The 144,179-nt window shown below is 37.8% G+C and overlaps 5 protein-coding genes and 1 pseudogene across 5 annotated transcripts in view; 4 read left to right on the forward strand and 2 right to left on the reverse strand.

Annotated features, from left to right (window-relative positions):
* The window catches only part of LOC132560622 (sushi, von Willebrand factor type A, EGF and pentraxin domain-containing protein 1-like), a 10,360-nt gene extending 4,018 nt beyond the window's left edge, over positions 1-6,342 (forward strand). Inside the window, exons 3-6 of the mRNA XM_060225285.1 lie at positions 1,509-1,682; positions 3,050-3,220; positions 3,957-4,133; positions 6,158-6,342. Coding sequence (XP_060081268.1) covers positions 1,509-1,682; positions 3,050-3,220; positions 3,957-4,133; positions 6,158-6,342 — 707 coding nt within the window. The remainder of the gene's footprint in view (positions 1-1,508; positions 1,683-3,049; positions 3,221-3,956; positions 4,134-6,157) is intronic.
* Positions 6,343-12,421: 6,079 nt separating this feature from the next.
* Positions 12,422-35,152, forward strand: LOC132560623 (sushi, von Willebrand factor type A, EGF and pentraxin domain-containing protein 1-like). Its single transcript, XM_060225287.1, has 7 exons — positions 12,422-12,700; positions 13,919-14,015; positions 18,830-18,988; positions 19,742-19,756; positions 26,147-26,317; positions 26,904-27,080; positions 35,013-35,152. The coding sequence occupies exons 1-7, from the start codon at positions 12,422-12,424 to the stop codon at positions 35,150-35,152; spliced, it is 1,038 nt and encodes a 345-aa protein (XP_060081270.1).
* A 12,221-nt stretch (positions 35,153-47,373) lies between these two features.
* On the forward strand, positions 47,374-54,635 carry LOC132560624 (sushi, von Willebrand factor type A, EGF and pentraxin domain-containing protein 1-like). The gene is made up of 5 exons (XM_060225288.1): positions 47,374-47,673; positions 50,913-51,009; positions 52,487-52,660; positions 53,067-53,237; positions 54,427-54,635. Exons 1-5 carry the CDS (start codon positions 47,374-47,376, stop codon positions 54,633-54,635), a joined length of 951 nt encoding a protein of 316 aa, XP_060081271.1.
* A 9,395-nt stretch (positions 54,636-64,030) lies between these two features.
* Positions 64,031-89,582, forward strand: LOC132560635 (alanine--glyoxylate aminotransferase 2, mitochondrial-like). Its single transcript, XM_060225299.1, has 14 exons — positions 64,031-64,135; positions 67,851-67,927; positions 68,137-68,321; positions 68,585-68,708; positions 77,983-78,077; positions 80,153-80,246; positions 81,263-81,328; positions 81,549-81,680; positions 81,956-82,048; positions 84,121-84,193; positions 84,633-84,781; positions 85,024-85,173; positions 85,976-86,074; positions 86,720-89,582. The coding sequence occupies exons 1-14, from the start codon at positions 64,081-64,083 to the stop codon at positions 86,816-86,818; spliced, it is 1,491 nt and encodes a 496-aa protein (XP_060081282.1). The 5' UTR covers positions 64,031-64,080; the 3' UTR covers positions 86,819-89,582.
* Positions 89,583-96,884: 7,302 nt separating this feature from the next.
* LOC132560625 (sushi, von Willebrand factor type A, EGF and pentraxin domain-containing protein 1-like) lies at positions 96,885-116,965 on the reverse strand (annotated as a pseudogene).
* Positions 116,966-125,606: 8,641 nt separating this feature from the next.
* LOC132560626 (sushi, von Willebrand factor type A, EGF and pentraxin domain-containing protein 1-like) lies at positions 125,607-134,554 on the reverse strand. The gene is made up of 6 exons (XM_060225289.1): positions 134,252-134,554; positions 131,767-131,863; positions 129,657-129,830; positions 128,090-128,260; positions 126,337-126,513; positions 125,607-125,788 (listed from the first exon to the last, which is right to left on the reverse strand). Exons 1-6 carry the CDS (start codon positions 134,552-134,554, stop codon positions 125,607-125,609), a joined length of 1,104 nt encoding a protein of 367 aa, XP_060081272.1.
* Between the last annotated feature and the right edge of the window lie 9,625 nt (positions 134,555-144,179).

Below are 144,179 nucleotides of genomic sequence, written 5' to 3' on the forward strand. Positions count from 1 at the left end.
AACACGTCCTTCTTCCTTTTCCTCCCCGACCTAATTACCACTTACTAATTACCACTTACTGTATATTTAACACGTCCTTCTTCCTTTTCCTCCCCGACCTAATTACCACTTACTGTATATTTAACATGTCCTTCTTCCTTTTCCTCCCCGACCTATTACCACTTTACCACTTACTGTATATTTAACACGTCCTTCTTCCTTTTCCTACCACCCGACCTAATTACCACTTACTGTATATTTAACACGTCCTTCTTCCTTTTCCTCCCCGACCTAATTACCACTTACTGTATATTTAACACGTCCTTCTTCCTTTTCCTCCCCGACCTAATTACCACTTACTGTATATTTAACACGTCCTTCTTCCTTTTCCTCCCCGACCTAATTACCACTTACTGTATATTTAACACGTCCTTCTTCCTTTTCCTCCCCGACCTAATTACCACTTACTGTATATTTAACACGTCCTTCTTCCTTTTCCTCCCCGACCTAATTACCACTTACTGTATATTTAACACGTCCTTCTTCCTTTTCCTCCCCGACCTAATTACCACTTACTGTATATTTAACACGTCCTTCTTCCTTTTCCTCCCCGACCTAATTACCACTTACTGTATATTTAACACGTCCTTCTTCCTTTTCCTCCCCGACCTAATTACCACTTACTGTATATTTAACACGTCCTTCTTCCTTTTCCTCCCCGACCTAATTACCACTTACTGTATATTTAACACGTCCTTCTTCCTTTTCCTCCCCGACCTAATTACCACTTACTGTATATTTAACACGTCCTTCTTCCTTTTCCTCCCCGACCTAATTACCACTTACTGTATATTTAACACGTCCTTCTTCCTTTTCCTCCCCGACCTAATTACCACTTACTGTATATTTAACACGTCCTTCTTCCTTTTCCTCCCCGACCTAATTACCACTTACTGTATATTTAACACGTCCTTCTTCCTTTTCCTCCCCGACCTAATTACCACTTACTGTATATTTAACACGTCCTTCTTCCTTTTCCTCCCCGACCTAATTACCACTTACTGTATATCTAAGATGTCCTTCTTCCTTTTCCTCCCCGACCTAATTACCACTTACTGTATATTTAACACGTCCTTCTTCCTTTTCCTCCCCGACCTAATTACCACTTACTGTATATCTAAGATGTCCTTCTAAGCATTCCCCTCTTCTGATATAAGACTATTTATAATGTCGTATCAAATTGGTTGTTTATAAGTGTTGTAATTTATCATACTGATGCAATGAGTGGTTTGAAAAATATCGTTTTCCTCAGACGACAGCTAGGGTTTCTACACTCAGAGGCATTGGTTTCATTGTCGTTTTCAAGGGAAAACGATATGATCTTATTCCTTATGTTGCTACACTGTATGTATTATAGAGAATTGTATTTAAATGTTTCACTTCTGTGTCATTTACACAATCCTCCGTGTGTTTTATAAATATGCCTTAAAGAAGAAAAGTAAAAATTTTGATGACATTGTATGTTTCAGCATGTGGTTCTCCTCCATATGACCCAAAAGATTTGGGCGCTGATGACGTTTCAACTACCATGACTCCTGTGGGGGTCACCCGGTCCCTTACCTGTCCTACAGGATACATAGGCCAAAGAACTGCTGTCTGTCTGGCAAGTGGACAATGGTCGGACCCGAAAAACTATTGTACAGGTATTTTAATGAATACTTGATAAATTGCAAAATTCGCAAAAATAATCTTCTCTTTTTAGTAACATGTCTTGTTCTATGGTATGCAAATTTTCGCGGAGATAAATAAAGTATTATATGTAGAAATATACTGGCTTTATACACTAAACGCCCACTCATAAGTAGTCTTGCATTTCAATTTATTTCGATTCAGTGAGGAGTTTTCATAAAAAAGAAATGCTGTACTTCATCGAAAGCCGTTTCCAGGTCCAAGACGAGGGCCATATTTTCTTTGTCTACATGAAGTCACTAGTTTAGGAACGCATCAACCAAAATGAAATGTCAATGTATTGATACAAACAATCTATATTTTAACAATGAAAACCTCGTGGCCTTTTGTCTTTAGTAGTATTTCGACTGTAAGAATATGCAAAAACGGATGAAACAAACACATGCTCTTTTCACATGCAAAGATGGTTTTAGATGATTCTGTAAACCGTGCACTAAACTCTCTCTTAACAAGATGGATTAAGACGTGCGCAAATAATTCATGGAAAGAAAACACAATTGAAAACAATTGTTGATGTAAACTGTAGATAAGCCAAAGTACAAGAGAACACGGAAAGAACAATCCCAAACCAAATCTTTCAGCAGTTGAATGATTTAAAGTCTATGGAGGAAATGTCTTGTATCTGATTGCCTGGGAAGATAAACAATTGGCTGTTTTAGCTTTGAGAAAACAGGTTAAATGCGTTTGTCTCCACCATTGTGTATCCCTAAATTCTCTTTTTAATTAATTCAATACCAGGGTTCCAAAATCTTACTATGTCATATTCACATTGCGTCACCGGCTGTGGGTTCTTTTGCATCACAGACAGTTCCAACTCTAAATATAATCAGATAACGTCTCTGTTTAGAAAAAAAAACAAAACAAATAAAGTAACTAAGGTAAATCTAGAACCAAAATAACGGCAAGATAGCACAAGTGCGTTGCGTAAAGTCTAATTGATAAGAAATCGTAACCCCAAGTGTTACGGTCACTACGAAATGTAATTAAAAGGTCCGTTTCATGCCGCCACGTGCAGATTAAACATATAATTTCGTTTAGTTTTAGAAATAGATATGTTGATAATTGACCATTATAAAATTAACATTAAATACCAGACTTTCTAGTTTATAGACCAGCTCACCTTATCTCTATGTCCTGGTGTGTTGATAACACAGCTACAATCTAATTGACTCGACGTAATATTTAGGAGTGTTTTATATATAGTCCAGATTACCAGTAAGATATTTAATGTTGAACAAGCCTAATTTCAATGCCTATGAAATTTCCAGATGATCTACGATCATACCATCTCGCATTTAAGACAATTTTGATTCGTTTTCAGATTGTGGAAACCCACCAGGTGTATCTAGTGCAAGTGTGTCTTCCGGTAGTAAGACTATAGGGTCAAGTAGGACATACCAGTGCAATGCCGGGACTACTGCAAATGATTCCACTGCCATACACTGCAGAAGTAATGGAAAATGGTCGACACCGGATTTTGTGTGCATACCGGGTAAATAATTTTAGAAGTGATACAATTCCTGTGTATTATTTTCATAGGTGCACAAAACTGTTTGAACTTTTTTTGTGTGCGTCGGAGGTCATTTAAGGCAACTGATTATAGCAGCTTAAAAATGGTTAGGAAGTTAAATTTCACTCATAAACAATATTGATGATAAATTCCGTCCGATGTACCCCCTCAAAGCTTCAGTCGCTGTTGTTTGTTCTTTAACTGTCTGTGTAGTCATTAATCGGTACATCCGTATGGACAAAGCATGCGCAGAAGAAAAATTGTTTCTCAAAATTTTACGAAACTTGACAATTGTTTTAACCTTTCAGACTGTGTGATCACAACGAACTTGCAGCAAGCGCAAACCACGGCGACAGACGCACCTGCAGGTTCTATCATCTCCTACACATGTGACACAGGCTATGAACAAGTGGGCGGAACAGGAAACAGACTCTGCAACACACAGGGTGTTTGGGAGGAATTGGATATAACGTGCATCCTAATAGGTTGGTCTACTAGGACTGCATACTGTCGAATGTTTGTTTGATTACGAGTACGAGATTTAATCATTCCCCACTATATTTCTTAAACGAATACTGTCATCTCTCTTCGGGAACACATCAATTATGAAGCGGATTCAATCATTCCGCAAACAACGATAAGTAGACAAAGCGGTGGAAAAGAGAGCATACAGTTGATCCTAAATGTACTTGACCTGTTCAAAATCTTAAATTTTCAGAATGTTCAATCATAACCAACATGCAGGATGCTCACACCTCGGCGACTATTGCCCCTGGAGGGTCAACCATCCAGTACATTTGCGACACGGGCTATAATCAAATGTCCGGAACCGGAAACAGACACTGCAATGCAGATGGGACATGGGGACAACTAGATATATCATGCGACCCAGTCAGTAAGTTCCTTATGAAGGCTTTAATTATGAGCTTATGGTGTTACCTACATATCATACGATAATGGATTTTCTTGATTAAGGACTTCACTTTGTATTATGTGACACAAGTAAAGTGTTTGATAGAGTGTTGCAGGAAGGGCTATAAAGCAGAATCCTATGGTATTAAAGGAAACATGCTGAGTTGGTTTGCAAAATTACTTTTGAGATAGAAAACAACACGTGCTAACCGAGGTTCCTTTTTATTTATATCCTAATGTTATAACTGATAGCGTTACAAGTGAGATAAAATAGTTTGTTTAGGATACACTCTTAAGTAAAATTATTGAATAGTAATATTATTAAAAAAACAAATTTCAGAAAAAACTTTCAAATATTAGTATTTGGGGGTAAGGATTGGAATGGTTTTAACCCTTTAAAAGTTATATCAATGATACTAACCAGGAAAAAACATTATGCACATATCCCAGTTATGAGGAAAGGTTTGTAGACTTTTTCTAATGCCTTTTTATGTTGTTTTGTTTTGTATTTTGTTTGTAATACAATTTTGTTGAATTGAAATAATTTACGTTTCAATTATATTAAACATTACGAATAATACAACGGGAAATTCTTATTTCTATTTAAGTCAGTGAAATGTCTGATAAAGGTTAACATTCAGGTACAACATATTAAAGGTGACCACACCTGCCAAATATCCACATATTTTATATCAATAAAAAGCTAAATAGTGTACCGTTATTCCGGTAAATAACCTCAAATTTTGATATCTCATCTCAATAGTGTACCGTTATTCCGGTAAATAACATTAAGTGTTGATATCTCATTTCAATAGTGTACCGTTATTCCTGTAAATAACATCAAATGTTGATATCTCATTTCAATAGTGTACCGTTATTCCTGTAAATAACATCAAGTGTTGATATCTCATTTCAATAGTGTACCGTTATTCCTGTAAATAACATCAAGTGTTGATATCTCATTTCAATAGTGTACCGTTATTCCGGTAAATAACATCAAGTGTTGATATCTCATTTCAATAGTGTACCGTTATTCCTGTAAATAACATCAAGTGTTGATATCTCATTTCAATAGTGTACCGTTATTCCTGTAAATAACATTAAGTGTTGATATCTCATTTCAATAGCGTACCGTTATTCCGGTAAATAACATTAAGTGTTGATATCTCATTTCAATAGTGTACCGTTATTCCTGTAAATAACATCAAGTGTTGATATCTCATTTCAATAGTGTACCGTTATTCCGGTAAATAACATCAAGTGTTGATATCTCATTTCAATAGTGTACCGTTATTCCTGTAAATAACATTAAGTGTTGACATCTCATTTCAATAGTGTACCGTTATTCCGGTAAATAACATTAAGTGTTGATATCTCATTTCAATAGTGTACCGTTATTCCTGTAAATAACATTAAGTGTTGATATCTCATTTCAATAGTGTACCGTTATTCCGGTAAATAACATTAAGTGTTGATATCTCATTTCAATAGTGTACCGTTATTCCTGTAAATAACATTAAGTGTTGATATCTCATTTCAATAGTGTACCGTTATTCCTGTAAATAACATTAAGTGTTGATATCTCATTTCAATAGTGTACCGTTATTCCTGTAAATAACATTAAGTGTTGATATCTCATTTCAATAGAGTATTCATCCGGTATTCCTTTCAATTCTTTTGTTTCGTTCATCGCTGTTTCTAATCACTAAGTTTTCTAGAGTAAATTTAATACAATAATTTATTTAAACATATCACAATGTTTATTCGTTTGCATAAAACATACACCTTTCATTCCAAGCGAGTAAAAAATATCTAGTTCGTAGAAAGGGTTATTTAACGTTGAATCCATTTCGTGTTCGATCACCGATTTAAGTAAGTCCATTAGCTTTTTACATAGGGATGCAAACTGGGTAAACATTTTGTAAGGAAGTACTGTATGAGATTTTTCAAAACAATCAAAAACACGAAAACTCTAAACAATGAGTTTCTTTTGCCTTTTTTTTCCAGGTTGTGGATACCCACCTACTCCGGCCAGAGTTAGCGGCATGGTGTATTCCCAGTTTACTTACCCAAACACCGTGACGTTTTATTGTCACAGTAACACGGCGTCTTCAAACCCAGGAAATATGCAGATCACATGTCAAAGTAATGGCATATGGTCTGCTGCTCAATTCGAATGCGTCCCTCTCTAAGTTTTATGACAAGTAGAATATGTCTTTTCTATTACATACGGAAATGAATCTTGTAAAAATCCCCAATCAAACTATAAATCGTATGAAATGGAAAGGTAATCTCACTACTGTCATTATACTGGAACATTTATCAATGTTTAAATACTAGTATGGTTATTTACTGGAAGAGCTACATAAGTTCATAACTGTCGAAACAATTTGTGTGAAGCTATTATGTATGTTACCTGAAGCGAGGTGCAAACGTTTATGTAATGCAGGGCAATGTGAAGCCAAAATGCCGTTTTGTTATTGTGATCTAGAATACATCTACACTTCCGTAAGTACAATCTAGATTAATACCGAGTCAATAGATACGACGAAATACATAATGTCATTATAATACAGCACTACAGAAGTGTCACATCGTCATTAATTGTTGCTGTGATGACGTGAATCCATATAAAGTAATGTTTTATCAATATCGCTGAAGGCAGCCAACAGTGATTAAAAAGCAGTTCCAAAAGATATTTGTGAATATCTGAAGGCTCAGAGAAAGTGCATGCTAGCTACGTGTGTACGGAACTAGTCTACAGAATGTTTATTATTTACAAGTACATTTTTGTACCTTGAAAATAAGTTGTACATATTAATGATATTTTTATCTGACCATTGGCTGTTTGATAATGTTACGTAGACATTCAGAAATACAAAGTTAAGATTATTTATGTAAAACTTTTTCTGAACGTGTGATACTTTACTGATAATTTGACAAATGTCTATCACGCATCGTCGATTGTGCACTATACCCGCAATTACTTGTGATATGCCTTGGATCAGATCAATGTGAGGTTATGTCCGGACTTTCTGAAAAGTTCAAGCTTTACACAAATATATCAGGACATATTTCTATTCCGTGAATCCATAATCACAAAATTTCTAGTAAATCGCAATTGAAGCCATAGCGAAGTATTTCTCTGTAGCTTAATTGAAATTCTTTAGAAATATCAAGAAAGTGTATGGAAATCCACAACAACAAAAGAGAAGAAATACCAACATGCTAATTATATCATTATTTGAACTCATTGATAAACTTATGTACAGCTGATTTCAATTTGTGAACATTTGAAATTCGTTTTTATATCCGTCTTATATCATCTAATCTTTGTGTTTACTGCCTACATAGAATGACACTCGAACTCTCCATTTATCATTATTTTAATATTTACGTACACATACGCCATTTGCGCTATCACGTCATTTATTTTGTTATCGAAATAAGGTAACTCTTATTGCTTGTTATCTCTGACACAACAGAGACTTTCCATTGTCTACTTCTCCATCTGCGTCAATTTCATCTGTTCCAGCTTTTCGGCAAAGTTCCATGTTTTACCAATCTGTATATAACACTTATATTAAAAAGTAGTACCTAAATACTTCAACGTCTCTGTTGTTGCTAAAACTTGTCCTTGCATTACAAAATTGTAGGCCTGTCCTCTTGCTGAAAATTACGGGGTTTTTTTATTCACAATACTGTTGAAATACTTTGTGGATATCTGTTTTGGGGAAACCTATCGCCAAATTAAATAAAGAATGGACAAAAGATGTTTTCCTTTACAATCTTAAAATAATATGATTTTATGTTATCAAACATACGATGAACTATTCTTAAGTATTTCCATCTTTATATTACCCCCCCCCCTCCTTTTCTCACATTTTATGGCTGTATGCCTCCCCTCCTTTTCTCACATTTTATGGCTGTATGCCTCCCCCTCCTTTTCTCACATTTTATGGCTGCATGCCTCCCCCTCCTTTTCTCACATTTTATGGCTGTATGCGTTCAAAGGTACTATATAGAATACCAACATGTCAGCATAATCACAATCCAAAGTCAAAGTCAATAAATACATGGCCAAATATATGATATAATATATACGAGACTCGTGAAAAAGTGCAAGAAGAATGAAGAATAAGACCACGTGTTCCAGAAAAGTAAACGACTTCTACTTCATCGACGACAGCCGCCATATAAATATTGGTCAATCCACGTATGTAATGTCACATTCTCACACGAGAATAATGTTAAAGAACACCGTAACAATCATGTTTACTGGCGAGCTGCAAACTTTATATCGTATAAGGAAACATAGACATGTCATAAACAAAAGGACCATCAATTTCAGTTTGAAAATTGTAATCAAAACTGATTATTCGTTTTTGTGAAATAAATCTTGTAGTACTCCTGGCAGTCTTTCTTTGTGTTTCGTGCTGTTGTACATCCATTTTTCTGATGAAAGCTTATTTTTACTTAGTCCGACAAACGGCAGACCAAAAATTCGGTGTACTATCAGAATCACATTCTGGACACATTTGGATAAGGCAATGTTACTGTTGGTGGATGCTTTTATCTAAACTAAGTTTCGCTTGTATGTTATTGATAGAATTTAAATAGCAGAAGTATCATAATTAGATCCCTCGACGTTTAGTTGTTCTGCATATCGATGCCCATCTATTGACAGATCAGCCTAATGGAAGGCAATGCCAAATCACACAGAGCCCGACTAATGCAAGCCAATCTTCAAACAGAAGTGATCAACAAGCTCCAGTAGCCCGTAATGTCATCACACATGAACCTGTTTGAGTATATGTGGACCTATCTCATTAAAATAGTCAATGCACGGGATCAAAACTGTCCAAATAATTGGAGAAATACTGACTGTATTGATTCGGGGCAGAGGTTTCCACAGAACAAGTCCCCGTGCTTGGGCAATTGTATGAGACGACGGGCACAATAATCGTATCAGAAACATGGTGACTATACCAGATACTGACATTTTTATCCCCAGTAGAACTCGTTAATTAGTTAACATGTCTTGGTAATTTCATGATATATAAGAGACAGCTGGATCCAAACATTTTATACACTTTAGGAGTGCATTTTTGAGCATGCTTTTTTTAAAAAAGAAAAAGTACTTCCGGTTCTGTAAATTTATTTAACTATCGACTGGGTGCATACAACGAAAGGGAAAACTCGGTAAGATCGAAGTCAAGGGAACAACATTATATTACACCCACTTACTTAATCTTCCTTTGAATACCCATCGTAATATTGTATTGAAATAAAAACTCCATTTAATCGCAGAAGTCTGCATGAAACATAATGCTCCCGTACATGTTGTGAAGTTTTTAAAGGAGAATGTATAGATCCACGGTAACAAAGTGTCCAGACTGACGAAAGTATTACAGGATGTAGAATAAGTACGTGCTGAAAGTTTGCAATGTTTGCTAGTCATACAGAAGCAATGGATTAAGTGTAGTAGTACCAAATGAGAGTGACATATACCATACCCTCTGTCCTGTCATCAATAGGGGAATTGCCGGAGTGCTGCGGTTATCTGAACTGAATTGGTGTAATTATTAGTTTTACATCGATATTTCAAGTAAGTCTCCAGGATTTTCAAAAGTAACCGAAAACAAAAATATCAGCTTTATCTTCGCAAAATAATTAAACACTCTATATAGAAAAAGAAGAATAGTGAAATAAATGAACGCAATATTATTAAAAATGAGCTTTGTACAAAGTTCAGACAAATAACATCGAGCAAATAACAACAATGGTTCTGTAGTACGACGTTAGGTGTCCTTAAGACTACAAACTGCAGCTTTCTTTATTTGGTGAAAAAGTGCCTTGTAGGAAAAAACAAAACCAAATCGCAATTCCCTGATAGCAAACTAGCATACACTGATTCCAATCAAATCCTACACAACTCAAGACGTCTGACTTTGTAAAGACCCACAGGGTTTACAATAGTAGTAAGGGCAGTGGGAACAATTATCATATTCAAAAACAAGTTTGGATATATTAAAGTCCCAATATACGTAATATTCACCAAAAATTTAGTGTAGAATCACACATAATTATTGAGATATTCTCTAAGATGTAGTTAAAATTAAGTTATTCAAACAATAGTTACCATGATTTTGTGCATAAAATATTGATATATGAACAGTTGAAACTCGCTATTTGTAAACACACCCCCATTTTAAACACGCCGTCATCGAAATTACGATTGTTGCCGAACCACGTCCGAAAGTTCATGACCTGATCTCGCGAGAGTTGAGGTTTCTACTTATAGAGGAAGCACATGCAGATATGTCTACGGTAAGTTTTTGTTTACAAACATTGTTTGCGAAGACTTGAGGTATTCCTGTGATAAACATTCAGTTTTTAGGAAATTATTAGAAGGAATAATTAGTTTAGAAACGATACGACGCACAATTATAATGTAAAAATTTAGAATTGGCCTGATGAATGATTGGAAAAAATGGAAGCGACTGGTGAACGTCTGCACTGTGTCTGCCATGTTTACAAACGCGGAATATGCGCATGCGCAATGTCATCGCTACGATCGGTAATATATGAATTATTGTGGGTCCCACATTGTTTATTTTCCGATTTTTTCAATTTTTATTTAAATTGAAAACAGTCAGTTTTATTTTCTTTAATTAAAGGAAAGTATCTGTTTTGTTACATATATTACGGGGAAAATAAGATAAAGTTTGTGTTTTTAAAGTGATTTTTACGTATATTGGGGCTTTAACGGTTTAGGGAACAAAACCAACAAGACTTTTAAGATTAGTTGATAATTATTCCCAAAAATGTTCAGCTCATCGGTACCACTGGAACTGGGAATGAGGTTTAAAAGAGAGATTTGGAGATGGTAGCCAGGGTGGCCGTATTGGATGTCTGGACCACCTCAGGTCATTCAAGGTAAGCTTGAGTTGAATTCCGCTGGTGAAACTTGGGAATAATTTGGAAATGTGTTCGTTACGGTGGTCATATTGGATTTCAGACCGCCCTGAATTATGGCTGGACCTGGTCAAGACAATCTCAGGATTAGTTTAGGTAAGAACGAAATAAATTCCCGTGATGGAACTTTAGATGTTTGAAATGTGAAACGTTGACGCATGATATACTGTGTACGGCGATGAACGAAACACGATAGGCCATGTAACCATCATGACCCTTCTGTCCTAACAACAAGAAAATAAAACGTTACGGAAAGAACACTTTATAATGTTAACATCAGACAGCAAGTATGTAAATAAGTAACTCTCAGATAATATCCTCATTACATTAGCTAAAATGTTGGTATTCGACACATCGGGAACAGAAGACAATAGCAATCTTCATAACTCATGGATCTGAACCGTACATCTGTATTGATTCTCTTAACAGAATTTCAAAGTAGAATATTTTGATACTAAACCATGTTTTATTTATTCACTAGCTATGTAGCATTTAATAGATGGTCATCAGCACATCCTTGTCATTAATATCTGTCAACATTACTTTGTAAATATTACACAATTGGTTCATATCGTTATCAACTAGTTCACAGGGAACCTCTATCCTTACATAGACGATACATAGGGAGTTCACAGGAAACCTCTATCCTTACATAGACGATACATAGGGAGTTCACAGGGAACCTCTATCCTTACATAGACGATACATAGGGAGTTCACAGGGAACCTCTATCCTTACATAGACGGTACAGAGAACATCTATCCTTACATAGACGGTACAGGAAACCTTTATCCTTACATAGACGGTACATAAGGAGTTCACAGGAAACCTTTATCCTTACATAGACGGTACATATGCAGTTCACGGGAAACTTTTATCCTTACATAGACGGTACATAAGGAATTCACAGGAAACCTCTGTCCTTACATTGACGGTACATATGTAGTTCACAGGAAACCTCTGTCCTTACATAGACGGTACATAAGGAATTGACAGGGAACCTATATCCTTACATAGACGGTACATAAGAGTTCACAGTAAACTTTTATCCTTACATAGACGGTACATAAGGAATTCACAGGAAACCTCTATCCTTACATAGACGATACATAGGGAGTTCACAAGGAACCTCTATCCTTACATAGACGATACATAGGGAGTTCAAAGGGATCCTATATCCTTACATAGACGGTACATAAGAGTTAACAGTAAACTTTTATCCTTACATAGACGGTACATAAGGAATTGACAGGAAACCTGTATCCTGGAGACATGTCATTAAGTACATCGGTAATGATATTTTCTATTTTGACACTAACCCATGGAATACAACTTAATGTACCCCACTTCCAGCGTAACTTTTATTTATCCAGTACGGGATTTAAGTCTATCAGTGAGGTTGGTTTGTATGACTGTGCTCGACATTGTGGTTTGGAATCGGGATGTCAATCCTTCACATTCAGCATAACAGATTTACGATGTCGACTTATCGAAGACGATTCCAGCACGGCACCAGGACAATTTCAAGCAAAGTCCGGGTCTATCTATGGAAACGGGGCCACAGCTGTTTCGGTATGTCAGTTTTTATCATATAACAATATTTCTAAAGTATTATGCCTCAGTTTCAAGATACCTGAATAGTTTAAAGAGGAATCGGCATTCAGAGATCATGATTTATCGAAAACAACCTTTCCTTCACACAAATTATACAGGACTGTAATTAGTATACATACGTTCCAGTTCTAATTAATGTGACTTGACACCTTAACGCAATCCTTATCATAGTGAAGAGAACACCGTGGGAGTTAGATACAAATAAACATGTGTATTTCACAACATAGTCACAATTTGATTCAAATTCAAATCGTTTTAAATAAAATGAAGGGAAAATATGAACAAAAACGGTTTACAGAAATAATTACAATGAGAATAAGACCATATTTTTTTCGGAAATGTAAGCGTCTGCAACATCGTCGAAGACAACTGCCATGCAAGAAATCATGATCAATCTAGGAAAGTAATGTCAGGTTCTAAAATGGAAATAAGTTCACATGGCGACTACCATGTGTACTAACAGAAAGAAAGAAATAAAATACCAACATGTCAACAAAAATTTGATTAAGTAAAGGCAAAGTATCGGCAAAGCATTGCACTGAATCTCCTTATAAATACGAGGAGAATAAGATCAGGTGTTTCGGAAAAGTAAACGTCTTCTGCTTCCTCGACGACTCTAGCCATGTAAATATATCAATTCATGTAGTAAGGTCACGTTCTTACATGAGAACAAGGTTAACAACAAGGAAGCCACCGGGTTTGATAACGACCACCAAACACATCCAACTCATATCCAAAAATGAATGAGCTTTTTGTGATGACCATAAAATTCCCCCAAACTCCACACCAGCTTCAATCCCTCGGAAAGCCCGGTGGTGTGAAGTTATCTCTTAGTTGTTGCCGTCTTTTTACGGATGTTGTGAAACTGGGAACAAGACCTAGAACACTGCTGAGGATGCAGTCTATTTACAATCTAGAAATGGAAAGTTCACAACAGGAAAAAGAAATAACTACTGTTGTTGCCGGAAACGTCTAAGTCAGCAGATGAATCAGAAAAGTCGTGTTCTTGATTTACCATTTTGATAACTACAGTTGGATTAATCGTTAATTTACATACACATGCTTAAACGTTCAAGATATTCAGTGGAGTGCCGATGGCATCCAAGTGTACATTTTTACCGATTAAAAGGAATAAAAAATTTATATCAGATTAACTTTATTTCTAATATTTAATAGGATGAATCTTTGATGGGAACATGCCAAGACCATAACTGTCCAGAGTACTCTACATGTGTGCGTCTGACGTCCGCATCCCGGGTGTGTGTTGTAACAGGTAAAATTTCACTATACCTATATAATGATATTCATTTTTTTAATTCAGGTGCACAAGTTGCTTTGATGTACTTTTTTATAGACATTATCTTCTTGATTTTATCTCATACAAAAAGTTGACTTTTCACTAGAATGGATTGTTTTTACCTCGATTTACACCCCTTGTTTAACTCTCACAAATAATAGATTTTTTGAATTTATACCCGTTATATTGTGTAATATATAAATGGATCGGACGCAGGTTATCACAAGCTATCAGTATCCTCTCTATAATCAGCCTCCATACACCAGGAGTTGCTATCTCTTTCGTTCTCTGCACCTACGGAACCTATGGTAAAATTGAAAGCACTACCGAAGTAATTTGATAGGGTCGAGGAGAAAAAAACTAATCAATTGCAGGCTGATACATATCTTTTGAAGATTACAAAGGAGCGACACCCAACTTCAAAGCAATCACAATATGATCAATTGCAGGCTGATACATATCTTTTGAAGATTACAAAGGAGCGACACCCAACTTCAAAGCAATCACAATATACCGTGTTATGCGACCTTGAGATTCGTTTGGTGTACATCAAACGATCAAACTAGTCTTTTCATCTTGTAGCCAGGATCTAAAGTTGGCGCGAATCTTTGGCGATTCCCCCCAAATTTTTTTTTTAATTTTGGCTCCATTTCCTGCATTTTGAGCGTATTTTGTATAAAAACTCAACGAATTTACACGTTTCACAAAAGTCACCTCTGGGACAATTGCCTACGCCAGTACTTATTCTGTATGGGCAGTCAGCTTTGATTACTTTTAAAATTTGAATAGTATCTACTATTGTTAGTGACTTGTACTTCACTAACACTAGAGTTTGTTTGTTTGTTTTTCAAAATACATCAAGGATTCATTAGAGTCATCAAGATTAGTAACAAACTGAAAATAGCTATTCCAAATATCACATTTATCATTAGTATCAAATATTATTTCACTAAATCTATCATCACAGAACGGTTGAATATCAGTATCTAAGTTATCTTTGATTCACATTCTCATAATCTTCCAGTAAGACCTTGGACTATTGTCCCCCTTTTGGAAGAAAACATCAATACTGTCATTAAAAAGCTGCCGCGCATACTTAATCATGTTGCTTACCTTAGTTCTGGTTTTTGTAAAAAAAAAATAATTTGCTAGGGATAACTCCGTTCTTCGATCTGTGAATACCTTGTGCAATTTATTTCAGATTTTCATATGTTTTCTTATATCACCATTTACCCAACATTTAAACTTTGGTCTCGCTGTTACATGTAACATACATGCACAAATATATTTATGTAATAATAATATGTTTTAAGCACTGTAACTAATGCTAAATTTATTATCTAGTTCGTAGATAAATGCATGCATATACATGTATAAGATATACCTCACAAATTGATATGGTTGTAAAATTAACTCTATATACATGCATTTGATAACATGATACCTCGATATTATACGGACGTAACCGAAATTTGACTCCAATTTTAGTGCTGATTATTTTCTGTATTCTCCCTATATCCATACAGCTGCATATAATTAATTCAGACATACATATTTGTGCATTGATATAAAAAAAACAATATCAAATACCTGTTTTTAAATAACACATAAATATGATACAGATATGTATATGCACATTCGTTCAAGCATTAGAGTCGTCACAATATCGCTGTAGATAGTGTGTATCAGGAATTTGCCTGCACTTAACAGTTTTCCTGCGTTCGTTTGGTCAGGCTACTGGCTGCGTTCGCTGGGTCCTGTCACTCTTAAAAACGCAGTTTACACACCAATATACATCCCCTCCGAAAAGAAGAAGAATTCTTCTATTTATATTTTGAAGCATGTTTTCCTTTATTGACTCTCCATAATAATAATAATCTTCGTTCATTGGATGTTATACCCACTGACGGAACAGCCCGACCATTGATGGAATAACAAAACAGCTGATTCCATTTCTTACTGGAAAATCTGTCAAGAAAGGGAAGTAAACAGACAGTAGTTCAATAATAGTCATCTTTTTATTACTTTTTTTGCTAACATTTTCAAATATTTCCATTTACAGTTACATATTGCTTGTCATTTTCTAGATTATACAAAAAAAATCACAAACATATTAGATTAGAACAAACACAAAGTGGATTCACAATAAGTGTACAGCAGTCCGGATTCCTACGCGCCAGATTTGACGTTTACCCAGTTGTAAACATCAATTTTGTTGGTATGATCCAGAAGACATTATACATCGGAAATGACAATATATGAAAATAACAATTTTGACACATCCCTAGTAGATACTCGCACCCTTGACGTCCCTCTAGTCGGTACTCACATCCTTGACGTCTCTCTAGTAGATACTCACACCCCTGACGTCTCTCTAGTAGATACTCATACCATTGACGCCTCTCTAGTCGATACTCACACCCTTGACGTCTCTCTAGTAGATACTCACACCCTTGACGTCTCTCTAGTAGATACTCACACCCTTGACGCCTCTCTAGTCGATACTCATACCCTTGATGTCTCTCTAGTAAATACTCACACCCTTGACGTTTCTCTAGTAGATACTCACACCCTTGACGCCTCTCTAGTAGATACTCACACCCTGACGCCTCTCTAGTAAATACTTATACCCTTGACGTCTCTCTAGTAAATACTCACATCCTTGACGTCTCTCTAGTAGATACTCACATTCTTGACGCCGCTGTAGTATGATTCTCACATCCTTGACGCCGCTGTAGTATGATACTCACATCCTTGACGCCGCTGTAGTATGATACTTACACTCTTGGGGGCCGCTATAGTATGATACTCACATCCTTGACGCCGCTGTAGTATGATATCACATCCTTGACGCCGCTGTAGTATGATACTACTTACATCCTTGATACTCACATCCTTGACGCCGCTGTAGTATGATACTCACTCTAGACGTCGCTCTAGTATGATACTCACACTCTTGGGGGCCGCTGTAGTATCACATACTTAACGCCGCTGTAGTAGACGTCGCATCTAGTATGATACTTACACTCTTGGGGGCCGCTTACGCCGCTGTAGTATGATACTCACATCCTTGACGCCGCTGTAGTATGATCACTCTAGACGTCGCTCTAGATACTCACACTCTTGGGGGCCGCTCTAGTATGATACTTACACTCTTGGGGGGCTCTAGTACTCACATCCTTAACGCCGCTGTAGTATGATACTCACATCCTTGACGCCGCTGTAGTATGATACTCACACTCTTGGGGGCTCTAGTATGATACTTACACTCTTGATACTCACATCCTTAACGCCGCTGTAGTATGATACTCACATCCTTGACGCCGCTGTAGTATGATACTCACATCCTTGACGCCGCTGTAGTATGATACTTACACTCTTGGGGGCCGCTATAGTATGATACTCACATCCTTGACGCCGCTGTAGTATGATACTCACATCCTTGACGCCGCTGTAGTATGATACTCACATCCTTGACGCCGCTGTAGTATGATACTCACATCCTTGACGCCGCTGTAGTATGATACTTACACTCTTGGGGGCCGCTATAGTATGATACTCACATCCTTGACGCCGCTGTAGTATGATACTCACATCCTTGACGCCGCTGTAGTATGATACTCACTCTAGACGTCGCTCTAGTATGATACTCACACTCTTGGGGGCCGCTCTAGTATGATACTTACACTCTTGGGGGCCGCTCTAGTACTCACATCCTTAACGCCGCTGTAGTATGATACTCACATCCTTGACGCCGCTGTAGTATGATACTCACACTCTTGGGGGCCGCTCTAGTATGATACTTACACTCTTGGGGGCCGCTCTAGTACTCACATCCTTAACGCCGCTGTAGTATGATACTCACATCCTTGACGCCGCTGTAGTATGATACTCACATCCTTGACGCCGCTGTAGTATGATACTTACACTCTTGGGGGCCGCTGTAGTATGATACTCACATCCTTGACGCCGCTGTAGTATGATACTCACATCCTTGACGCCGCTGTAGTATGATACTTACACTCTTGGGGGCCGCTGTAGTATGATACTCACATCCTTGACGCCGCTGTAGTATGATACTCACATCCTTGACGCCGCTGTCACATCCTTGATACTCACATCCTTGACGCCGCTGTAGTATTATACTCACATCCTTGACGCCGCTGTAGTATGATACTACACTCTTGGGGGCCGCTGTAGTATGATACTCACATCCTTGACGCCGCTGTAGTATACTCACATCCTTGACGCCGCTGTGATACTCACATCCTTGACGCCGCTGTAGTATGATACTCACTCTAGACGTCGCTCTAGTATGATACTTACACTCTTGGGGGCCGCTCCAGTATGATACTTACACTCTTGGGGGCCGCTATAGTATGATACTCACATCCTTGACGCCGCTGTAGTATGATACTCACATCCTTGACGCCGCTGTAGTATGATACTCACTCTAGACGTCGCTCTAGTATGATACTTACACTCTTGGGGGCCGCTATAGTATGATACTCACATCCTTGACGCCGCTGTAGTATGATACTCACTCTAGACGTCGCTCTAGTATGATACTCACACTCTTGGGGGCCGCTCTAGTACTCACATCCTTAACGCCGCTGTAGTATGATACTCACATCCTTGACGCCGCTGTAGTATGATACTCACATCCTTGACGCCGCTGTAGTATGATACTTACACTCTTGGGGGCCGCTCTAGTACTCACATCCTTGACGCCGCTGCCATGTGATAATGTGTCCAGCCTATGTTCAAATTGATAACATTGTATGTTTCAGCATGGGGTTCTCCTCCATATGACTCAAATGATTCGGACGCTGATGACGTTTCACCAACCATGACTCCTGTGGGGGTCATCCGGTACCTTTCATGTCCTACAGGCTACTCGGGCTATAAAACTGCTGTCTGTCTGGCAAGTGGACAATGGTCGGACCCGGGCTCCAAATGTATTTATTGGTAAGTGTGGAGAATTAGCATTCTTATTTTCAGATTTTTGTCGTTATTTACTTAATACTTTTTGTATGTGTTTTCTTTGCATTTCTATTTCCTTTGTATATTTTCGTTTCTAATTTTCTTACATCTCAATCTTGTAAGTTCGATTTATCTGGATTTTGATTGTGTTTTCGTTTATTTTCTTTTTGAATTTTCTTTTCAAATGGACTTTTGAATTTTCTTTTCAGATGGACTTTTGAATTTTCTTTTCAGATGGACTTTTGAACTTTTGTGGGTTTTTGTGTGGACTTTTGATATTTCTTTCAGCAGGACTCTTACTTTATCCATGGACTTTGCTCGTGCATGGTAGTTTGCTTCATAGTAGCACTTCAAATTATTTTATAGCTGGACTGTCTTGATATTTTTTTATTTTTTATTTTTTGTTTGTGTTTATTACCTCCAACATGTCAGACTTTAGCGAAGATGAAGTTGCAAAGCTGGTTAGCCACTTCAAGACTTTGAATGTGAAACCGAAGATGGATACCTTGCAAGACTTTAGGAATTGGATGTCTGATTATTCTAAAGCCAATGCAGAAGAGACTGACAGTAAGGAACATGTCATCAACCAGACTTACCCAACTTCTGCAATCCAACATTTCCCGAAAATTACTCACTTTTCTGGAGATGCTAAGAAGGATTCACCTTATGATGTGTGGAGAAGCGAGGTGGAATGCATCAAGAAGGAGGGCCATCCCCAGCACGCCATTGCACAAGCCATCAGAAGTTCTTTGAAGGGAGAGGCACTCCGTGTTCGCTCCAGGCTTCCTGCTGATGCTAGTCCTGATGATATCCTAGCGAAAATGGATAGTGTTTATGGAGTTGTGGAACAGTCCGAGATGTTATTTGCCAACTTTTACAGTGCCAGACAACAAACAGATGAGGATGTTTCATCATGGAGTTGCCGAGTAGAGGGGCTCTTGGCCAAGGCATGTGAGCACAACCACTTGGAGGAGTCTAAGAAGAATTCCATGCTGCGGACTGTTTTCTGGACAGGACTTGTTCCACATCTTAAGGATTCTACTGGACACTTGTACGAACGCATCACCGATTTCGACAGGCTTCGGATTTCCATACGTCGTGTTGAACAGGACCATGCTTCTCGTTCGGAGGAGAAAGGGGCCAAGTCACGTCCGGGGACTTCTAAGTCGGCTGTAGAGACTACATCCTTGGACCTTGGAGAGATTAAAGGACTGATAAAGCAGCTGACAACTGATGTCAATACCTTGAAGACCCAGACCGCTAAGGATAAGAAGAGGAACCAGGGGACAGGGCCCAATCATGGTCGTCAACAGTCTTCACAGCAGTATTCTGATCAGCAACGGAATTTCTATCAGAATCTGGACCATACGACCCAGAGAGTGGACGCTGTTCCAGCTGCTGAAGGGGAGCCTACATGTTTCCGATGTGGCCAGCCAGGACATATAGCTGTTGGTTGCCGAGCACATGTAGATAGAAGGACCGGACATCCTTTAAACGCCAACAGACCTGCGAGGAGGGGCAAACGTCAGGTCTAGAGACAAGAGGGACAAACTTTATGCAGCATGCGACGAAACGTAGGCCTGCAGACCTAGTTGGTTCACCCACCGAGATTTCAGTGACCATTGAAAATTTACCTGCAAAAGCACTTTTGGACACTGGATCTACAGTCTCTACCATAAGCTACGCTTTCTACAAGCAGCATCTCCATCACTTGGAGTTAAAGCCATTGCATACCATCTTGAAGATAGAGTGCGCTGATGGACAAATGCTACCCTATGAAGGCTACATTGAGACTGACCTGGAGTTCAACGGAACTGGATTAGGAGATAAGAACAAGATCATGAAGGGAATATTTTTAGTTGTCCCTCAGAGCCCCTACAATACAACAGTTCCCGTTTTAATAGGAACCAACGTACTTTCAGAAGTCATGACGCGTGTCAGGGACCAGCATGGCGCATCTTTCCTACAGACTGCAAGGCTAGTGACTCCGCTCTACCTAGCATTTCGATGCATGACGCTACAGGAAAAAGAGTTGGAGCGACACCATGACCGACTAGCTGTGGTGAGATGTGCTGGGACCAGACCTATCACTATCAAACCGAACTCTGACATCATCATAGATGGATATACAGATAAGTGCTTACCTTACCCTCGAGTTTGTGCTTTGTTGCATCATACTGAAGGGTCAGCCATTCCAGAGGACTTAGATATTGTGCCTACCCTTGTGCCGTATTATTACAACCAGCGGAAATTAGTTCAGGTCCACATTAGCAACATGTCTACACGCACAGTTACCATACAGCCCAAAGCTTTGCTTTGTGAGCTGCAGGCTGTTACAGTGGAGGACACTGGGAATGTTATAGGAGATAACGAAGAAGATGTACTAGAGAAGGTTGAAGTCTGCACTGATGGACTTACCAAGGAGGAGATCAACAGAGGGAAACAGTTTCTGGAGAAGCACCGTAACATCTTCTCTACAGGTGACACTGACTTAGGACACACATCAACGGTGAGGCACAGGATTGAACTTACCAACGAAGTACCTTTCAAACAGAGATGTAGACGCATCCCACCATCGATGTTTGATGAGGTGAGGAACCACCTGCACCAATTATTGGCTGCTGGAGTCATCCGCCGGTCCCACTCCCCTTGGTCATCTAACGTGGTACTAGTCAGAAAGAAAAATGGCAAATTACGTTTCTGCGTCGATTATCGTCAATTGAATGACAGGACGGTGAAGGATGCCTATGCCTTACCCCGTATTGACGAAATCCTAGACTCACTCGCAGGGAATAAGTTCTTTTCTACCATCGATATGAAGTCGGGGTATCACCAGGTTGAGATCCAACAGGAGCACAAGGAACGGACTGCCTTTACTGTGGGACCATTTGGCTTTTACGAGTACACCCGCATGCCCTTTGGACTTGCCAATGCCCCGGCTACATACCAGCGACTGATGGAAGAAGTACTGCATCAGTATCACACCAAGTATTGCTACATCTATATAGACGATGTCATAATATTCTCTGGATCTTTTGATGAGCAGCTACATCGACTTGATGCTATATTTCGGACTTTGGAGGAAAGTGGAATGAAGCTTGCGCCTGACAAGTGCTCCTTCTTTCGTCGCAGGGTGAAGTATGTTGGACACATAGTCTCGGAGGATGGAATTGAGCCAGACCCAGAGAAGGTGGAGAAGATTACAGTGTGGCCAACACCCGAGAACTCGGATGAAGTCAGGAAATTTCTAGGTTTTGTTGGCTACTATCGCCGATTCATCCAGAACTTCTCTCGCATCGCCCGTCCGTTGACCATTCTGATGAACCCTGTTGAGAAGAAGAGGAAGAACTCCAGGAAGAAACCAGAGGGCCAACACCCATGGGTATGGGGAGAGGAACAGGAGGAGGCATTTCAAGCTCTTAGGACTTGTCTTGCTGGACCACCTATCGTCAGTTATCCGGATTTCACCAAGCCATTTACCCTTCACACGGATGCTTCGGGACTTGGACCAGGAGCTGTATTATACCAGGAACAGAATGGAGTCAAGCGAGTTATAGCCTATGCTAGTCGAGGATTGACGAAAGCAGAGCATCGGTACCCCACACACAAGCTGGAGTTTCTTGCTCTCAAGTGGGCTGTCACGGACAAGTTTTCGGATTACCTCGTCGCTTGCCCATTCACAGTCTATACAGATAACAATCCGTTAACATATATTCTTACCTCCGCCAAGCTGGATGCAACATCACAGCGATGGGTTGCAGCCTTGGCCGCTTATGACTTCAGCATCCTGTACAGGCCAGGTGTGAGTAATGCTGATGCTGACGGGATGTCGCGTCATCCAACATTGCCCAATGAGGAGCCAGTAGTCATCTCCAAGGATATTATACAGGCTTTAAGCAAGGGCATCAACGCTACTCCTTACATCGAGACTGTTGCTGTATCAGCACAAGCACTTGGAAAAATACAAGAGACTGCAGTGTTACAGCCAGTTCAGGGATTGAGGGAAGAGCAATTACAGGACCCTTTCACAGGCTTTTGGATTCAGTGTGTGGAGTCAGGACTTAAGCCTGCCAGACATGATCTGCCATCTGCAACTGGACACCAAGCGATGTTGAAGAACTTTGAGAAGTTTAAACTCATTGATGGTGTACTTTGCCGGGATATTATAGATGATGGCACTGCAAGGAGCCAGATAGTCCTTCCAAGAACTGTCATCCCCAAAATCCTCACCATGCTACATGATGACTTCGGACACCAGGGTCGGGACAGAACACTATCACTTGTGAGGGACAGGTATTTCTGGATAGGAATGACAAAGGATGTGGAGGGATGGATCAAGGACTGTTACAGGTGTCTTCTAAGGAAAACACCGGCGAGAGTCTGCACGCCGCTAGTATCCATCAAAACTTGCCAACCTATGGAACTAGTGTGTATGGATTTTCTTTCCTTGGAAACATCGAAGGGTGGCATCGAGAACATTCTTGTCATGACAGATCATTTTACCAGATACGCCATCGCAGTGCCTACTCGTAACATGACAGCGCGTACTACGGCGGAAGTATTTTTTAGTCACTTTGTGGTCCATTATGGTCTTCCCCGTAGGATACATTCAGATCAAGGACCCAACTTCGAAAGCAACATCTTGAAGGAACTCTGCAAGATCACTGGAGTTGAAAAGTCCCATACTACCCCTTACCATCCTGTGGGAAATGGGCTCTGTGAACGGTTTAACCGTACTTTACTTGGAATGTTGGGGACACTGTCAGCTGAGCAGAAGATTAACTGGAAAGCTCATGTTTCAAGTATGGTACATGCGTACAACTGTACCCGCCAGGAATCAACAGGACAGAGCCCTTACTTCCTTATGTTTGGACGGAACCCCAGATTACCTGTCGATCTTGCGTTTGGTGTCGGGAGTGAGCAAGAAGGTGGTACCGTTTCTCAGTATGCCGAAGACCTGCGTCAGCGACTACGGCATGCCTATGAGTTGGCAGTAGCTCATTCCGACCAGGCCAAAGCCAGTCAGAAGAACAACTACGACAAGCGGGTCCGCGAAGCTGTACTGAATGTGGGAGATAGGGTGCTTGTCAAAATAGTCGCCTTTGAAGGAAGACATAAGCTGGCCAACCGATGGGAAGAAGATCCTTACATCGTGATAGAGCAGCCTCATCCTGGAATACCTTCCTATGTGGTACGGAGGGAAAACGGGGAGGGAAGAACAAGAACTCTCCATAGGAACCTTCTCTTACCCATAGGTTACCTGCACATGGACACAGCTCCACCCAAGCCACCAGAGAGGCCGGTTCCCACTCCTCGAGTGAGGAAACCCAGAGCGCCTGTTAGGGGAGAACCTTCTAGTGACGAAGGTTCCACTTCATCTTCGGAGGAGGAGGAAGTGGTAGTGGTTACGACTGATGTTCGACCCAACATCGTTTCCGGACCAGCCACTACCACAGTGCCCGAGGATGTTGTGCATGAGCAGCAACCAGAAGAGATAGAAGAACCTGTTGAGCAACCCGAAGAATTGGAGCCACCAGCTGATCGCCAGGCAAGTCCTGTGGCACCCAGACGGTCACTGAGGAGTCGGGCCAAACCCGCCTGGATGAGAGATGACCGATATGTGCTGAAACAGCAACTGGGTGAGCCTGAGTGGCGAAGTCGTGCCAGATTCCTTTCGGAACTAGTAGAAGTGGGATCTCTGGACAGACAGGATGACAGGGTTGTCTCTGCTCTTCTGAGTATTGTTGCTGGGAAGACTTGAGTTGTTCTGCCTTTTTGATTAATAGTTCCAGATTTTCTTGATTAATAGTTCCAGATTTTCTTGTTTTTAGATGATTTTATTATTATTTTCAGTTTTGCAGGAAAGTTTTACATTTATGCTATGTAAGTAGCAGCATTCCTAGGAATGTCTTTAGTCGTGGACGACATTTTCCGAAGCAGGGGAGGATGTAACAGGGTTATTTGTTATTGTTTTTATTTAATATAATTACTTCATGTCGTAAGTACCAGCTTTCGCTTTGCCTATTTTATCGTTGACGTCGTTATATATATATATCCGCGTCCGTCCGTGTCCGAAGGTGTGATTGCCTTTGGTGGCGTTAGTGTCATAGTGTTTTATTATGTCTTGTGTTCTGATTGGTCAGTTGGTGTGGTCATTGTGTTTGTTGTTCTTTGTGTGGTCAGTTGGCGGGAATTTGCCAGATGACAAGTTTGTTTTGGAACTAGCAGTTGTGCTATAGATCTGGCTCCGACAAAGACAGACGATTTAATAATGTGATCCTGATCCTCAGTTTATTGAGTGTGGTTCGACGATCATCGGCCCTGCACTACATGCAGGGTGTCGTCCTTATGATCGTAATAAATATACAGAACGAACTCCGGTGTTGTGACGTTTCTTGCAACCCCCGATTACATTTGTACAGGTATTTGATGCGAATAAATTCAAATTACATCTGTATGTAATACAATCAACAAGTAAAGTAGCGTGATCTTTAATCTTCATCAGAAACCTTCGGTATGTATTGTAAACGAAAAATGACGAAGGTTTCCGGTCGTCCTAAACCGGAAATCAGATAAAAAGAGAATCAAATATGGTGATCTTTTCCTTATTTGTCAGCTTTTATCAACAAGTAGTGGGAATAACGAATTTCAAACCATCAATATAATATATAATCCTGTTTATTTTATTGGCATTGTTTAAAACTTTCTCTGTTTTTACACGAAAGCTTGAAAGAATATTTTGGTCAGGAGTTTTCAACCAATCAACATGCCAGAAGTTCGAAGTCGGTTTTGCGATGAACTAGATTGTTCACAGCTGATAGCATATGTAATATGTTGTTTTCTTGTCTGTGTCTAAATCCCATCGGATTACCATGAAGCGTTTGTTTTAATCACCAGATCTGTTAGATCAACTCAATTCTTCTGTTGTGTTGGTCCTAGAGAACTATACATCTACAGTCTCTTTGTGTTGACATTGGAGTGATTTACGATTCGTCCTCTTGTAGTTTTTGTAGTCCAGATCACCACGTGATTATCTGAATTGTGTTTTAAAACGCGACAAAATAGCCAGATTTCCGGTAACATACAATCTTGCGCTTTTTATGATAATTTTGTTTTGTTTTCAGGTTGTGGAAACCCACCAAATATATCTAGTGCAATTGTTTCTTCCGGAAACACGACCACAGGATCAAACAGGACATACCGATGCATTGCTGGCACTTCCGCTTCCGGATCCACTGCCATCAGATGCGGATTAGATGGAAATTGGTCGGCATCGACTTTTGTGTGCGTACCAGGTAAATGTATTGATAATAATCCCTACCCTCTGTGCAAACTAGTCTTACAGGTTGTGTGAACTGTTTGAACCCAGAAATTATCTAGGCGTAATATAACTAATTTGAGCGTCAATAGTTAACATATGTTATATTTCGATGTGATAGTTTGGCAATACAATTGTAATATCATAATAGTTTATTTCGGGTATAAATTGTGGGGACACACCAAGCATTTTTGATACAATTCTATCTTCTGCCATATTGTCCTGTCGTTATCGGAAGAGCTCTTAAAGAGGCATCGTGTATCGGAGGCAATTTAAGGCACCTGATTATACTGTTGAATTAAGAATTAGAATCTCATTGGTGAACATTTAGATTAAAAAAACCAAACAATTAAAAACAAAACACAAAACAAAACAAAAACAAAAAAAAACGAAACCCAAAAAACGGGAAATATATCTTCGTTTGAATAAAGAATAAGATATTGACTGTTCAGATGAACCAGCTACATTTGTACAGGGATATAAATCTAGCAGAATTGGTAAATCAAGATAGATAAGGAAAGAAACAGGAGAATGAAACGAAGTTCATTGTCTTATGCTTTCAGACTGTGTGATCACAACGAACATGCAGCAAGCACACACCACGGCGACAGACGCACCTGCAGGTTCTATCATCTCCTACACATGTGACACAGGCTATGAACAAGTGGGCGGAACAGGAAACAGACTCTGCAACACACAGGGTGTTTGGGAAGCTTTAGATATATCATGCGACTTAGTTGGTATGTTCATTGAAAGAATAAGTTTTTAATGTTTGATAGTGATGTTATAATACAAGATCAATTGTTTTCACGAGAGGTATTCAGATTCGCTAGAGAAAATATCAGTAGTAGTACAACAGAAGACTTTGGGCAGGAGTTAATTCAAGGTCTACTTTGGGCAGGGGTTAATTCAAGGTGTACATTGGGCAGGGGTTAATTCAAGGTGTACTTTGGGAAGGGGTTAATTCAAGGTGTCCTTTCGGCAGGGGTTAATTCAAGGTGTACATTTGGCGGGGGTTAATTCAAGGTGTCCTTTCGGCAGGGGTTAATTCAAGGTGTACATTTGGCGGGGGTTAATTCAAGGTATACTTTGGGAAGGGCTTAATTCAAGGTGTACTTTGGGCGGGGGTTAATTGAAGGTGTATTTGGGCAGGGGTTAATTCAAGATGTTCTTTTGGCAGGGGTTAATTCAAGGTGTACTTTGAGCAAGGGTTCATTCAAGGTGTACTTTGGGCGGGGGTTAATTGAAGGTGTATTTGGGCAGGGGTTAATTCAAGGTGTACTTTGAGCAAGGGTTCATTCAAGGTGTACTTTGGGCGGGGGTTAATTGAAGGTGTACTTTGGGCGGGGGTAAATTCAAGGTGTATTTGGGCAGGGGTTAATTCAAGGTGTACTTTGGGAAGGGGTTAATTCAAGGTGTCCTTTCGGCAGGGGTTAATTCAAGGTGTACATTTGGCGGGGGTTAATTCAAGGTGTCCTTTCGGCAGGGGTTAATTCAAGGTGTACTTTGGGAAGGGGTTAATTCAAGGTGTCCTTTCGGCAGGGGTTAATTCAAGGTGTACATTTGGCGGGGGTTAATTCAAGGTGTCCTTTCGGCAGGGGTTAATTCAAGGTGTACATTTGGCGGGGGTTAATTCAAGGTATACTTTGGGAAGGGCTTAATTCAAGGTGTACTTTGGGCGGGGGTTAATTGAAGGTGTATTTGGGCAGGGGTTAATTCAAGATGTTCTTTTGGCAGGGGTTAATTCAAGGTGTACTTTGAGCAAGGGTTCATTCAAGGTGTACTTTGGGCAGAGGTTAATTCAAGGTGTAATTGGGAAGGGGTTAATTCAAGGTGTACGTTGAGCAAGGGTTAATTCAAGGTGTACTTTGGGAAGGGGTTAATTCAAGGTGTAATTGGGAAGGGGTTAATTCAAGGTGTACATTTGGCGGGGGTAAATTCAAGGTGTATTTGGGAAGGGGTTAATTCAAGGTGTACATTTGGCAGGGGTTAATTCAAGGTGTATTTGGGAAGGGGTTAATTCAAGGTGTACATTTGGCGGGGGTAAATTCAAGGTGTATTTGGGCAGGGGTTAATTCAAGGTGTGCTTTTGGCGGGGGTTAATTCAATGTGTATTTGGGCAGGGGTTAATTCAAGGTGTACATTGGGAAGGGGTTAATTCAAGGTGTACTTTGAGCAGGACTTAATTCAAGGTGTACTTTGGGAAGGGGTTAATTCAAGGTGTACTTTCGGCAGGGGTTAATTCAATGTGTACTTTTGGCGGTGGGTAAGTTAAGATGTACTTTGGGCAGGGGTTAATTCAAGGTGTACTTTGGGCAGGGGTTAATTCAAGGTGTACTTTGGGCAGGGGTTAATTCAAGGTGTACTTTGAGCGGTGGTTAATTCAAGGTGTACTTTGGGCAGAGGTTAATTCAAGGTGTACTTTGGGCAGGGGTTAATTCAAGATGTTCTTTTGGCAGGGGTTAATTCAAGGTGTACTTTGGGCGGGGGTTAATTCAAGGTGTACTTTGGGCAGGGGTTAATTCAAGGTGTACTTTGAGCAGGGGTTAATTCAAGGTGTACTTTTGGCGGGGGTAAATTCAAGGTGTATTTGGGCAGGGGTTAATTCAAGGTGTAATTGGGAAGGGGTTAATTCAAGGTGTAGCAGGGGTTAATTCAAGGTGTATTTGGGAAGGGGTTAATTCAAGGTGTAGCAGGGGTTAATTCAAGGTGTATTTGGGAAGGGGTTAATTCAAGGTGTACATTTGGCGGGGGTAAATTCAAGGTGTATTTGGGAAGGGGTTAATTCAAGGTGTGCATTTGGCAGGGGTTAATTCAAGGTGTATATCTGGCGGGGGGTAAGTTAAGATGTACTTTGGGCAGGGGTTAATTCAAAGTGTAAATTTGGCGGGGGTAAATTCAAGGTGTATTTGGGCAGGGGTTAATTCAAGGTGTGCTTTTGGCGGGGGTTAATTCAAGGTGTACTTTGGGAAGGGGTTAATTCAATGTGTATTTGGGCAGGGGTTAATTCAAGGTGTACATTGGGAAGGGGTTAATTCAAGGTGTACTTTGAGCAGGACTTAATTCAAGGTGTATTTGGGCAGGGGTTAATTCAAGGTGTGCTTTTGGCTAGGGGGAAAGTTAAGATGTACTTTGATCAGGGGTTAATTCAAAGTGTACTTTTGGCGGGGGTAAATTCAAGGTGTATTTGGGCAGGGGTTAATTCAAGGTGTGCTTTTGGCGGGGTTAATTCAAGGTGTGCTTTTGGCGGGGGTTAATTCAAGGTGTACTTTGGGAAGGGGTTAATTCAATGTGTATTTGGGCAGGGGTTAATTCAAGGTGTACATTGGGAAGGGGTTAATTCAAGGTGTACTTTGAGCAGGACTTAATTCAAGGTGTACTTTGGGCAGGAGTTAATTCAAGGTGTACTTTGGGAAGGGGTTAATTCAAGGTGTACTTTGGGCAGGGGTTAATTCAAGGTGTACTTTGGGAAGGGGTTAATTCAAGGTGTACTTTGGGCAGGGGTTAATTCAAGGTGTACTTTGGGCAGGGGTTAATTCCCCTCAAGGTGTACTTTGGGCGGGGGTTAATTCAAGGTGTACTTTCGGCAGGGGTTAATTCAAGGTGTACTTTTGGCGGGGGTTAATTCAAGGTGTACGTTGAGCAAAGGTTAATTCAAGGTGTACTTTGGGAAGGGGTGAATTCAAGGTGTATTTGGGAAGGGGTTAATTCAAGGTGTACATTTGGCGGGGGTAAATTCAAGGTGTATTTGGGAAGGGGTTAATTCAAGGTGTACATTTGGCAGGGGTTAATTCAAGGTGTACATTTGGTAGGGGTTAATTCAAGGTGTATTTGGGAACGGGTTAATTCAAGGTGTACATTTGGCAGGGGTTAATTCAAGGTGTATATTTGGCGGGGGGTAAGTTAAGATGTACTTTTGGCGGGGCTAAATTCAAGGTGTATTTGGGCAGGGGTTAATTCAAGGTGTGCTTTTGGCTAGGGGGAAAGTTAAGATGTACTTTGATCAGGGGTTAATTCAAAGTGTACTTTTGGCGGGGGTAAATTCAAGGTGTATTTGGGCAGGGGTTAATTCAAGGTGTGCTTTTGGCGGGGGTTAATTCAAGGTGTACTTTGGGAAGGGGTTAATTCAATGTGTATTTGGGCAGGGGTTAATTCAAGGTGTACATTGGGAAGGGGTTAATTCAAGGTGTACTTTGAGCAGGACTTAATTCAAGGTGTACTTTGGGCAGGAGTTAATTCAAGGTGTACTTTGGGAAGGGGTTAATTCAAGGTGTACTTTCGGCAGGGGTTAATTCAATGTGTACTTTTGGCGGGGGGTAAGTTAAGATGTACTTTGGGCAGGGGTTAATTCAAGGTGTACTTTGAGCAGGGGTTAATTCAAAGTGTACTTTTGGCGGGGGGTAAGTTAAGATGTAATTTTGGCAGGGGTTAATTCAAGGTGTATTTGGGCAAAATTCTCCTACAGGTGCGCGGAAGAATAATGTCTTACCTGAGTTATACAGTGACATTTGTTTCAGATTGCGGATTCCTGACGGGGTCGGCGGATATGCTTATTCCGTTTTCACTTATCAAAGTATCTTCACATTCTATTGCGACAACGACAGGTTATCTACTAATTCAGAAAATATGAGGATCACGTGTCAAAGTGATGGTATGTGGTCCGAACCTCAATTTGAATGCCTCAGTCAACATATTAATTCGGTAATAGATGACTAACTTTGTTAAACGCTAAGTGGAGCTGTGATTGGCTGAAGGATTGTCTTACTGATGACATTTAATTTCTTAATGTTATAACATATATTGTCTTATTAATGTCATCGACACTCTTAATGTTATAACATATATTGTCTTACTGATGTCATTGACACTCTTAATGTTATAACATATACTGTCTTACTGATGTCATCGACACTCTTAATGTTATAACATATACTGTCTTACTAAAGACAATTACACTCTTAATGTTATAACATATACTGTCTTACTAATGTCATCGACACTCTTAAAGTTATAACATATACTGTCTTATTTATGACATTCACACTCTTAATGTTATAACATATACTGTCTTACTAAAGACCATTTTCACTATAAAACAGATAACATGTTTTTCTTTATAATGACAATTTACACCCTTAGTCATATATCTTATTTGACTAATTATCATTGGCACTCGTTATCTTATTGAACCGAAAAACTCAAAAGTGAAACAATATGTTATAAGATTGTGAGTGTAAATGATAAATAGTAAATAATTAGTTATTTTATGATAAGACATGTATCAGCTCTTGTTAACATCTGACGTTCAGCTTCTCTAGATGAAACCAGGACAGACGGAAGCGAATGTTTAACTTCTAGACTGTGTACTAATTATACTGAAACCTTGAACAACTTTCTCCACACCAAAGTGGAAATGTATAAATATGTGAGTAGGTATTTTGTAAAAAAAAACAACATTAAAAGTCCAATTTGACCACTGATACTAGCATTCAAACATGAACTTTTCATTTTTTTTTCGACATAAGAATAACACATTCAGTGGGGTTCAATCTTTGTGCAATAATTCTTTATTTCGTATTTCCTATGAACGAATACACATGTTTGCATAACCAACTTCATAATAATTGGGGCAGTGATAAGTCAGTTAGAGGTTGATAACCTTGCGTGTGAAGTACAGAGATGTGTGGTTCACCCTACCTGTATAGGTCAGAGAGGTTGATATAACCTTGCGTGAAGAGCCGAGGTGTGTGGTTCATCCTACGTGTATAGGTCAGAGAAGTTGATATAACCTTGCGTGAAGTACCGAGGTGTGTGGTTCACCCTACCTGCATAGATCAGAGAGGTTGATATACATAACCTTATGTGAAGTACCAAGGTGTGTGGTTCACGCTTCCTGTATAGGTCAGAGAAGTTGATATAACCTTGCGTGAAGTACCGAGGTGTGTGGTTCACCCTACCTGCATAGATCAGAGAGGTTGATATACATAACCTTATGTGAAGTACCAAGGTGTGTGGTTCACGCTTCCTGTATAGGTCAGAGAGGTTGATATACATAACCTTATGTGAAGTACCAAGGTGTGTGGTTCACCCTACCTGCATAGATCAGAGAGTTTGATATACATAACCTTATGTAAAGTACCGAGGTGTGTGGTTCACGCTTCCTGTATAGGTCAGAGAGGTTGATATACATAACCTTATGTAAAGTACCGAGGTGTGTGGTTCACGCTTCCTGTATAGGTCAGAGAGGTTGATATACATAACCTTATGTGAAGTACCAAGGTGTGTGGTTCACCCTACCTGCATAGATCAGAGAGGTTGATATACATAACCTTATGTGAAGTACCAAGGTGTGTGGTTCACCCTACCTGCATAGATCAGAGAGGTTGATATACATAACCTTATGTGAAGTACCGAGTTGTGTGGTTCACGCTTCCTGTATAGGTCAGAGAGGTTGATATACATAACCTTATGTGAAGTACCAAGGTGTGTGTTTCACGCTACCTGTATAGGTCAGAGAGGTTGATATACATAACCTTATGTGAAGTACCAAGGTGTGTGGTTCACCCTACCTGCATAGATCAGAGAGGCATATATGATATTTTACATAACCTATATGTGAAGTATATACCGAGAAAAGAGTTGTGTGGTTCACGCTTCCTGTATAGGTCAGAGATGTTGATATATATAACCTTGTGTGAAGTACCGAGGTGTGTGTTTCACGCTACCTGTATAGGTCAGAGATGTTGATATACATAACCTTGTGTGAAGTACCGAGGTGTGTGTTTCATGCTACCTGTATGGGTCAGCGTTGTCGTAGTTGTGCCCTTTGGCAAGACACTTAACTCTAATTGCTCTAAACGATGATACATGACATTATGATATGATACGGGTATCCCGTATGGCATTCACTTAAGTAGTCACCAGCTTCTACAAGGACATTATGCATCTAAATGACGCTGGCTATTTACAGGACGATAACAACCTAACTCCCCCAACCCCCACAGCAAACAAACATTACCAGGTACCTAACTCATTGAACCAAGGCCCAAATTATTGTGAAAACAGAATTCAACACTGAAAAAGTATTGATTACCCAATTTACTTTGCATTAACTACCGTATGTAAAATATTGACAATAAACATATTTACATTGCAGATTTTTAAATATCGTTATTAACTGAAGCGCTACCTAGACGAAATGATTGATGTAAAAATGTATGTTAACTGAAGTGATATGCAAATATTTTCAACCATATATATCTATGATTTAAGGGACTTTTAATACCGTCCACCGCGTGTTCATTGTGATGTCATTATTGTTGGCATAGAAACGGCGACGGTTCGATATCAGAATGGCTATTCCAACGTACTGCTTGAACATGCCGATATTGACTCTTTGATCTTTGTTTATTTAATCGACTAGAAATATATAAGTGTTAAATCGTCATGTCAAATCATCAATTAAAAGCACAATATGAGTTTTACGTCATTTCATTGTTACCACTAAGTTTTTTTTCATCAAGGTCTCGAATTGTAGAAATAATAGCTTGGATGAAATAGAAGTTAAACTGTATTGTATTCAGTATATAACAGTATCAAAATAAATACATAAATGAAAACAAGAACACGTACATGTTACTTAGGTAGAGTTATGTCCCTTGTTTGTACAGTGTGTGATATGTTTTATTTACATTTATTGCTGTGTTGTAGGTTGTTTAAGTCAATAATAAAGCCTGGTTATTAAACTCTGTCAAATGTTATTATGCAACAAAATTCAAAACATTTCTGGTTACTTTTGGAGCCCCCTGTGAGGATCGAGCTCACGACCACCCCTGGTTTATGTAGCAGGAAACATCAATTTGCATTTTTCCTGAAATTATAGGTCATGTTTGAGATATACAGGTATGGCAGATTGATTATGAAAAATACATCATTACATGTATATATATCTAAACTACATAACAATTACATTAACAGTAGAGAAATAAAAATTGTGTAAACCAAAAATAGCCCCTGATTTCTGACATGTGATTGCCATAGTGATCAACTCAGAAAATGCAAAAATAGCACTAATTCCAATTCTAGTCTAACACTACATATAGGATGAATCTATTTATGTACATCTGTCTTAAGATTAATAACACTGTCACAGTAACAAATTACTTACATTTCAGATTAAATTCCAACTCAGAACTCCTTCACAACATGACCAGGTGCAGACACTAAAGAAATTTCACTTCCTGTAAAGCCAGTTTTGAGAGTAGACACAACAGATTGCCCAAGTAGTATTCTCTCACACAATGCAAACATGTTATTCTGAAAAATATGAAACTCTACATTGCCACTTCTACTTAACAACACCAATTTGAGCAAGGATTCGTTTTTAAAATTTTGATTTAAACGTTTAAAATGGGTAATCTGATGAATAAATATATCACCCATGGCCTCATCGAGAAACTGTTTACTGCTACACTCATGGTAAATACAGTTCGCTCGATTCAGTACTCTATCAAGAACAGGACGGTGTCAAGCGAGTAATTGCATATGCCAGCATAGGATTGTCGAACCTGGAAGGGAAGTACCCATACCCAACAAACAAATAGAGATCTTGGTACTGATGTGGGCCGTTATAGACAGGTTATCAGACTACTTGTGTGAAAGCTCATTTACAGCAGTAACGGACAACGACCCCTTTTGTCATTCTAACATGGCGAAGTTGGATGCCACTATTTACAGATGGGTTGGTGCTCTGGGATCCTACAATCCGACATCCAGTATAGACCAGGAACTACCATTGTGGATGCTGACTTGATATCACGACATTTAAAGTGTACCCTGAGAGTAATTTTATATTTAGATATAATGTTAAGAATGCCGTAAAAATAATAATAATGAAAACCCCGTCAAAATCCGTCGCCCCAGTGTCGAGTTATCAAAGCTCAAAGTTGTCGATTTTCACCTGTCCGCCCAGACCTAATCAGCCGAATCGTCATTTCCGCGGAATCGAGGCTCTTCTACTCGTGACGTCATAAGTTCAACAGAAATGGCAGTCAACATGACTGACAGTGACAACGACACCGCAACTGAGAGCGATTTGAGCATGAGTTTTGAGGAGTCTGATTATGGTGTGAATGATATGTCTGAAGACGGAATCCAGCCCTACCGATTTGAACTGGAATTACAAGACGATGTATGCAGTGAGGAGGAAAATGACCCTTCGAAAAGTGACGATCGCTTGGGCAACATAGATTGGCACGTACTTCACTGGGTCTCACCAGTAGTCGTGAAAGTAGTCGAACAGTGAATCGTCGTTTCAAAGAAACAAAATAAAATTGGGTGTGGTTTTGGACTAATTTTACTATCTTCAAGTCTCGATCAACAATTTCTGACGTCGGGAAATCGCGTTTGTGCAAGACTATGCATACATTCACGAGGTGTCGGGAATTTTCTTACCGAAGAAGTTTCGTCCGAGGGGAATTTTTCTTTCCAGGGAATTTTCGTAGCACTCTGGATATATATCGATAGGGTGTCAACTACCAATTATAACACCCTCCGCTGTGTTAATAATAAAAAATTGATGTTGTAGAAGTTTAAACAATTATTTGACTGGTTTTTACCCTAGCACTGGTACGCGTCTGTTGTTAGCCGACAGGCGTGTCGCCTCACAGGTGTCACAATTGTTTTTTCCAGCCACAGAGGTGCTAATTACCTAACCTGGCACAGGTGTGATTATGAGTTTAGATGACATCTCTACACTGTGAACTGTGTTTTCAAATCAAGATTAGTGATCTTATTGTTATTTTTACGATCGCAAAATTAATAACTAAACAACATCGTCTGCTGGAAGATCTAAAAACCAAATACACCTTATACAAACAACATACACACATAACCTATTCTATAAATTCTAATAATTCTATTCTATACTATATAATAGTAGTATGAAAATTCTCGGGATGAAAATTCCCGTGACCCATTCACGACTAGGCCTTCTCCGAGTATTAGGCGTTCACGATTACGAAGGAATAATATTCCTATGACCGCCCAAGTCATAGGCTAGCCTATCAATTTAAAATGTTTAGTTGTAGAATTAATAACAAAATATCAACCTAACAAATATACTTTTATTTAATCAACAATCAGTTTTATTTATCGACGTCATGCATCGACACCCCATCCGTGTTAGTGTTAGGACAACCATACAAACCGCTTCCCTCCTCGATAGGAAGCCATTTTAGCGGATTTAAGCGCTAATTCACCGACCCCTCGTTCACTACCTTAAATATTGCGTAGATGTGAAGTACTTTCACGTAAATAAACAAAGAAATTACCACGGAAAATCCCAAAATAGATTACAATCACATGTAGCACAGTAAAGACAATATGGCTGCATCAACAAAAGCGTTGAACTTATGACGTCACAGGTTTGGGTGCCCGAAAACGAGGTTAACAAGGTGTGTTTTTCAGAAAAGTCGTAATTTCTCAGTAACGGAACATTCCACGGCATTCGCGTTTTCGGCATAGTGTATTTTATGTGCAGAACTATTTTTCAAGGTCAACACAGCTGACCTCTCAAGGTATACTTTAAGAATGAAGTCGTACAGATTGGTGTCATCTCTCATGATGCCATCAACAATGAGATACAGATTACCCAATGTAATCAAAGCCTGTCCGTAGCAGTTATCACCCTGGATGCCCTTTCCAACACTGCTTTTGACAGACAGCTTGATGTAAAACGTGCACGGAGTCTGGGTCCAGTTATTTTCACGTGGATAACATTGATACAGGAAAGAAACCGATGCGTCACATGTTACCCAATTCCCATGAACATTCCATCATTTCTAAAAAACAACAAAGAGACATAGGATAGGAGATGACATTCTGTACAGAGAAGTTGCTATTTGGCAAGGTACAAATTAAGGTAATTTAGCGAGTTACTTTAAAATGCTAAAATGCATTTCCTTAAAGTTTACCCCCCCCCCCACTCCCCCCACCACCAGCGTATTGACTGTTCCGATATAGACATACCAAGTCAAAGACATGTTCATCTCACTAATCAATAGCGACAGCTTTCCCGTGAACGAGTGTTGACACCAAAAGGTGACTGAACCTGACACACTGAATTGATATGTCTGTGGTTATTTTGATCACTTTTTTTAAATGTATAAGATTTTGAATAAAGATGTGAGATGTGTTCAGTATATACCAGTATTTATTTGTGTACTTGTAAAGCGTACCACGATGTAGTACTGGGCAAGTCGACAGAAGGAGGATGTGGGAGCTTACTTTCATATACACAACCCAATGAGAACACCGCAGGTAGGGCAACGCTAGATTAAAAAAAATGATGGCATTATTGCCAAACTAATCATTGCTAAAATTAAACACCAAAAGTTTTAACCCAAAACGCTAAATTTTATGCTCGCTAAACACTCCACTATATGGTATCTACAGGCTCCTATTGAGGATAGAGAAATACTGATTACACCCAGCAGAATTGCACTACGACATGCTAAGAGTGTCATACTTGATAGATTGATGTATGGTATATAGAGTTTATATAGGAATGTTTACAACATGACTAATAAACATCTTATCGTCAGTATATAATTCTGACTCAAATATCTTGGATGAGTGTGATATTTTCTTTAAAACCTCAAAAATATTGAACTAACATAATATGAAAAAAGTATAAAAATAAAATACAATTATCAAATAGGATATGAGGATCCTTTTTCACTCACTTATTTAAATTCACTGATTTGCTTATCTGATAACAGTTTCATAAAATGTTAAATTTACAAAACAAAGATAAAAATAAGGAAGGAATGGGTTTAATACCGACATTGTTGCTGTACCAATCACAGATCTGTGTGCTTTACTTGTAGTTTAGTATGAACATTGTGTAATATAGACAACATAGATAATTATCTGCCGCCGGTCAAGGTAAGCGGTGTGCTCCAGTTAAGTGTGATAAATTAACATATTTGGGAGGGATAATTATATGTAATGTTTGGGTATATTTGACGCATTAAGTAGACTGCTGTAGTATTTGATGTGTATGTGGGTTTGGTTTTGTTTTTGAGAATTGGTCGCCTTATATTCTTAACATGAGCCGGACGACAGGTCGCTGGATTTGAGTTACATAGACGGGGTTATGACTGCGCTAACAGAGGTAATGGCGAGATCGGATCACAAATAGGTAGTTCAACAGGTACACATCACAGGTGAGTCACGTACATACTCAGATGTATCAGAAGGTAAGGTAAACGTCTACGGGTACGCGACAGCACGTGCATACCGGCAAAGGGCAGACCGTGACGAATAGTCTCACGGCCATCAATGACACAAAATTACGCGCCGTGTTATTGTGACACTAAAGAGGTGTTTTGAAAGAACAAGAGATTTTTGGATACGGTTTTGAAACTAAACAATATCTAAGTCATGCTGAAGTGCTTATGAACATAGGTAAGATTATTTCCGCAGTTCATTAAGATCGGCTTCACCTTACAGGCAGTGTATGGCGGATCTACCCAGACAATGCTAGTGTGTAGCGGGATTGGATTTCACGTCGTTATTCTCATTCTAAATTTGTTTATATCTGTATATCTCGTTGTTGAACCATTATCTCGCGATATTCTAAAAGTATTGCAATGCAAGTTGTAGTTACGGGTCATTATTTACCGCCTGTTCTGTCTTACTTTTTGTGACAGACAGCACTTCGCACGTTTTCTACGGGTGTTAAAAGGAAGGCAGTAGTTTGGCTTAGAGATTATTTCCAGTCAGGTGCGTTCGATCCAGGCTTCTGATTGGACGTGTATACATAATTGTACTCTCAGAGTACATAACACCCCGTTTGCAGGTACGTTCGCCGCTATTACGATTGAACTCGTGAGTCGACGGTCACACATTTTCTTTTTTGATCGGATGGGTTAATCAGCTTGCTAGGTTCTATGGGTAATCATTAGGTTTAAGTGGTATGAAGATCGGGGGTTTTCTCAAAGGTTGTTTATATGTTAATGTCATGTCTACACATTGCAGTGATTATCTGTTCTAATGTTTCTCGTCGCTGTCATTTCTTGTCATTGTTAATAAATATACGTAAGCTGTTAATATGTCTTTGTTCATAATTTCCCCGAGCCAATATTTCAACAACAACTCGATTCGAACCTGGTAACGCCGGACAGTACTGAACACACTACGCGGAGCGAGTGCGCACATAAGTACACCCTTCCCGTTACAAGTGACCGTTTAACACTTCCGACTTGTGGTATCAAAGTCAAGGGCAAACATCATCACTTCTACCGGAAAATCCTAGAACACTAAAACATGACTCTGAAACCACACCCAGGTTAAAAGTATCTCATATACCATTATTTGTTGATGATGGTGACATTAAAAAGGATATTTAGTCAAGCAACGTTTTTTTCTTTTCAACTGGAAATGAAAATATATGTGTCCAGACTAACAAATCTGTACATAATAGTTTTCTCCTATGTAGCCAATGTCCAGTGTGGTCAGTTTAAATTCTGAGAAGCCCCCGCCAAAATTAGCGATAATTCAAATATAGCGCGAAATGCTGCGCCCTCTGGCGGGAAGAAGACTGTTTGTAAACAAATGCACACGATATCAAGTATCGAAACGGTGAGTCTGATTTCACGTTAACTCCTTTCGCAAGGAAATCATGAAAGAAATTGCGTGATAAACCTTTTGTGAAACATATAAAAGTTACTAAAATTCACAATGAATTGTTATTTGATGGTTTAAATCTGCCAAACACGGTCTGACATACAAAACATATCACTAGCGATGATGACTTATCACTTACCAACAGTCTAGGAGAGTCTTCACAACTTCTTCATTACTTTGGAAAAAGTTTTCTTTCTTGAACTTGTCCCACCTCTTGTACTGCTCTCCTATTGTTATCCAAAAGTGACTTGCCGAAATCAATGATAATGGGATGCTGTTATAGGTAATACTTGGTACAAAGGTCAGCCAAAGGGTACAAACAAAACATGCATGTCTCGAAGTAGGTTACACCATTAAAATATGTGAAAACGAGCTGAAACAAAGAAGCAACCAAAATGAAAACGAGCTATTACTGTTGGGGGAGACAATGTTTCTTACATGAATAAGGATCCTCCACACAAAACATTAAATATCTGTGTTTTAATTATTACCTTGGCTCATTATCATATTCTAGGTAATTTTTCTCTACACAATAGCAAATTAATCCTTTGACATACAAATTCATAACCTAAATTTGATCTAGATTTGACAATGTTCTACAGGAAGTGACACAATGTGAAAAAGTGACAAACTGTGACTAAAGTGACAAATGTGACCGAAATGATAATTGTAACTTTATCGTACCACTGCAACTAGTTGAACAACTCGGTATGACTAACCATTCAGTCCGCTACTTAAGCATGTGACTAAACTTACTAACAGGTGACAAATGGTGACAATCGGTCACAATACATGACCAATAGTTAACACGAATTACTATGACATCTGTAAATCATCAATGACAATATAACCAAACACACTCATGTATTATCTAACCTAGAAGTGACTAAAAGTGACTAGACCTGTGACTAGACATACACCATGTGACTACACCTAACTACAGACCGGATATACCTTATGAATATTCAAACTTTCAACAAGCTCCTAACATTTAATTATAACCAACAATATAATTATTACAAAGTAAATGCAATAACTGACAATGCTACAAGGAACAGCACACAAAATAAATACATACATGATGGAATTATTTTATAACAGACTTACATCATGATTCTAAAGTCCATCAGTATAACCTCAATATACTATTTTATCCATTTGTATACCAATGGTGATATTACCGGCATTGATGTACAATATCTATACTACCAATTAAATTCCTCAGCAACCCTGCTGACTATATATATATATATAGATAAACCAAGGTTAACTGTTATTGTTATCATTTCACTGTTACGCAAACTGATTAGAGAGTTTATCAAGGGAAATAACTCGAATGGCTCGACGCGCAATCGTAACCTTGGAAGACACGACACAAATTCAACACAACACGAGATTTAAAATCTACAAAATACCGGAGTCTATGGTCAGCATAGCCAAACACAGCCTGCAAATATGAAACTTACATAATATATAACGTAAATCTAGTATTTATGAATACTATCAACAATTACGAATTTCCATCACTGATGCTCAGGTCATGATGTAATGGCGACAATACCGCTTCCACAGCAAACATGACATTTTCATCAACACTACGATAATCATGAAAATACTTAATGTTGACTTGCTCAGTATTACTTACCTCCCCTTGTCTAATAGGTTACACGCCACTAACTTTTAAATAACTATTTACAAAACAAAATGTTACCCCACCCTAAAATTGTTAACTTCTTACCGTCACTTAAAGTTAACGTAAAGCAAGAAAGTATTTAATTTTTCAGTCAAAGATATAAGACAACAAAAACACAATTATATATACTCGAAAAGAAATCAAGAATACTTAATGGAAAAGAAAATATAAACGAAATTGAAAAAAACTAGAAATGACAGGATTGGAAAAATCGTTGAATACCATGTACGAGGGAAAAGCAAAAGGAGTGCAAGACTGAGAAATCTCCAAATATTTTCTCCAACTAGAAAAAAACAAGACAATCAAGAAAAAGTTAAAAATAGTACAGTTGTGATGGTTTTATTAGTTTTAAAGAATCTTCAGATGTCACAAAAATAAATAAATAAAATGAAATAAAAGTATGGGAACAGATGGTTTATCAGCAGAATTTGATTTTAAATTTTGGGACCAGATTAGGATTTTAATGATAGAAGCATTAGCAGAAGCACACGTACAAGTGGGACTTGGTGATATACAGAAAGGAGCGACATAATTAGATAGGAAAACTGGAGGTGGATTATAATCTAGTAACAAGATTGAAAGAAGAAATGCTAGATATAATACACACTGAACAGAATGGATATATAACGACCAGGAATTGCTGTAAGACAAATACAAGATATAATCAAGGTTGCCCTCCATCATGGAGCAGTTTGGAAAATTATCAGCTTAAAACTACACAAAGGTAAAACGGAGGAATTTTGGTTAAATAGAAATAAGTAAATAACAGGGAAAGTTTGGTATAAATTGGAAGCTAGAGATAAAATCATCAGGCATTTATTTAGTAACAAATAAAAAGGCATGCAGTCATTTAAACTGGGAAGTTTTAAAAAAGTCAGTAGACGAGATGATCTAAATTAGAAAATCGAAAACTTTCGATGCTTTGAAAAAGTGATACAATCGTTAGTAATTCCTAAAATTACAAAGTCAACGTGCAACATATTGAAAAGTATGTGTGGAGCATTTGGAAAAAAAAAACCAAATACTTAAGCTTATACGAGATGGGGGGGGGGGGGGGGGGGGGGGGGGGGGGGGGGGGGGGGGTGGGGAATGAAGTGTAAAACTATGATCGGTTGCTATGAAAAAGGAGGTTTGAACGTGCGTGACCTAGAATCACATATTGATATAACTTCAGTTAAATCTTCAAAATGAATAAACATGTCTGACCTTTATAGAACTGTATTAGAGGCTAGCTTATATTTGGGAGGAGGTCAAATGATGCCTTGCTCCGGATTCACTGATATCAGAAAAGAGGTGTTATTGGTAAATAGAATATCAGACTTATCAGTAAATCTTTCGTGAACAGTTAACATCATAAACGAAGGAAAAGTCTTAGAAGAAGCTATCATATACAAAGGTATAATAAATGGAAAGGCAACCGAAACTGGATCAATGAACTAGCACAAATGAAAAAAAATTCCAAACGATTGAGGAAAAATAATAGAAAGGGAAAACTTGGTGAAGACAGTCATTAAACAGACAAGAAATTTTGTTCCATAAAAAGGAAAACTATTGATATAGAAAATGTAAACAATAAACACTAATATAAAGTAGCCGTAGCTAATCAATTTATACAACCGTACAGTAAGGATACATGGAAACGGTTATTCAACATTGACCATCCTCAGATATATATATATATATTTCATGAGTTTTATATTTAGACATAACATTATACCATGTCAACAACATTTACAGAAATGGAAAATTGAAGATAATAACTTATGTACTGTTTGCCACGTGAAAGATTATCATTTACATTATTTCGTATATTGCAATTTTTAGAGTATTTTAGGAGGAAAATTGTAGAAATATTTAAATCTTTTGGATACGCCGTAAATTTGAAAAATCTTAAATATGTTGTAATTGGATATGAAATGTTGAATTGTTTTGTTGAATTAAACATATTTTATTGTAAATCATTTACAAAAGGATCGGGCACAAGTTATTTCAACTTATAGTTGCCCTTTCCTCAATGCATTACAAAACAAAAACATCACAATATTTTCTTGTACTAGAAAAAACAAATCAATCAAAAAATGTTACAAATTATTAACAGTTGTGATGGTTTTATTAGTTTAAAAGAATCTTTAGAAGACATAAAAATCGATGAATAAAATGAAATAAAAGTATGGGAACAGATGGTTTATCCGTAGATTTTCATTTTAATTTTGGGACCAGATTCTCTCTCTCTCTCTCTCTCTCTCTCTCTCTCTCTCTCTCTCTCTCTCTCTCTCTCGCATTGCATTTCAGTGTTTGTCCTAGAGGAACTTTGCTTCCGTCACTACACTATAGTGTTTCACCAGGAGGAACTTGATTTCTGTCACTCCACCACAGTGTTTGTCCTTCAGGGACTTGATTTCTGTCACTACATCACAGTGTTTGTCATTCAGGGACTTGATTTCTGTCACTCCACCACAGTGTTTGTCCTTCAGGGACTTGATTTCTGTCACTACATCACAGTGTTTGTCATTCAGGGACTTGATTTCTGTTACTCCACCACAGTGTTTGTCCTGGAGGAACTTGATTTCTGTCACTACATCACAGTGTTTGTCCTGGAGGAACTTGATTTCTGTCACTCCACCACAGTGTTTGTCCTTCAGGGACTTGATTTCTGTCACTCCACCACAGTGTTTGTCCTTCAGGGACTTGATTTCTGTCACTCCACCACAGTGTTTGTCCTTCAGGGACTTGATTTCTGTCACTCCACCGCAGTGTTTGTCCTTCAGGGACTTGATTTCTGTCACTCCACCACAGTGTTTGTCCTTCAGGGACTTGATTTCTGTCACTCCACCACAGTGTTTGTCCTGGAGGAACTTGATTTCTGTCACTCCACCACAGTGTTTGTCCTGGAGGAACTTGATTTCTGTCACTCCACCACAGTGTTTGTCCTTCAGGGACTTGATTTCTGTCACTCCACCACAGTGTTTGTCCTTCAGGGACTTGATTTCTGTCACTCCACCACAGTGTTTGTCCTTCAGGGACTTGATTTCTGTCACTCCACCACAGTGTTTGTCCTTCAGGGACTTGATTTCTGTCACTCCACCACAGTGTTTGTCCTTCAGGGACTTGATTTCTGTCACTCCACCACAGTGTTTGTCCTGGAGGAACTTGATTTCTGTCACTCCACCACAGTGTTTGTCCTGGAGGAACTTGATTTCTGTCACTCCACCACAGTGTTTGTCCTTCAGGAACTTGATTTCTGTCACTCCACCACAGTGTTTGTCCTTCAGGGACTTGATTTCTGTCACTACATTACAGTGTTTGTCCTGGAGGAACTTGATTTCTGTCACTCCACCACAGTGTTTGTCCTTCAGGGACTTGATTTCTGTCACTCCATCACAGTGTTTGTCCTTCAGGGACTTGATTTCTTTCCCTCCAACACAGTCTTCGTCCTGGGGGAACTTGCTTCCTGTCCACATTACTGCCTCAGGGATATGGAACTTGCTTCCTGTCCACATTACTGCCTCAGGGATATGGAACTTATTTCCTTTTTTAACTCATTTTGTTTTGTTTATTAGTTATTGTTAATCATCATTTGGATCTAATATATGGAAGTGTTCTATAACATGAAGGCAATTCACATATTGTTTTCAATATTGAATATTGATGAAAAAACTATTTTCGAAAATGAAATCACCCAACTGCTCTTTGGGCATGGCAGGTAATGACATAAAACTTCATGTTGAATCAAACGTTTACTACATTTTGACTATGATGACAGAACACAGCATTCATAAAAATAAATACGTCTCTCTCATATCTGCATACTGTAAATTAAATTTGTTTTGATTCAGTTACAAATTTCGTAATCAAAATAAATTCCCGAAAATTGTATCAACGAAAAATTAAAAGAGGGGTATTGATTTTTGTTGCGTTGAACCTGTGTGTATGGTCTCCTTCCCAAAATTCACATGTCCCGAACTAAAAATGTAGTTGAGACACAGTACCCGCCAAAGAAAGTACTATTAGAGTATGCTGTTCAGGACTCTCAGCCACCTTCCGACTTTCTGAAAAGTTACCATATTGCAATTGTTTTGAAACCATGCCATTCTACACTACAAAGTGTTTAAGAAGTGGCGCCACAGCGATGTATCTTAATAAACTAATTTACTGATTTACCTGCGCTCAAATATTATATGATACAGATACGGTCGCTCTTCCTTATGATTTTCCCGCGCTTTAATATTTTGATTAAAAAAATTACAGCTTATTGGTTTGAAATTAATCAAAATCAAAAGAAAAATACGATTGCGTCGATTTACTGTTGATTCAGGATTTATGAACTCTCCATCTCGGTTTCCTGTTAATAGATAAAGATTTACAAAAGTGGAATAAAGGCGTTTAATTTCACATTCAGATATATTGATGACCTCTTGTCTTTAGATAACAAGAAATTTATTTACCTCGTCTATCATATATACCCACGAATTGGAAATTAAAGAAATTTTCCATTTCTTGATGGCAATATCCATGTATCCCGCAATCTATGGTGTTGACATGTCGAAGTTGATTCGATATTCAAGGGTCTGTTCCCATCATCACGATTTTCGTGCAAGAAATCGTCAATTGCCGGACAAACTCGTAACACAGGGTTTCAAAAGATGAAAGTTAATGAAAATTATGAGTAAGTTTTAAGATCTTCATAGTGAGCTATTTTGAAAACGTTATATTACTTTTTGGGATTGGCCAAGGTTTTAAATGGCGGGTGTTGTCGATGAAGTAGAAGACGCTTACTCTTCCGAAACATCTGGTCTTATTCTCCTTGAATTTTTTCTCGAGTCGCCGTGTAAATCTTTCTTTGTACATATTTGCACTAGTTTTATGTAATTTTAGTATGTATTGTGATTATGTTGACGTGCTTGTATTCTGATGTTTTTGCCTGCACTCCGACGTTATATTCTGTCAAATTCACCTGTGTCTGAATATTATACGTTCCAATTAATCATAGGAGGCTCTGACACTACTCAGAAAATTGCAAAAAACGTAATAATAAAGAAATCATAATAGGAAATACAACTTATACAAAGTGGAAGAAAACATCACCAATGTTAAGAAGCAAAGTGCAGAATCACAATCGCGAATAACGACTAACAATGACTTTTAAATACAACAGCAGAGAACACAATTAACATGATTGAATGTAGTGACAAAGCACCATCTAAAACAAGTTTTCCTGGCATGAAAGCTAAGCTAACAAACTATGGCCTAAATCTGACACCAAAGAGAATATCTAGAAGATAAAGCGTGACGGAAAGAGCACTTAATAATGTAAAGATTTAAAAACTTTTCCAACAGAAAACAATTGAGAAGGTTATTTACATGTATATATGTATATATATTACATCAACATTGATGTCAAGCTGAATCGTTTTTGTAAAGTGGTATTCAAAGCATTTGTTTCAATAAAAGCCCTCAGCGTTATGTTTATAACAAGAAAAGTTCCATCGACTAGTTAGCTAGTAGCTATTCATCAGTACATGTCCTTGGTTTAATTGATTAGGTATATATCATACTTCTCAATACGATAATACGTTTACTATCTTTTACAAGGTTTACGCAATTCTTACTTAGCTTTGTATGATTCTGCATGTAACCTTTAATTAGGAAATATGCCCTTAAAGATCTCCTTACTGATGTTTCATATATTACCAGTAATCAACGGAATACAGCTAGATGTGCCCAAATTTCAAAGTAACTTTTATTTGTCCAGTGTGGGGTATAAGTCTATCAGTGAGATTGGTTTGTATGAGTGTGCTCGATGTTGTGGTTTGGAATCTGGATGTCAATCCTTCACTTGCAGCACAACGCATCTCAGATGTCGACTTATCGAAGACGATTCCAGCACGGCACCAGGAAAATTCCACGCAAATCCTGGGTTCATATATGGAAACAGGACCACGGTTGTTTTGGTAAGTCAGTTTCTTCAAAATGAAATTTTTGTACGTATGATACCAGAACAAAATGGTGAATAATTTTATGGAAAAGAGGGGGGAAAGTTAATATAATGTAATAAAGGATAAACTAATTGATTGATCAATTTTATATTGATACAATGTTTGTAAACCTTTACTTGTTATTACAGTAAAAATTAAAAAAAATCATCTTTAACATGTTACAACTAAGAATGGGGTCATAGACCGTACTGAAGGGGTTGACTAACAATAGTTTTGATTTACACTGTTTCTTGACAGTAAATTGTTTTTGTTCTTATCATAATAACGATAGCACCATGCAGAAACCCGTAATCCACTTCAAGAAAGTAAACATTCTGGAAAATTATTATTGAAGATAATACACGGTGAGTGTCTTTAAAAAAACTGTATTTTGACAAGAATGATAAAAGATATGTCCCGAACAAAACACCAGCTTATAATTTGAGAAACTGGTCATATATACTATTTATCCTGTAACATTTATTGAACTTTCAGAATATCGGAACAGTTTGTTGTTCAATCTTTGTTTTTATGCGGTGACTTTCATTGACTTTCATTTCATTGATAATAAACTAATATTTCAGTTCGTCGTTGATAATAAACTAATATTTCAGTTCGTCGTTGATAATAAACTAATATTTCAGTTCGTCGTTGATAATAAACTAATATTTCAATTCGTCGTTGATAATAAACTAATATTTCAGTTCGTCGTTGATAATAAACTAATATTTCAGTTCGTCGTTGATAATAAACTAATATTTCAGTTCGCCGTTGATAATAAACTAATATTTCAGTTCGTCGTTGATAATAAACTAATATTTCAGTTCGTCGTTGATAATAAACTAATATTTCAGTTCGTCGTTGATAATAAACTAATATTTCAGTTCGTCGTTGATAATAAACTAATATTTCAGTTCGTCGTTGATAATAAACTTATATTTCAGTTCGTCGTTGATAATAAATAAATATTTCAGTTCGTCGTTGATAATAAACTAATATTTCAGTTCGTCGTTGATAATAAACTAATATTTCAGTTCGTCGTTGATAATAAACTAATATTTCAGTTCGTCGTTGATAATAAACTTATATTTCAGTTCGTCGTTGATAATAAATAATATTTCATTTCGTTGATAATAAACTAATATTTCAGTTCGTCGTTGATAATAAACTAATATTTCAGTTCGTCGTTGATAATAAACTTAATATTTCAGTTCGTCGTTGATAATAAACTTATATTTCAGTTCGTCGTTGATAATAAACTAATATTTCAGTTCGTCGTTGATATATCAAAAACTAATATTTCTAATATTTCAGTTCGTTGATAATCGTTGATAATAAACTAATATTTCAGTTCGTCGTTGATAATAAACTAATATTTCAGTTCGTCGTTGATAACGTTGATAATAAACTAATATTTCAGTTCGTCGTTGATAATAAATAAATATTTCAGTTCGTCGTTGATAATAAACTAATATTTCAGTTCGTCGTTGATAATAAACTAATATTTCAGTTCGTCGTTGATAATAAATAAATATTTCAGTTCGTCGTTGATAATAAACTAATATTTCAGTTCGTCGTTGATAATAAACTAATATTTCAGTTCGCCGTTGATAATAAATAAATATTTCAGTTCGTCGTTGATAATAAACTAATATTTCAGTTCGTCGTTGATAATAAACTAATATTTCAGTTCGTCGTTGATAATAAACTAATATTTCAGTTCGTCGTTGATAATAAACTAATATTTCAGTTCAGTTCGTCGTTGATAATAAATAAATATTTCAGTTCGTCGTTGATAATAAATAATAAATAAATATTTCACGTTGATAATAATATTTCAGTTCGTCGTTGATAATAAACTAATATTTCAGTTCGTCGTTGATAATAAACTAATATTTCAGTTCGTCGTTGATAATAAACTAATATTTCAGTTCGTCGTTGATAATAAATAAATATTTCAGTTCGTCGTTGATAATAAACTTAAGTAAGTATCTTGATTATGAAAGCTTAATGATACATATATTATCATAGAGACATTTTCATTATTAATTAGCACGATTCTGTCGATTTTCGATCATACTCTTGGTCTTAACACATCATCTATCTAGACAAAACAAATCATCATCGAGATGGTTGGTTATCAGCACAGAAAACGAATGAAAATGGGGCAAAGCCAAAATTGGCCGGGTTGCAGGATGAGCGCAATGTTATATATCGTGCTCAAAACAACTTCAGCCAATGAGAGGCTATCGCGTTTAAAACAACATATGAAACCAATCAGAGGCAAAGGCTGCCATTTTGGATTTTCCACGCCCGATTGTTGAAAATGACTAAGTTCCAAAGCCCGGAAAATCAAGAAAAAACGTCCGGAATAAATCCTAAGTAAATAGGTGCACATCTTCAACATATATTTAAACATGCTACAAAATTTCAAGTTTCTACGTCACAAACTCTAGGAGGAGTTGATTCTACAAAAACTGGTACCCCTTTCCCTACCAAACTGCGGAAAATTACTAAGTTCCAAAGCCCGGAAAATTCAGAAAAAATGTCCGGAATGAATCCATAATAGGAGATGTCTGCAGATATGTGTGAAAGAGATGACGAAATGCACGATAACTCCGTATTCTGAAATTTTGATTTTACAAAAAATGTTCTCGATTGCTTTTGCAATAGCTCATTTGTATAAGGGTGTCTATCATTTCATTGCTTTAAATAAATCTGTTGATTAATTGTTATACTTTGTAATAGATATATAGGTGTCTCTCATTTATTTGCTTTGAAGATAATACATTTTTGATTAATTCTTATACTTTGTAATGAAAAAAGTTTGTTTGCAGACTTTTGAATGAATCCTCTACGCGGATTCATACAGTTTGCAAACAATTTTTTTTCATACGCCTATGAAACTAAAAAAATGACATCAATGCTTAAATACCTATATAGGCGTCTCATTTACTTGCTATGAAGATTATACATTTCTTGATTGATTCTTACCCTTAAAAAATAACTAACTCCAGTGAAATGTATTTTCTAAATAAATCAAATATAGATAAACGATAAGCCGACATATTTAGAACGGAATGTTTCAGCATTCGCCTTCAACAATTGATGAAATTGTGAATTAAGCATGTTTTCATTATGCATTGCAATATGAGTTACGTTAGAATGTTCGTCTTTACGTTTCCTTTGAAAACTATGACGTTTTGATCTAATAGAATGAAGCTCTGATGGGACCCTGTTATGACCATGACTGCCCAAATTACACTTCCTGTGTGCGTTTGTCGTCCACGTCCCGGATTTGTATAATAACAGGTAAAAACATTTTTTGACTTAATATTGTCTGTTCTTGTGGTCAGTTTTCTAATTACCTATAGACTCAAACTTAACAACACGTGTTTTTACCTGCTGTTAAGCTTCTTATAGCCTGTGAAGTCGGCACTGATTATGGCTTTAGTACGCTGCATGCATGTACAACGTATGCTGTTGTAAACAATATCTCACAATGGCTTATGAGCTTGGTCACAGGAGAAGAATCTGATTTCATACTTACTTTTCCTATCCAATCTTTGTTATTTTTCACTAATCCAGCCAAGACGAACATTGTTCTCTTCTCTTCCAGACCACTTGACGTCAGATTAAACCTTACATGCAACAAATAACCACTGACTTTCACCTATTCTCATTGCCACAATAAATTGTTTCTCAGGGGAAGTAACTGCAAATGTTTCTTCTAAGATTACTGCTCTGAAACAATTGAAGCAAATAAGAATACATTTATTATTACAAACATATCCTTCATTAGACCAAAGTTTGCCTCCTGCGTCCTGTGTCTGAGACGTATGTTTTGATTTGTCATATGCGTGGGGAAAGTCAAGTTAGGAGGCGCAAGAGTCGGTTTTGCTCTTTCTTCTGTAATGTATGGATTATACATTGAACCTGGCTGTGTATATTTAAAATCGAGAAAAGTTTAAACTACATACCTTCTTAAATAATTACAAAACATAAATTTCTGATGATCTGTTGCTTTTTTCCAAAAAAAGGTGAACTTGACCAGAATTAAAAGAGATAAATCTTTTGAATCTAAAAAAAACAGAACTTTGCAACAAGAATACCTAAGCTATCTACACAAGCACCTCCCCAGGTGCTTTTTGTGTTGGACTGACGCATAAATAGCATCTTACGAATTCCTAATTTGTTCAGAATATCCCTTTTGAAGATTTCCCTTTCTTTAAAAGGCGCGGGGGTAGGGGGATAGGGGTGGGGTGGCTTTGTATACATGTGTTTGAAAACGCTAGAATGACTTTCCATCAGTTGCCATTGGCAATCGACATAATACAGAGAGTAAGCAACGTATTTATATGTATTAATTTTCTCTGTATAATTACTATCTAATATGTCATACAAACAAATATGAATTTAAATACCCAAATCAACTACAATTGGTAGAAGGACATTGTATGCACTAATTTGTATATTACTAGCAACATCACTTCTGTATGTTGTTTGATAATAACATATAATGGGCTTCATCCGTAGGCACCTGTACCTGGAACAGTGCGGATGTAAATATTGCTGGGTGAACACTTTATATCGTAATAGTGCTGTATTGTATATGATATAGTTCACTGAACGGAGAGCGGAGATATTGGTAACATAATGTGTTCTTGTGATTTTGCTTGCTTGCAAAACCTAGATACATATGATAATTTTGTTTGAAAAGACCAAGAAAATGAAGCTTAATTAAATATATAACCCGTATCGCTTGTATTAAATACTATGCCCATTTCAGCCTGTGGTCCTCCTCCCTTTATCATGTATGATTCAAACGATGATGACGTTTCACAAACCATGATTCCTGTTGGGGTCCTCCGGTACCTTCCATGTCCTTCAGGCACCACAGGATATCGCTACGCCACCTGTCTGGCAAATGGACAATGGTCAGAGCCGGTTTCTCATTGTTCAGGTATCATATCATTAAATCTAGTCAAAAAATGGGAAAAGATCAAATCAATCTAGACTGAAGTATTTTTTTTTTATGAAATATCAAAATCAAATCAAAATTAAAGTTAGGGGTTCAGTCGTCCTGATTCAGTGTTTGACTACGTGTAAACTGTTTGCCCTTAACGATGTGTATTTCAACTTTAAACTCCGTCGTAACTTTTGATTTTTGTTGGCTGTCGACGGGCCGTTAAATATAGCCAAACCAAGTCATTATGGTATTTAAACAGCTTCAAAATATTAACGGTAAAGATTTCAATTAAGAGTCTCAATTTAGTTTACATTTGTCATTTATGATAATTACAAATTACATATCCATCGTTGAAAGTTTCCATTCAGATAAATGCCATCAATAGGTGATTTTTTTTCAGATTGTGGAAATCCACCAAATATTTCTAATGCGATTGTTTCTGCCGGTAACACGACCATAGGATCAAACAGGATATACCATTGTTCTCCTGCAACCAACACTTCCGGTTCCGGTTTCATTACATGTCGGCCTAACATAACGTGGTCTGAACCTTCATTGGTGTGTATACCAGGTAAATACATCTACAACAAGCTTAACCCTGAATCATTCGGGGACGCAACACTTGAATATGTGTCTCTCGGCTGAGACCATGTCCTACATAAATGATGTAAGTACTTCGAGAGGTTGGAGCCGATCAATGCTGATGTTAAGAAAAAAAAAGAAAAGAAGAAAAACCAATGAATAAGCAAGGAATTTCATGTTTTCATGATTTATTTCGTATTAAATGAAAATATATCAGACTTTCTTTCAGCGGTGTAAACCTATTATACGTTCAGGCTTTCCTTGTCATATTGCGACTATGTTTTTTTTAGACCAATTGGCATTTATTTTTATGTATGAAACATGTCTTCTTCTGAAAAAAAAAATGCTTATATCTATCTATCTATACAATATATGCTAGAAGTTTTATTTTGAAATCTGGTTTCCAGGTAGAATCAGCTATGTTTTACACAGTCAGTCTCAACCAGCAGTTGTAGATACGTCTGCCTGATAACTATGCTGTTGTATACCTTGTTCTCATTTGAAAGCAGTCATTGTTTCCTGGAAGCAACTAAGATTTAAATTGCAGATGTCATCGATTGAGCAGAAAATGCCTACCTTTCCGGGACACATCTTGTACTTCTGGGGTCTCAAATCTTTTCTTCATAGTTTGCTCTTATTTCATCGAATTTGTGTTTAAATTAAGATTCTGTTGAATTGTCTTTATATTCAATGTTTGTGCATATTGCGTTTTTCCGAGTGTGAAGATTGAATGAGTTCTAAAATGGGGGCATGTTTATGAACAGTGTTGAGAATATTACGAATCAATACCATACCGTATGTGAGGCATATGGATTTCCTCTCTTTAACAATGTTCATCAATGTACTCGGTTGATGTGACACCTTTGTCTGTTAACATGTGTTGAACTGGATATTTGATATGAATACGAGACTGGTAAATCGCGATATCTGATCCGAACAGAAATGCTGATTTCAAGTTTGTATAATTTACCACATTATCTACCTTGTATCTGACTTATCCCATCAAATCAACAAAATGGAATGTTAGTAGTTAAAACGCGTCATTTAAAAATTGTTGAAACTCAAAACGTCGTCGTTCATTAATCCATATTCAACTTTTCCCCAGGAAATCACGAAACGTTATGTGATTTAATATCAAATGTGTCATCTTTGACTTTTTTTATTTTCAAAACTTTCAGACTGTGTTATCATAACAAACATGCAAAATGCGTACACCACGGCGACAGTAGCACCTGCAGGCATCACCATCCAATACACATGTGACACAGGCTATGAATGGCAGTCTGGGACAGGAGGTAGACTCTGCAACGCGAATGGTGTATGGGAAAACTTAGATATAACATGCAGCCAAGACAATGGTATGTCCATTCAATATGCCCCACCATGAAATGACTGGGCAATTCCGGTGTAATTTGAGTCTATATTGAATGATGATTTAGTATGTAGCTGTATATTAAGACAGTGATATGGAATGCAGCTGAAGGTTGATACATGGCAACACAGGGGCCGTGAAATACTCTCCACACTCACACATGCCCACCAGACATGAATACTCTTTCTAGATCCTGTTGTTCAGTAAAGACTCGTGAACGTTCTAGTTCCAAGAGTCCAATAACGACGTAAAGACATATAAAATGTTATCTATTACATTATAATGTCTTTCAAATCTTAGGATAACATCCACTCTTGTTTAAGTCAGATCACCTTATTTCCTTTAATACATATAGTATATTCACATATCGATGTAGTTTTTATTGAGATTGATACATCACGTGTAGGATTATTTGCATAATGTGATGTCAACAATATAACTTGCTACGGTAACTGACCTGAAGAAAATATTTTTCTTTTGCTTTAGAGGAGGGGCCCACTACGGAAAACTAAGCAAATTTATTCAACTCTTTCTTCTGGTAGAAAGAAAGCAATTGATCAAATATGGTCTCAAACTAACTGATTGCCACTTCTGGTATATCCAAATGATTTTACTTCAAAATAAGTTAGATATTTCAGTCTTCTTTCAAAGTGGACAACGTCATTATAATTCTGTGAGAGTGAACATGCAGAGCAAGAATTTCATTATCACATGATAACATATTTCTTTAAACGTGTTGTCTCTTCCTGAAAAAATCTTATCCGAAAAAAACCTAATTGTTCCAGTGTTATGGCAATTTAACTACGATAAAAGGTGGCAGCTTTATTTAACTTTATTGTAAAATGATGAACTCTGTTCCAAATCTTCAATTCGGGCATCTGGAAACCTCGTAGACTGGATCGCCTGCCGTAGCCCCTAGACTTCGATACGAAAAACGTTTCTGCGAGCGCAGCCTAGCTTAGAAAAGTAGTATTAAGTCAGGTAATCCAGTCTCTGTACTTTAGACGTATTTATGCTCGAAACTGAAAGAAAGATCCAAAAATCAAAAGTATCTTGACTCTGTCTTCTATGAATGAATACATGCAGGAAATGATAACATTACAGACGATCATTCAAAATATCGAATTTAAACATCAATAACAGTGTTTGTATTTTTGTTATTCAGATTGAGAACTCCCATCTATGCCTGATGGACAAAGTGGAATTACTTACGCGTCTACAAGCTACCAGGACATTTTAACATTCCATTGCTACGAAAATCCCTCTAGTCCAGGAAACATGGCGGTGACGTGTGATGGAACATGGACGTCGCCTCAATCTTATTGTTATTCCTGATTTTCTCACATTTCTATCTCATTACGATTGTTAAGCTCCGTCATTTCTATTTGATATGATATTACCTGTAGGGAGAACATTATGTAAGTAAGTATCACGTGCCTTCAATTCCGTTCTCTGTCTTAATATCAAACGTCCACGTAAACAAAGGAGGTTACATGTAGAAATAATCATAAGACTAAAATCTTACATAGTTCTTAATATTTAGAAAATTGTGATAACACTTTATAGATTTATGACAGGAAATGAATTTAGTCTTGGATTGCATATTTGGTATTTTATTATTACACATACAGATTTCATGTTTTGATCATTTGTACGACGATTACATAACAAAGAGTAAAAATACCCCGTAAGAATTGAGTATATGAATCCCGAGGACGAAAAGTCCAGAAATTGACTTCAGAAACTGAGTAGGGAGGACGACCTCCGTTGACCTTGCATTTGTTCTTTTCGTTGCTTCATATCAATTTGCGGTGGCTAAGTCTTAAAGGATAAATTGCCATTCCTTTTTGCAATGCTGTCGTAAGGTCTTGGCGGGAAGTTGGTCCTCGCTGAAACACGACACTGCAAGCTATTCCAAGGGTGCTCAATGGGATTCAAATCAAGGGGAATTACTTGGCCATTACAGATGAATTGTAGTCGCTGTTTGAAGGTAGTCGTTGACCACACAAGCCCGTGAGGATGGGCATTAACGTCCACCAGGACAAACTCTTGTCCCACAGCTCCCACAGTAAGTCGGTGACGTAGAGGTCTGTGGAAACCATCACTAGCCCACCACGAAAGTGTTCTACATAACACTCATCCTGTTACCTCCAAGCCCTCCTCCTCCCATCATAGAAGTCAAATAAAAATCTTGATTTATCACGACACTGATATACATGTGAAAGATACACATTACATTAAAACTATTGAGTAATTTTATTACATATAGTAAATATATCACGCTTTAATCAAATCAAATGTTATTTATTATGGCTGGAAATATTTCACACTTAAAACCTTAGCTTTAATTCAACAAACTGACACTGTCTATCCAATAGGTTGTTTTTGTTTTTAACTGTTTCAGTTAAAAGGAAGTGATTTCTGGACCAATCTATCTAAGTTCAGTTTTGTATTGTCTAACGTGGTGTCAATGTCTGTGTTTCAGGGATGGATCAATAAACGTGTTAATACTATGTATATATATTCATTATTATGTCAACTATTGATGCATTTTCGATTTAGTTAACACATACACACCAGCGGTCTTCTCATTCGTTTGTTCAGATTGATCTTACTATCACTTAAGCCCTTGGTGCTTTATTTACATCAACAAATATTTGCCTATTTTCATATTAGGCTTCACAAATAATTTAATCGTTACTGTATCATTGTAACCGATGTGTTCGGAAGTCCCGCATGCATTCCATAGTTTGTCGTGTCTTTCTCTTCAAATGTTTTTATTGTTGAAATAAAGATGTAACATATATTGGAATAGTTTAAATGGTTGATCGTTTTCTCTTTAATAACAACAGCAGACAATAGAGTATATAAGTGGTCAATATTTTGCTGAACGTGGAAACTCGTCTGGAGATAAGACGGTGACCGACAGAGTACTCAAAAGGGTAACCAAAACGGTGATCAAAGGGATCCAATACAAGGAGTGTAATTTTCGAAACGAAAAAGAATTTCGAGAGAAGAAAAATTATCTATTTGATAAAAGCTGATGATATGAGAAATCTGAGTAGTTTTATCGCTAGTGATTATATAACATTTCCGGTGATGATATCACTTTCGTAGTTTTGATCAATCACAGTATTGCTTTCTAGTCACTGCAATGATATTCTCCGATTTTCCTGTTCGAACGAAAATGTAGCAAAAGCTGTATAGGTTGGTTTTGCATTAAATATTTCCAGTGTACATGTATGTCAAAGCGGTTTTGTATTCAATTCTTACCATACAACAGCATGAAATGATAAAATACAATGAAAAGCAGATGGCGTCGTCTTTTCATACATAGAATATATGTATTTTTCACGATATTCTTCATACTCGTAAAATCTGTATGGTATCGTCAATATATTTGCGTTTGATAAGAACGAAAACAGTGTCAAAGTAACTAAGTCAAACCGGCTCTTAGTGTTGACAACTAGTCACAAAGCAAATCATTGCAGAACATGTAATCCGAGAAAGTGTATGCGTTACACATCGTGGACATGGGAACCAGTACTTAAACATCAGAAATATTGTAATATAATCCAAACTCAAATCCAATAAAACTAGAACAAAATATGAACAAAAGAAATATTTACACGGAGACTAAAAAAAATGTACAAGGAGAATAAGACCAGGTGTTCCTAAAGAGTAAGTGTCTTATGCTTCAGCAACGACATCCGCCATGTAAACCTTGGTCAATTCAAGTCAGAAATGTCACGTTCTCAAATGAGAGCAAGGTATACAACAACCAACATGCACACAAGCGAGCATCAAATACGTCCAGCTTCGTGTCACCCAAAGAAATGCAATATTTCTCAACTAACTGAGCGAATCTGATAGACGTAAAGACGACATTCTTATCCTAACGTACAAATTTCCAACAACATTGTTCCTGAATATATAATGAAACCAAAGCTCTGTTCGATTCGACTCTCATCTCTTTCCTTGAACCATCTCAACGAAAAAAACTGATCTGGCACATAGCTGGCACCCTGACACTTTAAAACTCGCCCCAGATGACACCCTGGAAAGCTTTCAAACTCGCCCCAGGTGACACCCTAGAAGGATTTAAAAATCGCCCCAGGTTTCTGTACAATATCAGTTTATTTCCTCTTACTCCTGTAAAACGTTAGTTGTCGACAATATCTACAATACTATGAAGGAGGTTGATCAATAGGTAGAAGTAGAAACTCACTCGTTCAGTGCACCTATCAATATGCTACATGTTGGTGGAAGGACAGAGTCGGCGTCATTCGCTTTTTCTTTCCTGTATTATAACGGAACACATAGAAACACGGCATTATCTTAACAACATCAATATACAGAATAAAACGACTTCAAATATATGCGTGAAGATAAAGCATCACTGAAGGATGTGATTGTAGACTTTGTAATACTGAAGAAATGACGAAGCGACACAATGAACCCGTTGTCTGAATATTGTTTTTACTCAAACAAAATTGATGTATTTTCAATGATAGATATAAATTGGACAATGGCTTGTTCTGTTTTATAGCCTTCTATATATGGCGACCTCACTCCATCATCGGGGAAAACCCCCATAAAGCTCAAACCATCGTGAAAATAAACAAAGATTTAAACTAAACAGAATATAAAATCTTAACCTTAAGCCAGCAAACTATTTTATTAGTCGGCATATTTGTTTACTTGGTATTTGATCGTGAATGCTTTTACTGTCGTTAATAACTTCTGGGAAATGTTTCATTTTAATATCCAACAAGAAAAATCGTTTCCTTTAAATGGCTTCATATCTACTGAAAATAAAACCAAGGGGCCCAGAGAGCCTGTATCATTCATCTGGATATTTAAGTCAGTAATGCAAAACTTTACATTTCTTTAGAAGGAAAATATTTCCCCTGATCATCCAACATATAGAGCTTCAAATTCCCAAGGGGTGGGGACAGAGATCAGTTGTTAACCTCTTGATGTCCAGCAATGCTATTAAGTTATAGGATGGCAATCTAAATGGCTTCAAAGATATCTGTCTTGGGGTTGGACCAGTTATCAGTTAAGATTGTGTTTATCTCCTGATGCTCAGCAATACTATAGTTGTTCAGTGTGTGGATCACAACTGTTTCAAAGAACCAAAGATCCAAATGATATGAAAATGAAGTCAATCTACGCTTTATAGAAAACTGATTTCCCTTAACCAGATATAACCTCATCAAAGTATGGAGAAAGGCAACAAGGTCCCCAAAGACATTCAGCAACTTCAAACAACCATCAAACAGCGGCTTTACGGGTAACTTGGCAACTACCGAAGACATCGGTATACAGGCAAAGCTTTAAAGGAAATAACACATTGGGCAGGAGTAACGATTACACCCAGGAAAGCAACATTGTTTATTAAAAAACAAACATGTAAGGAAACATAGTTTTCCACAAGAATATCACGTTTTTATCCTAAAACAACAAGATGGATTCTAAAAGTCGTAGTTGCTCTGTACAGCAGCTGCTCTTGTAATAAAACAGAGTAAGTAAACAGAAATTTACAACAATGACAAGCAGAGCTATACATGGCCATTAGACCAACAGGGCAACACATCTAAATACATACACAGAGAATATAAAAGTTAGTATTTATATATAATTCCCATCACAGTAGATTCATTATCGACCCTCTCGGCCATCAATTTTGTCGCTTTACCATTCGACAGGGTGAGATGAAGGCCAGTTACTCGGAAAGATCAGAACGAGTATATTGTCTCAGGGAGATCAGAACGAGTATATCGTCTCGGGGAGATCAGAACGAGTATATCGTCTCGGGGAGATCAGAACGAGTATATCGCCTCGGGGAGATCAGAACGAGTATATCGTCTCCTGGAGATCAGAACGAGTATATCGTCTCGGGGAGATCAGAACGAGTATATCGTCTCGGAGAGATCAGAACGAGTATATCGTCTCCTGGAGATCAGAACGAGTATATCGTCTCGGGGAGATCAGAACGAGTATATCGTCTCGGGGAGATCAGAACGAGTATATCGTCTCGGAGAGATCAGAACGAGTATATCGTTTCGGGGAGATCAGAACGAGTATATCGTCTCGGAGAGATCAGAACGAGTATATCGTTTCGGGGAGATCAGAACGAGTATATCGTCTCCTGGAGATCAGAACGAGTATATCGTCTCGGGGAGATCAGAACGAGTATATCGTCTCGTGGAGATCAGAACGAGTATATCGTCTCGGGGAGATCAGAACGAGTATATCGTCTCGGGGAGATCAGAACGAGTATATCGTCTCGGGGAGATCAGAACGAGGATACCGTCTCGGGGAGATCAGAACGAGTATATCGTCTCCTGGAGATCAGAACGAGTATATCGTCTCGGGGAGATCAGAACGAGTATATCGTCTCGGAGAGATCAGAACGAGGATACCGTCTCGGGGAGATCAGAACGAGTATATCGTCTCGGGGAGATCAGAACGAGTATATCGTATCGGAGAGATCAGAACGAGTATATTGTCTCGGGAAGATCAGAACGAGTATATCGTCTCGGGGAGATCAGAACGAGGATACCGTCTCGAGGAGATCAGAAGGAGTATATTGTCAGGGAGATCAGAACGAGTATATTGTCTCGGGGAGATCAGAACGAGTATATCGTCTCGGGGAGATCAGAACGAGTATATTGTCAGAGAGATCAGAACGAGTATATCGTCTCCTGGAGATCAGAACGAGTATATCGTCTCGGGGAGATCAGAACGAGTATATCGTCTCGGGGAGATCAGAACGAGTATATTGTCAGAGAGATCAGAACGAGTATATCGTCTCGGGGAGATCAGAACGAGTATATCGTCTCGGGGAGATCAGAACGAGTATATTGTCTCGGGGAGATCAGAACGAGTATATCGTCTCGGGGAGATCAGAACGAGTATATCGTCTCGGGGAGATCAGAACGAGTATATCGTCTCGGGGAGATCAGAACGAGTATATCGTCTCGGGGAGATCAGAACGAGTATATCGTCTCCTGGAGATCAGAACGAGTATATCGTCTCGGGGAGATCAGAACGAGTATATCGTCTCGGAGAGATCAGAACGAGTATATCGTCTCAGGGAGATCAGAACGAGTATATCGTCTCGGGGAGATCAGAACGAGTATATCGTCTCGGGGAGATCAGAACGAGTATATCGTCTCGGGGAGATCAGAACGAGTATATTGTCAGAGAGATCAGAACGAGTATATCGTCTCCTGGAGATCAGAACGAGTATATCGTCTCGGGGAGATCAGAACGAGTATATCGTCTCGGGGAGATCAGAACGAGTATATCGTCTCGGGGAGATCAGAACGAGTATATTGTCAGAGAGATCAGAACGAGTATATCGTCTCGGGGAGATCAGAACGAGTATATCGTTTCGGGGAGATCAGAACGAGTATATCGTTTCGGGGAGATCAGAACGAGTATATCGTCTCGGGGAGATCAGAACGAGTATATCGTCTCCTGGAGATCAGAACGAGTATATTGTCTCGGGGAGATCAGAACGAGTATATCGTCTCGAGGAGATCAGAACGAGTATATTGTCTCGGGGAGATCAGAACGAGTATATCGTCTCGGGGAGATCAGAACGGGTATATCGTATCGGAGAGATCAGAACGAGTATATCGTCTCGGGGAGATCAGAACGAGTATATCGTCTCGGGGAGATCAGAACGAGTATATCGTCTCAGGGAGATCAGAACGAGTATATCGTCTCGGGGAGATCAGAACGAGTATATTGTCAGAGAGATCAGAACGAGTATATCGTCTCAGGGAGATCAGAACGAGTATATTGTGATTTCGAGAAAAAAATCCTGTAACGTCAGACTGATTTGATTTTAAGCGTTGAAGTTGCTCCATGATGACACAAATCTAATACGTTAGTGGTTCATCACGGAAGTAATCTATATATCGAACTTCCAAATAAATATCTATAGAGTTTATACGTTTTGGATGTTTTGTTAAATGATTTTGAAAGTTCTCCAGAATAAAAGAAACCTTCAATTGCAGGCAATGGATATAATACATCTACTGAAATAAACTGAAGGAACACTCCTGAATTGTATATGTCGTCTCTCCGGCATGCCTAGTTGTCACCGACCAGAAGAAAGGTTGACAGACAAGTCCCCGATATTGATAGTTGGAATGTTGTAATTTGAGAACGGCAAATGTAATAATTAGTGAGAATTATCTAACGAAGATTAATGACAGTTTCAGAACCGTTTCTTAGACAAGTGCCTTGCTATCATGTCCATACCAAGTTCAATTGATGATATTTCAGAAGCTCAATCACTTCTGGGCACTTGAACAGTTACCTTACCCTCGATAAAAGCGAAGTAATTTGATTGGTCTACAGCGGGGTTTCATAAAAAACCAGACCTGTCACATAACCGATATGTTACGGCGAGGATTACAAAATAACGACACCAAACTTTAAAGCCACTACAACATATTGTTATGTGATGTATATCAAAGAATCTAACTAGTCTTTTCGTCATCTCTAGAAGGTGTCGTACCTGATACCTTCAGCTTTGCCAACAAAATATTCAACGGGTACAGAGAGCGAAAGTAATCGTAACTCTTGGAGTATCGGGGGTGACTCTCCCTGTGAGATCAAATTACACCTCATTTTGTAGTTATCAATTATCGCAAAACATATCCGTTCATTGACACTAAACATATTGTACTGAAAAGTACAGAGGTTATTGTTTAATATCAAGATTTAAACTTAATCTTTCTGGTATGCATCAAGTTTCCTTTGTACATTACATAACATTAACTAATATTGTCAATACCATCATGGCAACTTAAAAGTTTTAACTCGAGGTGATGCTGGTGACCTACTTTCAGTCAGATGATCACGTCATACATGCTGTGGAGGACTTATACTGAAAGGGATTATGTTGAAAAATAATGCAATATGTCCGCCAAAAGTCTAACCGTTAAATATGAAGCTCACAACTTATCAACGTACGTAAAATTTCATTTCTGATATTTGAGTCCTCGGTATTTGCATTAAATCTATTGTGCTGCTTTTATTAAATGATAACATTTCGGAAACAGGCGACAGTTTCATCAGGCATGAAACAGATATATAGGCACGCGAAAACGTGACTGGAATACCATACATACGATGCTATTACATCCCTTTGTAATACACATGTACGTCGATGATATCAGTCTTTTCGTAATGGTATATATTGCTGTTAACCGCTTATATTTTATAATAAATCATATTATTGTATGGTTGTCACAGATGTACGACGAAAAGTCTATATCAAAAATTGTTCAGAACTTCGCGGGAAGTGTGATTAATGCTCCTAACGGAGCCACACAGCTTCTGCAGCTTCCAACGGCTCCGCGAATGTAGGCCAAAGGTCAAAAGGTTGGGTCAGAGGTGGCATGTTAATTCAACCTGTGAGTACACAACAGAAAACATGGCTCTTGCAAGCAGGACGCTTTCGCTGAAGTCGTGTGTACGCTCGTGGACATGTGAGTATATACATTAATGTAGATACAGCAATGGATGGGTTGGTTTTATTGTATTTCAATAGTACCATCGTTACTTATGACTCGGTCCAGCTCTGCCCCTGCAAACTCTTATCGTTGCATGACCCACATATAATTGACAACCCGATCATACAAATCAGGATGACGTATACGTTGTTTAATTTTTTCAGCATATTGGTTAGATGTGAAGTGCTTATACATTCCAAATGCAAAATTCAAAGATCTGTATTGACTTCTATGCAACATCTGTGAATTTTATAAATATGCCTAGATATCTAGGAACGTATTTAGTGTTGCTAGCTCGGCCCTGGCTACAACTATGTACAGAAGTTTATCTGGGACGCATATGTGTGATAAATGTCTCTATACATGATTGTACATAAAGAGCACCCAGTAAACCATTAGAAACCTACATTGAAAAAATAGTGAATGTTATCTGATCATATTTATATAGTACATGTATGGTTTGTGGAGCACTTACATTTACTATACGAACTTCGTGATTAGGTCTGCATTTGTGGCAAATAAGATTAACACGTGTAAGTTAACATCAAGATTCTTCTATCTAATATAAGATTTCATTTCTAATATCTGAATTCAAGTATATAAACAGCAGTGTATATAACATTAGTGTTCCTGTATATAACATCAGTGTTCCTGTATTTAAACATCAGTGTCCCTGTATTTAACATCAGTGTTTTTGTATATAACATCAGTGTTCCTGTATATAACAATAGTGTTCCTGTGTACAACATTAGTTTTCCTGTATTTAAACATCAGTGTTCATGTTTATAGCATTAGTGTTCCTGTATATAACATCAGTGTTCCTGTATATAACATCCTTGTCTCTGTATGCAACATTAGTGTTCCTGTATATAACATCAGTGTTCCTGTGTATAACATTAGTGTCCCTGTGTGTAACATTTGTGTTCCTGTATATAACATCAGTAATCCTGTATATAACATAAGTGTTCCACTATATAAACATCAGTGTTCCTGTATGTTACATCATTGTTTCTGTATGTAACATAAGTGTTCCTGTATATAACTTAAATCTTCCTTTATATAAACATCAGTGTTCCTGTATATAACATCAGTAATTCTGTATATAATATTAGTGTTCCTGTAGTTAACGTCAATGTTCCTGTGTATAAACATCAATGTTTCTGTATGTAACATAAGTGTTACTGTATATAACATTAGTGTTCCTGTTTATAACATCAGTGTTCCTGTGTATAACAAAAGTGTTCCTGTGTAAAACTTTAGTGTTCCTTTTATAACATAAGTGTTCCTGTATATAACATGAGTATTTCTGTTTATAACATTAGTGTTCCTGTATAAAACTTTAGTGTTCCTGTTTATAACATTAGTGTTCCTGTGTATAACATGAGTGTTCATGTATATAAAATTATTGTTCCTGTATAAAACATTAGTGTTCCTGTATATAACATCAGTGTTCCTGTATATAACATTATTGTTCCTGTATAAAACATTAGTGTTCCTGTATAAAACATTAGTGTTCCTGTCTATAACATCAGTGTTCCTGTGTATAACATAAGTGTTCCTGTATAAAACATTAGTGTTCCTGTTCATAACATCAGTGTTCCTGTATTTAAACATCAGTGTAACTGTATTTAACATCAGTGTTTTTGTGTATAAACATCAGTATTCCTGTGTATAACATTATTGTTCCTGTGTATAACTTTAGTGTTTCTGTATATAAAAATAGTGCACTTGTATATAACAATAGTGTTCCTGTATATGATATAAGTTTTCCTTTTTGTAACATTATTGTTCCCATAAATAACATGAGTTTCCTGGCATAACATTTATGTACATTATACACATATTAAAACATCTAGTTCCTTTATATAACCTTATTTTTTTTTCAAATTGTCACATAAGTTACAACTTTTGCTATGATTTTAGCTTGCATTTCAAATAAGGAAAAAAATTATCAGGTATTTTTTTCTTCAAAATATATTGCTAAATTTCCCAGCTGATACAGACATTCTCTTAAGACCTCCTTTCCACTCCCTGTCATCCCTATCCTAACACCCCCTTCTCAACCCTCTGTATACCAAACATATATACAGACAAACAAGCTGTATTTAATGTCAATGTTATAACAATATGCTGCTGCACCAAACCATGACGTAATCATGCAGGGCAAAGGTCAGTTCCTGTGACTTCCATATGTATATTTCTGTATTGTATTGTAGCCATGCATGTGTCTTTTAGCCCGCCATCATCAGATGGTGTTCTTTTCAAATCGCCATCCATCATCTGTCCATCTGAAAACAATTTTTGTTATCTCTATTTCTTGAGAAGTGCTGAATGGATCTCTCTCAAATTGCTTATGTAGTTTCCCCTTAGTCCCTAGTTGTGCCCATTTGATTTTAGGACTGATCAGAAAAACAAAATGGCCAACAGGCAGCTGTCTTGGATTTTTTCAATGAAGTTTGTTATCACTTTTCCTTGAAAAGAACTTGATGGATCTATCTCAAATTTCTTATGTGGGTTCCTCTTGGTCTCTAGTTTTACCCATGTAAATTTGGAACTGATCAGAAAAACAAAATGGCTGACAGACGGACATCTTAGCTTTTGACTTTGAAAGTTTGTTATCACTAATTCTTGAGAACAACACTATAGATCTTTCTCAAATTTCTTGTATAGGTTCCTTTAGGTCCCTGCTTGTGGTTGTTTGAGTATGGGACTAATAAGAAAAACAAAATGGCCGAAAGGCAGTCATCATGGATTTGACCTAGTAAAGATTGTTATTGCTACTTCTTCAGAAGTACTGAATGGATATCTGTCAAATTTCATACTTTTGCTCCCTTTGATCTCTCTTTGTGCCCATTTGATTTTGGAACTGATTACAAGAAATAAAATAGCATCCAGGTGGCCATTTTGAATTTAGAATAAAGATTATCGTTGTAATTTCTGCAAATTAAGAGCAAAAACAGAGAAGAGAAGAGAAAAGAAGGGAGAGGATCCAACTTTCAAAGAGCATATAAAGATCAAACAATGGAGGGCGCCAAGATCCTTCTGGGATCTCTTGTAATCACTGAATCCTGAAATAGGCACTTCATTGATAAGATTGACTTTAAGTTTCCGTCCGAAAATTTATCTAATTTTCTATTTGTTCCTGACATTTCTAACATCTGTTTAATCATTCGCTCAGTAAATTATAGTTGTTCAAATGAACTTACTGCTATTGTAACTGTATGTACAAGGTAATATGTTTATTAAATTGGAAATATGTGACTATCAAATGTAAATATGTAAGATTTTTTATCTGTATCAGCAGCATTAAAAGTGTACATACACCGAGGGATATATTACAGTGTGTAGCAAGCAATGTATAGCTACCCTAATGTAAACACTCGTGCCTTTCACCTAGGTGAACAGGGTTAAATGCCTGATCAGAACTGAAAGGTCAAAGGTTATTGACCTGACCACATGGGTTTTCTCCTGGTACGTGTAGTCAAATTTCCTCTCACAGTAATGTCCCTTGTATACTCTCATCCAAGCCTTCATGTATAAGAGTGTTTAATTTATGTTGATAAAAGTTGTTAGCAAATGTTAGAATATCTATACAGTTTAAATGATATCTTAATTAGAACATGGTGCTGATGATCTACCACACATAATCATTGCCTCTAAAAATTTGTTAATAGTGACTATATCTCTCTAGGGGCCTGTCAGCGAGGTGTGGCAAGTTCCCCGGGCCCACAGATGCCTCCATGTGACTTTCAGCCAGACCCTTACAAGGTCAGTACAAGGTTATGACAGTGAAAGGTGGATTGTTTGTTTAATCATATATATATGTGTAAATGCATCTTTGTTTTATATCTAACAAGTTGAAAATTGTCTAAGGACTCTTTGGAAGCTTAGAGTATGGATGTTTTCCTTTTTCCATTGAATATTGAAATGTCAGGACTGACCTTAAAGTATACAATTTACTTCTATTTTTCTCACAGGGTATTGAGAGATCCAAAGTCAAACAGGTCAGAAGTGACAACTTAAACCCAGCTCTGTTCACATATTACAAGAAACCTCTGCTAGTACACCAAGGTCACATGCAGTGGCTATGGGATGTGGATGGTACCCGCTACCTGGACCTGTTTGGGGGAATTGTTACTGTCAGTGTTGGCCATTGTCATCCGTAGGTATCAAAAAAGCTCACTGTATTTTGAAATAATTAAGTATGTGGATGTTTGTTGAGACTCTGATCATGGCATCAAAATACTGGCTAAGAACATTTATTACTGGCTTAATTAGATTGATAGAGATCAAAGGTTCCAGATCAAAGTAAAGTGTAGAGGTCGAAGGGTCAAGATCATTTTAGTTCTGCAAGTAAATTTTGGAGCAGGTTTTTGTAAGAGAGTGATAACAACCATGATCATTAGCCATTGTAACTTTGTGTAGAACTGTGAGGAGGAGGGCAGAGGAACAGCTTGGAAAACTGTGGCACACAACTAACATATACCTCCATCCAACCATCCATGAGTATGCCGAGAAACTCACCGCTACACTGCCAGGAAATCTCAAGGTGAGCCATATATAATCTTGCTGGTGTCTTGTATAATATCTTACAGGTGTCTTGTATAATATCTTACAGGTGTCCTGTATATTATCTTACAGGTGTCCTGTATATTATCTTACCGATGTCCTGTATATTATCTTACCGATGTCCTGTATATTATCTTACCGGTGTCCTGTATATTATCTTACCTGTGTCCTGTATATTATCTTACCTGTGTCCTGTATATTATCTTACTGGTGTCCTGTATATTATCTAACCGGTGTCCTGTATATTATCTTACTGGTGTCCTGTATATTATCTTACCGGTGTCCTGTATATTATCTTACCGGTGTCCTGTATATTATCTTACTGGTGTCCTGTATATTATTGTACTGGTGTTCTGTATATTATCTTACTGGTGTCCTGTATATTATCTTACTGGTGTCCTGTATATTATTGTACTGGTGTTCTGTATATTATCTTACTGGTGTCCTGTATATTATCTTACAGGTGTCCTGTATATTATCTTACCGGTGTCCTGTATATTATCTTACAGGTGTCCTGTATATTATCTTACTGGTGTCCTGTATATTATCTTACTGGTGTCCTGTATATTATCTTACTGGTGTCCTGTATATTATCTTACATGTGTCCTGTATATTATCTTACTGGTGTCCTGTATATTATCTTACCGGTGTCCTGTATATTATCTTACTGGTGTCCTGTATATTATCTTACTGGTGTCTTACATGTGTCCTGTATATTATCTTACTGTGTCCTGTATATTATCTTACTGGTGTCCTGTATATTATCTTGGTGTCCTGTATATTATCTTACTGGTGTCCTGTATATTATCTTACTGGTGTCCTGTATATTATCTTACTGGTGTCCTGTATATTATCTTACTGGTGTCCTGTATATTATCTTACTGGTGTCCTGTATATTATCTTACTGGTGTCCTGTATATTATCTTACATGTGTCCTGTATATTATCTTACTGGTGTCCTGTATATTATCTTACTGGTGTCCTGTATATTATCTTACTGGTGTCCTGTATATTATCTTACTGGTGTCCTGTATATTATCTTACTGGTGTCCTGTATATTATCTTACTGGTGTCCTGTATATTATCTTACTGGTGTCCTGTATATTATTGTACTGGTGTTCTGTATATTATCTTACTGGTGTCCTGTATATTATCTTACCGGTGTCCTGTATATTATCTTACATGTTTCCTGTATATTATCTTACTGGTGTCCTGTATATTATCTTACTGGTGTCCTGTATATTATCTTACTGGTGTCCTGTGTATTATCTTACTGGTGTCCTGTATATTATCTTACTGGTGTCCTGTATATTATCTTACCGGTGTCCTGTATATTATCTTACCGGTGTCCTGTATATTATCTTACTGGTGTCCTGTATATTATCTTACTGGTGTCCTGTATATTATCTTACTGGTGTCCTGTATATTATCTTACTGGTGTCCTGTATATTATCTTACCTGTGTCCTGTATATTATCTTACTGGTGTCCTGTATATTATCTTACTGGTGTCCTGTATATTATCTTACCGGTGTCCTGTATATTATCTTACTGGTGTCCTGTATATTATCTTACCGGTGTCCTGTATATTATCTTACATGTTTCCTGTATATTATCTTACTGGTGTCCTGTATATTATCTTACTGGTGTCCTGTATATTATCTTACTGGTGTCCTGTATATTATCTTACTGGTGTCCTGTATATTATCTTACCTGTGTCCTGTATATTATCTTACTGGTGTCCTGTATATTATCTTACCTGTGTCCTGTATATTATCTAACTGGTGTCCTGTATATTATCTAACTGGTGTCCTGTGTGTTATCTTACAGGTGTCCTTTATAATATCTTACCTGAATATATTTATTCATTTGTACAGATAGTTTTACAGGTGACATATGTTATATGTGTTGCCTGAACACATTCATTTGTTTATATAGTGTTATTGGTGACATATATATTATCTTACCTGTATACATTTTTATGCTAAGAGCATTTTCAATGCTCTTCAGCATGTTGCTGTCGCCCCTGGCCCTGAGTATCAGTACTTCATTTTCATTGGTTCATAAATCGAAAGTTTACTCCTACTCCATCTGCCGGACATTACCGTAATCATTGGATTATCGCCCCTACAAGTTGCTGATCCTAGTCATTAAATGAAACAACCTTATCGACATTTTCTTCATTACTTGTACATCAAGAAAACGTTTTGTGTTGTGTATTAATGATAATCAGACATCGAAATTTGTAAATACAATGACAAAGACTCACGTTTTATGGTGGTAAATTTCGCGAGGCGATGCCAATATGGCGGCTGAACTTTCTTTTCCGCGCGATGCATTGTGGGTGTCATATCTTTCTTTTTTTTCTTTTTCGAAAATTTTCATCCCGTTTAATACTGTTGAAAACTTTTGAAAATACTGAAATATGTAGTTGAAAATAAGAATGAAACTAAAATAAGAATGATTTAGAGTAGCATAAAATTTTGACGGAAACAGCCGGGGTGCTCGGTGCTGCCCCGGAAAGAAGACGGCGGCTGAAAGAAGATGGCGGGTAACTTATGTAGGTAAGTATCACTATATATATATATATAAGCTGAATTTAATGTCAACACTTATACTGAACTAGCAATTGCATTTTTTGCAACAATTCATTTGAAATGAGCCATCGCATGTATTGAATTTAGGCTCAACGCGCAAGCTGGGCACTGCCGCCATGGCACTTTTTTTCAAAATAGTTTCAAGACTTTTCCTTTGGCTTTGAAGCAGTATGCATTTGAAAAATGTTATGTAAGCATCTAGCACATTTTTGTTGCTTCCGTAAAGTATTTCAGTATTTTGAAATGGATTTATTTTTGAATGATCGTTTCATAATGGTCTCACTTCTGTCAGTGGCCCAACATATCGGAAATTAAGCAGAAAAAAACTTATCCGTAATATTGTACTGTACTACTTACGCTACCGTGAATAGATCTAGGAATCTATCTGTATAATATATCGATTTTACTTTAAAATATCGGTCACTGTCCGTGCTATTGTAGATCTAGCTCTTTCAAATTTTTAATCGGAGATAATTTATAAGTACCCCAAGGCCAGGGTATGAAATCGTACGGGAACTCTACAGGTATGCCAATTGTAAGGTTTACATGTGAAGTTAATATATATAGTTTTAGCTTAAATTTAGTTTTTGTCTTTCTGACATGATGTCTCATTGATTCTGTTGAAGAGTGATGCATGTGAACGATTGCAATATAAAGATTGGGAATAATGAAGATGTCAGTTAACATCTGAATCCCGGAAGGTGTTGTAATAAAGATTAGGATAAACCTAGCAAAGTGTTAGGTCCCAGTGTGAATGTGTAAAGTGTAAGGTCCCAGTGTGAATGTGTAAAGTGTAATTGGTACAATTCTTATTATGCCTGAACTTTTTATATATGTACTGTATTTGTTCATTTCATTTCAGTATTATGTCAACTGCATCCACTTTCAGTTCAACACTTTTGATTCATCAATTTTACACAGCCCTAGACTCAATATTTGTCATTAATTGTCGACTTTTTTTTAGCGTTTTAGAGTTTTGTTTCCATGGTGAATGGAATGAAATGGGATAAATAGTCAAACCAATACCCCTCGAGAGCTAATTAAGATATTGCAGTATTATCACTTTGGGCCTTATTAAAAGTTAAATTGAAACTTTAAGAAACTCAAGTGAGTACAACAATAAGATGTCAATAATCAATGAAATTGATTAATTGAGAGGACATTTTCTTAGTACAGTTAACCAGGCTTTGTAGTGGTTTGTTCAGAACTGTAGTTCTGGTTAAGTAACCATTAATTATGTCTTTTCAGCTACAATGACATACATTTTTGAAATACCTCTACTGTAGCTAAATGTGGCATTTGTAATAGACATAGCCAAAGTTAATTTTGTGATAGAAGTAGCCAAAGTTAATTTTAGGATCAGTTAGGACAGCTAATGTTTGTAACGGGCATGGGTTCAATTACATGATGATGTAATTAAATAAATTTAAATTATGTTATGAAAATGGCATTTCCATTACAGGTATTTTCAAAATAATTAGATTACCATTACATGACGGTCCAATGTAATTAATTACCTTAAAACAATCGCTAGACTGCAGAATCCATCGACGTCATCAGCCAGGACCACCTCTCACTGGATGTTTCGACTCCTATCCTAGAAGGTCCTCAAGGTGGTGAGTCGACAGTGATTGGCCAAATCACTGCCCGTCGATGGATGGCTTCCAGCTCAAATCTTCTCTTCTCCACCAAAGCCAGCTGGACGACTTCTCTGCTGTTGTTGATAGTCGTTGAACAGCTGCCCTTCGGTCTCTTCCCTGGATGCCTAGTGTAGAAAACATCCTCCACATGGACTGTGCAGGGAACCCTCTGCACCCCATCTCTACTGGCAAGACCCACACACTCCATCCTTTTGCTCTCACGTCGTCTGCAAGATCAGCGTACTTCCCTTTCTTCCGCTCATGAGCCTCTTGGCATCGATCCTCCCAGGGGACAGTTAGCTCAATCATTATCATTTTCTTCCCTTGCTGTGACCATAGCAGGATATCTGGACAAGGTTGGTTTGGACGACATCTGGGAAAACTAGTCTTTGTCCTAAGTCAACCCGCCTCTCCCAACTGTTTGCTCCATCTAGTATCCCTCCTTGGTGCACTGCTTTCTTATTGGTTGTCTCTCCAGATCTTACAAAGTTGATGTATGGTTGATGTTTGGTACATTTCCTCTTTTTCTGCCTTTCCTTCTCAAGGGTGTCTGCTAGCTCTCGCAGTACCTTGATGTGTCTCCATGTATATCTCCCCTGGGTCAGAGCGGTGTTGCACGATGACAATACATGGGCCAGGTTACCCGGTTGGTCACACAGTGGGCAGTTGGGGTTTTCCGTCATCCCCCATCGGTGGAGATTGGTAGGTGTTGGTAGGACATCATACACTGATCGCAGGAGGAACTGGATTCTACATGGTTCCAACTTCCAGATATCTGCCCATGTAAGACGTCTTTCCGTTGTCTCCCATTTGGTCCATGCTCCCTGTGCTCCCATTTCTACAGCTTTAACCTTCCTGATCTCTTCCTCCATCTTCCTGATGTTATCTTGAACCATCTTCCTCCTACCAGCCGTGTCTGCTGTTCCCCACCTTTCCACCCGCGTTGACCCTAACCCGTTTGCCTATACAGGTAGTCCCAACGATGTCGCTGTGCCTTAGCCTGCTCTCTGCTTCCTGTACCGCACTGCTTGCTGACCACTTGCGTCCTGTTCGAGTCTCAATTCCAGCATTCCAGATCTCCTCATCTTTGGAGTCTCTAACAGTCATCACCAGCCTAACCTTTGCCACCTTGAACTCTTCTACCAGTGATGATAATGGGAGTTGTAATTTGCCTGTGGTGCTGTAAAGGCCCACACTGGTAAAACTTGGGGGGACTCCAAGCCAACGTCGTAGACATTTGCTTATTTTCCTTTCCAGGATTTCCACTGTGGTAGTGGTAACCTCGTACAGGGTTAGAGGCCACGTGAGGCGTGGTAGGAGCCCGTGTTGGTACATCCACGATTTGAATTTACCGGGCAGTCCTGATTTGTCAATTCTCCTCAAACCTTCTTCCACCTGGTTCTGCAAACGTTTGATATTCCTGTTGTCGTTCAGGCTAGCATCAAACCACTTTCCTAAACACTTGATTGGATTGTCTATGATTGTTGGGATCTCCTCCTGCTATATCGAGAGCTTGAACTTTCTGGTCACTTTCCCTTTCTTTATCACAACACATCGAGATTTCCTTGGTTTAAACTTCATCCTTGCCCATCCAACTGTTTCCTCGAGTGCTGACAGGATCCATCGCGCCTGCACGTGGGTGGTAGTTGTTATGGTCAGGTCGTCCATGAACCCTCTGTTTGGTGGTACTCGCACTCCTGATGAAGTCTTGGGTCCTCTAGTCTCCCGGTCTGCCGCCTTGATGATCAGGTTCATCCCCATCACAAAGAGTATGACCGATATAGTGCATCCTGTTACAATACCCTTCTCAAGTGCCTGCCAAGATGTTGTTATCTCCCTGACCGTGAATCGGAGCCTGATGTTGCTGAAGTAGCTCTTCACGATCTTCTGGATGTGATCCGGGAGGTGGTAATGTTCCAGCGCCTTGAAAATCAACTGGTGGGGGACAGAACCGTATGCATTGGCCAGGTCTAACCAAACAACTGTCAAGTCTCCTTGATTGATCTTGGCTTCCCGAATTAGCTGTGTGATTGCGCTGGTGTGTTCAATACATCCAGGGAATCCTGGAATTCCTCCTTTCTGCACAGAAGAATCGATGTACTCATTCGATGTCATGTACTTCGTCATCCTCCTGGCAAGTATGGCAAAGAAGATTTTCCCTTCTACACTCAAGAGTGATATGGTTCTGAACTGGTTCATGGTCGCAGAGTTCTTCTCCTTCGGTACAAATATCCCTTCTGCCGTCTGCCAGCATTCCAGAATTTGCCCTTTCCTCCAAATCACCCTCAGAATCCTACAGAGCCGTTTCAGAAGTTTTGGGCACATCTTGTATACTTTGTAAGGTATACCACTCGATCCAGGTGCTAATCCTGATCTTGCTTTCTTCACAACTTCAAAAACCTCCTTCCAGGTTGGTTCTTTCTCGTCTAACTGGAATGTAGGCTCATCCTCCAATGGTATTTTCTCACACTCTCCAAGAGGCTCTCTTAAATTACACAATCTCTGTATGACCATGGTCGAGATATTATTATTTTGCAAGCTGTCCATCGCTTAATAATTTGACAGTCCTGAACGTCAAAATAAGTAATTACAGTATATTTAATATAGACTCCTATTGGGAAGTTCAAGACTATAAGCTTATACAGAAGTGTATATTTCTTGCACATAATCATAGCAATAATGAAATATAGTTATTTATTTCCCTTACTCTCTTTCAGCAGGTGGATGTCCCTGAAGAAATGAAATCTGGAATGGTAGAAGGTATCTCTATTGATTCTTCTAACTTGGAATTGGCTATTATGACCAACAATGGATTTGAGGACCTTATGGTGGAGAAAAACGTCCTTCTTTCCGGCCTCCAATTAGATGTTGAAGATGATTATTCACTTGAGGAAATGCTAACAACCATGTTGCCTTTTAAGGTCACAGTACTCTCTAAAGGTGGCAATATATTTACCATCACAAAAGAAGAATCAACAAATCGCAGAAACTTAAAAAATGTGGAAAAGATCTTCGTATGCTGCATTTGTAGTAAATTTGTATACAATCTTCAATTTACTTGTGTAGAAAGATTCACTAGTTATACCAAGTTTGTGTAGAAAGGATCACTGTATACTGAGTTTGTAGTGTACATAGAAAGGTTTACTTATTTATTTTTTTTCTGAGTTTAGTGTATACAATATATATAAAAAAAACTTTTTGTAGAAAAGATCACCGCATACTGAGTTTGTTGTTTACAAATGTGTAGAAAAGATCGCTGTATACCGAGTTTATAGTTTACAATTGTCTAGCAAAATCACTGTATACTGAACATATTACAACTTCTGTTTAAAACCTTCATTTAAACTTAGACGTGTATTTTTTTTTATTCATCTTAAATGTCCACCTACAACAATTTTGTGTATGCAATCTTGTACTAGGATATTGACATGACAAGATTACATTGCTGATCAAAGCATGGAAAGAATACTGAATAAAGAAAACAAGATATAAGCATATTTATCATGTTTTTATTATTATTATTATTTTTCAATGATGTCTGTCCACATGGAATTTGTAAGCACTCTTGTGCATTCTTATACCACCAAAAGGTGGGTAAACTGGAATCAGGTTGTCTATCCGTCTATCCATCTGTTTGTCTGTCTGTAGACACATCTTGTCTGGACAACTCAAATGAAACTTTACAGTAATATTCGGGACAATGTGTAGATGTGCATGCACCATTTTCTCTCGAAATATTGATTGCCATGGCAACTGGTCAATATAGACAGGTTTTGCATGTTGGTCAACTTCCAAATCTGTGGACCAATTTCAACAAAACTTCGCAGGAATGTCAGGGAATATGTGCACATGCCGCTGTGTTTCAGAGGATGTTTCTGTGCAAAAGGTCACCATGGGGAGATAACTAAGGCTGTGGATGTTGGGGGTATTAGTTATCATTTGGATTACAGTTTCAGTTATCCCTGGGCAATGTGGAGAGGATATAGTAATGATTTTGAGGATTGAATGTAGAGGTCACAGTACTTGCATAAGTACAATAGGATTACCTTGTAAACGCATTGAGACTAAAACAGTTAGTATACCTTAATCAAATTTGGAACATGTATCCCTTATGAGAATTCGGTTTCTTAAGAAATTCAGGGTCAGATGTCCGAGATCAAGGTCACAGTCAAAAAACGGATAGTTGCATGGGTGTGTTTTCCTTTGCATTACCCTCATTCTTCTTTCAAATTTCACAACCTAAAAGATATTCACATCTTGCAAATTTCAAGGTTCATGGTCACTGTAAGGATGTTAAAAAATGATAATACAAGAGGAATAAAATATCTTGCGACAAGTTTTAGAGAACAAAGAATATATAAACATGTCAACAGAATTGTAGAACCAGCAAAACAAGTGTGAAATTGAAACAAAGACAATATCTACTTGAAGATTCCCTGAAAAAGTACAAGGAGAATAAGACCAGGTGTTCCAGAAGAACAGGCATCTTCTATTTTAAGTTATGATGACAAATCATGTTTGTTTTATAAAATTGGCACTCTTATGCAGTCATTTACAAACAATCTGGAAAATGAAGCTGCCCAATATTTGTACGTAGCATGTTATTTGCATGATGGTCTAGCTAATGATCTTAAACCAATAAGATACGCAGTCTTTAAAGTGATAATATGGTGTCCAAGATCAACATTCCCTACAATGTATCCAAAGAAATGGACAACTTCCCTATCATCTTGGAGCCTACTTGGGACATTTATTACATAAGTAATACTACTATGCTTGTTATTTCTGATACCTGCTCGTCATTTTTTATGGGCTGCAATGATGTACTGCTTGCTTATAGTTTTTTCAGTATATAGCAAGCTAATAACAAAGAATTTATTGTTTTAATGGTCTTAGCATACCAGTACTTTCAGTACTTTGATTTATGTTTTTCATCTCCAGGTGTCCTGCTAAATGCTATTGTAAAACCAGCCAAAGTCATTGATTATATATCAAAAGATTTTTTTTTTTATTTTTTAAGGTGTGTTACTTCACCAACAGTGGTTCTGAAGCCAATGACATGGCTGTTCTTATGTCTAGAATGTATACAGGAACTTATGATGTCTTATCTCTCAGGTAAGTTAATTACACCAGATCTAATGATGTCTCTCTCAGGTAAGTAAAGTACACCAGATCTAATGATGGCTCTCTCAGGTAAGTAAAGTACACCAGATCTAATGATGGCTCTCTCAGGTAAGTAAAGTACACCAGATCTAATGATGTCTCTCTCAGGTAAGTAAAGTACACCAGATCTAATGATGTCTCTCTCAGGTAAGTAAAGTACACCAGATCTACTGATGGCTCTCTCAGGTAAGTAAAGTACACCAGATCTAATGATGTCTCTCTCAGGTAAGTAAAGTACACCAGATCTAATGATGGCTCTCTCAGGTAAGTAAAGTACACCAGCTCTCTCTAATGATGTCTCTCTCAGGTAAGTAAAGTACACCAGATCTAATGATGGCTCTCTCAGGTAAGTAAAGTACACCAGATCTAATGATGGCTCTCTCAGGTAAGTAAAGTACACCAGATCTAATGATGGCTCTCTCAGGTAAGTTAATTACACCAGATCTAATGATGGCTCTCTCAGGTAAGTAAAGTACACCAGATCTAATGATGGCTCTCTCAGGTAAGTTAATTACACCAGATCTAATGATGGCTCTCTCAGGTAAGTAAAGTACACCAGATCTAATGATGGCTCTCTCAGGCTCTAAGTTAATTACACCAGATCTAATGATGGCTCTCTAAGTAAAGTACACCAGATCTAATGATGGCTCTCTCAGGTAAGTTAATTACACCAGATCTAATGATGGCTCTCTCTCTCAGGTAAGCTCTCTAAAGTACACCAGATCTAATGATGGCTCTCTCAGGTAAGTTAATTACACCAGATCTAATGATGGCTCTCTCAGGTAAGTTAATTACATGGCTCTCTCAGATCTAATGATGTCTCTCTCAGGTAAGTAAAGTACACCAGATCTACTGATGGCTCTCTCAGGTAAGTAAAGTACACCAGATCTAATGATGTCTCTCTCAGGTAAGTTAATTACACCAGATCTACTGAAGTCTCTCTCAGGTAAGTAAAGTACACCAGATCTAATGATGTCTCTCTCAGGTAAGTAAAGTACACCAGATCTACTGATGGCTCTCTCAGGTAAGTAAAGTACACCAGATCTAATGATGGCTCTCTCTGTTGAGTTAATTTTGCATGATAGCACTTTATCATTACACACAAATTGACAAGAATGTATATCTTTTTCTCAGGTGAGTATATGTTTTTTAGATAGCAGTGACTTGTTCGATGTAATCAGATCTGACATAAATTTCATCACCACCATAAATTTTATTCATACAATTATCAATGATTTTTTCTAGATATGTGTACTTCAGTATTTTACACAACATCAATAACATTGTTAGGTGTATTACTGGTACACTTTTCATTTCCCCAGATGTTTCATATAATAATGAATAGTAATTTATTTCATCTAAGTGTCACATATTGACCTACACTCATAATAAAAGGAATCAAACATTAGAAATTAGATCAATATTGAGCCAAAATTAATCAACTTATGAGACACTAAAAAGCACTTATACATTATTAATATTCCATTCAATTTAAAAAAAGTTACTAATCAGCTTATTCAAAGCTATTTTCTCACACTCAGTAGTATCCTACTTCTGTTTTACCAGTAGTTTCAAACTTGTCAGGGAAGCTGGGGTCACTTTATTGCTTTATAGAATGTTATATTTGTCAACTTATGAGACAGTCGTTATACCTGAAAATAAAATGTTACCACACACTGACGGACAATTCAAAAAAGCAGTTATAGCACACAAGTAATGGTAGACTTCAGATAAACCAGTATCTTCACATTATAGAACGTTATTGAATATATATGTCTACAGGTACTAAAGACATATTGAAATATACACTGAAATAGGATACTACCACACAATGAAAGCTTGTTAATAGGAATTATAGCACATCAGTAACAATAGACTTCATATGTACCAGAATTATTATCAAACATAACAATATGTGTCTCTATTTATACTAAATTAGGATATTACCATTACAACGAGAGTCTATAAAAGCTGTTTGTATTACATAGATAAATATTTCTCAATATTTCATTATTTAATGATTGTAGGAACTGTTACCATGGTGCTAGTCCCTATCTGATGGGTCTCACAGCCCTGAACACTTGGCGCTACAATGTTCCCTCAGGCTTTGGCATGCATCAGGTAAAATGTTAACATGGTATAGAAAAAGCAAAAATACAAGAAATATTTCTCTCTATATCAATGTATTTGAAGACATACAAAATCAATGCAGCACATAAATTAATTATCGTTTATACTTTCAAGCCTTTCAGCCATCTTCAGACGATAACTTTGAGCTGTAAATGTCTTGGTTACAGCATCATGACGTATAAATATATATAATTTTTGACTTGTGCCCTAAAGGGGCTTCAAACTTGCCATTTATGGCATCAAATTGCCTAGCCAAGAAGTTGGACTAACCACCTAACTAACTACATCACCCTTACATCCCCTAAAATGGATGTTTGGAATTTGTAGTGATAGAAAGCTGGAAATTCTTGACATGGTCACACTGTCTATTAAGAAATATGAACACATGAGTCACTATGTATGTGTTTACATATGTATATATACTTGGATAAGATTTGTACATATGTCATATATTAAGCACAAGTACAATTTCGACAGGAAATTCAAATCTGAAATGTTCGGATCAACAGACATTACTGTCAGTGGTGCATTGCATTAATTACTTAATATCTAACACATATGATAATATCAATTAATGAAAACATTGCATCATATACAGTAATGTATGTTGATCGGAAGGTTTCAGATTTAAATTTCCTGTCATAATTGTACCTGTGTATATACAAACATCAATGTTCAAATAAGTCTTGGTTCATAAATATCCTGTTATCACTGTGATTACTTAACACCCATAGTATTACCACATTTTTTTAATTATTACAATTTGCGTTAAATTTAAGACATATAGACTTAACCTTATGACAGAATTGTTGACTTGTTAAGTAAATATTGACAACATTTATGAAACTTGTCACAATTTTTCCCATTTTGTTTTGAAAGAGTTTCTTGAACTTTGTCATGAACTATTTAAAAACCAAAAATCTTATTTCTATATGTAAATATTTTTTCCCATGAAAATTAAAAGGTTTTTTTATATTCAACTCCTGAGATATTTTCTTTGTTGACAGACCATGAACCCAGACCCTTACCGAGGACCTTGGGGAGGAGCACGCTGTAGGGACTCACCTTGTCAGGTGAGTTTAATGTTTGTCTGTAAACAGTAATCTGATTTCGGTTGTGGGGATGGGGGTTTGGATTGAGGGCAGACATATATGTACACTGGATCTGATGTACCCAGTGAGTGATGTTCACTGGTGGTTGTGAAAATGAGTAGAAAAATGTACAAAAGGATTAAGAAGTAAATAGATTTATTTAATTCCAACTGACCATCTGGATTTCTTGCTGTATTCATAGGCACTGAGGTCATGTGACTGTGCTGAGGGTCAGTGTGAAGCAGGTGACCGCTACTTGGAACAGCTAGAAGATGTCTTGAGGTTTTCCATGCCCAAAGGGAAAGTTGGTGCTTTTTTCGCAGAATCAATTCAGGTAGGTGTTCAGGAATAATGTATATCATCTTATCAGTGAGTCAACTAAGTCATTATCAGATTATGGGAGATCACAGGTGATGTTAGGACATAAAGATGATATCGGAAATCAGGACCAACAGCAGGCATTATATCACTTAGAACATGTGTTAGAAACAGCAGAAAAAACAGTGGCTCTGAAACAAGGGTCTGTAGACATCATATGCTCTCTGTACAAGAATTCTACATATGAAAATGATTTATGTGACTTTCAGACCTATATGTATATATCTGTAGGGAGTCGGAGGGACGGTCCAGTTTCCTAAGAATTTCCTAAAGCGAGCCTTTGAGAAAATTCGGGAACATGGAGGACTTTGTATATCTGATGAGGTAAGACTGTTTGAAACCCAAGTAAAATGTTTGTAGGTACTATTTTTTGTGGTTTAGACCTAGCTATAACATCATTTAAAATAAAAATATGTGATTTTGAGGATATCGCATGCAATACAACTTACAGAGTATACTTTTATTTGAAGATTTGTTGTTACACTTTATTTTCATGTTAACAGCCACAAAAACAAAGTTTCTTATATTGACCATCAAACAGATTTAATCCAGCTACACAGCCCTGTAGGTAGGGCGTAAGAATAGTACCAGCTATCTTTATACTCCCTGAAAATTTTTGGAGGAGCATATAGTCACCTCCTGATACGTCCATTCCTCTTTCCATCCATTCTTTCATATCCGGAGCTTAACTTTGCCCACAGTGAAGGAAGGATCATGCAACTTAGTGTATACATTGGTCATACTAAGAGGTGTGCAGACTACCAAATTCAGGGATCTCAACTGCTAAATTACAGAGTTACTGCCCTTTGTTAAGATTTCATGTCTGGAGCATAACTTTGCTTTTATTTAAACTAGGGTAATGAAACTTGGTGTGTATATTAATCATACACAGACAATGTGCTGCATATCAAATTCAGGGCCCTCAGCCACTCAGTTACAGAGCTGTTGCACTTTGTTAAACACATCTTGTCCAGAATCATAAATTTGCTTGCATTTAAGCATGTATAATGAAACTTGGTGTATACATTGACCATACAAAATTGATGTGCATTGTACCAAATTTGGGGCCCACAACCCCTTAATTACAGAGTTATTGCCCTTTATTAAAATTTTGTGTCCAGTAAAGTTGTTTATGGGAAGCATTCATCAGCTTCACTGATACTCGTGTTGTATGAGCCGAGGAGGTGACTAAACTTGAAATATTTTAGATTTTCTCTCTTTTCTAAACATCTTTCTTCTTCCTGATGTCTCCCTTAACACTTCTTCACTTCCTGTTAGTGGAGTGTTCCCTGTCCTTGTCGGGAAGCTAGGCTTTGGTTCCTGTACCCAGGTCAAGACATACCAGAGTCAACAATTGGTATTTACGGTACTACTTCCTACTTAACATTCAGTTATAATTTTGTAGTAGTGTAAGATTGGTAAGCCCATTATCAGTATGTAACCAGGTGGGGTGTCTGGCTTGACTAGCCTATGGTGGTATATATTTCTGTGTAGTACTCTAAAGTTACTATCACAAGGAGGCTTATACATCCACTCACAATACATGCACTAATCAGGAGGCCGACCTTAACTGGCTGTAGCTATTGATAAAACACTTATCAGTTTAAAACTAAACCAAACTGTCCAGCTATGAAGATTCCATACAGAATTAACATAATGTCGGGTTTTAGTAATCACCTTGATGTCCATTGTTGTCCGTTTTGCTTTGATGTTTTTATTGTGAAACTTGCTTATGATACTTGGTACACATCCTCGCTCAAGTTCGATGTTCGCCAAATTCCACGCATATTTAATGAGGCTGCTGCAAATGGCTGAATGTTTTACATGTCTGTCGGTTTCGCTTTCCGCGCGATATCTTGAGAAGGAATGATGGGATTTCGATGAATCTTGCTTATGATACTTGGTACATAAGTCCCTTGCTCAAGTTCGATGTTCGCCAAATTCCGCGCATATTTAATGAGGCTGCTGCAATCTGATTGGCTGAATGTTTTACACAATATCTTCTGAAGGAATGATTTGGGATTTCTTTAAAACTTGCTTTGTGATACTTGGTACATAAGCCCCTCATTCATTCAATGTTCAGTGTTATGTTCTGTTTAACTGACAGAGTAACAATACATATATCTGTCCATCTGTCCATTTTCATTGGATTTTGATGAAAGTTGCTTTCAATACTTACACCTGTCCATATATTTCTTAATATTAAGAAACTCAATCATAAGGGGTAGGTATTATGCGGGGCCCTTCCTCGACATTGGTCTAGTGTCTTTTATTACGATCATTGTTGTCCTTTTGATGTTTTTATTGTGGCTTAACCAACATCCTTCTTCACCACTTAATCTGGAAATTATCATCATACAGAGATATCTAAAAAATGCTTTTCTGTCTTTTTCTAGGTCCAGACAGGATTTGGCCGAACTGGCACACACTATTGGGGATTTCAGGGACATGATGTGATACCAGACATTGGTTAGTGTTATGTTCTGTTTAACTGACAGAGTAACAATTACATACCAGAATTAGTAATTATCTGTAAAATACTTACACAAAGTAATAACATCATACCAGGTTAAGTAGTCTGTGTAGTACTAATAACATCATACCAGGTTAAGTAGTCTGTGTAGTACTAACACAAAGTAATAACATCATACCAGGTTAAGTATTCTGTGTAGTACTAATAACATCATACCAGGTTAAGTAGTCTGTGTAGTACTAACACAAAGTAATAATCATCAGGTAGATTCTGTGTAGATAATAACATCATACCAGGTTAAGTAGTCTGTGTAGTACTAACACAAAGTAATGAGGATAATTATCTGGTAGAGGTCTTAGATAAACTAACACTGTCTTTGTACAATTATATCATAATTATCTGGTCATCAATACTGTGTAATATTTCCCCTTACAGTAACTATGGCAAAGGGTATAGGTAACGGGTTCCCTTTGGCTGCTGTGGTAACCACTCCCGAGATCGCCAGTAGTATGGAAAGAGCACTTCATTTCAACACTTATGGTGGCAATCCTTTGTGCTCTGCTGTCGGCTCATCTGTACTTGATGTAAGCTTGGTATCTGAACTGCAATGAACATATAAATAATAAATTGAATTGTTGGAATTTCTTCATGGAAAAAACCTCTGTAAAAATGCTCTTTTTAGTGAAGAAGAAATGGTAGCAGAATATTACTATACAGAACAACAATAAATAAGGTTCCATGTCATTCTAACTCATGCAAAGATTGTAAGATATGATACAGAGATATATTGATCGTTACAAAACCAGTTGTTTTGTTGGACATGAAGGTAATTGAAGAGGAGGGAATCCAGAACAATGCACATGTTGTTGGAACCTATTTCCTGAAGGAACTTGAAAAACTACGTGACCAGTTTGAAATTGTGGGTGATGTTCGCGGGAAAGGCCTCATGATTGGTGTGGAGATGGTGCAGGACAAGGTAAAGAAAAGCTTTCCATTCTTTAGTCTTCACAAAAAAAGTTTCTTTCCATCCCAGTTTGTCATCTTATTGTGCTTCTAGACTCCATAAAAGTTTTATTTAGTAGGGAAAAATATACATGAGCCATGGAATTTCTCGTCATGAATATGACTAATCTTTTATCCTAACATGGTATATTTCCAAGGCTTACCTTGTGTGAAAACAATATGCAGGTATATATGTATACATATGTATACATGTAGATACATTTTTATTTAAGCAGACAAAGTGAAATTGTTCCTTTTACGTCATATTGTGGCTAATTCAAAAGAAAATTACAGTGAAATCTGTCGAGGGATTAAAGAAAAGTGTCGGGTGACATTTAAAGGGAATAAATGGTTAGATGTTCATTTTTGATAAAAAGCATTATAACATTTAAATATCTGTTAAACGTTTTCTGGTAATTATAGTATTTAAAAGTTTTAATAACCATTTGATTAAAAACATCTAAAGATTAAGATAAAATAAGAGCGAATAAAAAGAGGTTCCCTGAGGTCACATGATGAACTCAGGTGTCACCGATCAAAAGAGTAAATGGTGGTAGACACATAATTGTTAGTTTAACAACATTTGCCAAAAATCAAAATGCATGGAAAAAAATAATGATATTTAACCATTTGGTCCCATTAAGCAGAGGTTCAGTGACTGTAATTTGCATTGAGACATGGAACCTGTGGTTTATAAATATACATGATAAAAATCAACATTTAAGATTTTATTGTTGTCTATTAAAGATAAAACTTCATTCTTAATGGATGTTTAGGCAACCAAAGCACCTCTTCCTGTGGAAGATGTCAACAATATATGGGAAGATGTGAAGGATATGGGAGTTCTCTTAGGAAAGGGAGGTGTATATTCCACGGTGAGTACTGTGTCCACCCTGGAAAGGGAATATTGTGTTCTGTGGCGACTATTGGGAGTCCTCCTGGGGAAGGGAGGTGTATATACCACGGTGAGTACTGTGTCCACCCTGGAAAGGGAATATTGTGTTCTGTGGCGACTATTGGGTGTCTTCCTGGGGAAGGGAGGTGTATATACCACGGTGAGTACTGTGTCAACCCTGGAAAGGGAATATTGTGTTCTGTGGCGACTATTGGGTGTCTGGGGAAGGGAGGTGTACATATATGTATATTCTATGGTGAATACTGTCCATCTCAAAAACAAAATATTGTCTTCTGTGGTTGGAAGTTGTATTGGGCTAGAGGGAAATGTAATCTGTGCTTGGTAATGGGAATCCCTGCTGGGCTAGAGAAGAGTTTATTCTCCTGTATCAGGGATCCTGGAGGGCGAGGGAATAGTATATTCCTTGGTGAATTACTTGGAGTTTTAACTAAGTTTTGTAGTTAAGGAACCAAATTGATAAAGGTGCATTTATGGTGATTATGTCAGGATTATTTTTGCAAGTACATGTATTTAAGAATCTTGCCTTGAGTCTGGTGTTATTTTTTTGAGAAAAATGAAAGTTAGCAAAACTGTGAGAGATTTCTCTGATTTCTTTTATATTCAGGTACTGAGAATCAAACCACCAATGTGTCTCACAATGGAAGATGCCAAGTTTTCCATCGCAGTATTCCGCCAAGCTCTGGAGAACTATTATGCCAAGTGAAGAGTTTTACTAAGCAGTGGAGAATGATTGTCAGATATAATAGTTCCACCAGAGGCTGGAGAACTAGACAACCAAATAAAGAGTTCTTAGGCAGAATAATACTGCTATGTGTTTACATTCAGTGGATGGCCTGCTAAACTCAAGATTTCTTTTTTTATATTTCTTCAAAACATTTTTATTATACATTCAGGATTTGTTAAAGGGAACCTCATTAAAGAAGAAATACTGAAGACTTAGCATTGTTAAATTCCATATCCGAGGTATAGAAGATAAACAAAAATTAACTGTAGATTTTACCATAGATATCGATACACCAAGTGTTTTATTGGTATTTTATTTAAAGTAGAAGAAAATAGATTTTAACTGGGCTACTATGAGTGTAAACCGGGTTAAGTGACAGTAGGAGCATTTATTAATGTTGAAGGTTTGAAGTGACTATGCAAATCATTTATTTCTCGTTATGGTTATTAATGAGTGTAAATGATAACTAATTTCAGTGCCATATGTTTTATGTTGTATACAGTATATGAAATTGACTGCAGGTTATGTAGATTTCAGGGTTCAAACACAATGTAATATAAATTATAGGAGTGTTGTTAGTTAACTCAAATCCAGTTTGTATAAGACACTGGACATTGGGAGTATATGTAATTCGATATACACAGGTACATAATTTATAAACATATCAAGAGTTATCATGTGTGAAATATCAACAAATTCATTGAGATGATGTAGTGCAAGTTGAGTTATGCCCCTTGTAGAAAGGATCTCTGGGTTTTCAGATAGTCATCATACTCATTAATTTCAATGCTTTGTTGATATTTTAATGGACTTTTTGTGTGTATCAACAGACTTTATACAAACTTTGTAGTCCGATGAATTTTTTTTGTTATGTTGTTGAATATTATTATGGTAGTAGAATGTATTGGTATTAAAGTAATAGACATGGAATCACAAGTTGACCGTTGGTGTAAAGGTAAAGTATCTAACGCTATCAATCAAACTTTAGCAGATTGTCATTTTTGTATCAAATTAGTGCCTCTACAATTATTACTATTTAGACAAATGTAGAAACTCCAGCGCCATAGTTTGGGTGTGAAAAACACTAGAATATCATTAGGACTAAGTACTTAGAAGGATCAGTGGAGATATTTGGTTTGTTGACAGAATTTGATTGTGATCTGTTTCTACCTAATATGGTCTTTATGTAGTTATGATAAATCAGAAATTGGCCAGGTTCTTTTGCTGAGTGAAATATTTAGTAAAATGTAGACTGTCTGGTTTTCTATTGACAAGTTCACACAGTAAATCTGATTGGAATTCATATCACTGTTAATGACACCATCTCTAAGTACACTGTCCTTAATTATGACTGTGTAAAATAAAACCTGAACACAGGTTTAATGGAAAAACGTTTTATTATGATTTCAAAAACACTTGTAAGTGAAAAGCTGGCTTTACTGAAACACTCTCTTGCCTGACCAAACAGTGTAGCCTTCTTAGGTTCATTGAAGACAGTCTCATGTACATAGTATGTAGTAGTTTTAATTATATTGTGTAAACAACTTTCATAATCATACAGTGAAAACCTGGCTTTACTGACACATTCTCTTGTCTGATCAAACTATGTAGTCCTCTTATTGTCACTAAGAACAAGGACCATGTAGCAGTGTGAATGCCATTTATAGAAATATATATATGAGGAAAGGATTTAGTCCACCCTTTTTTTTACTTTTCACTCTTAACATTGTTTATTTTTTATTATAAACTATACCGGTAAGCATTTGTCATGTAATTTCTTTACCTTCATTTTTTTAATGCTTTGTACATTCTACATCTTCACTAAGTGTTTAGATTGAAATAACTCATGGTTTGTAATGATATTATAGATAATAAGCACATTTTAAACATGTTTGTCCTCGGAACTAGGTGTAACGTACACATAATTAATTTTGGCCATTTTTTCAGATCTGTTATTTTTAGGGATGGGGTGGGATGTAGGCATACATGGAAGAAGTCACTCCTACACACATAGAAACGTTTGAATGCATGGTATTGCCTAGGTGAAACAAAGCACAGTATATTTCTCCTTATTCAATATATCAGAGACTTTTTTTTTTTCCCTTTTTAAGCAACATCTTCTGTACAGGAATGTTTTTTTCTGAAATTTCAGTACTTTTGTACATTTGTAAGATCATACTTGCAGGCTGGATACATAGAGAAAACATGGTTAGTGTCTTAAAATACAACTTGTATTTTAAGACACTGACCATGTTTTCTATTTAACCTGCAACATTTATTGATCATCAGACTATTTCAAACTTAAACAGTTTTGTTCAATATGTGTTTGACATCTGACATTGACCTTACACTGAATTTTGCCTAATGACGGACGTCAAAATAATTATTTTGTGCGGAAACATAGTTCCAAATTTCATTGGACATAACAGCGATTTTCTGAATTTTCATAAATAAACTTGTGCATTACAACATGTAACTACTTTGTAAGTATGCAAATAATTTCTTCAGTGTACAACATGGTGCTATTAATTCACGTTCTATTTCAGGGATATAATACAGTGACATACCAGTATGGTACACTGTATGATGTGGAAATGTCAGACAAAATCAAACAAAAAGTGCCTTACATTTTAGAGGTTTTAGAAGGCATTTTCCTGATTGTAAAGCTAGTTTATCAGATAGTCACCATATACTTTGTAATTGCAGTGTGTTTTCTTTATCTCAATAAAACCAGATATCACTGCACATGTATTTTGTCCATAGTGAATGGAGGTTACACAATATTTAACAAGTGTTTTTAAGCTCCCAAAACGGAGAGCATATAGGGCCTGATTTGTCTGTCTGTTCGTCCGTCCGTCCACCCTCATAATTTTGTCCAGAGCATAACTTAAAAACTTTAAGAGGTATCAATATGAAACTCGATAGGCGGATAGATCTCAGCTAGTAAGAGGGTAGTACACAAGCACCATCACTTTCTCATTGCCCTTCGTTATTTTTCGTTCTTGAATTTGTCCCAACTGGGGGGCATAACCTGTCTCTGATGGCCCTTGTTTGTAAGTTTAGATAAATAATTAACCTGAGAGAGAGAAATATGAAATGTACCATATACAATAACCACAAGTGCATGTCACCTGTCACAATAACGAGATATCAGAGGGATCTTGGCACCCACTATCTTTATTTATTCTTTAAAAGTAGAATCTTCTGCTTTCTTTTCTCTCCTACTCTGTTTTTGCTCTTTAACTGCCAAACGAAAGATGTTCATTTATTTTTTTCTGATCTGTCCCGAGATCAAATCACACAAATAGGAACCGAATGCCTGTATCAAATTCAAGAATGGGAAACCAAGATGACCGCCGGTCAGCCATTTTGTTTCATCATCTATCCCAAAATCAAAGGTACACAACTAGTGACCATGGGGATTAAAAAATCAATCGGGTACTCCTCAAGAGAGAACAATAGCAATGTATTAATGAAAAACTTTCCTCCTTAAAATCTTAATTGGCCGCCTGCTGGCCATTTGTTTTTGTTTTTTGTTTTTGTTTTTGTCCGTGAAAAAATAGAATAATGTACATTTAAGCACCAGAGAAACAGTCCATTATTCATCCGGTACTTCTCTATTTTGGTAAATGGTATCAGCGGAATTGGAGAGATTTAGATTTTTTTCAAGATGCCGACCAGCACGGGCATTTTTTATTTTGGATCCACCCGAAATCATCAGGATCATCTCAGACACTTTAGGCAAGTTTAAGGTGAAGTCCATCGGTCTGAATAGAGGAAGTTTAGAGTAGGTGTTTTACGTTAAGAAGAACATCCGATTGTGCTGCACAATGAAAAATTGTCGACATCCTTGTCCTCTAGTAACGAAGAAAATTTCAAATCATACTTTTCAAGATGACGGCCAAGGCGGCAATCTTAGATTTTGGACTTGCTGGAAAATTACCATCACCTGGTCAAGACCATCTCACGATCATCCCAGGCAGGTTTAAACCAAAACATCTAAAACTGAAGCAAGGATATGCATAGCATACAAACATGTTGGCTATACTTGAATGTTAGCAGAGATTGCCTTTCAGTCAGATGGCCTTAGCTAAGATGATTACACCTGTATACAACTGTATCTATTCATATAACAAAAGCTGATGTCATAACATGTACTATGACCTATTTTATGATCTTTGTCATGGGTGTGAGTCAGGGTGCACATTTTACCCCAAAACGTGTTCAAAAACATAGAATCATTAAAACGTGTCAAATCCTCTTCATCAAAGTCTGCAGCATGTTTTGATCTAAGTGTAAAGATAAATATAAAAAGTAATGGAAGTTTAACTGGGAAAAAAATCACGAAAATTTCAACAAATTCGAGATTTGGAAAACTTTTTAACAAACAAATAGTTGCTGTCCACCTAAAATATTTACATATTTGTTGGCCACATATATACACTTAGAGTACCGAAAATTTTATCGGATTTCCGAGGCCGGTAAAATTGTTGCAGAGACAGATCTTTTTGTGACGGCAGCATCATGAAAATATTTCTAATTTTATCAGCACGTTTCTTCTTTTCATTATAAAACAGTCACACAACCACGTGGTTATTACATACATGTGTTAAGACACTGACTGATTGTTCAATATAAATCTATAATAAAAAAAAAATTTCGATAATAATTGTTGCCATACTTAACGCAAACAATGATAATAATTCACAAACATAAATAAGTTTTGTCAATTAAGATTTCTGGTACCAATTTTCGATTTCTTTCATTGAGATATTGACAGGTTAGTTCATACAGTAAAAATCTTCAAGTTTGTTACTGTGTGGTTGCATTGGTTTTTGATGTTCCGAATGCACGTAATACCCCGGGTACTATATTGATACAATGAGGGCACAGATGCCAGAAATTCTCTTTCCTGCATGACATAAACATTAGTATCGTCAGATTCATTCTCGTCAAACTTAACCCAAACACTATTGTTCGTTTGAGACTTGTGACGAGAATGAATTTGTCCTCGAATGAGATCATCATCATGCTGGTAGACCCAATTGTCATAATCGCCGTTATCTGGCTGATGTTCCTCAATGTAACTAGATGACTTTGATTTGGTCCGTAGTGATGGTCTCAAGGAATTCCAGATGCGCACGAGGAAACGAGATATCAGATACTTCAAGTTACTGCCATTAATCTTTAGTTCGGCATGCCATCCTGTGGTCTTCATCAACTCGCTTTGTCAAAATATTGTCTTTTTGCAGGAGTGAAATCATTTGCTGAGCCGCTTCAGTATCACGATCCATTCAAAGTGGATGGATCTGAAACACGTGGGCCATCTAAATGCATGCGGACGTGCAGTTAAAATACGAACTAACTTGCCAATGACCCAAATGAAGTAATCTGATGGAGGTTGATCCTTGATAAGTACCCACTTCTTCAGACGTTCATGGTAGGACTCTAGACCCCATCGTGGTTTAGTACAACAGCGATCGCTGTTGGCCGTTTTAGAGCCCAATAGTGGTTTTCTAGCTGGTAAAGACGACGACATTCTAGTGTCATACTCAGCTCGCAAGTAGATCTAAGACGTTCCTGAAACTGCGATCCACAATCATATTGTCGTTTACTTTCAGTCAAGATTTCTAAAAGATGAGTTGTGTCTTAAACATACCCATCAGGCTGCACAATGGACATGAACTTTAGATAATTTCTTCTGCCCTTCATATGATGCCCTTTGAATCGGGTGATCTTTGCTTTTGTTGAGGTAGATATAGGTACTATCTAAGATCAGAGTGGCCTGATCACCAAACAATGCTTTGGTAAATACAGTATTGTGTGTAACAGCGTCTTGGCGTGATATATGGGCTATACCGAGGTATTTAGTGACAGCTTAAGCGTTCAATATATCAACAATTTTGTGAAAATATCTTAACAGTGTGGTGTTTTGGAGAGGTAAGTAAGCATGGTCGTTTGATAACATGAAATGTTAGTTTCAAGTTTTGCCCAAACATACAGAAACAGGTCTATTGCACTCGCAGTGTCAATTGAAGTAGAAACAAGGTCAGATTCACACATGCCATACATGTCCTTAAATTGACCTACATCCAGGTAGTCCATGCTTGGCAGTCTGGATCTGACTTTTTTCAAATCTTGATTTCGGGAATTCTCGTGTTAAGATAAAAGATGTACAATTTCAAGCAAATCATTGATTACACCTGAGGAAACAAATCCACTCAGATTACTTTGCAGAGGAACAAAATGTTTATACTGATCTTTGTATCAGTATGTAAAATGCTTCCTATGAGATGTTCAAAACATATACGAGCATCAAGAGGGCTCCAAAGTGAATAGTTATGGATAAGGAGTGACGGACAGACTTAAACCAGATTATAACTGCTCCCATTTGCGGAAAAATAACTCTTAAATCATTCGATGATGAATTGAGTCTAGGGAAATGTGTTGCCTGGGCAACAAGCCTTTACTTAATGACAGACTCAACTACATCATTTCTTTGATTAGTGACATTGCTTACTAAATGTGCTCATAAGCAACCAAGTATACAATTCAATAAAATGTGTACCTGTTGGCTAGTGGGCAAAGATCACCAGTTCATCTCCTTCAACTGCTTACCTCTGCTTCAGCTTTATTTTTTTTTACTCAAGGAGATATGCTACTACCTAATTTATTCATTATTGATGCGAAGAATGCGGCTTTGATATACATTGCATATTTCAAAAATAAATAAATAAATAAATAAATAAATAAATAAAATAAAAAAAATAACAAGAGCAAGTAAGGCTGTGTGAGCCTTTTCTGTTTTTAAGCCAATGAGGCAAAATGTGATTTGATATAATTTTCAATTAAACGCATATAGAAATAACGAATAAAATTGAAATAAACATGTTTAGATAAAAAATAACACTCTGGGTAAAATGTCAGAAATAAGAGTAGTTTTCTAATTCTGTCATCACAAGACTTTGTCGAACAGTTTTCCAAATCTTGAATTTGTTGAAATTTTTTATAAAAAGAATGATTTTTTTCCCCAGTTAAACTTCCATAACTTTTTATACTGATAATATTTAGCTTTATACTTAAGTTCAAAACCTGCAACAGACTTTAAATGAAGGGGATTTACCCAATTAAATTATTATAGGTTTATGGGGGAAGATATGCACACTGGCTCACACCAATGGCAAGGATAATAAAATAGGTCATAGTACAAGCCATAGAAAACTTCTTGATTTTCTAAATATACTTTCTTAGCAGTTTACTAGGATGCTACAAATAACACACAATACAGATTAAATTGGGATGTGGGCAAAATTACATGTACCGTGAAACAGGTCATTTTCAAGGCAATCTCCTCCTTAACCAGGACAAAACAAATATTACAAATTTACAGCACACACATAAAACTTAAAGCAAAGAGAGTTACAAACTACAATCGAGAACAAATCCCTTCGGCCGTAGGACGCCGAGGGCCCACTATAGGTAGCGACATCTTGCGATGATGTTCGAATGATGATGAACCAGAGATTGATTTTGATGTAAATTTCAGTACGATTATGTGATAGTTACTGATTGTATATAGGTGACAGCAAAGCAAACTTTTCAATAGTCCGAGACTAAATAATATTTTGTATAAATTCTTTATCTCGTGATTTGTTTATATAATCTAGGAAGAAATTTCTACATCGATACTATTTTTCTTTGGTCTGATACATGTGGAAAATATCGCAATTATTTGTTGAAAAATGAGTTATATTCTAGGTAACCAAAAGGACTGAAATTATCAAAGGACATTTCAATTCAAGCAAAAAGACCAGCAAATATGTTAGAACCTTCAGGCATAATGACGTACATCGACCACCAAACACGTTAGAATCTTCAGGCGTAATGACGTACATCGACCACCAAACACGTTAGAACCTTCAGGCATAATGACGTTCATCGACCACCAAACACATTAGAACCTTCAGGCATAATGACGTATATCGACCACCAAACACGTTAGAACCTTCAGGTATAATTACGTACATCGACCACCAAACACGTTAGAACCTTCAGGTATGATGACGTACATCGACCACCAAACACGTTAGAACTGTTAGGCATAATGACGTACATCGACTACCGAACACGTTAGAACCTTCAGACATCATGACGTACATCGACTACCAAATGCGTTATAACATACAGGTATAATGACGTACATCGACTTCCAAACACGTTAGAACCTTCAGGCATAATGACGTACAACGACCACAAAACACGTTAGAACCTTCAGACAGAATGACGTACATCGACCACCAAACACGTTAGAACCTTCAGGCATAATGACGTACATCGGCCACCAAACACGTTAGAACCTTCAGACAGAATGACGTACATCGACCACCAAACACGTTAGAACCTTCAGGCATAATGACGTACATCGACCATTAAACACGTTAGAACCTTCAGCCATAATGACGTACATCGACCACCAAACACGTTAGAACCCTCAAGTACAATGACGTTCATCGACTACCAAACAAGTTAGAACCTTCAGGCGTAATGACGTTCATCGACCATTAAACACGTTAGAACCGTCAGGCATAATGACGTACAACGACCACAAAACACGTTAGAACCTTCAGACAGAATGACGTACATCGACCACCAAACACGTTAGAACCTTCAGGCATAATGACGTACATCGACCATTAAACACGTTAGAACCTTCAGACAGAATGACGTACATCGACCACCAAACACGTTAGAACCTTCAGGCATAATGACGTTCATCGACCATTAAACACGTTAGAACCTTCAGGCATAATGACGTACATCGGCCACCAAACACGTTAGAACCTTCAGGTATAATGACGTACAATGACCATTAAACACGTTAGAACATTCAGGCATAATGACGTACATCGACCATTAAACACGTTAGAACCTTCAGGTATAATGACGTACAATGACCATTAAACACGTTAGAACCCTCAAGTACAATGACGTTCATCGACTACCAAACACGTTAGAACCTTCAGGCATAATGATGCACATCGACCATTAAACATGTTAGAATCTTCAGACATAATGACGTACATCGACCATTAAACACGTTAGAACCTTCAGGCATAATGACCCACATCGACCATTAAACATGTTAGAATCTTCAGACATAATGACGTCCATCGACCATTAAACATGTTAGAACCTTCAGGCGTAATGACGTTCATCGACCATTAAACACGTTAGAACCTTCAGGCGTAATGACGTTCATCGACCACTAAACACGTTAGAATCTTCAGGCATAATGACGTCCATCGACCATTAAACAAGTAAGAATCTTCAGGCGTAATGACGTTAATCGACCATTAAACATGTTAGAATCTTCAGACATAATGATGCACATCGACCATTAAACATGTTAGAATCTTCAGGCGTAATGACGTCCATCGACCATTAAACATGTTAGAACCTTCAGACATAATGACCCACATCGACCATTAAACATGTTAGAATCTTCAGACATAATGACGTCCATCGACCATTAAACACTTTAGACCTTCAGGAATAATGACGTACATCGACCACCAAACACGTTAGAACCTTCAGGCATAATGACGTACATCGACCATTAAACACGTTAGAACCTTCAGGCATAATGACGTACATCGGCCACCAAACACGTTAGAACCTTCAGGTATAATGACGTACATCTACCATTAAACACGTTAGAACCTTCAGGAATAATGACGTACAATGACCATTAAACACGTTAGAACCTTCAGGCATAATGACGTATTTCGACCATTAAACACGTAAAAGATAGGGATCTAGTTTTACATATGTAATAAAATAACTGATGGCAACATTGTGAATTTTGTCTTATGGATGTCTAGATGTTTGCGGTTTCACAAAAATCTAAATTTTGATTTAATCCAAGTTTTCATTGGCTCTTTTTCCGCGATTTTATTTTGTCTCGAAAATGGCGTGAGAGATATCACTATAAAACGATGTATACAATAAAAGATGGAGAACATACATTACTTTCAACAACTTTATACTAATCAGTAAACAGGATCGGACTTCCTGTATAGTGTATACTTATACATAATATATCCAAATGTTCCCAAACACCATTTGTGTTAAAGTATCTGCTCCCTGTCCCTTGTATGTTGTGATACCCAGAGTCACAGGAATAATAGATCGTAGATCCGGCAGGAGCTTTAGTCGTAGTTGTGTGTGCATTTTCCATGGTCGCTGTGATAACACAGTCTGAAACACAATGATTTGGGGGTTGGTAATTGCGTTCGTGTGAGGATAACACAGTCTGAAACACAATGATTTGGGGGTTGGTAATTGTGTTCGTGTGAGGATGATTTGGGGGTTGGTAATTGTGTTCGTGTGAGGATAACACTGTCTGAACCACAATGATTTGGGGGTTGGTAATTGTGTTCGTGTGAGGATGATTTGGGGGTTGGTAATTGCGTTCGTGTGAGGATAACACAGTCTGAAACACAATGATTTAGGGGTTGGTAATTGTGTTCGTGTGAGGATGATTTGGGGGTTGGTAATTGCGTTCGTGTGAGGATAACACAGTCTGAAACACAATGATTTGGGGGTTGGTAATTGTGTTCGTGTGAGGATAACACAGTCTGAAACACAATGATTTAGGGGTTGGTAATTGTGTTCGTGTGAGGATGATTTGGGGGTTGGTAATTGCGTTCGTGTGAGGATAACACAGTCTGAACCACAATGATTTGGGGGTTGGTAATTGTGTTCGTGTGAGGATAACACAGTCTGAAACACAATGATTTAGGGGTTGGTAATTGTGTTCGTGTGAGGATGATTTGGGGGTTGGTAATTGTGTTCGTGTGAGGATAACACAGTCTGAACCACAATGATTTGGGGGTTGGTAATTGTGTTCGTGTGAGGATAACACTGTCTGAAACACAATGATTTAGGGGTTGGTAATTGTGTTCGTGTGAGGATAACACTGTCTGAAACACAATGATTTAGGGGTTGGTAATTGTGTTCGTGTGAGGATGATTTGGGGGTTGGTAATTGTGTTCGTGTGAGGATAACACAGTCTGAAACACAATGATTTAGGGGTTGGTAATTGTGTTCGTGTGAGGATAACACAGTCTGAAACACAATGATTTAGGGGTTGGTAATTGTGTTCGTGTGAGGATAACACTGTCTGAAACACAATGATTTGGGGGTTGGTAATTGTGTTCGTGTGAGGATAACACTGTCTGAAACACAATGATTTGGGGGTTGGTAATTGTGTTCGTGTGAGGATGATTTGGGGGTTGGTAATTGTGTTCGTGTGAGGATAACACAGTCTGAAACACAATGATTTGGGGGTTGGTAATTGTGTTCGTGTGAGGATAACACTGTCTGAAACACAATGATTTAGGGGTTGGTAATTGTGTTCGTGTGAGGATAACACAGTCTGAAACACAATGATTTGGGGGTTGGTAATTGTGTTCGTGTGAGGATAACACTGTCTGAAACACAATGATTTGGGGGTTGGTAATTGTGTTCGTGTGAGGATAACTGAAACACAATGATTTGGGGGTTGGTAATTGTGTTCGTGTGAGGATAACACAGTCTGAAACACAATGATTTGGGGGTTGGTAATTGTGTTCGTGTGAGGATAACACAGTCTGAAACACAATGATTTAGGGGTTGGTAATTGTGTTCGTGTGAGGATGATTTGGGGGTTGGTAATTGTGTTCGTGTGAGGATAACACAGTCTGAAACACAATGATTTGGGGGTTGGTAATTGTGTTCGTGTGAGGATGTGTTGGTAATTGTGTTCGTGTGAGGATAAGTCTGAAACACAATGATTTAGGGGTTGGTAATTGTGTTCGTGTGAGGATAACACTGTCTGAAACACAATGATTTGGGGGTTGGTAATTGTGTTCGTGTGAGGATAACACTGTCTGAAACACAATGATTTGGGGGTTGGTAATTGTGTTCGTGTGAGGATAACAGTCTGAAACACAATGATTTGGGGGTTGGTAATTGTGTTCGTGTGAGGATAACACAGTCTGAAACACAATGATTTAGGGGTTGGTAATTGTGTTCGTGTGAGGATAACACAGTCTGAAACACAATGATTTGGGGGTTGGTAATTGTGTTCGTGTGAGGATGATTTGGGGGTTGGTAATTGTGTTCGTGTGAGGATAACACTGTCTAAAACACAATGATTTGGGGGTTGGTAATTGTGTTCGTGTGAGGATAACACAGTCTGAAATACAATGATTTGGGGGTTGGTAATTGTGTTCGTGTGAGGATAACACTGTCTGAAACACAATGATTTAGGGGTTGGTAATTGTGTTCGTGTGAGGATGATTTGGGGGTTGGTAATTGTGTTCGTGTGAGGATGATTTGGGGGTTGGTAATTGTGTTCGTGTGAGGATAACACAGTCTGAAACACAATGATTTGGGGGTTGGTCGTGTGAGGAAACACAATGATTTGGGGGTTGGTAATTGTGTTCGTGTGAGGATAACAGTCTGAAACACAATGATTTGGGGGTTGGTAATTGTGTTCGTGTGAGGATAACACAGTCTGAAACACAATAATTGTGGGGTTTGGTAATTGTGTTCGTGTGAGGATAACACAATCTGAAACACAATGATTTGGGGGTTGGTAATTGTGTTCGTGTGAGGATAACACAGTCTGAAACACAATGATTTGGGGGTTGGTAATTGTGTTCGTGTGAGGATAACACAGTCTGAAACACAATGATTTGGGGGTTGGTAATTGTGTTCGTGTGAGGATAACAGTCTGAAACACAATGATTTGGGGGTTGGTAATTGTGTTCGTGTGAGGATAACACAGTCTGAAACACAATGATTTGGGGGTTGGTTTGTGGGTCTGAAACACAATGATTTAGGGGTTGGTAATTGTGTTCGTGTGAGGATAACACAGTCTGAAACACAATGATTTGGGGGTTGGTAATTGTGTTCGTGTGAGGATAACACTGTCTGAAACACAATGATTTGGGGGTTGGTAATTGTGTTCGTGTGAGGATAACACAGTCTGAAACACAATGATTTGGGGGTTGGTAATTGTGTTCGTGTGAGGATAACACAGTCTGAAACACAATGATTTGGGGGTTGGTAATTGTGTTCGTGTGAGGATAACACAGTCTGAAACACAATGATTTGGGGGTTGGTAATTGTGTTCGTGTGAGGATGATTTGGGGGTTGGTAATTGCGTTCGTGAGAGGATAACACAGTCTGAAACACAATGATTTGGGGGTTGGTAATTGTGTTCGTGTGAGGATAACACAGTCTGAAACACAATGATTTGGGGGTTGGTAATTGTGTTCGTGTGAGGATAACACAGTCTGAAACACAATGATTTGGGGGTTGGTAATTGTGTTCGTGTGAGGATAACACAGTCTGAAACACAATGATTTGGTAATTGGTTCGTTGGTAATTGTGTGTCGTGTGAGGATAACACAGTCTGAAATACAATGATTTGGGGGTTGGTAATTGTGTTCGTGTGAGGATAACACAGTCTGAAACACAATGATTTGGGGGTTGGTAATTGTGTTCGTGTGAGGATAACACAGTCTGAAACACAATGATTTGGGGGTTGGTAATTGTGTTCGTGTGAGGATAACACAGTCTGAAACACAATGATTTGGGGGTTGGTAATTGTGTTCGTGTGAGGAGTCTGAAACACAATGATTTGGGGGTTGGTAATTGTGTTCGTGTGAGGATAACACTGTCTGAAACACAATGATTTGGGGGTTGGTAATTGTGTTCGTGTGAGGATAACACAGTCTGAAACACAATGATTTGGGGGTTGGTAATTGTGTTCGTGTGAGGATAACACAGTCTGAAACACAATGATTTGGGGGTTGGTAATTGTGTTCGTGTGAGGATAACACAGTCTGAAACACAATGATTTGGGGGTTGGTAATTGTGTTCGTGTGAGGATGATTTGGGGGTTGGTAATTGTGTTCGTGTGAGGATAACACAGTCTGAAACACAATGATTTGGGGGTTGGTAATTGTGTTCGTGTGAGGATAACACAGTCTGAAACACAATGATGTGGGGGTTGGTAATTGTGTTCGTGTGAGGATAACACAGTCTGAAACACAATGATTTGGGGGTTGGTAATTGTGTTCGTGTGATTATAACTCTGTCTAAATCACAATTTTTGGGTGGTTGGTAATTGTGTTCGTGTGAGGATAATTTGAAACACAATGATTTGGGGGTTGGGGTTGGTAATTGTGTTCGTGTGAGGATAACACAGTCTGAAACACAATGATTTGGGGGTTGGTAATTGTGTTCGTGTGAGGATAACACAGTCTGAAACACAATGATTTGGGGGTTGGTAATTGTGTTCGTGTGAGGATAACACAGTCTGAAACACAATGATTTGGGGGTTGGTAATTGTGTTCGTGTGAGGATAACAGTCTGAACAACAATGATTTGGGGGTTGGTAATTGTGTTCAATGATTTGGGGGTTGGTAATTGTGTTCGTGTGATGATAACACAGTCTGAAACACAATGATTTGGGGGTTGGTAATTGTGTTCGTGTGAGGATAACACAGTCTGAAACACAATGATTTGGGGGTTGGTAATTGTGTTCGTGTGAGGATAACACAGTCTGAAACACAATGATTTGGGGGTTGGTAATTGTGTTCGTGTGAGGATAACACAGTCTGAAACACAATGATTTGGGGGTTGGTTGGTAATTGTGTTCGTGTGAGGATAACACAGTCTGAAACACAATGATTTGGGGGTTGGTAATTGTGTTCGTGTGAGGATAACACAGTCTGAAACACAATGATTTGGGGGTTGGTAATTGTGTTCGTGTGAGAATAACACAGTCTGAAACACAATGATTTGGGGGTTGGTAATTGTGTTCGTGTGAGGATAACACAGTCTGAAACACAATGATTTGGGGGTTGGTAATTGTGTTCGTGTGAGGATAACACAGTCTGAAAAAAAATGATTGGTAATTGTGTTCGTGTGAGGATAACACAGTCTGAAACACAATGATTTGGGGGTTGGTAATTGTGTTCGTGTGAGGATAACACAGTCTGAAACACAATGATTTGGGGGTTGGTAATTGTGTTCGTGTGAGGATAACAGTCTGAAACACAATGATTTGGGGGTTGGTAATTGTGTTCGTGTGAGGATAACACAGTCTGAAACACAATGATTTGGGGGTTGGTAATTGTGTTCGTGTGAGGATAACACAGTCTGAAACACAATGATTTGGGGGTTGGTAATTGTGTTCGTGTGAGGATAACACAGTCTGAAACACAATGATTTGGGGGTTGGTAATTGTGTTCGTGTGAGGATAACACAGTCTGAAACACAATGATTTGGGGGTTGGTAATTGTGTTCGTGTGAGGATAACAGTCTGAAACACAATGATTTGGGGGTTGGTAATTGTGTTCGTGTGAGGATAACACAGTCTGAAACACAATGATTTGGGGGTTGGTAATTGTGTTCGTGTGAGGATAACAGTCTGAAACACAATGATTTGGGGGTTGGTAATTGTGTTCGTGTGAGGATAACACAGTCTGAAACACAATGATTTGGGGGTTGGTAATTGTGTTCGTGTGAGGATAACACAGTCTGAAACACAATGATTTGGGGGTTGGTAATTGTGTTCGTGTGAGGATGATTTGGGGGTTGGTAATTGTGTTCGTGTGAGGATAACACAGTCTGAAACACAATGATTTGGGGGTTGGTAATTGTGTTCGTGTGAGGATAACAGTCTGAAACACAATGATTTGGGGGTTGGTAATTGTGTTCGTGTGAGGATGATTTGGGGGTTGGTAATTGTGTTCGTGTGAGGATAACACTGTCTGAAACACAATGATTTGGGGGTTGGTAATTGTGTTCGTGTGAGGATAACAGTCTGAAACACAATGATTTGGGGGTTGGTAATTGTGTTCGTGTGAGGATAACACTGTCTGAAACACAATGATTTGGGGGTTGGTAATTGTGTTCGTGTGAGGATAACACAGTCTGAAACACAATGATTTGGGGGTTGGTAATTGTGTTCGTGATAACACAGACTGATGATTTGGGGGTTGGTAATTGTGTTCGTGTGAGGATAACACAGTCTGAAACACAATGATTTGGGGGTTGGTAATTGTGTTCGTGTGAGGATAACACAGTCTGAAACACAATGATTTGGGGGTTGGTAATTGTGTTCGTGTGAGGATAACACAGTCTGAAACACAATGATTTGGGGGTTGGTAATTGTGTTCGTGTGAGGATAACACAGTCTGAAACACAATGATTTGGGGGTTGGTAATTGTGTTCGTGTGAGGATAACACAGTCTGAAACACAATGATTTGGGGGTTGGTAATTGTGTTCGTGTGAGGATAACACAGTCTGAAACACAATGATTTGGGGGTTGGTAATTGTGTTCGTGTGAGGATAACAGTCTGAAACACAATGATTTGGGGGTTGGTAATTGTGTTCGTGTGAGGATAACACAGTCTGAAACACAATGATTTGGGGGTTGGTAATTGTGTTCGTGTGAGGATAACACAGTCTGAAACACAATGATTTGGGGGTTGGTAATTGTGTTCGTGTGAGGATAACACAGTCTGAAACACAATGATTGTGTTCGTGGGGTTGGTAATTGTGTTCGTGTGAGGATAACACAGAACTGAAACACAATGATTTAGGGGTTGGTAATTGTGTTCGTGTGAGGATAACACAGTCTGAAACACAATGATTTGGGGGTTGGTAATTGTTTTCGTGTGAGGATGAGTAGGGCGTTGTAAATTGTGTTCGTGTGAGGATAACACAGTCTGAAACACAATGATTTGGGGGTTGGTAATTGTGTTCGTGTGATGATAACACAGTCTGAAACACAATAATTGTGGGGTTTGGTAATTGTGTTCGTGTGAGGATAACACAGTCTGAAACACAATGATTTGGGGGTTGGTAATTGTGTTCGTGTGAGGATAACACAGTCTGAAACACAATGATTTGGGGGTTGGTAATTGTGTTCGTGTGAGGATAACACAGTCTGAAACACAATGATTTGGGGGTTGGTAATTGTGTTCGTGTGAGGATAACACAGTCTGAAACACAATGATTTGGTGGGTGAAACACAATGATTTGGGGGTTGTAATTGTGTTCGTGTGAGGATAACACAGTCTGAAACACAATGATTTGGGGGTTGGTAATTGTGTTCGTGTGAGGATAACACAGTCTGAAACACAATGATTTGGGGTTTGGTAATTGTGTTCGTGTGAGGATAACACAGTCTGAAACACAATGATTTGGGGGTTGGTAATTGTGTTCGTGTGAGGATAACACAGTCTGAAACACAATGATTTGGGGTTTGGTAATTGTGTTCGTGTGAGGATAACACAGTCTGAAACACAATGATTTGGGGGTTGGTAATTGTGTTCGTGTGAGGATGATTTAGGGGTTGGTAATTGTGTTCGTGTGAGGATAACACTGTCTGAAACACAATGATTTGGGGGTTGGTAATTGTGTTCGTGTGAGGATGATTTGGGGGTTGGTAATTGTGTTCGTGTGAGGATAACACAGTCTGAAACACAATGATTTGGGGGTTGGTAATTGTGTTCGTGTGAGGATAACACAGTCTGAAACACAATGATTTGGGGTTTGGTAATTGTGTTCGTGTGAGGATAACACAGTCTGAAACACAATGATTTGGGGGTTGGTAATTGTGTTCGTGTGAGGATGATTTAGGGGTTGGTAATTGTGTTCGTGTGAGGATAACACTGTCTGAAACACAATGATTTGGGGGTTGGTAATTGTGTTCGTGTGAGGATAACACTGTCTGAAATACAATGATTTAGGGGTTGGTAATTGTGTTCGTGTGAGGATAACACAGTCTGAAACACAATGATTTGGGGGTTGGTAATTGTGTTCGTGTGAGGATAACACAGTCTGAAACACAATGATTTGGGGGTTGGTAATTGTGTTCGTGTGAGGATAACACTGTCTGAAACACAATGATTTGGGGGTTGTTAATTGTTTTCGTGTGAGGATAACACTGTCTGAAACACAATGATTTGGGGGTTGGTAATTGTGTTCGTGTGAGAATAACACAGTCTGAAACACAATGATTTGGGGGTTGGTAATTGTGTTCGTGTGAGGATAACAGTCTGAACCACAATGATTTGGGGGTTGGTAATTGTGTTCGTGTGAGGATAACACAGTCTGAAACACAATGATTTGGGGGTTGGTAATTGTGTTCGTGTGAGGATAACAGTCTGAAACACAATGATTTGGGGGTTGGTAATTGTGTTCGTGTGAGGATAACAGTCTGAACCACAATGATTTGGGGGTTGGTAATTGTGTTCGTGTGAGAATAACACAGTCTGAAACACAATGATTTGGGGGTTGGTAATTGTGTTCGTGTGAGGATAACAGTCTGAACCACAATGATTTGGGGGTTGGTAATTGTGTTCGTGTGAGGATAACACAGTCTGAAACACAATGATTTGGGGGTTGGTAATTGTGTTCGTGTGAGGATAACACAGTCTGAAACACAATGATTTAGGGGTTGGTAATTGTGTTCGTGTGAGGATGATTTGGGGGTTGGTAATTGTGTTCGTGTGAGGATAACACTGTCTGAAACACAATGATTTGGGGGTTGGTAATTGTGTTCGTGTGAGGATAACACAGTCTGAAACACAATGATTTAGGGGTTGGTAATTGTGTTCGTGTGAGGATAACACAGTCTGAAACACAATGATTTGGGGGTTGGTAATTGTGTTCGTGTGAGGATAACAGTCTGAACCACAATGATTTGGGGGTTGGTAATTGTGTTCGTGTGAGGATAACACAGTCTGAAACACAATGATTTGGGGGTTGGTAATTGTGTTCGTGTGAGGATAACACTGTCTGAAACACAATGATTTGGGGGTTGGTAATTGTGTTCGTGTGAGGATAACACAGTCTGAAACACAATGATTTGGGGGTTGGTAATTGTGTTCGTGTGAGGATAACACAGTCTGAAACACAATGATTTGGGGGTTGGTAATTGTGTTCGTGTGAGGATAACACTGTCTGAAACACAATGATTTGGGGGTTGTTAATTGTTTTCGTGTGAGGATAACACTGTCTGAAACACAATGATTTGGGGGTTGGTAATTGTGTTCGTGTGAGAATAACACAGTCTGAAACACAATGATTTGGGGGTTGGTAATTGTGTTCGTGTGAGGATAACAGTCTGAACCACAATGATTTGGGGGTTGGTAATTGTGTTCGTGTGAGGATAACACAGTCTGAAACACAATGATTTGGGGGTTGGTAATTGTGTTCGTGTGAGGATAACAGTCTGAAACACAATGATTTGGGGGTTGGTAATTGTGTTCGTGTGAGGATAACACAGTCTGAAACACAATGATTTGGGGGTTGGTAATTGTGTTCGTGTGAGGATAACAGTCTGAAACACAATGATTTGGGGGTTGGTAATTGTGTTCGTGTGAGGATAACAGTCTGAAACACAATGATTTGGGGGTTGGTAATTGTGTTCGTGTGAGGATGATTTGGGGGTTGGTAATTGTGTTCGTGTGAGGATAACACAGTCTGAAACACAATGATTTGGGGGTTGGTAATTGTGTTCGTGTGATGATAACAGTCTGAAACACAATAATTTGGGGGTTGGTAATTGTGTTCGTGTGAGAATAACACAGTCTGAAACACAATAATTTGGGGGTTGGTAATTGTGTTCGTGTGAGGATAACACAGTCTGAAACACAATGATTTGGGGGTTGGTAATTGTGTTCGTGTGATGATAACAGTCTGAAACACAATAATTTGGGGGTTGGTAATTGTGTTCGTGTGAGGGTCGATTAGGATTGTCCCCGAATGATGAGACTATTCCAGGACGCTTTTATAATAAGCTGTACACTGAAAAACAATATCGGGGACACCGTACCGTGATATTATAGTGTTACGTCATTACGAAAGGGGCAGTTGGCACCTTTTATTTTTGTCATCTCCTTTAATATGTACTTGACTGTTGAAATGACGAAAAAACTGTACAAAACTAACAAGCAACAACAAACCTGGTATGCATGTCAAAGATGATACCGACCAAGTTCCATCCTCTTGGCATGTTATATCAACGGAACCGAAAGCGGTAGTTGTAGAGGAGCACTCATATGTCCTGGTGGATCCTACTGTCGTGTCACCCACAGAAATTATTGCATCCAAAATAACTGGAGGGTTTCCACAATCTGTACGAAGAGTAGAAAAAAAATATATATAAACATATTATAAATCAGAAACATTTTCATCTGGTTTGGTATATGAATCAATTTACAATTTTTTTTATAAATTAGGAATGATTTACATACTCGTTTAATAATTATTGTTACTAAAGTGAAAGACACAAATAGTTTGTCGCACGTTATATCGATGTTTTGATCAATCATATAACGATCGGGTAAACCAGAGTCCAGTAATAAATCACCGTGTTGTTTCTTTATTCTCTAAGTGAGTCTAGTCATTGTCGTTTAAAGAAATTAGAAATTTAGTCTATGAAGAAACAATATCAAGTCGCTTAGATAAATAACTAATGCTGAAAGTTTTCCTCTAGCATTAAAGAGTCGTCAGAAAATACAATTTACATTAACATATAACACTACAGAAGTATGGTCTCGGCTACCATCACATATAACACTACAGAAGTATGGTGTCGGCTACCATCACGTATAACACTACAGAAGTATGGTGTCGGCTACAATCACATATAACAAGACAGAAGTATGGTGTCGACTACCACCACATATAATAATACAGAAGTATGGTGTCGGCTACAATCACATATAACAAGACAGAAGTATGGTGTCGGCTACCATCACGTATAACACTACAGAAGTATGGTGTCGGCTACAATCACATATAACACTACAGAAGTATGGTGTCGGCTACAACCACATATAACACTACAGAAGTATGGTGTCGGCTACCATCACATATAACAAGACAGAAGTATGGTGTCGGCTACCATCACGTATAACACTACAGAAGTATGGTGTCGGCTACCATCACATATAACAAGACAGAAGTATGGTGTCGGCTACCATCACGTATAACACTACAGAAGTATGGTGTCGGCTACCATCACATATAACACTACAGAAGTATGGTGTCGGCTATCATCACATATAACAAGACAGAAGTATGGTGTCGGCTACCATCACATATAACAAGATATAAGTATGGTGTCGGCTACCATCACATATAACAAGACAGAGGTATGGTGTCGGCTACCATCACGTATAACACTACAGAAGTATGGTGTCGGCTACCATCACATATAACAAGACAGAAGTATGGTGTCGGCTACCATCACATATGACACTACAGAAGTATGGTGTCGGCTACCATCACATATAACAAGATATAAGTATGGTGTCGGCTACCATCACATATAACAAGACAGAGGTATGGTGTCGGCTACCATCACATATAACAATACGGAAGTATGGTGTCGGCTACCATCACATATAACAAGACAGAAGTATGGTGTCGGCTACCATCACGTATAACACTACAGAAGTATGGTGTCGGCTACCATCACATATAACAATACGGAAGTATGGTGTCGGCTACCATCACATATAACAAGACAGAAGTATGGTGTCGGCTACCATCACATATAACAAGATATAAGTATGGTGTCGGCTACCATCACATATAACAAAACAGAGGTATGGTGTCGGCTACCATCACGTATAACACTACAGAAGTATGGTGTCGGCTACCATCACATATAACAAGACAGAAGTATGGTGTCGGCTACCATCACATATGACACTACAGAAGTATGGTGTCGGCTACCATCACATATAACAAGATATACGTATGGTGTCGGCTACCATCACATATAACACTACAGAGGTATGGTGTCGGCTACCATCACATATAACAATACGGAAGTATGGTGTCGGCTACCATCACATATAACAAGACAGAAGTATGGTGTCGGCTACCATCACGTATAACACTACAGAAGTATGGTGTCGGCTACCATCACATATAACAAGACAGAAGTATGGTGTCGGCTACCATCACATATAACAAGACAGAAGTATGGCGTCGGCTACCATCACATATAACACTACAGAAGTATGGTGTCGGCTACCATCACATATAACAAGACAGAAGTATGGTGTCGGCTACCATCACGTATAACACTACAGAAGTATGGTGTCGGCTACCATCACATATAACAAGATAGAAGTATGGTGTCGGCTACCATCACATATAACAAGACAGATGTATGGTGTCGGCTACAATCACGTATAACAAGACAGAAGTATGGTGTCGGCTACCATCACATATAACAAGACATAAGTATGGTGTCGGCTACCATCACATATAACAAGACAGAAGTATGGTGTCGGCTACCATCACATATAACAAGACAGAAGTATGGTGTCGGCTACCATCACGTATAACACTACAGAAGTATGGTGTCGGCTACCATCACATATAACAAGACGGAAGTATGGTCTCGGCTACCACTACATATAACAAGACAGAGGTATGGTGTCGGCTACCATCACGTATAACACTACAGAAGTATGGTGTCGGCTACCATCACATATAACACTACAGAAGTATGATCTCGGCTACCATCACATATAACAGTACAGATTTACATTTGTCCTTATTCGCTACCAATGAAATAACTGAACTATTAGCTTGTGAAATACAATTTGTAATCAGATTATTTCAGAGTTATTGAAGAGAGAAGATGTTGACCACCAGATTAAATGTTTTGTACTTGATTTGGAGCCTTGAGATTATCCTTCACATAATTGGCCTACACGACGATCTGTGATCGTGCTCCCGACAGTATAGACGCATAGAGACAACTATCGAGTTTCGATTCAATCGTATGAAATGAAATACCTGCACAATAATCTTCCGGCTCCGACCATTGTCCGTTTGTCAGACAGACAGTAGTTTTATACCCAACATAACCTGTATCATATTGAATGTATCTAGTCCCACAGGACTCCTGGTGACGGAAATGTCGTCAGTACTGACAGGAATTAAAGGGTCCGGAGAAGGACCACAAGCTGATAATATATATATATATACTTTGATTCGATAAATAATCGTTAACTTTACATCTTTTTTTTATTTTCTCAAACAGAAATCTACATATACTGGACACACCAAGTTATGGATCATAAATATAGGTGACTTTTTCTGCGTTAACATAGATTAACCTTGACACTCTTTGAATGCTGTTATATCACCAATGTATAATGTTTCGGTAATGATTTGCCCTTGTTTTAAACGTGCGACAAGACATCATGTACACAGGGTTGAAATCAAACGGTCAATTGTGCCATTTCTTCTGAATATCCTGTTGTTTTACGTCATGTTTTGAAAATTTGTTGGCAGGACAGGTCACATGACAGCTGCAGAGGCTGGCCGAACATTTGGAATGCTGCAAGCAGAAGAATTACAACGAACTTTGGCTGCACACTTCAATGTGTCACAGAGTGTATCTCACGATTATGGAATCGACTCCAGACGACCAGAAACGTCTCTGAGAGACCTTTGTTTTAAAGGGTTACGCTTGAATGGAATTCATTCAAAGTTGGTAGAATTGTTTGCCTGTTGTTTGACTTTACTTGTATTTCTTGTAATTCGTATTCCAAAGTAAAAGTGTTCGGCGTTTGACAAAAATAAATTATCTTTAAAAATGATCAATTCCTTTTTGTGCCCAGTTTATTTACTTTTCCGTTGCAACATCTTCACATTAAGCCTACCAACTTAAGATATGGTTATACAAACAATAACAGCGATGTCATTCGTCGCTAATTATCTAAACTAATTAGAAATAAATTTTAGGAAGTACATTCCAGTTAACATTAATTTGCTAATGTTTTACTGGCATATGTCTCTTGACGCAAGGTGAACGCCTTTAAACAATCTACTATTTAAAGTATGTATGTATAGATCGCTTTGGGATGGATTTCTTTCTTTCAATATCTGAATAACTTATCTTGATATTGTAACAGAGATTAATAAACTCTCTCTCCTAAATCAGTGAATGATAAAATGTGGCCAGCTACCTACATTTCCATACTAAATCCCATTTAAGTTATGTTTGTACTCCTACCTTTCCCTTCTTATGTTTGTACACCTCCCTTTCCCTTGTTATGTTTGTACACCTCCCTTTACCTTGTTATGTTTGTACACCTCCCTTTCCCTTGTTATGTTTGTACACCTCCCTTTCCTTGTTATGTTTGTACACCTCCCTTTCCTTGTTATATTTGTACACCTCCCTTTCCCTTGTTATATTTGTACACCTCCCTTTCCCTTGTTATGTTTGTACACCTCCCTTTCCTTGTTATATTTGTACACCTCCCTTTCCCTTGTTATGTTTGTACACCTCCTTTTCCCTTGTTATATTTGTACACCTCCCTTTCCTTGTTATATTTGTACACCTCCCTTTCCTTGTTATATTTGTACACCTCCCTTTCCCTTGTTATGTTTGTACACCTCCCTTTCCTTGTTATATTTCTACACCTCCCTTTCCTTGTTATATTTGTACACCTCCCTTTCCCGTACACCTCCCTTTCCTTGTTATGTTTGTACACCTCCCTTTCCTTGTTATATTTGTACACCTCCCTTTCCCTTGTTATGTTTGTACACCTCCCTTTCCTTGTTATGTTTGTACACCTCCCTTTCCCTTGTTATGTTTGTACACCTCCCTTTCCTTGTTATATTTGTACACCTCCCTTTCCCTTGTTATGTTTGTACACCTCCTTTTCCCTTGTTATGTTTGTACACCTCCCTTTCCTTGTTATATTTGTACACCTCCCTTTCCCTTGTTATGTTTGTACACCTCCCTTTCCTTGTTATGTTTGTACACCTCCCTTTCCCTTGTTATGTTTGTACACCTCCCTTTCCCTTGTTATGTTTGTACACCTCCCTTTCCCCTGTTATGTTTGTACACCTCCCTTTCCTTGTTTGTACACCTCCCTTTCCCGTGTTATGTTTGTACACCTCCCTTTCCTTGTTATGTTTGTACACCTCCCCTTGTTATGTTTTTCCCTTGTTATGTTTTACACCTCCCTTTCCTTGTTATATTTGTACACCTCCCTTTCCTTGTTATATTTCTACACCTCCCTTTCCTTGTTATATTTGTACACCTCCCTTTCCCGTGTTATGTTTGTACACCTCCCTTTCCTTGTTATGTTTGAAAAACCTCCCTTTCCCTTGTTATATTTGTACACCTCCCTTTCCTTGTTTGTTGTACACCTCCCTGTTTGTACACCTCCCTTTCCCTTGTTATGTTTGTACACCTCCCTTTCCCTGGCTATATTTGTACACCTCCCTTTCCTTGTTATGTTTGTACATCTCCCTTTCCCTTGTTATATTTGTACATCTCCCCTCCCTTGTTATGTTTGTACACCTCCCTTTTCCTTGTTATGTTTGTACACCTCCCTTTCCCTTGTTATGTTTGTACACCTCCCTTTCCCTTGTTATGTTTGTACACCTCCCTTTCCCTTGTTATATTTGTACACATCCCTTTCCTTGTTATGTTTGTACATCTCCCTTTCCCTTGTTATGTTTGTACACCTCCCTTTCCTTGTTATGTTTGTACACCTCCCTTTTCCTTGTTATGTTTGTACACCTCCCTTTCCCTTGTTATGTTTGTACACCTCCCTTTCCCTTGTTATGTTTGTACACCTCCCTTTCCCTTGTTATGTTTGTACACCTCCCTTTCCCTTGTTATGTTTGTACACCTCCCTTTCCCTTGTTATGTTTGTACACCTCCCTTTCCCTTGTTATGTTTGTACACCTCCCTTTCCCTTGTTATGTTTGTACACCTCTCTTTCCTTTGTTATGTTTGTACACCTCCATTTCCCTTGTTATGTTTGTACACCTCCCTTTCCTTGTTATGTTTGTACACCTCCCTTTCCCTTGTTATGTTTGTACACCTCCCTTTCCCTTGTTATGTTTGTACACCTCCCTTTCCTTGTTATGTTTGTACACCTCCCTTTCCCTTGTTATGTTTGTACACCTCCCTTTCCCTTGTTATGTTTGTACACCTCCCTTTCCCTTGTTATGTTTGTACACCTCCCTTTCCCTTGTTATGTTTGTACACCTCCCTTTCCCCTGTTATGTTTGTACTCCTCCCTTTCCCCTGTTATGTTTGTACACCTCCCTTTCCCCTTTTATGTTTGTACACCTCCTTTTCCCCTGTTATGTTTGTACACCTCCCTTTCCCCTGTTATGTTTGTACACCTCCCTTTCCCTTGTTATGTTTGTACACCTCCCTTTCCCCTGTTATGTTTGTACACCTCCCTTTCCTTGTTATATTTGTACACCTCCCTTTCCCTTGTTATATTTGTACACCTCCCTTTCCTTGTTATATTAGTACACCTCCCTTTCCCTTGTTATATTTGTACATCTCCCTTTCCTTGTTATGTTTGTACACCTCCCTTTCCCTTGTTATGTTTGTACACCTCCCTTTCCTTGTTATGTTTGTACACCTCCCTTTCCCTTGTTATGTTTGTACACCTCCCTTTCCTTGTTATGTTTGTACACCTCCCTTTCCCTTGTTATGTTTGTACACCTCCCTTTCCTTTTTTTTTTTTGTAAACATCCCTTCCCTTGTTATGTTTGTACACCTCCCTTTCCTTGTTATGTTTGTACACCTCCCTTTCCCTTGTTATGTTTGTACACCTCCCTTTCCCTTGTTATGTTTTACCTTGTTATGTTTGTACACCTCCCTTTCCCTTGTTATGTTTGTACACCTCCCTTTCCCTTGTTATGTTTGTACACCTCCCTTTCCCTTGTTATGTTAGTACACCTCCCTTTCCCCTGTTATATTGTTACACCTCCCTTTCCCTTGTTATGTTTGTACACCTCCCTTTCCCTTGTTATGTTTGTACACCTCCCTTTCCCCTGTTATATTGTGTACACCTCCCTTTCCCTTGTTATGTTTGTACACCTCCCTTTCCCTTGTTATGTTAGTACACCTCCCTTTTCCTTGTTATGTTTGTACACCTCCCTTTCCCTTGTTATGTTTGTACACCTCCCTTTCCCTTGTTATTTTTGTACACCTCCCTTTCCTTTTTATTTTTGTACACCTCCCTTTCCCTTGTTATGTTTGTACACCTCCCTTTCCCTTGTTATGTTTGTACACCTCCCTTTCCTTGTTATGTTTGTACACCTCCCTTTCCCTTGTTATGTTTTACACCTCCCTTTCCTTGTTATGTTTGTACACCTCCCTTTCCCTTGTTATGTTTGTTCACCTTCCTTTCCCTTGTTATGTTTGTACACCTCCCTTTCCTTGTTATATTTGTACACCTCCCTTTCCTTGTTATATTTGTACACCTCCCTTTCCCTTGTTATGTTTGTACACCTCCCTTTCCCTTGTTATGTTTGTACACCTCCCTTTCCTTGTTATATTTGTACACCTCCCTTTCCCTTGTTATGTTTGTACACCTCCCTTTCCTTGTTATATTTGTACACCTCCCTTTCCCTTGTTATATTTGTACACCTCCCTTTCCTTGTTATATTAGTACACCTCCCTTTCCCTTGTTATGTTATGTTTGTACACCTCCCTTTCCCTTGTTATGTTTGTACACCTCCCTTTCCCTTGTTATGTTTGTACACCTCCCTTTCCTTGTTATGTTTGTACACCTCCCTTTCCCTTGTTATGTTTGTACACCTCCCTTTCCCTTGTTATGTTTGTACACCTCCCTTTTCCTTGTTATATTTGTACACCTCCCTTTCCTTGTTATGTTTGTACACCTCCCTTTCCTTGTTATGTTTGTACACCTCCCTTTCCCTTGTTATGTTTGTACACCTCCCTTTTTCCCTTGTTATGTTAGTACACCTCCCTTTCCCTTGTTATGTTAGTACACCTCCCTTTCCCTTGTTATGTTTGTACACCTCCCTTTTCTTGTTATGTTTGTACACCTCCCTTTTCTTGTTATATTTGTACACCTCCCTTTCCCTTGTTATATTTGTACACCTCCCTTTCCTTGTTATGTTAGTACACCTCCCTTTCCTTGTTATGTTTGTACACCTCCCTTTCCCTTGTTATGTTTGTACACCTCCCTTTCCTTGTTATGTTAGTACACCTCCCTTTCCCTGGCTATGGTTGGTTGTTCAGCTACCTTTCGCTTTCGACAAGATGATATAAGAGACGCACAAGTCAAAAGCACCTTTTAATACAAATGTTGAATCTGTTTTTTCATGACATTGTAAAGATGAATTAAATGTAAACAAAGATCAGATTAATAAAACATGTTTACCTGTTATTACACAAACCCGGGGAGTGGACGACAGATGGACACAGGTAGTGTAATCTGGACAATCATGATCCCGACACGTTCCCATCAAAGATTCGTCCTGTTGAATCGTAATGATACTACAATAATATTTACAGATAGAAAAAATTATACAGATTGTGTACACCTTGGTTCATCTATCCGTTTTTTAATTACTATAAGATACAGTGTTCCCTCATCGAAATACTCTGATGACTGATCAATAGCTTTATTTTACTTCCAATGTAACCTCAACAGAAAAATGCTTTTAAAAACCTAACTAGACCCAATATCTATATTTGATTATAAGAATTTAAAGAAATCTTCTCCAATATTCCATGCTACTAGGAATTTGAGACACAATCGTAACAAACATGGAATTTTAGAAATAATATAATGTATTGGTAGGAGTTTATTTTCTACATTAAATGACACAGTTAGAAAAGTCTCCCGGATCGACACAAAATCCCGCTTAACCTGCCTATAATGTATTGTATGCGCAAATGGGAGTAGATGAAACAATGATATGATATTCAGCTACCTAATGGATCCACTGTTGTGTTTTATTACTACGAAGCAATACAGTCTGAATCATGGAGACCGAACTATATCCGATGAATGTTTTTGGGGTGATATTATATCAGCATTACCTTGATGACGTTACTCATAGATAATATCTGTATTCATTGCGTTCAAGCAACCGTGAATGCAATCCTTTATGTCAGATAAAGAGAGATTTCTTTCCTAATTACGTATACATCTTTCATTTATGTATACAATAGATCAACATTATGAGCTATGATTAAGTGATAAGTAGCTGAACGTGTTTGATGCTTGTTAGTTTGCCTGTTGGTTCCGTTGTTGCATACCTTGTTCTCATTTTTGAATGTAACATTACTTACTTGAATTGATATAAAATTTTCATGGCGGGTGTCGGTGATGAAGCAGAAGACGCTTACTCTTCTAGAACATTTTTATGCTCCTTGTAATTTTTTCAATGTCTTTTGTACATATTTTGAGCTAGTTTGGATTATAGTTATGTTAAAATGTCGGTATTTTTGTGTTGTTTATCGATATAGTTATGTTAAGAGGGTGGTATTTTGTTCTCTTTTGTTACAGCATATCAAGCATGATAAAACAAAATTTCCTTTCTTTCTCTTTGACTCTCCAGTAGTGAGAGCCACGAATATAAAATTATCATGAGGAAGATACTGTTGTAGAACACATTATTTCTTCAATCGTTTTTTCCTTTAACAATATACTGTGTACCCATTGACATTTTGAGATATTTAACAGATTGATACGTTGTTAATGGAAACTCAAATTAGGTGTTAACAGGTTAAATTATGAACAAAAGACAAGGAGAAAGAATAGCAGGCGTTCATAATCAATGTAATGGCAGTTAAGGAAGACATTTATATCAAACACTAGTATCGTAGGATGAATTGACACTACCTGTATCATAACTAAAGGCAATTGATGATGACACACGTACATATTTATAATTGTCATCAGATTATTACTTACCGAAGTAACCGAGGTTCTGTTTCCATAAATAAATCCAGGATCAGTGATAAATTGCCCTGGTGCCGTGCTGGAATCGTCTTCGATAAGTCGACATCGTAAATCTGTTGTACTGTATGTGAAGGGTTTACATCCCGATTCCAAACCACAATGTCGAGCACAGTCATACAAACCAACCTCACTGATAGACTTATACCCCACACTGGACAAATAAAAGTTAGGCTGAAATCGGGGCACATCTAGTTGTATTCCAAGTGTATGGCAGCATATTTGTACTAAAAACATCAGTAATGATATTGCTTTCGCCTGCATCATTCCCAGTTTTACAACATAAAATGATTTTAGCAATTCTTTTGACAACGACGGAAGATAAAACGTGATAGATCTACCCACTGTGAATACTGTTTTGACAGCCCAGAGTGTTCTAGCTAATCTTTGGTGTTCTATTAATGTCCTGGTTTTCCGGTCATTTCGATTACCTTATTTAACGGCCAATGGATCATTGATAGAATGACTAACGTCTGAGATGAAGTATATTTTTGTTAATGTGTTAAATATGCGCTATCCTTGATACTGGATACATGAAAATCAAATAACACTGACCTGATGTCTCCGAGTGTTTTTGGAAAGTGAGCGGAAACTAACCATATCGTCTGTTTACATTTGTTGTTGTTAATTCCGTTGCATTTCAATCATAAGTCATTATCTCATTTGCTTTGGTCTCCAAATTTAAATAAAAAATGAAATACTGTACTATTGCTAAATACATGTCACTTTATTTGAACATCTTGATAATTCAAATAGAAGCGCGCAAAAGGATGCTATTGATAGTTGATATAAGTGGGAGATTGTAGCCTTACTATGTAGCCATTGCGTGTCATTTTCGTCAAGATCGTATTGATATATGATATTATTCGGATCATTCGTGACATTTTTGTATATGTATCTATCAATAAAACGACAAAGCGTGAAAGCTTCCGGAAATGCCTAATAAGGGTATTTTCGCTGTATTTTGAATCTACTATTTTTAACAAATTCATTGTACTCCTTGTTTCTGATACTTCTATGAAACGCCAAACTTTGGTCGATATATAATTAGTTCGAACTAGAATTCTGATCTATGTTAACGGTCATGAATGCCTGCTGGAAACAATAAACCGTTTCATAGTTTCAATCTATTTACAAAACGGTTTTAAATCGATCAATGCATAGAATATTGTTTGCTTTAAAGACACTTTTGCAAGCTTTACTGATTTTCATAAAAAAAACTGTATTATTTCTTTACATAAAACCAGGGCCCATATTCATGAAACCGTTCTCATGCTCAAGCATGAATTTTGCCATCAATCCGGATGTCTTCTTTAAGTTAAAAATTAATAGCTAAGGCTGACTTTGTCAAAGATTTTTAAAAAAAATTTAAAGGACTTCAAGTCAAAGTTGTATTCAATGTTTATATTTGACATTTGTATTATTTTATATTATTTAGGTGAATTATAAAAAAAGTTTGCTTGGGCACAAAATCTATGCTTGGGCATGAGAATGGTTTCATGAATAGAGGCCCTGGTGTTTCGAAAGAGTAAGCGTTTTTCTGCCCATCGGCAACACCCGCCGTGTAAATCTTCGTCAATCCAAGTAAATAATGTCACGTTCTCAAATGGGAATAAGGTATACAACAATGGAACCTAGAGGCAAACTAACGAACGTCAAAAACGTTCAGTTTCATTTCGCACATTTCTCAATGAGATCACACTGACGACAGTAAAAATTCTCCATCATATTCAGCAACCTTGCAGCCTTTGAAACCTTGTGTCATTAGTGTGTCCGTCAGTTGACGATTTCTTAAACGAAAAGCGTCATAATGGAAACAGGCCCTAGAATATCGAATCAACTCTAAATGATTGTAACGCCGAAGCATGCTTAGCCAGTATTTTCCCGAAAGATTGCTTAATAAATAAGTGGGGTTTCCTTCGTTATCATGAAAGCTCAGATCTTTTTGTATACAGGAAATGCAATGTCTGCAGACAAGTATCAAGTTACTGGAAGCCTTAACTGCAGGCACAGTAGCATGTCATGTAAATCTGGAAGTGTGGAGTTAACATCAGGATCGAGGAACATTGACCTGTGTTTTGTTTTCATGTTCGATTTTAAACAACAAATTATTTTATGAATGATGGACCAACTGGGTTTAACTCACTCAGAAAGTTAACCAAACACAGTTCTCGTTTTACCATTTCTCCGGCTTTTTTTCTTCTTCTTTCTTTCTTTCTTTTTATAGACAGTCATCGACAATATAGAATGGACCAGGCGGTTGAAGATGAAATCATTAGTTCTCTCCACGAGTCAGTAGTTAACGATGACCATCCATACGTTGTCTTAACCGTCCTTTTGTTTCACCAACATATAGTACACCACACAGAACACACTCAATACCATACAACATTGGTAGTAGTTTACAATTTTGGGGCCATAGCTTTTGATAGTATAAACTTCGTAAGGCAAAGAACTGTTATCTTTCTTTTCAGTAATAAGGATATTGAAAGTGTTTTTGTTCCGCATTTCGAAATGTTGAAAAAAAAACTTATATTTCAGATAGACTAAAGAAATCCGACAGGTAAATTTTGTACGGTAGTAATTGTGTTGCAGATTCCAAATTTTCATAGTTCAAATAACTGCCAGCGCTTTACAAGCTTTCAAAATAATTTCTAAGGTACGTTTCAAAAACAAAAATAACATATCTATCAAAATTTGATAATTTGATAAAAGACTATTATAGCTATAACGTCATTGACATCCGATTCGCGCCATTTTCAGCCATTCAAAATTCATTCATGATTGAGCACGTCACATTCCAAACGGAAAGAGATTCCGAGAGCATATACGTGACAAGTGGTTTGCGTTCATCGTTAGTCGGAAGGAGCGTTGTTGGATTAAAAGATGTAGCGATTTGTGACAGTGGTGAGTGGGAGACTTCGGTTTCGTTTGCCGTCTTCCAATTTTCATTGGCTTTGCCAATATTGATTCAGCTTCGACTGTCGCACAATCTGCTGTAATTTGATTTAAAGTCATAACCATTACCAAAACATTTGTAAAACAAAAATGTTATTTGTGAACAGTGCATTGAAGAATTTTGTGCCAAAGTTTGATAGAGCATTATAGGATTTACACCATATGTTACCTGTTTTACCAATGAAATATTATGTCTAACAATTATCAGCATAGCTACATCATGACTGAGAGTCCATACTATCCTTACCAGGTAAAAACGAGACGATACGACAACAGTAAGTAGACTATTACTAGACGTCAACACCGGTGACTTATGTCATCTACTACGTAAGTCTGCAACATGGTTTTGAATAAATGGCGGAAGATGATATCAAATTTTAAAAATGTTACAAGGTCGCATATTCTGGGTTTCGCAATTTTCATAAACAATGATATTTTTGTTAATAATGCGTCTGCAGACACTACTTTAACATAAGTGAATTAACATTCATAGATCTCTAAATATTTCAGATATACACTTAAATAAAGAAAAAATATTTTAGAGCCTGATAATACCAGTATATCTGCATATGTATACTTGTAATGCTTGTATCACGTAGTATAGCTCCTAGTTATCGACCAGATTCAAATGCATTGTTTAAAATTAACATTAGTGCTCTGTAAAAACAGAATACAGGCACCATATATCTATATCGGTTTTAACTGATCTTGTTAGTGGCAACATATTACATGAAAATAGCAGCAAGAAAACAGTTCTTTGAGAATCTACTGTAGTGAACTTCCGAGTTTCTAAGGAACAAGCACATGCCCATAGATTAGATATACAACACAATTTATTCATCCAGTAATGATTGAATAGTAAGTTACGCGGAATAACAGACACTTACATCCTGAGATACATAACAGTTCAGAGCATCAAGTCTTCAAACCTATAAAGGTTTATAACAGTTCAGAGCATCAAGTCTTCAAACCTATAAAGGTACATAACAGTTCATAGCATGAAGTCTTCAAACCTATAAAGATACATAACAATTCAGAGCATCAAGTCTTCAAACCTATAAAGGTACATAACAGTTCATAGCATCAAGTCTTCAAACCTATAAAGGTACATAACAGTTCAGAGCATCAAGTCTTCAAACCTATAAAGGTTTATAACAGTTCAGAGCATCAAGTCTTCAAACCTATAAAGGTTTATAACAGTTCAGAGCATCAAGTCTTCAAACCTATAAAGATACATAACAGTTCAGAGCATCAAGTCTTCAAACCTATAAAGATACATAACAGTTCATAGCATCAAGTCTTCAAACCTATAAAGGTTTATAACAGTTCAGAGCATCAAGTCTTCAAACCTATAAAGGTACATAACAGTTCAGAGCATCAAGTCTTCAAACCTATAAAGGTACATAACAGTTCATAGCATCAAGTCTTCAAACCTTTAAAAGGTTTATAACAGTTCATAGCATCAAGTCTTCAAATTGCCAATAACATTTCATCTTGTATTAATAAGTATCAGAAAAAACGTTGAAGGAAAGCCATTCCTAAGCAAACAAATGGTGGTTGAACATTTGGATATTTTACTCCCTACAACAGGCAATTCCGTACATATGCCATACCAACATGTTATCTGAACCCAGCACGACAGGCATTAGTGTTTCAATTAAGTAGCATCGTTCGCTTAACGTTATTATACATACACAGTATTTTGGACAGGATTTACGAGTTCTCTCATTAATGTTAACACACATTAATTCTGAACTGAAACCCATTCTTCTCAGACTATCAGCAGACCAACGACTGTTTGAATAACAATGTAGGCATTTCGTCGTCAAATCGATAGTTCTGAAGTAGAATAAACTTTTGTCTCAAGGCATGTAACACAATTAACATTTACTACAAGAGCCAAACAACAAGAACAAATGATTCACAGATGGTTGGCATAAATAGGATACCATATAAACTTCCCTTTGAGGGAGGATTTTCGTGACTTTTGTTAACTTTGTTAAGAGAGGGGGTGTTGCATTGATGTGCAATCTTGAAAATATCATATGTATATCTTGAAAACAATATTAGAAAGAATGAACACGTGCTACTTTGAGGGAAATTCAATGAACCACACAATACGACATAGAATGTATGTAGTCACAAACAGAAAGTAAGAGGAGAATTTCACCCAATCCCAATGTATGTAGTCACAAACAGAAAGTAAGAGCAGAATTTCACCCAATCCCAATGTATGTAGAGTCACAAACAGAAAGTAAAAGCAGAATTTCACCCAATCCCAATGTATGTAGAGTCACAAACAGAAAGTAAGAGCAGAATTTCACCCAATCCCAATGTATGTAGAGTCACAAACAGAAAGTAAGAGGAGAATTTCACCCAATCCCAATGTATGTAGTCACAAACAGAAAGTAAAAGCAGAATTTCACCCAATCCCAATGTATGTAGTCACAAACAGAAAGTAAGAGGAGAATTTCACCCAATCCCAATGTATGTAGTCACAAACAGAAAGTAAGAGCAGAATTTCACCCAATCCCAATGTATGTAGAGTCACAAACAGAAAGTAAGAGCAGAATTTCACCCAATCCCAATGTATGTAGAGTCACAAACAGAAAGTAAGAGGAGAATTTCACCCAATCCCAATGTATGTAGTCACAAACAGAAAGTAAAAGCAGAATTTCACCCAATCCCAATGTATGTAGAGTCACAAACAGAAAGTAAGAGGAGAATTTCACCCAATCCCAATATATGAAGAGTCACAAACAGAAAGTAAGAGGAGAATTTCACCCAATCCCAATGTATGTAGTCACAAACAGAAAGTAAGAGCAGAATTTCACCCAATCCCAATGTATGTAGAGTCACAAACAGAAAGTAAGAGCAGAATTTCACCCAATCCCAATGTATGTAGTCACAAACAGAAAGTAAGAGCAGAATTTCACCCAATCCCAATGTATGTAGTCACAAACAGAAAGTAAGAGGAGAATTTCACCCAATCCCAATGTATGTAGTCACAAACAGAAAGTAAGAGCAGAATTTCACCCAATCCCAATGTATGTAGAGTCACAAACAGAAAGTAAGAGCAGAATTTCACCCAATCCCAATGTATGTAGTCACAAACAGAAAGTAAAAGCAGAATTTCACCCAATCCCAATGTATGTAGTCACAAACAGAAAGTAAGAGGAGAATTTCACCCAATCCCAATGTATGTAGAGTCACAAACAGAAAGTAAGAGCAGAATTTCACCCAATCCCAATGTATGTAGTCACAAACAGAAAGTAAGAGCAGAATTTCACCCAATCCCAATGTATGTAGTCACAAACAGAAAGTAAGAGGAGAATTTCACCCAATCCCAATGTATGTAGTCACAAACAGAAAGTAAGAGCAGAATTTCACCCAATCCCAATGTATGTAGTCACAAACAGAAAGTAAGAGCAGAATTTCACCCAATCCCAATGTATGTAGAGTCACAAACAGAAAGTAAGAGCAGAATTTCACCCAATCCCAATGTATGTAGTCACAAACAGAAAGTAAGAGGAGAATTTCACCCAATCCCAATGTATGTAGTCACAAACAGAAAGTAAGAGCAGAATTTCACCCAATCCCAATGTATGTAGAGTCACAAACAGAAAGTAAGAGGAGAATTTCACCCAATCCCAATGTATGTAGTCACAAACAGAAAGTAAGAGGAGAATTTCACCCAATCCCAATGTATGTAGAGTCACAAACAGAAAGTAAGAGCAGAATTTCACCCAATCCCAATGTATGTAGAGTCACAAACAGAAAGTAAGAGGAGAATTTCACCCAATCCCAATGTATGTAGAGTCACAAACAGAAAGTAAGAGCAGAATTTCACCCAATCCCAATGTATGTAGAGTCACAAACAGAAAGTAAGAGCAGAATTTCACCCAATCCCAATGTATGTAGTCACAAACAGAAAGTAAGCAGAATTTCACCCAATCCCAATGTATGTAGTCACAAACAGAAAGTAAGAGCAGAATTTCACCCAATCCCAATGTATGTAGAGTCACAAACAGAAAGTAAGAGGAGAATTTCACCCAATCCCAATGTATGTAGTCACAAACAGAAAGTAAGAGCAGAATTTCACCCAATCCCAATGTATGTAGAGTCACAAACAGAAAGTAAGAGCAGAATTTCACCCAATCCCAATGTATGTAGAGTCACAAACAGAAAGTAAGAGGAGAATTTCACCCAATCCCAATGTATGTAGAGTCACAAACAGAAAGTAAGAGCAGAATTTCACCCAATCCCAATGTATGTAGTCACAAACAGAAAGTAAGAGCAGAATTTCACCCAATCCCAATGTATGTAGAGTCACAAACAGAAAGTAAGAGCAGAATTTCACCCAATCCCAATGTATGTAGTCACAAACAGAAAGTAAGCAGAATTTCACCCAATCCCAATGTATGTAGTCACAAACAGAAAGTAAAAGCAGAATTTCACCCAATCCCAATGTATGTAGTCACAAACAGAAAGTAAGCAGAATTTCACCCAATCCCAATGTATGTAGTCACAAACAGAAAGTAAAAGCAGAATTTCACCCAATCCCAATGTATGTAGTCACAAACAGAAAGTAAGAGCAGAATTTCACCCAATCCCAATGTATGTAGAGTCACAAACAGAAAGTAAGAGCAGAATTTCACCCAATCCCAATGTATGTAGAGTCACAAACAGAAAGTAAGAGCAGAATTTCACCCAATCCCAATGTATGTAGTCACAAACAGAAAGTAAGAGCAGAATTTCACCCAATCCCAATGTATGTAGTCACAAACAGAAAGTAAGAGCAGAATTTCACCCAATCCCAATGTATGTAGTCACAAACAGAAAGTAAGAGCAGAATTTCACCCAATCCCAATGTATGTAGAGTCACAAACAGAAAGTAAGAGGAGAATTTCACCCAATCCCAATGTATGTAGAGTCACAAACAGAAAGTAAGAGGAGAATTTCACCCAATCCCAATGTATGTAGTCACAAACAGAAAGTAAAAGCAGAATTTCACCCAATCCCAATGTATGTAGTCACAAACAGAAAGTAAGAGCAGAATTTCACCCAATCCCAATGTATGTAGTCACAAACAGAAAGTAAGAGCAGAATTTCACCCAATCCCAATGTATGTAGTCACAAACAGAAAGTAAAAGCAGAATTTCACCCAATCCGAATGTATGTAGTCACAAACAGAAAGTAAAAGCAGAATTTCACCCAATCCCAATGTATGTAGAGTCACAAACAGAAAGTAAAAGCAGAATTTCACCCAATCCCAATGTATGTAGTCACAAACAGAAAGTAAGAGCAGAATTTCACCCAATCCCAATGTATGTAGAGTCACAAACAGAAAGTAAAAGCAGAATTTCACCCAATCCCAATGTATGTAGTCACAAACAGAAAGTAAGAGCAGAATTTCACCCAATCCCAACGTATGTAGAGTCACAAACAGAAAGTAAGAGCAGAATTTCACCCAATCCCAATGTATGTAGAGTCACAAACAGAAAGTAAGAGCAGAATTTCACCCAATCCCAATGTATGTAGTCACAAACAGAAAGTAAGAGCAGAATTTCACCCAATCCCAATGTATGTAGAGTCACAAACAGAAAGTAAGAGCAGAATTTCACCCAATCCCAATGTATGTAGAGTCACAAACAGAAAGTAAGAGGAGAATTTCACCCAATCCCAATGTATGTAGTCACAAACAGAAAGTAAAAGCAGAATTTCACCCAATCCCAATGTATGTAGAGTCACAAACAGAAAGTAAGAGCAGAATTTCACCCAATCCCAATGTATGTAGAGTCACAAACAGAAAGTAAGAGGAGAATTTCACCCAATCCCAATGTATGTAGTCACAAACAGAAAGTAAAAGCAGAATTTCACCCAATCCCAATGTATGTAGAGTCACAAACAGAAAGTAAGAGCAGAATTTCACCCAATCCCAATTTGTTTATAAACACTGATATTCAACAGGGGACCAATGACCATCACTTTGACAGTTGAGTGTCATTTTCCCAGGCTGTGTTGATACAAGGCCAGTATCACATCCGTATGTTATTGTGTATATGTATGTCAACTGGTGGTAAGCTGTGATATGGGCTCCGACTTGAGGAAGAGGTGGTGATCCACAGTCTAGGTGAAAAAACAGACAAAAACATTGCTAAATAGTTGAGAAATTGTTGCAATATTTTTTTCAATCTTCCCAAGATGTTTTATTCAGAATAAATCATCATGATAATTCGTTATCCTATCGACGATAATGGAATCTATCACCTAAATTTGTATTTTCGTTCCTGAGAATAAAACATAAACCCTAGCCGACTAGAACTGCGTCAGATAAAAAACCCATCTAGACATATTTTTCCAATGCATTTATTTCACTATTAAACCCTAACCGACATTAAATGTTTTGATTTTCCCTCATTAACTCGCTTAAATAACTGACTGGTATGCTGCTATCGTTTCAATTTAAATGGCTTCATGGCGTCACGTGCAATGAGACGTCAATGGAAGAGAAATGGGGCCAATAACTGACATTTTAATGATTCTTAGGAGTTTAAGGGAAAACAAATATGAAAGCCAGAACCAATGCATTACCAGGATCTTTATCGTTAACTTTCCACGGAAAACCTTTTGTAAAACACCACATGAAATATCGTATTAAATGAAAGGTAACCTACCGACTTCGGAGCAGATTATGTCAAGTGCTTCCCATAATCCATCTGTGTTGCAGTACCTGTTTCCTGTTCCGGTAAGTTGATGGTAGCCTGTGTTACACTTGTAGTGTATGAGGCGTCCTGCTGGTGCTACAGTCGCCGTGGTGTACGCATGATGCATGTGCGTTGAAATAACACAATCTGAAATTTGGGAAATGTAAGAACTATGGTTAAATCGTAACACACGAGATGACTATTTTCAACAGTATCCCTTGTAGTATTAAACGTCAATATCCACAAAGAGAAATCTTCAACGATCAGTATTGTAAAGTGATTGTCACATGTCCAATTTCATCGCTTGATACTAATACTGTATACCATACACTATGTCCTTTGAGAACATTTTGTTTCCTCTTCATCGTTGAGTTTTGCAGTAGCATTAATGAGTAAAGGAAAGGGATCTTGTAACCATGACAACATAGATATACTGTTGTAATTACAACGTGTCCAAAGGTAAGTTTTTTAATATATTTTTTTGGTATTCCATCAGATTCCATCTTCAACACAGGTTGGTTCCGATTAAGTCAGAGATCATCTACTCATTGTTGTACACTTTAAGGCATACTACTACTACGTCTAGGGTAACATTTATTTTGTCTCTGCTAATGAAAGATGAACTCCATTGGTGATCTTGTGATTTTAAATTGAAAAGTAATGTTGATGGTAGTTTTGGAGATGGCGCGTGGTGGTCAGTATCGTAGTGTCCGCCAGGAAGTTGTGAGACACAATGAAATAATCAATACCCGTTACTATACACCAAACCGACGACAATGTGATGGAAATATACGCCATCGTGCCTTGTTATCTACTGTAATATGATAAACTAATAAATTCACTTAGCTCTGCAATGCAATTGGAGTTATCTTCCCTGCGTTATACTTGGCACGTTTAGGTTAATAGACCTACCTTCCCCATGAAAAATTTACTAAAAGATTTATTCTTATTTGTTGTTGTTGTTTTGAAGGCTCATTTCATATGGAACCTTGAATTGAAGTGCAAAGGTTTAAGAGAAATTCAACATGGCGCGGGAAACCTTGTAAAGCAAAGATTCCATATATATATTTCGACCCTTTGTCAATAATATTTCAACTTGACTATGTTGATTGTCTACCTGAAAATTGATTTCTTAAATTAATAAATTTGAGAAGCTGCCTTGTGTTGGCTGGACCATAGAGAAGGGGATACAACGAATTCATCAGACAAAAGAGTTGTCAGGCCTTATATTATAACTCAAAAAAGACATAGACCTTTCCATGAACAATTCAAGCACGCGCGTTCTTCTTTACATTGTGCTATTTACGGTATTTCCTCATGACCACGTGATATTGCAGGTATTTTAAGCAAACTTTTCACACACGAATGATCCACCATTTAATAGGATGGTAACCTGGAAAGGTATTTTGTCTTTCTACATCAGTTCACAATGTTTTCAATTAAATACAATCACAATACGGAGTATCAGTATTAATACACCGGGACTGAACGGCGTGTTTCTTTCCTGTGATTTAGTAGGGAAGTAAGTAATTAGTTAGGTACATATTCTGTGAAATAAATAAGAAAATAATACTAATAACTTAAATAGGATATCGACTTTAGTTTTCATTGTCATCTCTATTTTAACAGCTTTGTCAGGATAATTGTGGATACAAGACCGAAAAACTGATATATATCTTTATTAATGGTACCCCTTTAGTTGACCTAATTCTCTATGTATTACCTGGCACGCATTTCAACGACGGTACCGACCACTGTCCATTGTCTTGGCATAGAATGACACCAGAACCGAAGGAAGTAGTTCCTTGAGAGCACTCGTATTTTCTGCTCGAACCTATAGTTGTGCTACCGACAGTGACTACTGCGTCAGAAACACTCGGTGGGTCTCCACAATCTAAAATAAAAATACGAAACTTTTGGATATTAATCTAAATTAGGAATCTAACAGTAAATTGATTTTTTTACAAATCAAATGAGATCCAGCTGAATCAGTTACATTTACTTCTTCAATAGAGTACTCTATATGAAAGGTATATATTCTGTAAAGTAACGTACGACATATGAGAGATTTTACAGTCTCCATCATGATATATAGATTTTATGTGTGCAATATCAAGTTTTCGATTCAGTATATCCAGTGGGTTTATTATTGTGAAGATTGTTTCGAGACTATCACGTTATGTACTTGAATTGACCTAAATGTACCTGATGCTTTTCGTCGGTGAAGTGGAAGACGCTTACCAAACTGAACACTTACTCACCTTGTACCTGTCTCCGTGTAAATCTGGTTGTTGGTGTCGTGTATGGTCCTATTCTTACGTGTTTAATCATCTTGTTTTTTAAGATTAAAATATTAAATGAATCACTAAATGTAAAAACATTGCAATGTCAAATTAAGTTTCTCTTTGACGTAAACATTTCCTATAGAGATAACTAACATGTCACACAGTGTTTTATGTTTTATACTTAAGTCATTATACGGTTCATATTGTTAAATCTAATTACCTAGTTATTGTATAACTGATTAAATTCAGGTAGCCATTGTCACGTATAAATATACACCATTCATAGACTCTAGAAGAACATCCTGGCCAAAACGTCAGACAACACATTATCTGACCGAAGTGTAGACCACTGTAGAAAACTTTTGCAAGAAAAAATGACCCAAAAAATGTAAAATCACAAATCACAAAATAGATCCATTTTGTCATTGTTGGTCCCAACAAGAACAATCCTGTCAAAAATTGGTTAAGTAAACATTATAAAGAACCTGCTCCAAAAATTAAAAGAAAAATGCCCCAAAAAGTAGACTCCCAAACATGTAAAAAATAAAATGAAAACATAAAAATAATGTTCATAAATTGACTCTATACCCACAAAAACATTCACACAATGTACCAACCAATAATCTGACAACTGTAGACCACTGCCGAAAACTTTGCCAAAACTTTGACCAAAAATGTCCAAAAAAATGAACCTGTATCATTCATGGCAGAAATCATGACAGTAACATATTATCTGACTGAACTGATGTCCACTGAAGAAACCTGCACCAAAATCCACCTGTTGTTGCCGGACAGACGGACAGACGTTAGCAGTGTACAGTAATACGTCAGTGGAAATTCGACGAGCTAATAATAAAATTCTAGGTTTGAGAGCGACATAGGTTTCAAACTGTCAAAATATGACGTGCTTTACTAATCAAACAGATTAGGTCACTGAAATTATTGTTTAACGTATTGAAGATGTGATATTTTGATGCATGTCTGAATCTTATATAAATGAAATACCTTCACATTTGACTTCCGGTTCTGACCACTGCCCAGTGGGTAGACAGACGACTTCTCTATGTCCAATGTACCCGGGATCACACGGAAGGTACCGGGTGACACCCACCGGGCTCATCGTGGACGAAATATTATCATAGTCAATAAAATATGGAAGCTCCGCCATGGGACCACATGCTGAAATAAATATCTTTTTTTATATACAAAAATTTACAAGTTCGTGTATCTTAAATGCAGCTGTGTCTAAAAAATGATAATATCTATATTCTTAAAAATGTCCCATTATTGCGAGTCCTTTGACACATAATACAGCTGTCGAATAGGACGAATAAAAAGACCTGTTGTGCCCTAGAAAACGATTATTTAGCATTCGCCAGTTACAAACTAAAATATTAGACAACGTAAAAAAAATTAAAAGAAAATGAAATTGAAAAAGAAAAAAAATGGCGTCGAACCTCTATCCGTTATTGAGAACGAGACCTTGTTCGTCTGCGGCAGCGAGTTTATCGACTGTTTGTTCCACAGCTAACCTATGAATAATGCGGTTGTAGCTTGCTGCTTAAGGAAAAAGTAGCCGATAAGTTTCTGGCGAAGATACCTCCGAGTCGGTTAGAAAATTTGCATTTTTTCAAACGTGCATATGCTTTATTTGTAACAAAATTGCGGACATTAAGGAACTGACGACGTAGATTGGGATCTGATAGCGTATATTTCATCAAGTAAACCTTCTACAGTGTTCAAGTGTGAACAGATCATCTAATGTAGCCATGATATACTCAGATCAGTTCTCTTTTACGTAAAAAATCGGATTTTTTTAAAAACAATTTTATTTAGTAACAAGCTAACATTTTACAAATATTTACATACCAGGGCACTCAAACCGCTGCTATGTCTATATTTATTTAAACGTGTCTTAATAGCGACGTCATGTCTCACATAATACAGCAATCACGGTGCAAAAAAATATGTGCTTAGTAAATTATTTTGTATATATCCAGTTTTCCAGATATTAGACTGGAAAAAACAAAAATGAATAAACTAAATAGACAAACAGTGTTTCGCTTGTGTTTCGAATCCATCAGCCCTTATCGAGATTGGTGATGTGGCACCTTGAATCATCACCAGCAAGCCTATAATGAACCCGGTAGTGGCTTGTTACTTAAGGGTAAAGTTTCTGGAGTAGTGAACCATAGAGATTAATACTGCCGAGTCATTTAAAAGCTTTGCAATTCTGGCTCTTTCAAACGCGAATGTGCTCTAATGTTAACAAAATGGCGGGTCTTGAGAAACTAACGACTTAAATAGGAATTTAATAGTGTATATTTCGCAAAGTAAACTTTGTACAATGTCCCCGTGTGGTCAGATTATCTACTCATCTAAACATGTACTCGAATCAGTTGTGGTATAGTCGTCACGGTCATATTCAGATAACGATACGAATACTTACTTATTGTCAGCATTTACAATTTCCTCTGCCGGCGAATTTTCCGACACGTTTCTCAAAAACCATTGGATGGAATTTAACGAAACTTTACATGAGTGTTCGTATATGAGAAGCGGTATGCAAAAGCGTTTTCATTTTTCGGTCGGTCATTTTACTGGTCAATTGCGGCCTCTGGATAAAACTTAGATATTGTGAGATTTTCATGAAAGTAGGCATGTAGACGTGATTTTAAACAAGAAACACAATGACGATATTCGTTTACCGATTGGACAAGATGGTCGCCACTTTGTGGCTTCTGATTGGCTGAGAAATTTAGACATCGTCCGATTTCCATGATTATTTGTATGTAAGTGTGGTTTTACATAAGAAACAACAATGTAACATTCGTTTTCCGATTTTTGAAATTTATGATGATACTCAATATTAATGAAAATCGGTACAAACACCACCAAGATGTACGTGTTGTCCGACCCTACAAGCACAACGAGGATGTACTTTTTACTTGGCAAAATGGCTGACATGCACAGACGACTAATGTAATGAAATTGATACATTGTTTGCTTTTTATCACATTTCAATAGTGTGATGATATGTGGTGTTTGTAGCAGAAATTGCTTTATGCCAAAGGACATAAAACAAGACATACACATTAGTAATGAAACGATTTACCTGTAATTACACAAACCGTTGAGGCGGACGTCAGACGGATACAGGAAGTGTAATTTGGACAGTCATGTTCACGACATTTTCCCATCAGAGATTCATCCTATAATACATTAAATGCTATATCTAAGTCCTGGCGGATTGGATATTGTACTCGTGTTTCTTGCTCGCATTAATTGCTGTATAATTTCATGATTAAACCACAAATATTCATTGTTTTCTATTTCACAAACAACAAGAAACAACCGCCAACTTCACAAACTTTAAGTCAAAGTCTAAATCGATGAAACGTGAGCAGCATTTGAGCAAAAATATTAACATAGAGATACTTTTAACGAACAAGAGGGATGGAACCAAATGATCCGGAATACTTCGCGTTTGCTGCTTCGTCGACAGCGACCGCCATGAAACAGATAACAGCAACCGACCAATCAAGTATACTGTATATATTGACATGTAAATATATTAAAGTATTGTTATACGTGAATCACGACGTGGCAACTATTTATGTGGTTAAACAATAATACTTGTAACACAAGAAGTAACAAGGCTGGTGTAAATCTAGCCAAAAATATTTTAGGACCTGTAACGATTAAGTATAGGATGGTTTTCATAATGGGTGTTGGTAACGGTGATGTTTGCTCGATGTAAACACCGGTATACAGGGCTATAGGTTGATGTCATACTACGATAGCTGTTGCAGATCCGGAACATGAGACCCGTGACAGCCATGAGAATGGAGACAGCCATGTGAGAACTGTGATGGCCGTCAGAACATAGATAGCCATGTGAGAACTGTGACGGCCGTGAGAACCGAGACAGCCGTGTGAGAACTGTGACGGCCATTAGAACCGAGACAGCCGTGGGAGAACTGTGACGGCCGTGAGGACCGAGACAGTCGTGTGAGACTTGTGACGGCCGTGAGAACCGAGACAGTCGTGTGAGGCTTGTGACGGCAGTGAGAACCGAGACAGCCGTGTGAGAACTGTGACGGCCGTGAGAACCGAGACAGCCGTGTGAGGCTTGTGACGGCCGTGAGAACCGAGACAGCCGTGTGAGAACTGTGACGGCCGTGAGAACCGAGACGGTCGTGTTAGGCTTGTGACGGTCGTGAGAACCGAGACAGCCGTGTGAGAACTGTGACAGCCGTGAGAACCGAGACATTCGTGTGAGGCTTGTGACGGCCGTGAGAACCGAGACAGCCGTGTGAGGCTTGTGACAGCCGTGAGAACCGAGACAGCCGTGTGAGAACTGTGACAGCCGTGAGAACCGAGACATTCGTGTGAGGCTTGTGACGGCCGTGAGAACCGAGACAGTCGTGTGAGGCTTGTGACGGCCGTGAGAACCGAGACAGCCGTGTGAGACTTGTGACGGCCGTGAGAACCGAGACAGCCGTGTGAGAACTGTGACAGCCGTGAGAACCGAGACATTCGTGTGAGGCTTGTGACGGCCGTGAGAACCGAAACAGCCGTGTGAGACCTGTGACGGCCGTGAGAAGCGAGACAGCCGTGTGAGACCTGTGACGGCCGTGAGAACCGAGACAGCCGTGTGAGGCTTGTGACGGCCGTGAGAACCGAGACAGCCGTGTGAGAACTGTGACAGCCGTGAGAACCGAGACATTCGTGTGAGGCTTGTGACGGCCGTGAGAACCGAGACAGCCGTGTGAGAACTGTGACGGCCGTGAGAACCGAGACGTTTTTTTTATCATTCATCAATATCATTACAAATTGAAATTGTTAATTTCAGTCAAAGATATTTATCAAACATCAGAATATTTTTCTTTACAAACTAACACTAAGAAAGCTATGTCAGCATATTACCAGTGTAACAGTCAAAGGGATTGTTTTGAATCAGAATTCGGTACGTTCCTTGAGTTTAATTTATAAAAAAATTAACTCACTACAGAAGAAAGTTTCAGTTTTAAAAGTCTGAGGTAAGTGAGAGAAGTATAGGTCTGACATCGGATCATTGGGAAAGGGTTTCTTATCGCCGATGGATGTTTTCCTATATCATGATTACGACAAATACACCATCCTGATAACAAAAATATCTAAATTAGGCTGTCAGTGAACAGTAATTGTGAGAGTTTGTAACAAACAACAAGAGAATATCGACATGTTACCGAAAATCTTAATCTGAACGAAACATTAACAGAACAAAAGAATTTCAATACACAGAGATCTTTGGGAAATAATGGCCTTGTTGACATATAAAAAACCGACAGCAAAATCGAATATCACCTTGGTCGTTTCGCGTCAATAGTGTCATAACGAAACGACGAAAGCTACACTGACGTGTTTAGAACACACAAAACCTGGTGTCGTAATAGAGAATTGTTTTGAAGATTCCCCTCTTTCAAGAGGTATGCTCCAATGAGGTTCAAAACCATGTACTCGGACCACTGTTCACATTTCACATGCTAGTTACCAGAAAAAGAGTGTTGAACACCGTGAAAAAATTAAATGTTTGAAAGTTTGAGAAAGAAACTTACCGAAACTATTGTGGCCCTATCTCCATAGACATATTCAGGATAAGCTTCATAATTTCCTAATGCCGTATAAACACTGTCTTCATGAAGTAGACATCGGTGATTTTTGAGATTGTATGTAAACGAGTTGCACCCTGATTCCAAACCACATTGTCGAGCACAGCTATACAGACCGATCTCACGTATCGACCTATACCCCGTGGTAGATGAATAATGAGTACTTACAAACTGTGGCACTTCAAGTTCTACTCCACGAGTATTTGTACATATAGAAAATACCAACAGTAGTAGTATATCTACTTCCATGTTTCCTTAAGCCGTGTTGATAACCTAAGTCATTTTCTTACAGTTCACTTCCTCACTTTTCATGATCATGCACAAATTACCGACTGGTTGGACCAAACTCAGATCACTGGGCAAAATTCAGTTCAGTTTTTAAAATACAAATAATTGAAAAGAGGGAAGGAGGAATGGAGAGGGGGGGGGTGCATTTTATGTAATCAATATTGCATTTATTTGTGAATAAACATTGCTGCTTTATATAAAACCATTAAGAACATTTCGCGGGTTTTAATACTTTGTTTACCGTTCTCTAAAATCTATAGATATTTAATGTATATTTACTGATGATATTTGGTGTATGGGTTTATAATGAATGAGTTCAAAACAACATTTCAATTGGTATCTGTTTGAAATGTGTTATAGCTATTTATTTGGTAGAAAACGGCATAAACTTGCGTCATAATGTTCCGACCAGCTACATTATATCTCTTCCGTTGTACTATTTTTTGGGAGTTGTTTTTATAAACTACTACATAAAATCTCCGGTTCACTATAGTTCATCGTTTTTAACACCGGTTAAACTAACCTCCGTCATTTCCTGTTGTGTCTAGTGTCTCTGTACGATGATTACGTAATGCTCCGTGATTTCAGATTTCATAGACAACTTATATAACTGTATAATGTTGGTATCGTATTTGTGTGTTAGTAACTCGGATACTGTAGCCTTTCACCATTCACCCTACTTTGACAAAACATTTATCGATTCTGAACAGAAATAGGAAAGATCAGCTTGTCTACTGAATCAATAAAACTAGGACAAAATAAAACATAAGAAATATTACACGGAAACTGCTGAGAAGGTATAAAGATAATAAGACTTGATGTTCCGGATAAATAAGCGTCTTCTTCTTGATCGACGACATCCTCCATGTAAATTTTGGTTAATCATAGTAAATAATTTAACGTTCCCAAATGAGAACAAGGGTAACTACAATGAATCCAATTGGACAAACTAAGGATCATCAAATACATCCGACTTCAATACTTAAGGAACAAGTCCTTGATTATTGAAGCGACTGCGTCACATGAACTCCATAAGTTGGGGAAATGGAAACACGATAGATAAGTTGAAATATACTGTGGATGTGGTTAATAAATCTATGTTTATCTAAAGATAAGACGTCATACAGGATCAGTTGATAATTGATTTTTACTGAGATAAAGTAGGACCGAACAATAAATTACGCTGCATCATACAGATGTTTTGTCCTTTTAGGACTCGTCAGTGCCACTGCAATTTTGAAACCTAGGAAGCGAGTAAGGAAAATCCAAAAGTGATCGAAAGAAAAGTCAAAATGAAGACGGGGAGGTGCAGCAGCCCCATAAGTAGATGGATTTTGTAATTTTCATACATCAGACAATTTTAGAAAAGCGTAAAGTACATTTGTATATTCTGAGTGAATCAAAACTATTTCCCAACGGAAAGTAGTTCGCGGTTGTGTAACCCAATAAAAACATTACAAATATTAAAGGACATCCCATGCTGCGGACCCTGAGTCAATGGAAACATTTTCTATGCAGTATAGGTTTGTTGTATATACAGAGATCAGCGATAATGCGATAATAAATGATAATCTTATTTATCATGGTATCAAATGTTGATATAATTGAAAAACCTTGTTAATGGTTTTGTACATCCCTTAACAATATCTGAGAACTCCTGGCTTTTCTTTATAAATCAAACTAATACAGAAAAGATAATTCATCGTCGTTACATATTAATTTACCAAAGAACGGCTAATAACAATAACAGCTTTTAGGAGTCGTACCGTAACCTAGAAACCTTGAGGACGAAACAGTTGCTAGGATCTACTGTATCTAATTCTAAACGTCATACCGTAACCTAGAAACCTTGAGGACGAAACAGTTGCTAGGATCTACTGTATCTAATTCTAAACGTCATACCGTAACCTAGAAACCTTGAGGACGAAACAGTTGCTAGGATCTACTGTATCTAATTCTAAACGTCATACCGTAATCTAGAAACCTTGAGGACGAAACAGTTGCTAGGATCTACTGTATCTAATTCTATACGTCATACCGTAACCTAGAAACCTTGAGGACGAAACAGTTGCTAGGATCTACTGTATCTAATTCTAAACGTCATACCGTAACCTAGAAACCTTGAGGACGAAACAGTTGCTAGGATCTACTGTATCTAATTCTAAACGTCATACCGTAACCTAGAAACCTTGAGGACGAAACAGTTGCTAGGATCTACTGTATCTAATTCTAAACGTCATACCGTAACCTAGAAACCTTGAGGACGAAACAGTTGCTGGGATCTACTATAGTTAATTCTTAACTCCCGTGCTATTCACTTGTACAATGTTATAGCTGAAGTGACCGACGGAAAGTCTTTCGTTACAGTCCTTTATTTACATCCACAATGATACGGATATCTTTTCTTGTTATGCTATTTTTTTTCTATAATTCAACAAGCATAACTAGTTTGACGGTAAACTGTGTCTTTTGGTGATTTGAAAATTGGTTATTTCATTCCAGACATGTCAATAGGCTACTATCAATTACAAAAAGAAAAACAAAAACAAAACAAATCCGGTCTCAGACTGGCCTTGCCAGTGCCTCACGTCGAATGACCACTGAGGGGAGATGGGGCTATATTACCGTAGATAGTGTTAATAACCTTTAACCCTTCGGCTATTCATCATCAACAATTACAACATATAATAATACACTAGTGAATACAGTGATACAGACATATTATGGAGGATGGACAATAGGATTTGTATTGATATTTGATCTAACCTTAGAAAGCCAAACTAGAAAATTTTGCCATATTACTTAATCTTTTTCTTGCTCTTAACAGAGAGAAGATTAACTAGTTTGAACATAGATGGACGTACTCTATCATAATCTTTCATTTCTTGGTGCACTTTTGTATCTACCTCTCTCTATACAAAGATCCTGTGAACATAACTTAAATTTTGCAATTCCTGAAGCATATGCCTCCGGTAAAGATTTCCTAAGATAGTACTGAAGACAATTAACATCTGGTAGAAAACTATACAAAAACCATTTAGAAGGGTTTTCATAATTGTTAAAGTTTGTACAAAAGCATCAATCAAGCGTGACGTGTTAAACAACAACAACAGCAACAGCAATATATGTATTACACATGATAAAGATGTACAATGTTACATAGCTGACACTTACGGAGTAAGACTGGTACACAGAGTGAACTACAAGTAAGTTCGATCAAAAGTAAATATTGGACAGTGTACATATCTATTATACTTATCAACATAACGTAAAATTTATTTAAACTTTAACTTAATTAACAAGTTTTCAATCAGAATACATTCCTTAGAGTTGGGACAACTATCCTGGGGCAAACAATCCTCCACTACAGCTAGTGCGAACATATCACATATCTGGAATATCAACCACTGAAGTCCGTCAGTATACACGGTATAATGTTCAACGATAGTTGTAAAAATTTGTAATAATACATGCTTAGATAAAACAATATCTTAAGAACATCTATCGCTGGGGTCAAAGTTCACCAGTATACCTGATAATCGGATAAATTATGTATTCATCATACGACGAAATCTCGGCTGTGGAATCCGGTTGAGCAAGTTAAGATTCCCCTAGTAACAGCAAAACGCTCTGAAGTGTTATATATATTTACTGAATATTTTAACCACTTTAAAGGCGTGTTTCTGTCGTATGTCTTGTACAGTTCTTTTCCACGTATATATTTCAGGAAGAACATTGCTAGTTTTAATGGAGTTTCGCTGGCGATGTTCTAAATTACCTAATTTTGCAGGTATATATATAATTATGCGCGTGAGTGTTGTCCGGTGGAGATTGTGTCGGTTCGGGCCCGATATATTGCCTTCCTTAAGCTGAAGTGCCATGTTTCCAGTGGTAGCGATTCCGACAAATCGCCTTCCTCGGACTCTAGTCTCGTGTTTCCAGTGGAAGCGGTGTTCTTCAGACCTAAGTTTCCCACAAATCGCTTTCCTCGGACTCTAGTGTCGTGTTTCCAGTGGAAGCGGTGTTCTTCAGACCTAAGTTTCCCACAAATCGCTTTCCTCGGACTCTAGTGTCGTGTTTCCAGTGGTAGCGGTGTTCTTCAGACCTAAGTTTCCCACAAATCGCTTTCCTCGGACTCTAGTGTCGTGTTTCCAGTGGTAGCGGTGTTCTTCAGACCTAAGTTTCCGACCGATCACCTTATCCATGTGCTGGTGTTGATGCTAAGGAAGAAATCAAAACAAAAATCCTCGCTATCTTGAGTGGATTTTTTTTCATTATAAATCACCAAATGATAATGGAATGCCTTTTCAAAATTACTTCAGGGCAGCAATACAAACATTTAATCATTCTTTTTGGTCACAATCAACTTGAACATGAACAAATTCTATACAAGATGAAATGGAAACAAATATAACTACCAGTAGATAGGGCACAGTCTAAGTCCAGCGTTCCCACGATCCGTCTTCGTTGCATCGCCTCTCTCCTGATCCGCTCATCTGCTCATAACCCGTGTTACAGCTGTAGGAGATGGTAGAACCTGGAAATGCTTCAGTCGCTGTGGTGTGCGCATTCTGTATGTTCGTTTCGACAACACAGTCTGAAAATTTGAGACAACAAATTTTTAACGAATATGTTGAAGATGAACGATGATATCTCCTTTTCAATTCAATAACAAAGTTAGGATTTTTCCAAAGCGATCGAAAAAAGGACAAGAGGTGCTTTAGCCCCATAATACAATATATTTCGTATGTAACCTATACTTGATAACTCTATCGGAACGCCAAGTATGTGAGTGAGTTCCTGAAAGTTCGGAACAAGAAAAAGATAAGGGTAAAATCTCATATCGCGCCTACTTTAAAATTCATTTCTCAAATGTTGTATATATGATGTAAAAAGTTTCGAAATTAATATAACCTGATCAATATATACTGGACAAAATAAGTTAAGGATCATAAATTGTGACCATAATATCTTTAAAAATTCAAATCATGTATTGCCGGTAATTGCACTCGTAGTTTCTCCAATATGTACCTAAAGTCATGTCAAAGGTGAAAGCACGTGCATCTGAAGGTCTTGCCGTTCCGCTCTAGTTAACTATGGTGGTGTGAAAAACTGACTGGTCTATTACTACAGAGGAATCTTGCAGGTTTTGATTCTGTTACTTCTAAGCTAAAAAAAGTTGAATTTGGAAACATTTAATCAATTTGTAACGAAAACTTGAAAAACTAATCATGCGAAGACATTTAAATGATATGGAAGCCGCGCGAGCTATAGGGCTCCTTCAAGCTGGTCAAACTCAACGAAATGTGGCGGCACAGCTTCATGTTTCTCAGAGCGTGATTAGTAGGCTATGGAATCGCTATCAACAGACAAATAACGTCCGTCAACGCCCCAGATCTGGACGACCACGCTGTACGACAGCCCGACAGGACAGATTCATTTGCATCACGGCACGACGTCAGCGGTTTTTGAGTGCTCCTGTCTTGAATCTTCAGTTTCAGCGTAAGGATTTCATCCCAGACAATCAGAAACAGACTCCATGCCTCTAATTTACGAGCTAGAAGACCAGCAGTCCGACCAATTTTATCCAGAGGTCATCGACAATCCAGACATCAATGGGCCACTCATCATTTGAATTGGCAATTACGTCATTGCAGAAATGTTATGTTCACAGATGAGTCTAGGTTTTGTGTTGACTTCCATGACGGTAGGAGGAGGGTATGGAGAACCCAAGGAGAGCGCTATGCAGACTGCTGTGTTGTCCAGCATGATCGCTTTGGTGGTGGGTCAGTGATGGTTTGGGCAGGGATCAGTGTTGACTTCCATACAGACCTCTACATCATAGACAATGGATCTTTAACAGCTGTTCGATACAGGGACGAGATTCTACACCCTATAGTAAGGCCCATTGCAGGAGTTGTTGGCCATGATTTTATTCTGATGGATGATAATGCTCGTCCTCACCGTGCTCGTGTGGTCAACGACTATCTTCAACGTGAAGCAATCGTTCGCATGGACTGGCCAAGTCGTTCTCCTGATCTGAACCCTATCGAGCATGCTTGGGACACCTTGCAACGCCGGGTTTCAGCTCGACCTAATCCGCCACAGAACCGCCAACAGCTTATGATTGCTCTGCAAGAGGAATGGCAGCGCATCCCACAGATCAGCCACCGACGACTAATAAGGAGCATGTGCAGACGTTGCAGGGCAGTTATTGATGTCAACGGAGGTCATACTGCCTATTAAACTGCCAATTGCAGTTTGATGAGTTTTCCTTGTCTACATGATTAACTTGCTCTACTTCCTCTTACACTTTGATTTCAAGGGTGCTGTTACTCAAGGTTATCTGCTCTTGGTAGCAATTACCACAAATGAATTTGTTTTGTGTAATTAAAGACTAAAATGAATGTTCTGTCATTAAAATTTAAAATATAATCATATTATTATTTGTATGTAAAACTGCACTGTTTCAAGTTTATGATCCTTAACTTATTTTGTTCAGTATATAAAGCATTAGAACTGAGAAATACTGAGACTGCCGAACACTGTTATAATGGTTTGATATATAAAACAAAGGCGTGTATGTGTGTTAATGGATCGAATGAAGGACAGAAGGATTTTAAAGATTACCTTACTTACTTGAATTACTGTATATAAGTGGTGGTGCTGCTGCTACCTCTATCCCTGAATAATTAGAAGAAAATTGTCCCTAAAAGTTGCTTCTTAAAGACTTTGTCAAGATTAACATCAGATTAGTTTTTAAACTTTCCTTTCGTGAAATCATCCTAACAAATTTACTTTATCTCTTTGAACGTAATAAAACTTAGTGGACACATGATATGACACTTTGAATACGATGAGTATTCTGATTAATACGATTGTCCTTGTAATTCTGAACAGATTGACAGAAGAAAGAAAAAACCGTTTCTTAGGGCATTTTAAAGAGTAGATGAATATAGCATCATGTTATCTGTGGATATTTATCAAGAGACATACTCCTATCAAATAGTCCCTTTTATCACTTAATTACACAGATCGTCGTATGTTGACAATAAATAATGGCGCTACATAAACTAGGATAATTCAGTATTACGTATACGTAAAATGACAAATCGGGACCAAGAAAATGAAAGCAAACAATACGATCTCGCAAAATAACACTTATAAAAATATATCACTGAACAAAGATACACGTAATCAGGTTGAAAACAACAAGAAAAAACACCGAAAAGTCAACAGAATCTAAATCAAATTTTAATTCGATGGAACAAGAAGAGTATGACAAAAAGATCACTGAAACCCTAGGGAAAGCGCAAGGGGAATAATGACATCACGTCTTCTGATTCATCGTCACATTCTCAGAGGGGAACAAGGTTAACAACGTAACCACGTGACTTTCTAACGGGCATTGATCATATCTAATATCACGTGATTTATGCCATAGTTATGAATAAATGAAACGTGTAAGGTAAACTCACTCAAGACATGTTAACAAAGTTAGTCAAAGCATGCACTAATTTTACTGAATTATTGAGGTATGTTCTACTATACCCTGATCACCAACCACCACCCCGTCAATCTGTATTTCTACGTTTGTTACGTTTAGGCTTGTTAAGAGATTTGCTACTCGTGTTTTATACTTCCACATATAAGTCCCTAATATCATTTACGAGTCCTAGAAGGACGAAACGACTGTGACGATATTTGTTTCATTTGAAACCTGCAAAGTATAAAGAATATATTGCTTTATTATTGGAAGGTATAATTCAACTTAAGGTTTAAGCAAAAGTCAATACGAGATGAAATGGAAACAAATATAACTACCAGTAGATAGGGCACAGTCTAAGTCCAGCGTTCCCACGATCCGTCTTCGTTGCATCGCCTCTCTCCTGATCCGCTCATCTGCTCATAACCCGTGTTACAGCTGTAGGAGATGGTAGAACCTGGAAATGCTTCAGTCGCTGCGGTGTGCGCATTATGTATGTTCGTTTCGACAACACAGTCTAAAAGTTTCAGAAAAATGTAAAACATCAACGTAAAATCAGAGGGACCGATCTACGATAAAGAAACTTTAAGTCCTTATCAATCACTATTTCCACCTGTACATAACTTGTGGGAACAGTCGCCGTTTCGTCTTCGGTTTCCATGTTAACGACGAAATTTTGTTTTCCGATAGCTGATAATGACGTCATTGTTTTGACAACGATACACTTTCATCTTCCCTTGTATTACATGTTGTAAATGTGTTGCCTGTTGCCATTGTATGTGAAACATTTGTTTATAAAACTTATAGCAGAATCTTTATAATTGAGTGTTGATATATTTCTGTGAAGAAGCCATCAGTTTAAAAACACCTGAGACCGGTATTGTACCGTAAAACTACCTTAACGAACAAAAACTAATATGAATATGTACGCAAATTTATGAAATTCATGTTGTAACAAAGGAAACTCAAACGGTGCATCCCTTAGCAAAACCACTGCTATGCCTCAGCGACATCAATCTTCAAATATTACACTTGGCAATTCCGACCGAAAGTCTGATTTAATGAACAATTGAGTCAAACTTGTTAATGTGTTGTTTGATATTGTTACAGACAAGACTTATCAGCATTCATCTGCACAGACCTTGACCTTTGATTGATGACCTTGACAATTATTTGGAACCAGAGCCTGATATGAGGAAGAGTTGTTGTGAAGTCTTATCAACGTTAGATATTTTTTGTAACTTTGGCATTCGATACATAATTTTTGAAATTGCATTAATATCGGTCTGACAGGTTTTGCTTGGTTCAGTATTGCATAATGTCATGTATAATATGCATGTCCTTGACCTTTACCTTATGACCTTGGTAGTTAAAGATTGTTATAGTAAGTTAAGTTATAGTTACCTGGGACGCATACCAATGACAATAATGACCAGGTTCTATTCTGCTGACATGTAATGACACTGGAACCAGACGTTCCGGGAGAGCCAATGGAACCAGACGTTCCGGGAGAGCCAATAGAACCAGACGTTCCGGGAGAGCACTGGCATGTCCTGTTTGATCCAATGGTCATATTGCCGTCAGAAATTATTGCGTTAGAGACACTTGGAGGAATACCACAACCTGTGATAAACAGAAGTTTCGAACCTTCTGGGCCGTCCAAAACGCCACGTGTACAAATGATTTGGAATTTGAAATGATGTATACCGGGAGGGTTAATACGAACAAGGAGGGTTATACTTATATAAACCCTTTTATACAATCCTCAGAGGCCGAAATAAACACGAGGCGAATTTTTGTATTCTGGTACAAAGGCGAAAATAAACTGGGGCGAAAATATCCCGGTATTAATTATATAAATATAAATGTTGATAGACTTCGAAAAAGCAGCAGTGTGTCTTTCTTATGGCAGGCCAAGCTGTCATTAATTCATGGAGGAAAGTTGATTATTACAAAAGATATATTATTTGTTTATCAGATATCTATTACAATATATTATATATATATAATGTTTAGGAGATATCTAATTTAGTAATCTCAGTTTCTTACAGGTTTTGGTTCCTTGAACAGCATTGTTCATAACCTGACTGGCCATGTTCT

This window comes from Ylistrum balloti, unplaced genomic scaffold (genome assembly GCF_031769215.1).
Source record: "Ylistrum balloti isolate Yb309-2 unplaced genomic scaffold, AGI_CSIRO_Ybal_v1 Utg371088, whole genome shotgun sequence".
NCBI classification, from domain to species: Eukaryota; Metazoa; Mollusca; class Bivalvia; order Pectinida; family Pectinidae; genus Ylistrum; species Ylistrum balloti.

Coding starts and splice junctions, on each gene's coding strand:
- LOC132560623 (XM_060225287.1), top strand. CDS start 12,422: ATGATATTTTCTATTTTGACACTAACCCATGGAATACAACTTAATGTA. Junction 26,318..26,903: donor GACTTTTGTGTGCGTACCAG/GTAAATGTATTG, acceptor TTATGCTTTCAG/ACTGTGTGATCACAACGAAC. Junction 27,081..35,012: donor TATATCATGCGACTTAGTTG/GTATGTTCATTG, acceptor GCTCATTTACAG/CAGTAACGGACAACGACCCC.
- LOC132560624 (XM_060225288.1), top strand. CDS start 47,374: ATGCCCTTAAAGATCTCCTTACTGATGTTTCATATATTACCAGTAATC. Junction 52,661..53,066: donor GCCGGTTTCTCATTGTTCAG/GTATCATATCAT, acceptor ATTTTTTTTCAG/ATTGTGGAAATCCACCAAAT. Junction 53,238..54,426: donor TTCATTGGTGTGTATACCAG/GTAAATACATCT, acceptor CAAAACTTTCAG/ACTGTGTTATCATAACAAAC.
- LOC132560635 (XM_060225299.1), top strand. CDS start 64,081: ATGGCTCTTGCAAGCAGGACGCTTTCGCTGAAGTCGTGTGTACGCTCG. Junction 82,049..84,120: donor GACTTTGTATATCTGATGAG/GTAAGACTGTTT, acceptor GTCTTTTTCTAG/GTCCAGACAGGATTTGGCCG. Junction 84,194..84,632: donor TGATGTGATACCAGACATTG/GTTAGTGTTATG, acceptor TTCCCCTTACAG/TAACTATGGCAAAGGGTATA.
- LOC132560626 (XM_060225289.1), bottom strand. CDS start 134,554: ATGGAAGTAGATATACTACTACTGTTGGTATTTTCTATATGTACAAAT. Junction 126,514..128,089: donor GTCGTTGAAATGCGTGCCAG/GTAATACATAGA, acceptor CCCAAATTTCAG/ATTGTGTTATTTCAACGCAC. Junction 125,789..126,336: donor CATAATCTGCTCCGAAGTCG/GTAGGTTACCTT, acceptor TTTTTCACCTAG/ACTGTGGATCACCACCTCTT.